Source organism: Schistocerca americana, chromosome 1 (genome assembly GCF_021461395.2).
Source record: "Schistocerca americana isolate TAMUIC-IGC-003095 chromosome 1, iqSchAmer2.1, whole genome shotgun sequence".
Classification (NCBI taxonomy): domain Eukaryota; kingdom Metazoa; phylum Arthropoda; class Insecta; order Orthoptera; family Acrididae; genus Schistocerca; species Schistocerca americana.
In genome coordinates, this window is record NC_060119.1 from 575,872,658 (window position 1) to 576,016,836 (window position 144,179).

Sequence of the window (144,179 nt, forward strand, 5' to 3'; positions counted from 1 at the left end):
TCGCTTCCCTGCACTGCTTAGTTAACTAATTCCTCACTGACTTCTATTTCTGCATTTCTTAAGTTCCCTGAACAATTTTGTACATCTCTCTTATGTTGATGAACTGAAGTATTTCTTCCATTACCCATGGTTTCTTTTGTTACCTATGGTTTCATCACAGTAATGTTCTTAGTGCCCACTGAGCTATTCCTTATCTCAGTATCTCTATTCAGTAGCGTATCTGTATTCTGCTTCTCTGCCTATTGATTCTTCCTGACTAGTCTCTTCAACTTCATCCTACTCTTCATCGCTACTAAATTGTGATCTGAAATTATACCCGCCTCTTTGTATGCCTTACAATCCAGTATCTGATTTTAGAATATGGGCCTGATCATAATGTAATAAAAAAGAAGTCTTCCTTTGTCTCCCGGCCTTTTCCAAATATATGTCTTTCTCCTGTAAGTCTTGAACAGAGTATTCGCTATTACTAGCTGATATTTATTCCAGAACTCAATCAGTCTTCCTCCTATCTCATTCCTAGTTAGAAGCCCATATTCACCCATAATGATTTATATTTTCCGTGCAACCGCACTACAAGAAGGGAGATATAAATATCGTTTATTAAAACTACACATCGCCTAAATTTAGGACTGATGTTTTGAGTCGACGTGTAAATTGGTGTGGTCAAGTACTGATTTTTCAAAATTAGAAAATGAGATATTTTTCTGTATCAGACGTCAGTTATTTACTAAAGAGTCAGTTCCTCACGTAGACAAGAAAACGATAGGTTTGGAATATAATGAAATCTGCATTGAGGCAATGCTTTCCTCAACAACGATTGTGTATATTCCTTGATGCATGCAGCTGTGTTTGCGTAGATGTAATGTAATATGACCACCGACAGTAGTGCTACATAAACATTTTTCTATCTTGTCTAAGTATTCTTTATTTAAAACAAATAATATCATGTAGCGCATTTTTTCTAACGCTCCTATTGAAAGAACGACCGTCTTGTTTTAGTCATTAGTCAACTATATTTTTAGTCTAAAGCTACCTTTTAGAGCTTGTGTAATCATTAACATGATTTAGAATCTCTATTATTTGGGCAGCTGTCGGTCGCCTCAGTACATTTCCAACAACCATTTCTCACAACTTCCTCAACCGTCTCTAGTATCTGGCAGACCGACATTTCTTTCATAGCTGCCTACTTAATTTTTCTTTTGTGACGAAAGATAGCACTCGATTACGCTTCCCCAAAGATGTAATTTATCAGTAGTTCACGTGCCTCATCTGAGTAAGAGTTCCGCATTATTTTTCCAAATAACATTATTTTAAAAACTACGCAATCCTCTACATCTACATGGATACTCTGCAAATCACATTTTAGTGCCTCGCAGAGGGTTCATCATACCACCACGGACAAGCATAGTTGCAATGTCGTATAGCTCGCGGAAGAACGAACACCTATATCTTCCCGTACGAGCTCTGATTTCCCTTATATTATCATGGTGATCGTTACTCCCTATGTACGTAGGTGTCAACAAAATAATTTCCCATTCGGAGGAAAATGTTGGCGACTGAAATTTAGTGAGAATATTCCGTCTTAACGAAAAATGCCTTTGTTTTACTTATGTCTACACCAAATACTATTTATTCATGTGACACTCTCTTCCATATTTCGCAATAATACAAAACATGTTGCTCTTCTTTGAACTTTTTCCATGTACTCCGTCAATCCCACTTGGTAAGGATCCCACACCGCGCAGCAGTATTCTAAAAGACGACGGACAAGCATAGTGTAGACAGTCACCTTATTAGATCATTTACATTTTCTAAGTGTCCTGCCAGAAAAATGCAATCTTTGGCTTGCCTTATCCACAACATTTCCTATGTGTCTCTTCCAGTTTAAGTTGTTCGTAAATGTAATTTCTAGGTATTTAGTTAAAATTACAGCCTTTAGATTTGGCTGATTTATCGTGTAACCAAAGTTTAACGGATTCCTTTTAGCACTCAGGTAGATGACATCACAATTTTCATTATTTAGGGTCAACTGCCAATTTTTGCACCATATAGATATCTTTTATAAATCGTTTTTCAATTCGTTTTGATCTTATGATGACTTTATTAGTCGTTAAACGACAGCGCCATCTGAAAACAACCTAAGACGGCTGCTGAGGATGTCTCCCAAATCGTTCATATCGATAAGGAACAGCAAAGGGAATATAGCAGTACCTTGGGGAACACCAGATATCACTTCTGTTGTATTCGATGACATTCCGTCAGTTACTTCGAACTTTGGCCTCTGTGATAGAAAATCACGAATACAGTCACATAACTGAGACGATATTCCATAAGCAAGCAATTTCACTACAAGCCACATGTGTCGTACAGCGTCAAAAGCCTTCCGAAAATCCATAAATACAGTATCAATCTGAAACCCTTGTCAATAGCACTCAAAACTTGGTGCGAATAAAGAGCTCGTTGTGTTTCACAAGAACAATATTTTCTAAACGCATGTCGACTGTGTGTCAATAGACAGTATTCTCCGAGATAATTCGTAATTTTCGAACACAATATATGTTCCAGGATCCTGTTGCATATCGATGTTAATGATATGGACCTGCAATTTAATGGATTACTCCTACTACCTTTCTTGAATATTAGTATCACCTGTGCAACTTTCCTGTCTTTGGGTAGGGATCTTTCGTCGAGCTAACGGTTGTACATGATAGTTAAGTATGGAGCTACCACATCAGCATAACCTAACTGGTGTACAGTCTGGACCAGAAGACTTGCTTTTATTAAGTGATTTATGTTGCTTCACTACTCCGACGATATCTACTTCTATGTTACTCATGTTGGCAGCTGTTCTTATTTACAATTATGGAATATTTACTTCGTCTTCTTTTGTGAAGGCATTTCGGATGGCTGTGTTTAGTAACTCAGCTTAGGCAGCACTGCCTTCGGTAGTGTCTCCATGGCTATGGCGGAGAGAAGGTATTGATTGTGTTCTGTCACGAGCATACTTCACATACGAACGGAAACTGTTTGGATTTTCTACCAGGTTTCGAGGCAATGTCTAGTAGTGAAAACTATTATAAGAATCTAGCACTGAAGTCCGCGCTAAATTTCGAACTTGTGTAAAATATTGTCAAATCTTAGGAATTTTTCATCTGTTTAAATCTGGCATGTTTGTTTCGTTGTATCCGCAACAGAGTTCTGAACAGTGTTGTGTAACACGGAGGATCAGCTGCGAGGTTTGTTAATTTTTTTGGTGTAAATCCCTCAATTGCTGCCGACACTATTTCTTTGAATTTAAGCCACATCTGGTTTACACTTATATTATTAATTTCGGAGGAGTGGAGACTGTCTCTCAGGAAGGCGTCGAGTGAATTTCCATCTACTGTTTGAATAGGTATATTTGTGGAGAATTTGGGGGTTATAGTATTCAGTAGCGCTACGACAACCTTGTGTTCACTAATCCCTGTATTTGTTTTGATGTTCCTTATTAACTCATGATTATTGGTTGGTAAGAGATCAAGCGCGTTTCCACAACCGTTTACTATTCGCGTGGGCTCATGAACTAACTGTCCGATATAATTTTCAGAGAATGCGTTTAGGAGGCAGTTTCGGATAACTTTTTATGCGTACCCCCGGAATTAAACATGTATTTTCACCAACATACTGAGGGTAAATTAAAGTCACCACCAAGTATAATCGTATGAGACGGGTAAGTGTTTGAAATACAACTCAAATTTTCTTTAAACTCTTAAGCAATTGTATCATCTGAACTGCGAGGTCTTTAAAAGGAACCAATTATTATTTTGTTCCGATTGCCAAAAATGACCTCTGCCCACACTAACTCACAGGAACTACCTGCTTCAATTTTGCGACAAGGTAAACTACTTCCAACAGCAACAGACAAGCCACCGCCAACCGTGTTTAGCCTATCCTTTCGGAGCACCGTTGCATTCTTCACAGAAATTTTGGCTGATCTTATCTCCGGCTTTAGCCAGCTTTCAGTGCCTATAATGATTTGAGCATCAGTGCTTTCTAGTAGCACTTGGAGCTCTGGTACTTTCCCAACACAGTCACTACAATTTACAACCGTTACACCGATGGTCCATGTATCTATGTTATTCTTGTGTTCGGCCTGCACCCTCTATGACTGAAGCCATTTTTATGTTTCCCAGAGACCCTCAAGCCTAAAAATCCGCCCAGTCCACGCCACACAGCTCCTGCTACACGTGTAGCTACCTCCTGCGTATAGTAGACTCCTGACCTATTCAGCAGAACGCGAAACCCAACAACCCTTTGGCGCAAGTCGAGGAATCTGCAGCCTACACGATCGCAGAACAGCCTGAGCGTCTGATGCAGACCTTCCACACGCCTCAGTACCAGAGGTCCGCAATTGTTCCTGGCTACTGTGCTGCACATGGTCAGCTGCGCTTTCATCTTGGAAGCAAGACAGTCCTTACTACTACCGTTAGCCACGCGAAACCAGAGAGAATCTCTTCTGATCCAAAATGACACACATCATTGGTACCTACGTGAGCCACCACCTGCTGTTGGCTGCATCCTGTGCTCTTCATGGCATCCAGGAGGACCCATTCCAAGTCTGGAATGACTCCACCCAGTATACACACGGAGTGCACTTTGGATTTCTTCCTCTCCATCGCAGTCATGGCTGTAAGTGGCCCCATAACGAGCCTAACGATGGAGCTCCCAACTATCAATAATCCTACCCTCTGTGACTGTCCCAATCTTGCAGGCTGACAGGTTTCCTCTGAAACACGACAGGCGGCGGCATATCACTCAGCGACGCTGTCAGCCACCGACAACACCTGGAACCTGTTTCTCAGACTAATCAGGGAGGCTTTACGTGCTGCCGCCTGGGAAGTATTTCGCCACCTGCTACCTCATGGGGCGACCTCCCATTCGACCGCAGGTGAGGAGTCGACCACAGTGCGAGCAATAACTGGGCTGTCCACTGATTAGGACCAATCTGATAACTCGGATGTGCTGGACTTCCGTTGGATCCTCACTGCCGGCCCACAACAGTGGTGCCCATCCACTGAAACCTCAGGCTGTGTGACCGAAGCCATCACACCCTTGAGCTGAGAGCGAAGTTTCACCAACTCGGCTCGTATCCGCACACAAAAATCACAGTCCCCATCCATACTAAAGACCGTGGAAAAGTAAGCTATCTAGATAAACGGACTATCGACACATGCTGCGGAACTCTTTTGTACTCACTGACTAAAACGCAGGAAATGTGTCTAATAAATTAGATAAATACGCAGAGATTCAAAAACCCAACTATCGAAGCACTCAGGTGAAACTAAATAATTTGCCCCTGATTAGGACCTTGTAATGTGTCACAGAATCGGTTTACTTTCCGACGCAAACGAAAACGCGAGACCTGTGGCTATTAGATATTTAATTAACATGCAAAAACTCAAGAAAATAAACTATTAAAAAACGCAGATGATATTATAAAATTCGCTCCTGGTTAGGAACTCGTAAAAGTCACAAAAATGGTTACTTTCCTATCGCTGCGTCTGTCTCAGCCGGCTGCTGCTGCCTGACTCATATCTGTATATTTAGAAAACAAACATCAGAAGGCTTTAGGAGAGATACTGGATAGAAAATTACACCATAAGTACCAGTCTCTGTAGCCGACGTTACTAATGCATATCTGTGTGCTAGATATAGAGTCGGAGTCAACTGAAACAAAGCCGTTTTGGAAGAAATGACTCCGTAGTGCCTCAAGAAGTGAGGACATGTGGCGCTGTAGGTGCTGATCCCTCCGACGGATGAGGAGTTTAAACTCGCTGGCCCGCTTGGTAATATTCGAGAAAAATCATAATACAGACATGGCATTGCAGCCATTACAGTCACGTACACTTGACCAATGCTCTTAAGGAATACCTCTCACACACTTAAGGATCAACTCTCATACACCATGCGAAAAAACCCCTTGTACGAACAGGAATAAAATTATTTCTGCTTAGTTGTCTTGTAAGCCCCTAGCCAACAATGTAATACGACTCTACTCTTTAGATAGTACGAAGATGTAAACGTAATAATGATGAAGAGGTTTGAAACACTGATACAATATCGGTTATGTACCACAGCATTGCTATCATACTTGTTAAACCAAATATAGGCAGAATACAAGAAAAAATCTCCTTATATAAGACAAAAGCTACGACCTTTCACAGTAAATATGCAACAGGTCCAAAAAAACTAATTAACAGAAAAGTAACTGAAAAGGTACCATATTTTAAATACTTGGTATACGAAATTACTCATTATGATCATGATTTAGCTGAAACGCTGCAAAGGTTTCAAGTAAAATATCAAACAATTAACAGTACATGCAACAACAAAACCCGAAAAGATAAAAAAAATTAATATCCTAAAAGTATGGTGATGACATTACTGTTGTACGGAAGTGAGAGTTTGAAAAATGAAAAGAATTATGACAGAAAAACAAGCAGCAGAGATAAGATACTGAAATAGAATAGAGCGTTGCACAAGACTAAATTTAACCAAAATTCAAGCTGTTCATAAAAAAGGAGAGATTTAGATCACCCAAGGAAACAAAGAACAAACACTTTCTGTAAACAGAATAGGTACATGAGCGCTGTATGTAAAACGTCGACGAAGACTGTGACATAATGTACCACAACCCGGAAAAGTTCTGTTAAATATGTGACCTATAAACAAAGTATCAGGCCGATAGAGAGAGGAAAACTACGTGTTAACATAAAAACACCGACTATCGGCAGTTGTAAATAAATTTGAAACTGCGGAAAGCATGGTGAAATTTAATCTTGTGTACTGAAAAATGAATGTAATTATGAGTCATCTGTACATTGCAGTAGGCCAGAGGGGCCATATTTTACAAAATCTGACAATCACGTCTCTCATGCTAAGGAATATTCCTCTTTTTTTTTTTTGTCTATAAGGGCAAAGCTACGGACGTATTTTATAGTAGAGGTCGACGTATGTGACTTTTCACAACGCATATATTAAAAGTAACTGTGTGTTCCCTCATTTCATCTCTCTCGACGTGAGATAATAAAAGGATTTAATATGGAGATTCTTTTGGCCTCTGCCTTTCGTTTGTTGTAATGCCACACAGACGGCCATTACTCTGAAACTCCAAATTTTACGCTACGATATAAGCAGAGGAATTAACTTTAAACCGTTTTGCTTAAGATTTCATAGTCACTAAATTTATTCTGGGCTGGTAACAATTTGAATTATAGGGAGTATAAATTTGAAGGCTCTAGCCAGTTTCTGCATGATCGACAGCTCTGCTCAACATCAATGAAATAACCGTCTTCATTTAAAAAGTGAATTTAATTTTTATTAAGTTACCGAAAATCATGTCACTGTTAAAACCAGGCTATGAAAGGATATTACTATTATCATAACAACAATAGAGCTACGGAGGTGTTTGTGTTTCCTCTCTGCAGCATCGTTTTATACCGGGCAATATTTATACATTTTTGTTCGACAAGCTCCTTAATGGTGAATGCTTGGAGCATATTTGTATTAAGAATCGAACTTCCACAAAGCAGTAACTCAGCCTATTTTTTCCCATGTATTCCTATGTACAGCATTTCATTGTTGCCAGCATATCAAACTAATCGTTCATAGGAACGTACGAGAACCCGAGAACCATTACGAAAAATTGTCGCTACATTTAAAGGAGAGAGGGAAGAAATAATACTACTGTATGCTATAACGAGACAGTTATATCAACAATTTATACGAATTTCTGTCTAGTTTAATTCCTCGAGGGCGAGCTGAAAAGTAATGCCTCCGAATCTTGTGTGTGCAAACAATGAACTCTTTATATAAAACAAACGTTATTAACATTCGACATCTTTATTTATTCATACCTACTTATTTGCAGCCCTCTGTCTCTAGAGAGCTACGAACTGTAGCAAGCAACACAGAAGTATGTAACGTAGTTATGTCAATGCTCAACAAACAGTACGATGTAATGGAGTTTCAAATTCGATGAGTGTTTTCGCACATAGGTCACCGTCTCCTTCTACATGAAAATGTCAGATAACACATGAGCACTGCAACATCTACAGCAGTCCGACGCCTTGTCATCCATCATCCTCTGTACTTGCATGACTTAGCCACATCCGATTTTCATCTTGAGGCTCCCTGCTAAGCCTGCTGGATAGGACAGGTAGTTTAAATTGTGGAAAGGGACCAAAAATAGCGGCTGTCAGTTACACTCGAACATACAACATTATATATTTGACCAAACATTACAAGAGCCCAGAAAATAAAAAAACAACTACTGCATTAATTTTTGAAACTTAATAACCGGCTGAATACGCCATACAATCTCATCCCTAAGGGCAAGAGCACTTTAGATTGAAATCGGCTGAGAGACAATAACTTAAAACTCAAAACAAAATCAAAAATCTAAAAGGTATACGGCCTTGTCTTAAATCAGTTCTTTCCTTTAGGCTGAATTCCCGAACAATCTGACACCTTAAGAGCAAAACAACTTTAATTCAAATTCGGCTGAGGGCCCTTCACTTAAGACTCAACAAACTTAAATTTTTAAAATGGACAAAGGCTTCACTTAAACAGTTCTTTAAATTAGGCTGAAGGCCAGAGTAGTCTTACGCCTTAAGTGCAACACAACCTTAATTTAAAAATCTGCTAGAAGCTATACTAGTACAAACAACAGGAACAGATAAGAAAAATCAGTACACCCAAAGGCGCTCAGAGGTTTCCGAGGGTGGCCTGGAATTCAAACACTAACACTCGCTTAGGTCAGACAGGCACCCTCGATCCGACGACAACCCAACCGACAGACAGTCAACGAAACCACCGACAAGATAACTTCCGCTTCACCCGACCAGCACACAACAGGGAGTTCAATGGAACAACGTAGAATGTATTGGCGCCCACAACCAACTATACATTGAGCTATGAAATTACACATCGTGCTGGACAGTGACAACACAATGAGGAAAATACACTGCGTGAATCTACGTCAACGGCCAGGACAAGTAACCAGAACGTTAACGGCCACAAGGTACAAGATTCCGCTGGTGACAATTCAAAATAACCAAGTATAGTTAAACTCCAACGGATGGTGGCTAAAATTTGCCAACTTGGAAACACACGTTGTTGCTCGCGGGCTTGTCCCAGCAGCCAACAACGAAATTCAAACGACACAATGTGAACAGTTGGGGTATGGCTGTTAGATTAAGTAAAGACTCAAGTTTCGTGTCCGGGATCGGTGAGACACGGACGTCGTAGCGATGGGAACGGCACCACACTCTCCGACCGCCCGTGGACGCCGCCAGTATCCCGGCCAAGCAACGCGCCGCGAAGATTTCCTCGCTGCTCCACGCCAACCGACCAACTGATAGCACACAGCACGGCCAGAAACTATAAGCGCCGGGTCAAATATAGCACAAGGTGCGAATATCGATACACGCCGCTTCTGCCATTCGTGGAGAAAGAGGATAACAGCCTAATCGGGATAACCGCGGGTGACTAAACACAGAATAGCAACCAAGATTTAATCCAATGCATAACATGAGCCAGCCACGGCTCACATCTGTTTCCAGAACTTAAAGATCGCCTACGACGACTTCATTTTGATAGCGGAGCAAGTGGAGATGAAGTTGTGACTGCATGGAGAAAGTCAAACATTCTACTGTGACGGATCAGCAAACTCTTCTCTCATTGGGATAAATGTGTTTGTCCCCAAAGAGATTATGTTGACAAGTAAATAAGTAGACATGAGGAATAAAGCTGTAGAATGTTAATAACTTTCTTTTATCTAAAAAGCTTTGAGAGTTTTAACAAAAACATTCGGAGGCATTACTTTTCAGCACGCATTCTTACTTGTGTCTCGTCGTTGTATAGATCTGTAATGCGGACGAACTGTAGAGTAAATTTATTGCGGTCAAGACAAAAATTCTATGTGGCAAAAGCTGAAAATCATTTCAGATCATATGTCCGATTTTATCAGCGAGTTACTCAATGGACATCTGAAGTACGTTATTGTATTACTCAGTGACCTATGAGTCATAATATGCTTTCGTCTCCTCACAAATCAGTGAAAACGCACTGTGCAGGGTTATTTAGTCACAGGTGCCTCCAAGGTGTCGGAAGACAAATGCTTGAAAACTACAAAAATTGGCCAGGTATGAGTAGGACTCACGCCCTTAGGGTTCTGTACAAACTTTATTGTGAGTTTATACCATTTATTCGTTCCATGAATCTGTTATATTGATTTTTGGTTGTTATCGACGTTGATACTGGTAGGATATTGGTCCCAGGGGTTCCAAGCCTTTTGACGATGTTTCAATTTCTAGTTTGAAGACAGATAACAATTGAAAACAGAAATATTTTTACGTGTGATATAATTACAGATTATGGTTTCAGATTTTTTTCCAGTACTTGTAGTGTGAAACGTTGCTCCTTGCCAAACATCACGATTCTAGGTGAACGAGAAATACTCTATAGGCTTTGATGTGTGCGATTTCGAGTATCAAAATATATAGTATAAATTTCCGTATCTTTCGACTGCATTGACATACAAGCTTAAATTTTTTACACTCCAAGTGTCCATTGACATTATTATGTGACATGAATTTGAGCTTCGTATGTCCAGTGGTTCCCGAGAACAGGAACTCTTAACAGTTGGGCCGAAAGGCAGACACACAGGCCGGCCTGTGTGGCCGTGCGGTTCTAGGCGCTTCAGTCCGGAACCGCGCGACCGCTACGGTCGCAGGTTAGAATCCTGCCTCGGGCTTGGATGTGTGTGACGTCCTTAGGTTAGTTAGGTTTAAGTAGTTCTAAGTTATAGGGGACTGATGACCTCATATGTTAAGTCCCATAGTACTCAGAGCCATTTGAACCATTTGAACCAAGCAGATAGACAGACGGACAACAAAGCGACCTTGGTAAGTTGCCGTTTTTACAGACTTAAACACAGAATCCAGATAATGACATATCAGTATATAACGCACCTTAGAAATTTAAAATCGTAGTACACACTTTGGTGTAACTGCTTTAGGATGCAGGTATGTGAGACGATTTACAAAAATCAAACACTCCGTACTGTTTCATCGAATCAGTATACCCCTGCAGATAGGCATGCCAGCGAAACAGATTCCCTGAGCTGGCTGCTGTCATCCAAACCGGGCAGTCCGCGTCAGTGGCTATAGAGAACTGCATGTAAGTATATTGATGCTTGCTACGTAACAAGCGGTGCCCATCCTGAGCGCCTGTAATCTGAGTTCAAAACATGGAGAATTGCTGTAGCTAATTATAAGTGTCTAATTCCTGTATGTAGTTGTTCCACAGTCATCTCTAACAACAGGGGTACTTATTAAGTAGGTGCACACGTTCATAGTGTTTTTGTTTTGCATGTTGGTATTCTGGCTGCTTACTTATCAGCTGACATTTTTTATTTGTAGTTCACTGTTGCTATTTGAGTTTACACACTATCATTTTGTCATTTGAAGATAATGAGTGAAGCAGTCGTAGGTAGAAACCGTAGTGCCAGGTGGAGAAGCAGGACATTTCCGACATATTCTTCTGTTTGAGTCCAATACAGAACTGACAACAGTGGAGGCACTCAGAAACATATGCGCCTTGCATGAGGATAATGTCATTGGACAATGCATGGCGAGAAAATGGTTTTCACGTTTTAAGAAGGATCGTTTTGAAATTAGTTAATCTCCACGTTCAGGAAACTTACGGGAGTTTCATGAAGGTGATTTAAACTCATTAGGCCTTTCACACCGGATTTTTTTTCGGCGGAAAAAATGTTTCTTTACGTGGTAATGCTCATAGGGGATTTTTGTAATGATTTTAGAAGCAAGATTTACACAAAAATATGAACCCATTTTCAGACCATTCTTTGTATACTTAGCTTCATTCTATGGCCTAAAGTAACTAATTACGAAACATCCTCTATTGTAATAAATGGTAAAATGGTCGTTCAATAATTACCAAGCAAAATAACAACACGTAATTCAATTATTCAGTAGACTACAGCAAACCAAGCAGATCCATCTGTTCTGGTGTTCACGACTTGCTGACGTTAGTGTACACAACTGTAACCAGAGGTTCTAAAGAGATTAATCCATAACATCAGTGTACTCGACAGTTGGCAGATTTGATGAACTGTGATCCTTCGACCATCATGCGAAATTTGCATGCATTAGGTAGGTTCAAAAACTGGGTATATGGGTACGCATGCTCTATGCCAAAATCATAAAAGTCAGTGCTTGGTCATATGTCCATCTCTGCATTGCTGTTTATCATTTGGCTCGTGAACAACACCACCATTCCTATTCTATATTATTTCTGGTGATGAGGAACGGTGTCTTTATCATAAGATAAGAAACCAATGGTTGGGTCCAAACAAAGCAGTAACTCTCTGTACAAAGACATGCGCGTATCGAGAAAAATATAATTACAGCCATCTGTTGGGACAGCGACGGTGTGGTGTACTAAGAATTGCTTCCCTGAGGTGTAACCTTCACAGCTGACATTTACTGACAATAATGGCAGGGCACATTCCAAGAATAACGACCAGGAAAACTGTGTGAAGTGATGCTACTAGACGATAACGCCCGCCCGCATTCTGCGAGACTGATGAAAGCCACAATATAGCAGTTGGGCTGGGATGTCATTCCGCACCCGCCTCCTTCACCTGATCGTGCACCCTCGCACTTCCACCTTTTGTGTCTGTCTATCCAGCAACCTTCATGGAACTTCCATTCCAGATGAAAATGCACTCCGAACATGGCTCGACGGGTCCTTCGCGTCAGAGCCACCTGATTACTTCTGTCGCGGAATTGGAAAGACACTCCAGAGTTGGTAGCCTATTGTAAATAGTGAAAGTCTATTATTGATGGCTAAGCCCTCTGTCGTGTTTATCTAAAAATGTTCAAAAGTGTGTGAAATCTTATGGGACTAAACAGCTAAGGTCCTCAGTCCCTAAGCTTACACACTACTTAAATTATCCTAAGGACAAACACGCACACCGATGCCCGAGAGAGGACTCGAACCTCCGCCGGGATCAGCCGCACAGTCCAAGACTGCAAGCCCCTGACCGCTCGGCTAAGCCCGCTCGACCGTGTTTATCTGTTATGCCTATTACATTTATGGAAAAACGCTACGAACTTATGCACCAACTCAATATGATGCGCTGGGTAGCCGCAAGGTCTGGGCGCCTTGTCACGGTCCGTGCGGTTCCCCCCGTTGGAGATTAGATTCCTCCCTCGGGCATGGGTGTGTGTGTGATGTCCTTAGCGTAAGTTAGTTTATGTTGGATTAAGTAGTGGGTAAACTTAGGGACCGATGACCTCAGCAGCTTGATCCCTTAAGACCTTACCACAAATTCCCAATTTTACCAACTCAATATGAATAACCCTATATTCATTACCTTATCTGAATTCCTTGGCCAGCATTATGCATCTTACTGGAACCTTGGGAGTGGTGACAGCGAGGCCGATGGATCAGCCACGGAGACGGGCGCTGCACACAGTGCCTGCGGTCGTCCCACGACACTCTCGCCCCCGCCCGCCCCTACCCTGCCCGCTACAAAGTGCAGACGGCCATTCATCACCGGCTGTCGGCGGCTTCCGGCCGCGGTTACCCAATTACCGGGGCGCGACTGATTGCGGTGCCCCACTGTTCCCGCTGTCGCTCGTCTCCAGCGAGACCGAACAGCCGCCCCACCAGCTCTGACGTGCCTCTCACACACAGCAGGGGCGCGCGCCCGTGCCCATCTCACACTGACTAACGGCTCGTCATCCAATTACGTTTCCTAATATCAATAGCTGGAAATCTCATTATGCGGACGCATTATAACACATTCATAATTTCCGAATCAGTTCCAAATAAAATGTATTTCAGAACGCTTTATCTGACAACAAAATCGCACCAGTTGGTATTTTCTGGGACCTGTCTAAGGCATATCACTGTGTCAATCCAGTATTCTCCTAATTAACTTGACGTTGTAAGCAGTTGGTATCTGATGTCTCATTTAACCATTTTGTAGTTCGACCAATGTAATAGTGTATACGGTTATTCAAGGCTCAATCTTGTGCTCGTTATTGTTCCTTATATATTAAGTTGGTGTATTTGTTCGTAGCGTATTTGTTTTACACATTGGTATCCCATTACCATTGCTTTATTTATCTACTGTCATTTTTTATTTGTAGATCACTGTTAGTATTAGTTATTACATATTGTCATTTGGAGATAACGAATGGATCAATGGAAACCAGGAAATGGAGTGCAAATTCGAGAAAACGGATCATTTCCGACATATTCCAATGGCTGACTTCAGCACAGGGTTAACAACAGAGGAGGCAGCCAGAATCATTTGCGCTGTGCGTAAGGATAATGCCACTGGACAGACTACGGCAAGAAAATGGTTTTGCCATTCCACGTTCAACAAGACCTTCGGCGTTTGATGGAGTCAGTTCAAATGCTTTATTAGTTCACAATGATTCTTGTCAGTGTACGCGAGAACTGGCAAACGTATCGAACTTTGATCATTAGACCATCATGCGTGCAGTGGGGAAGAATTAGAAAACGTGTACATAGGTACTGCATGCCCTGACCCAAAAATCACTAAAATCAGCAGCAGGCCAGATTTGCTTGCTCGTCATCGGTTGACTCGTGATCAACGCTCATCATTCATGTCCCGTTTGGTGATGAGAAATATTGTCTCTATGCCAAAATTCGGAGAAGAAATGTGTGGTTGAGCCTCAACAAAGCAGCAAATCTCCGCACAAAAATTTGCGCTGAACAACAAAAGATAATATTGTCTATCTGGTGAAACAGCGACGGCGTCGTGTGCGATGAATTGTTTCCCAGAGGTGTAACAGTCACTGCCGGCCTTTATTATCACCAGCTGAGAAGTCTTGCAGACACAATCCTACAACCACGACCAGGAAGACTGACAAAAAGCGCTGTATAACATTTGGGTTAAGAAGTCATTCTGCACGCACCTTACTCACCCGATCTTGCACCTTCAGATTAACATGTCTTTCGCTCTCTAGCGAACAATTTTTAAGGAATTCCCTTTCCAAATGAAATAGGGCACCGAGCATGGCTGGACGAGTTCTTCGACTAAAAACCAAATGTTTTCTACAGTGGTGGACTCGAAAAGTTACTTCTTTCTTGGCAGACTTGTAAATATCGCAGGAAAATATGTTACTGGTGACTAAAGTCTCTGTTATGTATACTTGTTATGTTCCTTAAACTTGTGTAAAAACAGTATGAACTTATGCAGCAACCTAATATGTAAACGATGTTCCAACTAATACACAACAATCAAAGTAATTTTTTTTTCTCAATAGTACTCTCATCAGTCCAAGCACACATACATCAACTGAGGAAATTGGAAACAATGTACTTAAAAGTATCATTGACTACTTTTTTGCGAATGATCTCAACTAAAATTTCAAAAAGAAATTACAGATTCAGTTCATTAAGTCTATAGGTAGTACACCAATGATAAGTGTAACACATAGTGAGGAAACAATAAGTCAGGTGGGAACTTCAAAAACCTTAAGTGTCCACATTGATGAGAAATTTAACCGGAAAAAGCAGATTTCAGAATTAATAAAACAAATTAGTTCTGCCCCACTTGAACTTATAACTACTGCAAATTTTAAGGAGATCCTGAACACTAAATTAACATTTTTGCATTTTTTCACGGAACAGTATTATGTGGACTTATGTTTTGGGGTATCCCATCCTTAACAAAGGAAGTCTTCATTCCTCAAAAGCGTACTGTAGCAACACTATGTCGTGTTCACCCACAGTCATCTTTTAGATGTGTGTTTCAGGATTAGACAATTTTGACTACTGAATGAGATTTTCATTCTGCAGCGGAGTGTGCGCTGATATGAAACTTCCTGGCAGATTAAAACTGTCTGCCGGTAGGACACGAGGTACTGGAAGGATCAACCACCGAACTTGAACAGGATGTCTTGCGACGTCCACAACGGAAAAAAAAGTTGGTAGAGCACTTGCCCGCGAAAGGCAAGGTCCCGAGTTCGAGTCTCGGTCCGGCACACAGTTTTAATCTGCCAGGAAGTTACATTTTGACTGCTGTTTCACAGTGTATTTATTCCGTCCTGAGGTTTGTTGTAAATAATCTATTTCAGTTCAAAAGGAACAACGTTGAACATAATTACAATATGGGAAGAAAAATAACAGTCATCACTCCACATTTACTTTGTATTTAGTACTGAAACTGGTGTACACTCCTGCAATGAAAATTTCTGATCACTTGCCCAATGATATCAAATGTCTCACACACAGCAAAGTAAAATTAGACAGCCAGCCAAAAACGTTTTCCCTTGACAACACCTTCTATTCCGTAGAAAAATTTGTATAATTGTATTGGGTAAAAGGTGGTGGGTAACAATTTAATAACTCACGTCTGTAAGAAACACTTATCAGCATGTAGCCATATTCCCAAATTAATTTGTTATTTGAATGTAAAATGGCTCATTTCACATTATTGTAATTTAACATGCAAATGGTCCATGGAATATGAGTCCCTAACTAAATTGATGACACAAAACACTGTTACCACCTACTAAATAGCGCGTTGGTTCATCTTTGGAACGCAATGCAGCAGCTGTTGTACGTGGCACTGATTCGATAAGTCCTTGTGGGCGCGGAGCTGACGCCTGCTAGTGTCACAAATTTGTTCCAACGGACTCAAATGGTGTTGGCCAAGAAACCAAAGTGAGTTCACTATGACGCTGCTCCAACCACAGTAGCACGATTCTGCCTTTGTGACACAGGTAGTTTCCTGGAAACAGCATTGTGGCTCTTAATTTTGGAGGCCACAAAAACTAATGTTTTAATCGACAGGTGTTCGCTAACATTAAGTTACCTAATAAGTGTGCTCTTCTAGCAGCTGCAACATTATTTTAGGTAAGATGTGCTTTGTGCAATTACACGGAAATAATAAAAACAATATAGATATTTAAATATTTAATTTTGGGCTCCATTGTACCTTACACCATGTGTGGTACAATGATTGAACCTCTCTCATTGTCAAGGGCAGATTACCTACAAGTTATATCAGTTGTGTCACATGTATGTTGATAAATAACACAGACTTTTAGACCTGGAAGTACTGTAAGTTACATCATTTTGACGAAATCCCTACATATTTTTACTGCCAATTCAGATATGAAATTACATATATTATGGAGGTGTTGCTGTACAGCTGTAATGGATGTTAAGAACTACTTAATGCAACATACAGCCGCAAAGGAATATTTTGTTGGACACGATCGATTTCTTTCTAGGATTAGACCATCATCAGGTAAAAAACCGTCTCAGTTATGTATTTGCGTAATTTAAGTAAATAGCTATCAGATGTAGAATCTTCCATCAGTGATTTTACATGTACATACATAACATTGTGTCGATTTACGGTTAAATGTACGTAATATTCCATATACACTGAAGCACCAAAGAAACTGGTACAGGTATGCGTATTAAAATGCAGAGATATTTAAACAGGCAGAATACAGCGCTGCGATTGGCAACACCTATATAAGACAAGTGTCTGGCGCAGTTGTTAGATCGGTTATTGCTGCTATAAGGGCAGGTTATCAAGATTTAAGCGAGCCTGAACGTGGTGTTGTAGTCGGCACACGAACGATGGAACACAGCGTTTCCCAGGTAGCGATGAAGTCAGGATTTTCTCGTACGACCATTTCACAAGCGTATCTTGCATATCAGAAATCCGGTAAAACATCAAATCTCCCACATCGGTGCGGCTGGAAAATGATCCTGCAAGATCAATACCAACGACGACTGAAGAGCATCGTTCAACGTGACAGAAGTGCAACCCTTCCACAAATTTCAGTGCTGGGCTTTTAAAAAGTGTCAACGTGCGAACCATTCAACGATGACTGCACGACACAGAGCTTTACGCCTCGCTCAGGCCGGTCATCATCAACATTAGGCTGTTGATGACTGGAAACAAGTTGCCTGGTCGGACGAGTCTCGTTTCAAGTTGAATCGAGCGAAGGGACGTTTACGGGTATGGAGACAACCTCATGAATTTATGGACGTGCATGTCACCAGCGGACTGTTCAAGCTGGTGGAGACTCTGTAATGGTGTGGGGCGTGTGCAGTTGGAATGACATCGAACCCCTGATACGTCTGGATACGACTCTGACAGGTGACACACACGTAAGCATCTGGTCTGATCACCATCATCCATTCATGTCTATTGTGCATTCCTAAGGGCCGTGGGCAATTGCAGCAGGACAATGCGAAACCCTACACATCCAGAATTGCTACAGAGTGGCTCCAGGAACACACTTCTGAGTTTACACGTTTCCGCTGGCCACTAAACTCCCCAGACCTGAGCATTATTGAGGATATCTGAGATGTCTTGCAACGTGCTCCTCAGACGAGACCTCCACCCTCTCGTACCGGTACGAATTTATGGACAGCCCAGCAGAGTTCATGGTGTCTGTTCCCTCCAGCACTACTTCAGACATTGGTTGAATCCATGCCGAGTCTTGTTGCGGCACTACTGCCTGGTCGCGGGGACCCTACACAGTCTTAGGCAGACGTACCGGTTTCTATGGCTCTTCCATGTATTTACTGTTAAACGGGCATAATCGTTGGTGTATACAGCTAAAATCAATGATGGAATAATGTACATCTGATAGTTATTCTTGCGGTTACTTAAATGCATAGCTGACACGGTTTTTGGACCCATTGATGGTCCGATCCTAGACCTACAATAATTTATACTATACCTTAAAATTGCATGATGCTGCTGTTAACAGTGTCACACCTGACATGACATTGTGTGTGTGTGTGTTTTGCTGATGAAGCTCACATATTTTTGATGAGTAATATGGATATTTTATTTGCACAATCACTGCAAGTTACATCGACATTGCCAATATCTTTATATATCTTCGACATGGGAATTCCACTGTGACACTCGATATAAACATTGTGTGCTACTGACGTATTTTTGATACAGAATTCCGATCATTTGGATACTTTTGAACATGGATCCAGTTTAAGCAATTTAGGTGCTTCAGATACTTTTGTACATGGTGCCAGTTGTACAATTCAGATCATTCCGATACTATCTGGCCTTACTTCCACCATCATGATTTGTATGTCAGAGGTGTTACAAACTAGAACTCGACTAGTTTTGTCATCTTCGATATTTTAAATTTTCCCCTAGCACGAATGGACTAGTTCCGTCATTTAGCAGTTTTTAATTTCCACGAATGCCTAGCCGCACTTTCTGACATCACTATCTTGGATTGTGCTGACTGCAGCGCTGACTGACGGGGAAATCTTCAACTACTGCATTTGCGTTGTTTAGTAGCATTGCATTCTGTCGTCATATCTGTCAAAGATATCGCTACCTATCCTCACTTCCATAACGGGTAAAGTCTCTGATATCGGCATTCTGTGGTGAGTGGTCGACGGGCTACATCCTGTCACCTAGTCGGTGTTTCACTGTCCATCAAACACAGGCCGCCATCGTTACACTGGAATGATGCGTACCTTTTCCGTCTGTTGGAACATCTCTCTGTTTCAAGAACCTGGGGTATGTTAGGAATCATTTCTTTCACGTATCTAATATAGAATCATTACCATAATCAGAATCTGTCAAACCATCATATATTTCAGTTTTGTATTACATGTGTCGTTTTCACATCAGGGCGGTAATTGACTTGTGGCGTGGTCTTCGGTAATGCATTTTCGGAAAACAGAACTGTTTCGTCCGTTATTGCACCATATCCTACTTCAATGCCGTTAACCTGAACGAGCACTTTAATTGACGATTTTACGTTCGACTGAAACAACTGAGCAGGAATACTTTCATAAGAGATCTTACTGAAGCTCTGGTGGTGTGACTATGAGTATCGTCGTTTCGGCTTCGTTAAGAAGATGTTACATGACAATCTTCAACTTTCTTCTGAACCTGCAATGCAACATTCTCTGCATTCCTAGGCCCTTTCCTATATTGTTAATAATTTAAGATACGTCCTTCCCATTCCTACCTGTATAGCTTCTCCACCAGGACCTGCAGTGTGTCCAGATCTGTGGCAGACATCCCCCACACTCTCCTCCCCTAAACCGAATACTCACTGCTGAAATCTGTTAAAAGTTTCTAATCATTTCTCCACTACACGCATTGGGCAAACTCATATTCACTCTCTTAATGCCTTTCCGGTCGACAACGGTTCGCATTGTGTTACAAAAACGTTAAAGCCACGATCCATAATTTTAAAGTCCGGACCCATTCGTTCCTAGATGATCAAGAATGTTTCAGTCGTCTGTGTTTAACCTCATCTCATGGTGTAACTAATATCAGAACATACGCTTAGTACTGAGTCACTAGATTATTTGACTATGCCTATCGCTTTAAATCATTCGTATCTCAGTACACAGAGGACAGATTCAAATCTCCCTCTATATCTACAGTGTTATCTTGGAATTCGTCTTATATAATAGAAGAAAAATACTGCCTGAAATGTAAGTGAATTACCATAGCAAGTCTTCGATAAAGTTTTCTGACATCAATCAATTACTTACGAAATTAATCTGAATTTCTTCAGTCTCCAGAAGTAGAGACATATTCGTACCCAGTATCATTGTTAAAGCTATGGAACTTTGCCTTTTTATCATAATAAGTCTCTTAAATCGTAGAATACGATTAACGTCATCTACGTAGTGACAGGCTTAGTTCTGGCTATAGTGCCTATCTCTGACTTTTCCAAATATGGTGCTATGTGTGACTGCGATATCACTGTAAAACATCATTTTGTTAAAATTTTACAAGCGTTAACTATTTTATATTTCGCCTTATTTGTTGCTATTCTTATAATTACTTAACCATTTCTTGATTTTATTTCATTTTCTTGTAAGAGACAGCTCTTTATATCGGAGGTTAGTAGCCAGAAAACTCTTGTATGGTTTGGCAGTAGGACGTGATACGTACGTTATGACAGAATCCGTTAGTATTAAAATCATTTCAAGAAAACACTAATGATACAGTGAGAATGCGATTGACAACAGAAAAACCAAGGGAAGGAATTACCTGTAGGATATTCTTACTGATAGACGAAATTATGCCTCCGAAGTATAGGAGACTATCGTACTCTAGGATGAGATGCCTGAGAAGAAGCACAATTGAAGTGTTATTTACCTCGTAGGGAAGCGACGATATCTGCTTCGATGTGAAATATAGCTAATACATGAAAATTGCTTGTATGACAGAACTTGCAAGAAATAGTAAGTAATTTTAACGCAAGTAGAATGATGCGAAAGAAACAAAGGTATCATACTCTGCCCTCAGTAAGATCGAGCCGTTGATGTATCACTGTATTCACTGGTTCCTCCCCAGACCGTGTTAAGACCGGCGAAGGATAGAAAGACGCGGAAACTTACGACCTGCGCTACCATGAAGTAACGTGCAAATACTGGGCGTGCAGCCCACTGAGGAACCCATAATATCGGTGTTTGGCGCAGCAGAAACACGATATACAATAAATTCCTACGCTCTATTTACCTTTCAGATTCTAGATACACGTAATAACAAGCGCTGTTCTGAGATCGAACAGCTTAACGATGAGACACATGCCGAGGCTCGTGACGCTACTTAAAAATGTTGAACGAACGAACAAACAGGGTAATCCTCATAAATCCAGGAAAATGATGTGTATGTATAAAGTACATCCGTTCACGGTTGCTGTAGTAAGAATGAGGGGACAACCGCGCACCGAGAAAGAGCCCAGTAACGTGAAAGTTGCCGAAAGTTGAACAGAAAATTAAATAAATAAAACAACTTGATACCTTGTGACAATGTTTCACTGAAGCTTATAAACTCTATTTACACATTCATTCGTAGCCTTAGAGCAAGACTGAGTGTAGGTTTTTTTCCTGATACAACTTAAATCATGTACATAATTCGTATCGTATAAGGTATAGGCACTCAACAATTGAAGGATATGTCTGACAGAAATGTCACCGTACAAAGAGAAGAGAAGTTTTTTCCGGGTCTGGTTACTGTGAAATAAAATGTGATATATTTTCATTTCTCTAAGTAGAGTGGGTAGCACATGATTCATAACCTCAGACACACACTTTCACGAAGTTACGTAGTGTAATATCCATGCATATATCTATTCAGAAAATTATTTACAACATCTCTGTTTGTGGAATCTGAGTGGTCATTCTCGTGATTTTAACAAAAAAGGACTTCATCGTTCCTAAAATAATAAATGATTATTGTCTGTGATATAACTTAATATTCTGTAAAAAACTGTACCTCAGACAATACCTATGGAAAAAGATAATGAAAATCTCCATCTTTCGTTATCTATGATTTTTCTACGAATAGAATAATCCTTCTCTTTCTTGTTAGAACTATTGGACTGATCGGATACGATTGATGTCTTGTAGAACTGTGGTCTGTAAAAACTGTATTATGTTGTTAAGTAATATTTGAAAAATAGAGTTTCTGTGCCATTGAAATCAATACGTGTGTTTGAATTTTTATTTTAATATGTTTCTCGTCCTATATAAATGTTAAGTTTTCTGTTCAGCTGCAATGGACCGCAGCCATTAGCGCTATTGATCTATAGCGCGGTTTATTGGTAAAATGCTGAATAATAAGTGATTAACATTGAGAAATACTTTTAATTGTTAATGCCTATAGTAAAGGAACAGAAGATTTAATATGTATATTAATAGTTAACAGTAAAACAAAATCTGAACCGGATTCCATAAGTGATTGTCTTATGCTAGCCGCCGTCTTTAGTGAAAAATTCCAGCGGCATTTTTAAATTGAATTTTTAAATAGACATAAATCTTGATGATCAGGTATTGCGATAATAATTCAGTATTGGTGGCCTAGAAGCCACTCAGAGGTAGTAAATTTCACTTAGATAGTGAATAATCTTTAAATATAGTGCAAACATCATTTTACGTGTTAAAAATGGTTCTCTGCCAATGTATGAAGCCTGGGTATTTCGTAAGAACCCTTATGAAATATTTTTTGCAGGAAATAATACATTAGTGTTGTGCGCGTGTGTTAGTGTGTGTAAAAACTGTTCATTTTGCTTAAAGAAAAGTGTTGCCACCTCGAATAACAGAAGCGGTAAATTGTGTAAGGTCACTTTCCTGCATGAACTTAGTGCCATTTACATTGTTTGACAGACAACATTGCTACACGTTCTCAGGTGGAGATTTCTTTAACAACATAAGGACCCTTAGCCGGGACAAGCAGTGATTAAATAAAACCTCATATTACACTAATAATAAGTAATTGGTTTTGTTGAAGTCCTGCCTAAAATTGTAAAACACCGATACCATGGCACGTCACAGTAGGTAAACAAAACGTAAAATAACCATGACACCTTTACAGTACTAAATTGGCATATGCTGCTTTAAACATAGATCCATCTCCCACCGTGGGATACAAACGATTTAAATTTCTCTCTAATAACAGTTATGTCAGAATGTTTTCACAGCACTCTGCAAATATGTTGCTCAGCATGAGTGCAATCTTACTTGCTGGTTCTCTTCGGTCTTTCTTATTTAAAAAATATATATTTATTTATATCTTCTATGAATAGTATTGAGTCGGACCCATTTAGAAAGTATGAAAGTAAAATTAGTGAAGATGAAGAAGTAGCAAAACGAGAAGTAATCTCCTCAAGGTATTTACCAGCACATTGTCTATAGGCATTAGGCTGGGTATGATAGTGAATAGCAACAGCCACTGTTGAGAGACTTCCTGTGTAGCCCAAAGGTAATCAGACTGTCGTCTTTATGTTATTATCTCGGACATTTGAATCCATGGTTTGTTTGTATGTGAATCTGTGTGGTTTATGCCATTTTACCGGCTATGAGTTTCCATATAGTGTAGAACTCCAAATGCTTTTGTAGCGATGTGATCCAGTATAAAAGACCTGCCACCCACTCCACAAGCGACAGACTGTCTCGACGTATGGCTTGGCAGTGTTCAAAAGCGATACCATTAGGCTAGGTTGTCCATGAGCGACGACAGATCATAGTAAATACCGATCAGATTTGGCACTAAGATGCTTAGCCTCCAGTAACAATATTTCAAGTTCAACTTAATAAGAAACCGATGAGACAATGCTGAAGACAATACTGAGACTGATGTCTGTAGAACTACAACTTTAGTTATCAAAAACTGATCTGAGGAAGCTAGGGAAAGAGTTAATTTAATGTTACCAATGTTGTCATACATTGCCACCTCAAGAGACGGTTTCCATTCCTTACTCTCATTTCAAGTGGTTAATGAGTTATAATGTTCGCTAAATTTGGTGATACAGAACTGTGTCCTGCTCTTCCCTTCTCTCAGATCATGGGTTGGCCAATACAGGTGTTTCTTACTTCTACTTCTGAGTTATTCAATTAAACCAATAGTAGCTGCTTTTACAGTTCGATGAACTTTCACGTTCTTGTGGGGACCTGAATGCAGAGACAATGTCTCACAATCTTCGAAAGCACGCTAGACATCTCTGTGCCCATTCCACTCTCTCAGATGTTATTTAAATAGCCTGTGTATTTGGCAGAATTCTGACTGCCTTGAATACCAGCCACCATGGGAGTTCTTCCAGGACCCTACCAAAATGGCATCTATCCTCCACACCATAAACAGCCCGCTGTAAACTGTCTCTATTGTCCCAACACAAACTGGAGATACAATCTGTATTGTGAATTTTAGTGTATTCGGCTCTTTGTCGGCTTTCCTCAAAGCACTGTGTTGTGTGACCACCCAGGGATATCCGTCGTACGAATGCAGGCGGACGTTCCGTGAATCATGTGAATCATGCGGGGGCTGCTTCCTTCCCCTGTCGGCTTACGGCCCACGATGCGCGCCCTCACCCACAGCCAAGAGCAAGATGCTTTCTTAGAGGCTTTTTATTTATACGTGCATGCTACTCAACACAGAAAATTGTAAAGTACTTAGTTAAGTACTGGGGGTCACTTTATCGATGGGGATTAATTTATTCGGATTTGACTAGTCTTTTTATTTCGGGTTTACATCACTTACGGGATGCGCTATTTGCGACTTTCGCTACGAAATAAGAGCTTCGTTGGTTCACGGGCATCGCATCGGAGTATGTTGTGAAAGCTGCGAAGTACTTCAAGGGGCCAGCTGTTTGTCATGTTCAGGTGCTTTATGACTGGTTACCCATGATGACGTTAAAGCCCACCCTTTGGCGCCCTCGCTTTTCTAGAGAGTCAATGAAAAAATAGGCGAGCCACTGCAGCAACACGTCAGTTAGCACCGGAAGATGACGAGCAGTTGCCTCGTTGAGATATTGTGGAGGTTTCATGACAACATCTGATTCAACGGCCACGAACCAATGAAGCAGCTACAGGATGATTTGCGAAAAACGTACACGTAGTAAGTCTTTCATTGGCCCAACACCGGGTTACCCTACATAGCACTGATGCAGGCAAACTTTAAAACACGGCTGTATAGCTGCAGGTTTCACCTATCCGAAAATCGTCCTAAATGTATAGAGAAATGGTTCAAATGGCTCTGAGCACTATGGGACTTAACATCGATGGTCATCAGTCCCCTAGAACTTAGAACTACTTAAACCTAACTAACCTAAGGACATCACACAACACCCAGTCATCACGAGGCAGAGAAAATCCCTGACCCCGCCGGGAATCTAACCCGAGAACCCGGGCGCGGGAAGCAAGAACGCTACCGCACGACCACGAGCTGCGGACAAATGTATAGAGAAAGTCTTTGTCAAGTTTTGTTCTCCATAGTACTGACAATATTCAGCGAATAGTAAATTCTGACTAGGAGCGATGGATAGGTCAATGACCTTTTAATGTTGATGCAGCTGATGATGCGGCTTCAGTTCAACAAAACCGGTTGTGTTTCAATAAACAACAACTTTACCTATCGTTAGCGGAATTAATCCTAACATCATGCCTTTCAACAGCTACGAGTGCCGAGAATATAAAATAGTTAATGACGGTATAGTTGAAGTCCTTTTTTTTTTGGTTTGGTCTAGTGGCAGATAATACAGGTCCAAGGACATCAACACAAATGCAACCAAGAGTTTGTGCCCAATGGCCATCAACACAAACTATAGTAACAGCACTATTATATAAAACAGAATTCGTGGAGTCACATTCAAGAATATTTCGTATATTGGCTACTTGACTCTTATGTCGTATTAAGACAACGAGTATTCTTCGTGGCAGGTAATTTGCTGGTTGAGTAATAGATATAGGGTTGTTACATTACAATCAAGAGAAGATTTGTTTTCGAGGTATCTGAGATTCTGCCTTAAATGTTGTGTCCGTATGCCGGTAGATACAAAAGCATTTATTGCAGACAGGAACTACCTTTTTCCTATGACGTACTCTTTGCGATAAATTACGTTCCATGAGTTACGGTGCTAGCTTAGAGTATTCATTCAAATAAACGTTAATCTTCACTAATATTTTCTGCTCCTAACACTCTAGGATAACTGAGCGAAAGTTTTTCATCAGAAAAAGTACACGGAGTATCGCCGACCATATTTCGCCTTCGGACACTATGATTCTGAGAGAATTAACTCTAAAGGAATTATATACTACGTTTCTTATTTCGCGAGACAGGCATGTTGTCAGTATTGAGGAAATTCCCGATGACAGTGTGTATAAGGCTTGGTCTTGATCCAGAAACTCGCATCTAGAACTCCTTTCGATGATAAACAGCTGATTTCGTGATTTGATCGAGAGCCAGAGATCGTAAATAATTGTCATGTCAGACGTCACATGAGGGTTTTTATATATTGATATAAAAATAATTACTATTTACCGCTTCCAGGCACATAAGAAAACAATGAAATGTAGTTTCCTCCACCGTTTCACAGTTCTGTCTACGGAAACACCCTCGGACATCCTCTGTTATCAGAGATCTTTCTTTCTTTGTAAATTTCCCTAACAATTCAATGAAGAGATCGAGCCCATCAGTTAAGTGATTTTTATTTAACAGTGGGATAAATCACAGCCCATCAAATGATGGGATTAGAATGTGGGAATTCTCGCGTCCCATCAACTGATGGGTCTTAGAGTGACGGAAACCAAATGATGTTTTTGGAATGGTGTTAGAATTCAGGGTGAAAGGATCATGATAATAAGATATCACGATGACGTTGCGGTCCTCAGTATAAGTGGGGAAGAATTACAGGACCTGCTGAATGGAATGTACTCTAATGAGCAAGGAGTATCGATTGAGAATGGAACGGAGTAAGACGAAAGCAATGAAAATAGCTGAAATGAGATTAACGATGAAATGAACATCAAACTTGGGGAATCTGTAGTGCTCAAAATGGAAGATTTCTGCGGACGAAGCACGAACAATGTAAGTGGAAGAGTAACACAGGAGAACGAGAATTCCTGACAAAAACATGTCTACTAGTATCAAATAAAGTCCTCAATTTCAGAAAGAATTTCTAAGAATACACGTGTGGAGCACAGAATTGTTTGGAAGTTAATAATGGGCTGCGGGAAACCAGCAGGGTGACGACCCAGATACAGTGGGCGGACACCAAAATTACAACTCAGTTCCATGCCTGATACGGCGTACGGAACCCGTTGCCATTCGAAACAGTTTACGATCGTTCCGTAGTAGAAAACACAGAGCCTGTACGATTACCAAGGCAATCACATAGCAGCCTTCGTGCGAAATAGTGGCTTGCTCAGGTAACGATGATGGCTGTCGACAGCAGTCAAGCAAACTTCTCCGCAAAGCAGACCGCGAAGGCTAAGGAATATTGAGATCAGGTGGACGTGGTGATCAGGTAAGATGTGAGAATTCATCCTCATTCTCAAAAACTCAGTTCTGGACGATGCGAACTGTGCTGACGGTCTTCTTGGAAGGTAGTTTCACCAATGGAGAACAAACACTGGAAAGTGGGATGGACCTGATCAGCCAAAATGGTCACGTAATCATTCGCAGTAATGCGACCTTGCAGAGGAACCATGGGGCACCTGGCAAGCCACGACATGGCTGCCCAAACCATTCCCGAGCCCCCGCCGTGTTTCACTCTTGAGGTGGAAACTAGGCCATACTTTGGAAAGAGAGTGAAACAGTCAACTGTCATCCTACCAAATGATTTTCTTCCATTTCTCTACAGCCCAAGTCTTGTGCCTTGGCTGCAACGTTTTCCTGTCACGGGCATTTGCATAACCCGGTGATGTGTTTAGGAATTCCAGCTCACCTTATGCAGCTTCCTGCGTGTTGCTGTGGTGATGACACGGTTTGTGAGTAGTTGTTGATGTTTCTCCACTTTCTCTGTACGCGGTAAAATTTTTGGATACTGTGTCTTTTAAAACACGAAATACATTAAACGACCACCAATAATCTGCTCACGTTTGGATTCACTCATCTTCGACATAATGCAGTCAAAACTATACAGAACATTGTTCCAACCACGACTGACGTAACGTATTGAGGTCAGCATCTGCATTTATGTTCAAGCATGATTTTCTCGCGGTTTTTTTCGATATTTACTTCCAAACCCTGTATCGTGTAACAAGTGTGTTCTCAAAATTAAGTGTGCCGATAAGATCATAAATGAAGAAATAGTCCGAAGGATAGTCTAGGGAGAGGAATATGTGGAAGAGAGTGACTAAGAAACCGGACGGGAGTCCAGACATCGGGGAAGTAGTTTAACTTTCTATCGTAATGTAGAGGATATTATATATGGCAAGGATGTTGGTGTCTGACCTTGTATCAAAGCTAAAGTTAATTTACAAAAAGACTGTCACAATTCTCGTATTATTGGCTTTATTGCTAGTTGTGTTCTACAAACAAGAGCGTCTTCAAATACAAGTTGGTACTAATTCAGCTTTCGCTGCTTGTGCCAGAGCAGTCGGAAAGGCCTTATGGGAATGGTGTTGGAACAATGAGGATTTCGCTGTTTCTAGTTTAGTGAACTGCCGTTAGCCGTTAATGGAACGTTAGTGTAACGTCGACGTAGGGTTGAAACACAATGATCAGTGAGCACTACAGCTTTAGTCAGTCAACCATGGGTCTGGCCAAAGTGAGCAGGGCTTTACTCGTAAGGCTGTTTTATCAAACAGCAGCAACAGTGCTCCTGCTCTTCGCATCGACGCCTTAGAGGAATGCGTTCCTCTTTCAACACTGTAGATGAGGAACATGAAGTTCGAATTAACAGTCAATTTGTGAACTGGTCCCAGGAGAGGCCTACAGCCAATTGCGCCACAAAGTATTGAACAAGTTTGTGTTGTCACAACTCCGGATGCTGGACGCAATGTACAATCTCCAAGACGTGCGCGAGCAGTGTGTCGACCGCTGGACATATCATGGTTCATCGTTCGAAAAATGCTACGATTAACTGTGAAATGGTATTCGCACAAATTTCACGTTACCCAAAATCTTCTCCCACGTGACGGATATCTTGGAGCAGGCTTTGCTCTTACGTTTCTTGCAAGGTTTGAAGGTGACGACATGTGGCCTTGTACAGTTTTGTGGAATGATGAGGAACAGTGTACACTTTCACTGGGGCAGTGAACACTCACAATTGTCGCTCCTGGGGATTGTTACTGACAACGAACATTTCCACAGACCGATTGTTCCAAACTGCTTTCACCAGAGTTAAACCCGTGTGATATCTGGCTTAGGAGTTATTTGAAGGACGGTGCTTATCAACGGGACAATAACGTACGTAGGAGGCTGCAGATGAGCATTTTGAGGGAGGATGGCAACATCCCATCTCAGATATAATAGGCAGTAGCCCGCATCTCGTGGTCGTGCGGTAGCGTTCTCGCTTCCCACGCCCGGGTTCCCGGGTTCGATTCCCGGCGGGGTCAGAGATTTTCTCTGCCTCGTGATGGCTGGGTGTTGTGTGCTGTCCTTAGGTTAGTTAGGTTTAAGTAGTTCTAAGTTCTAGGGGACTGATGACCATAGATGTTAAGTCCCATAGTGCTCAGAGCCAATAGGCAGTAGTACAGTAATTTGTAATGCGGTTCCAGGGTATCGCGGAAGCAGATTATCGTTACATTGAGCAATGAATGTAAAGGAATATGTAAACATAGAACCCTGGTAACAAACGTCACCTTCTCATGTTGAAATTAAATTGTGTTCTTTTCAGTGGTTTATTCGTTCTTTCTCTTCCGCATGTCCTTAAGAATGTTTCCACAAAGTTTCATTGTCCTACGGTCACTCGTTCATGCGGGCCCTCTCAAGTGGCGAAAGGTTAGCTATTATCACCCTCTACACAGGGATGTATTGTTTTTTATCACCGTCGAACAAGCTTCCCTCAAGGATGTCACAAACTTTACGACCTGATGTTTTATGCATGGTCGTAACTGTACCGCTATGTGGATTATATCTGTCAGTATAGACTAAACTTTTTGTGTCCAAGCGTCCACATTGCAAAACCTGTCCTGAACTTTGACATTTGCAGTTATGACTAGGACTCTGTGGAGACGCTCTCATTTGAAGAGTAAAACAACGAGAATGTCAAACAAAACACGATGTGTGACAGTTTATACATTAATTCCTAACGGTTGCACTTACTCTCGGAGGTGAATCTGGTATCTTTTAGTAGATCTGAAGATGCTCCTTAATGGCCGAAATCGGTAATTATCCATATTAAACAGTAACTTTCCCGAAATAAGTGATCCGTTTACCAGAAAATGGCAATATGGGTTATTGGTACTGCATACGGTAGACGCAAAAGGGTGCCTCCAGAGTGTCGTATTTCCAGAATACGAGAGAAGTGTTGACGTCACATCCGCCAGCGTCGGCGCACGGGGCTGCTTGAGTGGTACCGCCGGCTGGGTTAAAAGGCCCCTAGCGTCAGCTTTTCTCGACGCGGCGGCGTTAATCGAACAAGTTGGCAGCGTGAGCGCATGCCGCAGCACCGAACTTGCCGCACCAAGCTCCGCTGTGAATTAATTACGAGCGGCAACAACGGTGCCCGAGTGGCAGTGCGCGCGTCGCGGAACCCGGCAACAAGCGGATCCCTGGGCCGCCGCCACCTTGCGGCAGGCTGGGAAACTTAACTTCCTGGGCAGCCGTCGTCCAACACACTCCCGCCGCTACGAATGCTATTATGAAGCGTGTATATTTCCTCCGTGAATGGCAACATCTTGGAGAATCGTAAACGAAACACGACTAAACACGTAACTATTCGCGTTTGCAAAGGGACATTTCACCCTACTCTTACTCCTTCAAACTCGAGCTAAAATTGTGTTACCGCATTAGAAGTGAACATGAAAGCAAACACTTTTGGCGAGTGCAATCCCCACTTGAAACACTGGCAAGATATACTGATGAGCTTGACATGGTGGGTCTCTGCTTTAGAATTACAGGTTACTGAAGGCCAAATTGTTAAGAGCATATTGGATAGCATGAAAACCTGAAGATCATTTGCGTGTAACATTCTCAAGTAAGCCCACTTCGCTTGTGTAGTTTGATGATTTGGTCTCTGATATCGAAGGCCTTAGGTTTTTGGATGAGCAGCGAGGGTTGGGTAGTCGACCTTCCCTTAATATCAAGGTCAACCTAAGCTGAAGGTGAGGTTTTGATGAGGGGGTAAGTGGAATTTTGTGCACGACTGTCCGGTGAGGGTGGCCCGCGTCTGGACAGCGGACACTATCAGAAACGAGGAAAGTGGCGTGCTTCTGTTCTACTGAGGCATTGCGTCCATATTAGAGCAGTTACTAGAAAGGTGCTCCCTAATGTTTGTGCTCAGATTAATCGGCAGTCCGTCTGCGCATTGTTCGATTGTGGTAGCACTATCTCCTTGCTGGACTACAAGTCACGCCTTGAGCATCGAGCGATTTCTAAGCTGCCTTCCATGCGTGCTTCTTTTCAGACAAAAAAAAATGGCTCTGAGCACTATGCGACTTAACTTCTGAGGTCATCAGTCGCCTAGAACTCAGAACTAATTAAACCTAACTAACCTAAGACATCACACACATCCATACCCGAGGCAGGATTCGAACCTGCGACCGTAGCGGTCACTCGGCTTCAGACTGTAGCGCCTAGAACCGCACGGCCACTCCGGCCGGCTCTTTTCAGACATATCGAGCTGTCCGTGGGCTGGAGTTACCTCTGATGGGGCAGTTGTTGGACAATCTTATTATGCTCGCTTTTCTCTGGCCTGTTAATTTAGGTGTGGTTAAGAATGTGTCAATTAATCTTAATTTGGTATGTGATTTTATGCAGCGAAATGGCTCGGTTTTGGATTGTCATGGTGAAGTTTTCTTTCCGCCCTTGTATAATGATAGCCGTATGTTATTGTCACGTTTTTGTGTGAATGAATAATGTTCAGCCTAATAACTCTGATTTTGAGGTTGGGCGTCTGGCACGAGTTGAGGTCACCCAACATTTGCAAGTTCTTAGCCGTTTCCCTGACATCCTGACTAACAAACTGGGAGGTACTAATACTGTAATTAAGTCCAAAATCCGCCTGGCGGGTGAGGTTCCAGTCCGACAAGCACTGTACAGGCACTTTCCTCCCAAGGCGAAAATTTTATGTGATTTAGTGTATGAAATCCTCCGTGGTGGGATGATTCTCCATTCCATATCACACTTTGTTATCCCTATATTTGTAGTTCCTGAGGGGCAGACGAGGGACTATAGAGTCATCATCGACCATAGGACGTTAATTCAGAGAGTACTTTCCTCCCAAGGCGAAAATTTTATGTGATTTAGTGTATGAAATCCTCCGTGGTGGGATGATTCTCCATTCCATATCACACTTTGTTATCCCTATATTTGTAGTTCCTGAGGGGCAGACGAGGGACTATAGAGTCATCATCGACCATAGGACGTTAATTCAGAGAGTTGTTTTGGAATATGTTCTACTCCCCAATCTCCATAATTGTTTTACATGGTCTGTGTGTGAGCATTTCTTTACAGTGATCGACCTTAAACTAACCTATTTTCAAATCAACTGAGGACTCCAGATGACTGCCTTCTGGACGTACTGGAATCTATCCGAGTTTGATTGGATTTCTTTCGGGCTCTCAGCTGGGGCCATTATAATGTCGCGTCTTTAGACAACGTGGTGCGTGACCTCAAATTCAAATCAATTTATTACTATTTAGATGGAATCGTTGTCCACAGCGCTAAATTTCCTGAGCATCTTCAGCATTTCGAGGAGTTGTTGGTCCGCTCACTGTTAAACCATCCAAAGTTTTCTTCGCCCAGCGACAAATTTCTTTTCGAGCAGTTAGTTTCGGGTAATGGGATTAGTAACAACCAAGAATGGACTTGCGATTTGTAAAAGTTTCCTCCTCGGAAGGACATCGGGGTCATGGCCACATTCATACGCATTTCCAAGTACATCGTGCCAAATTTTACACAGTTAGCAGCTTCTCTTAACAACGTCAACAAGAAGACTCAAGTTTTTGAGTAGGGTGAAAGGCAGCAAGCATCCTTTGATGCCATTAAATTGGCCCTTAGGAACCGTCCGATTTTGGCTATTCCCGATGTTGAAGCTATTTGTGATTCAAACAGATGCCTCTAATTCGGGAGTTGGTCTTTCTATTGCAGGAACCTCAGGGTGACCGATGTCTGCTCGCTTAATCATCGAGGGGAGTAGCGCCATCTGAATTAGAGTATTCCATGAATCAGTGGGAGGCTCCGGCGGTCGTTATCGCTTTGGAGAAGTTTAGGCTTTTCCTGGAACTCAGGAAGTACCCTTTAGAAACGGAAAACAAATCGCTTACCTATTGTAGCCCGCCCCAGGGTAACTGGCAGGATTGTGCGGTGAGCTATTTCCGCCTTCCGGTTTATGGTCAAGCATATAAGGGGTCATGAGAACAGGACAACAGATGCATATAACTGTGGGCACGATGATAGTAAAGCCCAACAGGTTGCGTGGGTGTCTAACGTCTTACTTCATAGAGGTGATCTTTAGAGCAAGGAGGAAGGGTACCTATTAGGAAAAGGTTAATTGGGGGAGGGTGAGGAGCATGTTTCCCGGTGTGTCTTAAGTAGACGTGATGCCTTTTGTAAGAAGCCAGGTGACAAGAATTTTCAAATTTGTTTATTTAAGGAGATGGTACCTACGATTCTCCATTATTTCCATAATTTCTTGCTGGGTGGACAATTAGGTGATCACAAATCTTTAACTAATACCTGAGAACATTTAACTTGGTCTTCCTTAAATAAAGATGCTAGATGTTTCCTGGGGCGCGTATAAATTACGTAAAGTTGCCAGACACAACAACTCACCTAATGGCACCTTGCAGTCAACGCAGGAGGGCTGTCCTACGGATAAGCTCTTTGTTAGTGACGTGGTGCTTTCTGTGGTACTGTGGGTGGGAATAGTTACACTCTTATTGTGGTCGATGCCATCTCTAAGAAGTTCTCGGAATGCTATCTGGCAAATTACTACTACCCCTTATTATCCGCAGCCATCCTTCGCAGAGAGAGTGAACCAAAATCGTAAATCTGTGTTAATTACATTTCACGCTAGGTCACAGAAGAAATGAGATGTGTCGATTCCTTGGCTTAAGTTCGCATTTAATTCTGCTCAGTCTGAGGCGATCAAGGCAGCGCTTATCCAAGCAATTCTGTGTCGGACAAACTACGGCCAATTAATGAGAACTTTCCTGATAAGGTAACTCTGTAGGTTACCGAATGTAACTTAAGAAGGGTCAGACTCAACATCGAGCTGTGCATCGCAGGCAAGCATGTATTCTCCTTCTACGAAAACCAGTCTACCTAATTGATCTTCACTGGAATGTTTCATTTGTTATAATTTACGCACACATCTGTGCGAGAAATGCTTCTATTTAGATACAACAGGTGGGGTGTCGAGAATGCGATTTGGAGAGCAAAGGAAACACACGATAAATATTAACTTGGATATTATTTTTCCACACAAAACCACTACTCGAGCTAATACTTCCCATAGGGATATGGGAGTCTAAACTGTGTTTCAGCGCTTTGATGAAACTGTTTCAGATGCATGCGTGTCATCATCTACGCATTCGGCGATGAAGATTGCACTCTTTGATGCAAGAAAAACAGTTAACGCTCGTTGGCTCTGTTGCCAGAAATATCAGGCTGGCTTACACTACTACCAGATTGAATGGGTTTAGATACACTCACGGATGCGGCGTGCTTCAGATGCCTCATGTAACAGTAATGATTTTTCCAGGCAATAATCTCTGTTTTTTTTATTGTGCAATTTGTGCAATATATCTGCTTCAATCAAGCTCAGATTATTAAATGAAATTGCATTCATCCTAAGGCGTACAATCGTGAAAGGGACCAAGTTCGACTACTTCATGAATAACTGCAGTACGTCATTCGGCTGTCACTTGATTCAATACAGAAGTCCCATGTCTAAAATAAGTGAATGTCTCATTGGTACTCCTACCTTTAGGATGTTGCCACACACAATCTCCTGCAGACGATATTCAAAAATATTGGTTGTTTATTCTTTAATCTCAGTAAGTAGTAGGGAAAAACAGGACTCTGACGAATGATGCTAGTCAAAACTGAGCTGTGCTATAGAGAGAACGAAACTGACTCGTGAGAATTGCTGGTACCTACATACATAATACTCCAACGAGCGCAAATAAAATGGCCCATAGCAACTAGGGCAGGAAAACACTACACTTGCGTAGTCAAATTGAATTTACAGTAAGGAAAATAGTGTAATTCTGAATGTACGGTTTAAATTGAGGGCACCAAAGCAGTAAATCGAGAATAAATAACAAAATTAATTTTAAGAAAACCACTCAGAACGAGCAGTTTTTATTTCGATTATGTTGTTGCAGCACACTGCCCATTATGATACTATGTGATATTTTGATTACACTCAGAAGTAGCATGGATATATATGCAAGGATTTGCGGAGGAAAGTTTTGGACAGCAGAAAATAAGAACAAGAGCGATTTTTTCTAAATACTATATAATACCAAGCACCAAAATAATAACATATGTATACTTTATTCAGATATTATTTCAGTGTACATATATGCTTACATTGGTTTTGGTGGCAACACCATCTAGCAGTCGAAAAACGGCCTTCACCAGCATTTTGGCAGGGTATATTTGATAGACGTGCAAGGTGAATAGGAAGTTGGAAGAGAATACTTCTGTGCGTAAGTAAGATGTGTTCCTGCCGACATGTACCAGCGACATATTATAATGTAAAATGGAACTGGAAGCTTAAGATACGGCTTGAAAATGACCAAAGGTAGAAACTGGCCAATCGGATAGACAGTGGAAAAACGCTGCAGCCTACCCGGACCATGTTTTCGTACACGAAATACACTAACGAAACACATCATTAATTGGGAAACGATCTAGATCAGGTATCCTCAACCTTTTCGGGCTATAATCTATTTAGAGATCTTGTAGTATAAAACTTCATAAAGGTTTAGATACAAGAGGACAAAGTACAAAAAATTAACCATTTTAATTGCACTAAATACATAAAAATTAATCAATTTTTGATATATTACACATGCGGAAAAGATAAGTGTATCGTCATCAATGTTGAAGAAAGTTTGGTGAGTCGCTCGGGTTTGCAGTAGCTGTGGTGTATATCGTTGTACTATTTTGATAGCGATTGATTCGAAAATGAGCAATGAGGCGGTTACAGTTAAAGCAATTACTGCCCTCAGTCACAAAATCTAAGTCTTTTGACCAGGTTTCTATAATTCTATGAGTGCCTGCATCAGAAATTAAATATTCAAATTGCCCTATAACATAAGTACAAGTATATGGGAAAAAATTTTATGTATAAAACTGTAATTACTGACTAACAGTACAAGAAAAAAACAGTACTTACATGTGACGTATACGATAAATATCAAGCAAGAAAGGCTTTATATATACTAAGGTGGTAAGAACAGATACCATCTTAGTATATATTTAAGGCTCACCGGCCACTTGACCAACTTCTTCTTCTGTGCGGATGCACAAACAGTACCCGAACTCTTACGGGAATCGCCAACGCGCCGCGAGTTATCAGTATAATGGGCGGGGGCACTACGAATGTAGTGCGGGACAATACGTTGAGAATGTGGGTTTCGCGGGAGGCGTGCCAGAGATAACTCCCTGCAGTCGCACTGTCCCCTGTGTACGCTGGCACGGTAGCTCAGTGTGTTCGGTCGGAGAGCTGGTTGGCCTCTGTAATAAAGAACTGAGTGGAAGGATCAACAAACGAACTTACGGATGTTGTGTGACGTCCGCGACGAACAAACTCGGAATAAAGATGGATAGAGCATCTGCCATGTAAGTAGGATATGTGGGTTCGAGTCCCGATCGGGGCACACATTTTCATCCGTTCCTGTTGACGTTTGTCAACGCCTTTAAGCAGCTAAGGGTTTACATTTCATTGTAAATTCAGAAAGGCTTTAGTAACAAAAATTATTTTTAAATTTTTGTGACTAAAGCCTTGCTCGCTTGATATTGATCTCATACGTGACATGTCAGTACTGTTTCTTTCTCAAACTGTTAGTCAGTACTATTATATAAAACATTTTCCCATAAATTTGTACTTATGTTATGGGCCGATTAGAATATTTAGTTTCTGATGAAGGCACTCATAGAAGTGTTGAAACCGGGTCAAAAGACTTAAATTTTGTGACCGAAGAGTGTAATTGTCTTAACTTCAATTTGTAAACGGTCACTCAACTATGCAGCCGTGTTTGAAACTTTAATGAGGCTGTTGTTTCAAATGTCAATACACACAGCAATCTCAGGTACGATACCACAAAGTATTTAACTGACCACTACGTCATCATGCACATTTTGTTTTGGAGAAGTTCGAGAATAGTGGTTAGTGTTGCCTATTGGACGTGGGACTTGTTTCCCTCCCCCCGCACACCTTTCCGGACCTCATCCCCGATCACCTTACCCCCTTCACAAAGCGCCATGCTCGCGAGCAGTAACCTCAGCGTGCGTGAGAGAAGACCGTTGCATGACACGAACGATGAAGGCGGTGAAATACAGATGGAGAACAAGAGGTGGAGCCACTGTTGTCAGATTTACCGTATAAAAATACCGTGGTATTTTACCAGTTCATTTGAACAAATTTCGGACACAGGGTTTGAAAAATTACAGCCATAAAGCCACGACGAATGACCGGCCGATCACAATCGGCATATTTAGCTGATCTAGATGGACATAAGCAATGCAGGGGAAAGGAAACAGCTGAGAAAGAGAAGAAAAGAAAGGAAGAAGCAGCCAAGCTGGAGACGAGAAGGGAACTAGAAGCACCTGAACGAGAAAAGCAGGTACAGGACTAAACGAAAGCGAAGAAACTGGAACAACAAACACAGCATTTGTTGCCACAGCTGGCCGTAAACATATATATTTGACATCTGTCAAGTTTGTCTATCAAGTCTGTCTGTCTAGCGTAACCTGAAGTACTGAATAAAAAATTTCAACAGCCGAGATCACTAAATTTTATTCTTGATGACTGGTTTTTGGAAACCTAAGTTGCCATCATTGGATCTTATGCAAATGCATGTGACGAAGATGTGTTGAGATATTGGCATAATATATGATGGAAACATAGCTTTGCCGAAACCAGTCACTAAAAGTGAAATTACAACTAGCGAGCTTGCCTATTGAATTTCTTCCTTCTACTTTTCTTGCAAGTAATCAGTCAAAAAGTAAATGCAGTCGAGGCGAATCTGAAGGAGCAGGAGAGAAAGATGGACGAAGTGGAAAGCCGAATAGATACGACAGTAGGCGGAGTACGTGAAGTAGAACATATAGGGCAGTAGTTGCGTAAGGCTACGGATGATTTACGTACTAAAATGAAGCATATCATTCAAGAAGGAATACAGAATGACAAGCAGGGACGGCCTCAGCTAAAATTGCTGACATGCAAGAAGTACAGTTGTTAGTAGCATTTAAAGAGAATCCGGAAGGTATTAAGGAAAGGTAATGGAAAAAAGTAGAACAGTTGGCAGAGTGGTACAACACTGTGTAAGCACGAGAGATGGGTGCCACAATTACAAGGAATAATCCGGAAGGAGTCCACAACTGTCGGACACTTAGATGAGTTGACAATAATGACGACAGCTGCGATAGAGGACTTGAAAGTGTGGAAAGATTACTCGGAATGGGATCACCAGCATGTGGCAGAGTCACTCAGGGGTTGAACAATTCAGTTACAAGCAGAATCTGCCGATACGCAAGTACTATGTCTTCAAGGAGAACAGAAATATGCTCCAGCCCTGAGCTTCGATTGAGAAGTTCCATACTCTGAGTCTACCATTATGGTCATTAATGCACAAATCGGAGTATGCGTGTACTTTCTTCATAGGCGAACCCATGATGAAGATGCCCCCAACAACAGTGCACATCATACTGAGAGTTAAAAGAACATTTTTAGCCAACTCAAATGGTTGAAATGGCTCTGAGCACTATGGGACTTAACATCTGAGGTCATCAGTCCCCTAGAACTTAGAACTACTTAAACCTAACCAACCTAAGGACATCACACACATTCGTGACCGAGGCAGGACTCGAACCTGTGACCGTAGCGGCCGCGCGGTTCCAGACTGAAACGCCTAGAACTGCTCGGCCACCTCGGCAGGCTTAGCCAACTACTAGTCGAAATGAAAGCATGTGACAGTTAAGAATTAGATAATTGTGGGACATGATTCTGAGTGGTTAGGACTCGGAAGTCTTGCGAAATATCTCTAATAGATGTTGAGGAAAAACTAAATCTTGGATATACAATGCACAAGAGATGGATTTTGCTGTCGAAAGTTTCCCCTGTCGGTATTAATATATATTGACTGGACGGTGGTGTCAGGATAGTGACAAATTCAAAGACCTGATGCAGGAAATAGAATTTGTGTACCGTTGCGATCACAAAATGAATCAGGCAATGACGTAGTTATCTAACTGTACTGGCCTTCAGGAACCATGTCTTGACCACACAAATAGAAGGGCAAATTCCAGTGATAGACCATATTAGCCAAAGCGTTGAGGACTGATACAAATAAAACAGGAATGACCACAATAGCCATCAAAATAACAAGAATGTGGTCTACAGGCAGGAGGGGATGAGCGTGCACAACCATGACAACAAGCCAAGACTACTGAACTGTGTAGACGTGTTCCCTATCAAACCCAACTGTAGTGCCAACATCAGCACAATGATTCATGGGATACGTGGGTAAAGGAAAGGGCACATCGTAGGATGGACTCAATTTAGAAACGATAAACAATAAACTACAAAAAGCTTGAAGACTCACAAGAAGTGTTGATGGAGGAAAGACAGGTTACGTGGACACAGAACGTACGCCCGGTGGCCAACGTCTTAGTTGATGGAATGGGTTTTCAGATCATCTTTGGCCGTGGTAGCTAAATTTCGATTGTCTCAGACGATACATTTCAGCTATGTTTTCGAAGGACTGAAAGACTTGTGTTAAAATTACGAGTAAGAGGTGCACCAACTGACAAGAGAATATATATGCATCGAAAAGTAAAGACTAGAATTCACGTATCGATGTAATACGTTGAAAGTAACTTCCTGGTAATACTTAACCAGTCCATACTAATGATTTTAGACATGAACATATCAGGCAGTAATTGATTGTCCAACAGGACAAGGGTGTACATATGCTACTCAAGAAAAGAGTAACACGAGAACAACTACTGCCAGACTGCTTAAAACTGTATGCGAAGTCAAAGGCAACAGAAGAAACTACAGAAGGGGATCACAGGAAGGCTTCTCTCAATTAGGTCACCAGAGGACAGAAGAGAAAAATAAGTCAGAGAGGTGGGAGAGGCACAGGTGGAACTGTGGGTCAAAGATGACATGGATAATATTCTGAACGAGAATACGGAAGTCTTTTCGAGTAAAGTAGGTACGTTACAGAATTTGCCATACAAATGTATGGTGAAACCCCATACTATATATTTTGTAGAACCCATTGTGATTCCATTGTAATAAAAAAATGAAGTATGAGTTGAAGTGTGTGAGATGATGGAACAAAGTTTGATGGACCACTGGTATTTTCGTACAACAAGCCATTGAGCGTAACAGAAAAGGAAGATCGGACATTTCGTCCTGGATTGGATACCTGTAAAATCAATTCAGTAATCAAAATGGAAGTGCCTAGAAGATTTACTACAAAATTTCGTTTTGTGAAGGAGTTCTCTTCCCTGGATTTGCTAACCAGTTATTGGCTAATTGAGTTAGAAACATTGTTCTGACAATACTTATCGATCTTAGTTTATGGTCGTTGCTACCAATTTTTATGCACCCCCCCCCCCCCCCCACCTCCTCCGACCCGCCCACTTTATGGTTTCAATATGTCTGCGGCTGCCTTTTTCGGACTCACAGCTGGCTTCCTGGATGATTCGCTACAAATTCAAAATGTGCGATAAGTTGGCGACTTGTTGATGGCAGCGTCCGTTATAGGAGGAATATGATAGCATGTTGAAGGATCTATTCGTAACTTTCTGATACTATGACATAACGGATAAGATCACACTCTGGGGTTCACAAAGTGAGGTTCCTGGGGCTTATAATAGATGGTAATGGGACTACACCACAGCTGCAGAGAGTGGAAGCGATATTATGCTACACAATACCGTGAACCGAGTAACAATTACAGAGACACAGCAGCATAATAAATTTCTAGAAGCGTTTCGTGCACTTAGAGGATTTGCTCACGTCGCAACTATGTGAAGTGATAGAAAAGAAGACAAAATGGGTCTGGGATGCTACTGTCGAGAAGAAATTTCAATCATTTTAGCAAGCAACGGTAACAGCACTGGTACCAATCCACCAAGATCTGACACAGGGCTTTTGTATGATAAGAGTCCGCCTCCGTAGCGCAGCGGTAGCGTCTCCGCCTACCAAGCAGGGGGCCCGGGTTGTGTGCCATTCGTCATCATTTTCATCATCATTGACTCGCAAGTCGCTGAAGTGGCGTCAGCTTTAAAGGACTTGTAATACGGCAGCCGAACTCCCCCGAATGGGGCCTCCCGGCCAACAATGCCATACCATAATTTCCATTTGTGTGATAAGAGACAGCGCCAAAACAGGTTTGAATGCGTGATCCTTCACTGCAGCTCTGAAGAATAAGACATCAGTAGGAAAAATTATAGAAATAATGAACATAGAAGTAACAGATTTCCCACGGTAGCGACAACTACGACGTAGTGAAGTGCTAGAAGCGACCATAAAGAAGACACGAATGATGGCTAACAAGCAAAAGGAAAAGGTGAATAAGTGCATGAAGGTGAGGAACTGTGAAGAAGGGTAGAAGATATTAATAAAAGTCTCACAGGCTATCAAGTGGCAGGAGAGACTTTCGTGCAGGCGGGTGGCCAGGCACCGAACCCGGCCCCTCTCAACCAAGGAGAATGCTGTCTGATGGAGCTACCGTGGTAAAAACATGCGCCCCCAATATTTTCACCAGTTCAGCCTGTATAGAGCGTAGACTGTTTGCCGGTGGACGATAAAAACTCTCCGGTGGTGCGATAACATATGTAGAAAACTGACCAAATAATTGCCACCATCTGTGCCACTGTAGTGATGCAGGTGACTCAGCCATCCGATATCAAACGAACGGAATTTTTCCTTTTTGCTTTCTCAGGGTGTCGAGAATGCGCTGGTGGGAAGAACACACCTCTTCATAGGTGGACACGCTGTGATGTTCCTCTAATGTCCCAATTTTGGGGCAGAGAGAGGTACTGAAGAAATGGTGAGGATGTTTGACGGAACGATTGGAGGGAGTAACACGGACTTTATATAAGGATTTGCTCAATATTGGTGGGGAAGTAGAAGGACGGACAGGAAATGTGAGGTGTCGTGAAAAGGGTGAACTTTTCAGAGCGTTTGACATTCGAACTCAGCTCTCGGGGTTGGACGTGGAGTAGAAGTAGAACGTTAACATTGGGAAGGGACGTGATAAAGGGCCTGGGTACATGGAAGAGAGCAGGCGTTCAACAACCCAGCGGTAGCGGAGCGGAGGGCAACAGAGGGGCAGATACGGCCCTATGCTAGAGGGTCGTCTCGAGTACTGCAGTTCGATGTCAACCGGCACTCTTCGCAGCAACAATAAAAAGCAGTGCCAGGGACAGATAGGAACTAAGATTAATTCTCTCAGATAGAGCGGCGGCCTCCAGAATGGTCCTTCTGCCTAAATAGAAGAGTTATCTACATTTTCTGTCAATTCCTTGTCGTGCAATCACTGCTTACTGCTCTACAAGTATGACAGAATCGCGTCATATAATGACGGATACCCATAATCGTCTCTGAAAATTACCATCCAATAACGGCGATTGCATTAACTGAGAAGAGATTGAGAATAATAAATGCTCAGTCCTTGCAAACTTCACGTTGTTTATGTAATAAATTCTGGATATGTCATTTATGCCTTCACTTTCACTCATAGAAAAACTCATGTCAAAGTAAAGAGTTAGAGAAACTTTGAAGAGAATCACTTGAGATACAGTACTTATGGTCCCTTACAGCAGATCGCGTTTTCCAAACCCGTTGCTTAACTTCACCAATTAGCGCCGCACTCCGGTCATACCTCACCCCTCCCCACTCTCCGACATCACCCCTTCCCGTGTTCTTTCTTTCTCTGTCGTCTTTTACTTTCGGATCCAAAATTTTCACTTTGTTACTCAAAGGTTTTCTTATGCTGCCATTAGCTTTAATCTTAGAGCATTTTATTTAGCTTGCTTTATATTCTTATTAGATATTTATGCACCACACTTCTGTAGATTCCTTCATCTTTTTACGTACTACACAATTTTAATTTTGCCTTTATCATTATCACCGGCGATATAATATTCAGTATATGTAATTCACACGATCTTATTTGGATTTATTTTAACAGTTTGCGCTTCTGTTTTATTTATTCCTATGTCTATGCCTTTCTGCTCTATTCCCAACGCTTTTTTAGACTGCACTGGTCCCTCTCAGCTTATCAACAGATCCACTCACTCTCGTATTTACCTAGTTTCGCAGCATTGCCTGTTCTCATGACGTATTACATATTTACGATCGGCCTACAGCACCGATTTCCAAAAATGGTTCAAATGGCTCTGAGCACTATGGGACTTAACATCTGAGGTTATCAGTCCCTTAGAACTTAGAACTACTTAAACCTAAGTAACCTAAGGACATCACACACATCCAAGCCCGAGGCAGGATTCGAACCTGCGACCGTAGCAGCAGCGCGGTTCCCGACTCAAGTGCCTAGAACCGCTCGGCCACAACGGCCGACGCTGAATTTGTATACCAATTTTGAATATTACTTTTAATTCTGTTAGTTCTTATGCGAAGTTAGAGTGAACAGTGAGTACAGTGACTTCATCACTGACTTACAACTTTTCTGATTTTACCACATCATTCTGTGTCTTCAATTCTTATTGCTCCCTTTTGGGTTCTTGTCCGCATTTTACGTGTTTGTCTTTCCCTATAAATATCCGTATATTCTACAATCGAGAACATTTTGCGCCAAATTACATTAGCGAACGCTCTTTCTAGTTTCCTGCGAACTGCAGCACTTTCGCCTGTACCGGCATTGGCTGTGTGTATCCTACTTTATTTCGCGGCACAACGCGCGAAGCGTCGCGGGAACAGTGAGACTGGCGCTCGTGGTGTCCCCACCGGCAAACTGGAGACTGCTGACAGCTTGGAGGGTCAGGACCGTCTCCTGGAGAGACACAGAAAGCAGAAAACATACGGCGCAGCAGCAAAGCAGCCTGATGGACGGACGGCCAGTACTGTGAAACCAAAGGACCCGTGAGAAATTTTTTTAAGTAATGACATTACTTAGAATAGAAGTAGTCATTGAGACGAGGGTGGTTGTTCGAATGAAGAGGAAACATATGTAAAAATGAACCGAACAACGTGAAATAATAATTATGAATTTGTGATACCCTCTTCTACACGTTGCCTCACATTGTTTTGATGATTTCTAAATAGAGTAGCGCGCCCTATAAAGTAAGATCCAGCGCGGTTGCGCCGTCTGTTTAGTACCGAGTACCAAATTTTATCGCATATAGAGATCAGTAATCATGTCGTACTGGTCTAGGCAGCATCGTGCGTTCTCTGTGAAGTGCCATTTTCGTTACGACGAATCAGTCGTGCGCGTACGACGTGCTTTTAGTGAGCAGTGTTCAGTCGCAATATCCAATTCCTACTCTTGGAACACTACTGATTTTCAGTTACAATCACGAAATAAAAGGATAAAAGTTAAATTTACTGCTTATTTCAATATGTTACTCTGATCAACTGCTAGTAATTTCTAATATTCAACCTTAATAGTGTCATTTACTTGCTGCTGAAGAGAAGTGTAGTGAGAACTATAAATATAAAATACAAACAAGAAAATAAATATAAAATTTATTGGTTAGAAATTTGTGCCTGCTTCCCACCTTGTGTAACGCTAAAGCCACAATAACCTCGGTGTTCTGAGACTTTAATTGCACTCGTACTTTGTGTAACCAAGGCAATGGTAGTAATAGGTAAATCAGTATTCAAGGTGAGGACGACAAATATGTTTATAGTTTCGAAAAGTATATTTGTTTCGGAAAACCAGCTTAAACGATTGACAGAGACAATGAACTGCAGCGGTGGTCACGGTTAACATCTATGACAATGCCGCATTCAAATTATCCAGTTAATAAGTACCTTAAAATAAGTAAAATGGTATTTGAAATAATATATTATGAACTCTTATTTGTGATTCATAATCTAGCTTCGTAAAACATAGGCATGGAATGTTTTGAGAAATAGGGATGTTGATTTGAGGAATAATATGTATGATTGTCTGCTTTTTTTAAATTTTTCTGTATGTTATTGTTGTCAGCAGTCTAGATGCAAGAGCGGTTAAGCTGATCGTGTGATAGTTCTGGCAATTATTTGCACTTGCTATCTTTACGGATGTATAGCTGATCTTTTTCCGGAATTCTGTTGTTATTCCCCAAGTCCCGTACGCTCTATACACCAATTTAAACAGTCGCTCCCATTTCCCGTAATGATTTAAGAAGTTACGAAGGAATGTTGTCTATATCTTCTGAAATGTTTGATCGCAAGTCATCGTAAGTCCGCTTGGTCTCTGATTAACGCTGCACTGCTTGTATATCGACTTCCATTTCTTATTCTTTAACGCCATCAATTACTTTCCGTGGTAGAAGCATTCGGTGTGCTCTTTCCGCCTATCAGCTTTCTCATCTGCGTTTAAATTAGGAATTCTGATGTTGTTTTATTCTAGATTCCCCTAACTTTTGACTTCACCGAAGACTGTTTTGGCCTTTCAGTATGCTGAATCAGTCCTCGCTAAGACCATTACTCTTCGATTTATTCACATTTTCCTGCTGCCATTTCACTTTGGCTTCTTTGTACTTCCCAAGCGACTTAAATTGCTGTATTCCTAGTTGGGGTGCTTTCTTTCATCGCTCTATTGAAGTACTCCTTCTGTTAACCAAAGTTTATTCGCACTTGCCCTTCTTATACCAATATTTTCCTGCCCTACTTCTGGGATGGCCTTTTTTTAGAGACGTATATTCTTCTTCAGCTAAACTGTCTGCTGTGACATTCATTACCGCACTGTCTACAGTCGTTGAGAACTTCAAACGCCTCTCATCTTACCACAAGTATTTCGGTATTCCACTTCCTTCCCCAGAGATTGTTCCGGCCAATCCTCTTAACATCTACCTCTATTCTTCATCGTTTCTATATTGTAATCCTAGTCTATACCTTCGCCTGGATGCGCTTTACAATCTAACACCGGATTTCCGAATGTCTGTCAAGCCATGATGTAATCCATCTTGGCTCTTTCAGTTTTCTGGGCCTTTTGTAAGTATACTTCCTCCTCTTGCTTTTTGAACAGTGAAACCGCTGTTACTAACTGAAATTTAATTCAGGGTTCAATTAATTTTTCTGCTCTGTCATACCTACTACCAGGTGTATATTCTCTTACAACTCTGTCTTCTATTTCTCCTCCTTTTTCGGTGTACAAATCCTTTCTTGACTGTTAAATTATGATCTCCCATTAGTTGTGCTCAAATATTTTATCTTTTCATCTTCTGTTTTGTCGTCGACATGTCTAAGTTAATTTCTTTTGTTGGTGTTGGTTTGGCGTCGATTCCTTGTGAATAAGCTGGCTGGGGTGGCCGTGCGGTTCATGGTGCTACAGTCTGGAACCGCGCGATCGCTACGGTCGCAGGTTCGAATCCTGCCTCGAGCATGGATGTGTGTGATACCCTTAGGTTAGTTAGGTTTAAGTAGTTCTAAGTTCTTGGGTACTGATGACTTCTGGAGTTAAGTCACGTTGTGCTCAAAGCCATTTGAACCATTTTTTTGAAGCCGATCACACAATTCTTCATAACCCACTCTCTGCCCTATTTTCCTATTCATAAAGAACCCTACTCCTATTAGACCATTTTCAGTTCCTTTGGATATTATTCTATATTTGTCAGACCAAAAATCCTTATCTTCTTTCCATTTCGCTCCATTGATAACCACTACATTTCGACTGAACATTCGCATTTCCTTTTTGCGGTTTTTCTAGCTTTCTTATCATGTTCAAGTTTCGGACTTTCCATGTTGCGACTCGTATTCCACTACCCTTTCGTAGGCTATTGAATCTCTTTCTCATATTTATTCCTCCATTGGTAGTTTCATCCCGGATATCCGATTTGGAGACTAATCAAAACACTTTTGCCAATAAAGAGGTCATGATGACACTCTTTCGGTAGGAGGCCGCTTGTCCTACAGATACACATTACACATATTTAGTGCCGTTGTTTACATTGACTCCTATATCCTCAGGTCGATCAGCATTTTACTATCAGTTTCCCACCCCAAGCGCAAGCGGATGCCATGAAACTCTGTCCAGTCCTCCACCCTCATTGACAAAGTCGATGGCTGACTGAGCGGTGACATACTGGAAGTCGTCTGTTGCTTTTGCTGACGATTATTTACAGAATTTAAACAGAGGCAGGGATCGAATTTGGGATCTGTTACTCTTTAAATACTAGTCGACGACGCTACTAGTGGTCCACCGATTTAAAATGTCACGCAAATAACTTAAGAGAACCGTTGATTCACGTACAAACATAATTGACTTATTTATCATGTAGCTCCAGGAGCTGTATAAGAATTTTCGCTGATGATGCTGCCGTCTAAAGCAAAGTACGATCATGAACGGTGTACAATACAGGCTCAGCAGAACCCACAAATATTTCTCGATGTTACTGTGATACTAAAGTACGTACATTGGTGATTGTAAAGAAATGATAAATGATTTAGAATGTGAAACATCCTGACGGATTAAAACTGCGTGCTTTACCGGGACTTAAAACCAGGACCTTACCTTTTCGTAGGCAAGTGTTATTTCAACAGAATTACCTGAGCACGACTCATGACCGGAACTCGCAGCTCTACTTCCGCCAGAACGTCATCAACTATCTAGGCGCTTCAGTCTGGAACCGCGCGACCGCTACGGTCGCAGGTTCGAATCCTGCCTCGGGCATTTATGTCTGTGATGTCTTTAGGTTAGTTAGGTTTAAGTAGTTCTAAGTTCTATGGGACTGATGTTAAGTCCCATAGTGCTCAGAGCCATTTGAACCATATTTGAACCAAACTTCGCTGACTTTCTTCTAATTAACTTGCGGGACTAACACTCCAGGAAATAGGATTTTGCGGGATATGGTTTAGCCAAAACCTCAGAATGGGTTTCCACTTGGAATGTCAAATAGCACCTCTTTAAATCTACGTGAACCCAACATAATTCCCACAACGAAGGTAAAATATTTTATAATATCCTTGCAGGGGAAAGTCTTTAGTATATTACATCTAGGAAGAACTCTGTGGAACGATATATAAAAGTCAGACCTAAAGTGAAATCATCGGTACTGCAGGGAATTAGGCTACTTTGTTCCCGCGAAATTCTGTTGGGTAAGGAAGGTTGGTTCAAATGGCTCTGAGCACTATGGGACTCAACTGCTGAGGTCATTAGTCCCCTAGAACTTAGAACTAGTTAAACCTAACTAACCTAAGGACATCACAAACATCCATGCCCGAGGCAGGATTCGAACCTGCGACCGTAGCGGTCTTGCGGTTCCAGACTGCAGCGCCTTTAACCACACGGCCACTTCGGCCGGCGGGTAAGGAAGCAAATTAGATTCTACACCAGGAGGTTTTGTTCATCAATTTCATGTCTCACGCCGAAACGACGTAGTTAAGATGATAAGGACGTGTCAGCAGGCTCATACAGTGTGTTCACTCGCTCCACAAGCGATTGATACTGGACAGGATGTCACTCATTGTGGCAGGATGTACGTTCCGCTATGAACGGCGTTGTTTTGCGAAGTAAATATGAAAATGTGCATTGTGGCGCTGTATGAAATATGTATTAATATCCATTAGTAATGGGTGATGAACTTCGACGCTTTTTTTATCCACCACATCGTGCTGTTATGACTATTAGCCTGTCACACATATATACGTCATTAAGCACGTCAAATGAACGCCATTTCATATCACGTATTTGTTGAACGGTAAATGGTACACCGCCAGGAATACGACTTGATGGTCCCAAATTTCTTATTCGGAAACAGATACCCTTCCTTCTTATGTTCGATGATTCAATATACGGTCAATAGCGTTCCATTCACTACGTTCAGGAAGTAAATTCATCTTAGGAAAAAAAATTGTGTAGAACATTTGTTAATCGCAGTTAGTACTTGGGTGCTGGGAGCAAAGAATGCTCGGCTCCTGTGTACGTCCTATGTTCGTGGCTGACACGTTTCTAGTTCTCAGCTCAAACTGTACTTGGTATTCTCGAGTCTTGCCGGCAGAAAGTGCCAACATTTGTCAGCGGCACCGGGAAGATGGCAGTGATGCACGCAGCTGTCTCCTTAATAAAGCGCTCTTCCAGTTAAAATTCTACTGGTGGAGCTACTTACGTCTGCCGCAGTCTGTCATGTGGCTTTCTCTGTTCGGTGTTCTAGGACACTGGCTACCGGCGCATGTGTCTCTGTCGTATTATTACGACAGAGGGGAACCCTTATGACTATTTAAACTGTCGCGACTGGCGATGTAACTTCCACTGCAACAAACATCAAGACTTTGGAACATGGCGGTCTTTCAGCAATGATACATAAGTGGGGAGAGTTAACACAGCCAAATAACTGTTTAACACATTTTTCTAGGTTTCGACTCCTCTAAGGATGTCTCCATCAGAACGAAAATTTAAAAGCTGTAAAATTATATTGAGAGAAGGCAACAGCCAAAGTGTAGAGCAGACATGCTCAAGTCAAAAATTAAAAAGTAGACAAATACCAAAGGCTGGTACGTTCTTTTAATTTTTGACTTGAGCATGTTTGCCCTAAAGTTTGACTGTCGCCTTCTCACAGTGTAACTTTACGGCATTTAAATTTTCATTCTGATGAAGACATCCTTAGAGGTGTCGAAACCTGTGTAAATGTATTAAACAGTTATTTGCAACCGGTTGACTGTGTTATATTTACGCTGAAAAAAGAAAAGAGCGAGTGCTTTAGAACATCCATAATTAGGCCTCACCTTGCAATACTGAGTATTACTGAAGAACACTTTTTTATGTAAATCCTAGAATTAATAACAATTTCAATCTAAATGTGTTAATAAATGTTGCTTGCTTTGGTTTAGCCATTTTTATACAACGTTCAAATGTTATAATCTGTGAGGTTGAGCAACAAGTGAAGGTGCTAAATGTTTTTCTTTCTCAAATTTGTTGTTATTTGCAGTTCCAAATATCCTAGCATTTTATGGATTACTGATACTTCATGGATTCAGTTCCCCAACGTGCAGAATTTTTTCTTTACTTCTGGAATCTCATAAAAAATTCTTTCTTTCCTCTTGTCTTGCGCTTCTAATGCAAATACTGTCTATGACCTCTCTGTAAACTGAATTATGTAAAAATAATCCTTTGTGTTACGTAACTGTAGGGCGTTTGTTGCAAGAATGTAATAATCAATGAACGGTGTAATATACATTCATCATCTCTCTTTAACATTTTGATGTCACTATAAATCATTAGATATTTAACAGAGTCTTCAGCTCACTTCTTGATACTGTGTCTGTAATGCCAACTAAAGAGCCCAGAAACAGGTTTGCCGCGACATTGGAATCACGGATTTACTTCAAATATTTTACACCTTTCGTAGGCTATTTAAACAACATAATGTGTGAGTAGTAAGCTGCACTACTCTGTCAATTCCGAGAAATTCGCGAGAGAAATTTTACTCGTCTGTTAAGTGAGTTACTCATTGTGAGAAGGTGCTGGACGTTAGAGATCACGGTGATCAAATGGTTAGCGTTCGAGCTTCCAAAGATTTTTTTTATGGGGCGATGGTTCGACTCCCGCTCAAACTTGTTTTTTAATCTATACTGTCGGAAGAAAGAGATGTTTTTCAAAATGTCAGCGAGGTGAATTTTCTCCTAGATACTCGGCCCGTTCCATGTAAATGCGAGAATACTACATTCATTCGATGATGTAGTAGATGCCGTTCCAATTAATATTTTCCATGTCTGTATGACAAATACCATCCTGGAACGTGTGATGTCGGGAGCACAACCTATGAGTAATTCTACATTAGCCTTGTGTTAGGACAGCAACCAGCCACAAATTTACTTTCAGTTCCTTTATTCAAAGGATACCGTTACCGGTTTCGAATCGTTGTGATTCATCCTCAGACGGTTTACACGCTTTCTTTATGACATGTGGTGTGTTTTTACAGATTAATTGTCCTAAAATATAAAAAATACATAATTATAAACACGCCACACACAGATAGTTGCATTACAGCTTTTCGTTGCATGTGACTTACGTGAAACCGCTACGGTCGCAGGTTCGAATCCTGCCTCGGGCATGGATGTGTGTGATGTCATTAGGTTAGTTAGGTTTAAGTAGTTCTAAGTTCTAGGGGATTGATCACCTCAGAAGTTAAGTCCCATAGTGCTCAGAGCCATTTGAACCGTGTGATTAAGCACATAGTGACTTACTGCATTACTGAATAACGTCATTCGCATAATTATGTATTCAGGCTTGACTTGGGCTTTCGAAGCCTGTCCTTCGTCTTTAAAAATTTAATTAAAAATAATAAATAGACAAACAACACTACAATATCATGAAAATGCACATGGGTTTTTTCATTATATTACCTCTTCCTTGTTATATAAATTAAACAACGTGACCAGTTGTGAAAAAGTATAGATGCAAAAACTACTAGCAGCAGGATTCGAACCGTTGCCTGATGTACGAACTTCTTACTACGGGCAATGGCTACCCGCTTTTTTAATTTAATTTTTTTAATCTCATTTTGACCGTTTTCATTCGTTGTATCTCCTCGGGGCGGACATCGCTAGACACGCGTTTCAGTTCGTCGTTGATCCATTAACTCAGTTTTTAATTTTTATTTTTTTTAGTACAGAGGGCAGCTAACCCTCTGACCGAACACTCTGGGTTTCTTATACCCTGCACCTATGCACAAGTACATCAGTTACATAATAGGCGCGTAAAACATCTGTTGCGATTCTGTCGAAACTGCCAAAATAGTGCACCATACTACCGGCACATTATGTTGTTTTAATGGCCTACTGAAGGTGTGGGCATATTGAAGTATATCCGTGATCCCAGCTTCGTCCCATCCCCTTGTTAGATTCAAGACAAGCAGCAACGGATGCATAAGTCTCATTAAAAAGAAAATGTGCGTGGTGTTGTTCCAGTGTTCCACTACTCTCAATAAATTTACACTTGTATGTCCCCTTTTCTCGTATTTTTTTTGGATTTGGAATGCCTAATATATACTATGAAATATATTACTGTCTACTGCCTCAGGTCGTCAACTGCCAAATGTCGTAACGGACACAAAATAGCTGCCGGGGTCGAACGATACTCGTTGGGGGATGGGGGTGTTGCACTGCTATGGCAACTGCCTGGCGATCAGCGCGGTTCATTGTACTTCGAGCAGACGCGAGCTGCAGCCGTCCATAGTAGCAGTTAACGTAATCGCCAGTGACGTCACAGGAGGCTGCAGTCACCGTAGAAATTCCTTGACTATAAATAGTTCCAAACGTCGCCTTAGGTAGCACCATAGAAGGGAGAAGACTGCTCCCAGCTAGGGTACTCCATTCCGCCATCCACAATACTATCAATATGGATAATCCAACGGCAATCATGATAATTTTGTTTCAATAAAAAAATTCGTTTTAGGGTTGAAATTAGGAAGATATGTTTTCCCTTTAGTGTAATTATATTTTATATTTTTTCCATTCGTAAATGCAGCTTAGATTTAATGCTAACATTGTGATATTTGGGAAATTGGCTAGAAAGTAGCGATTAATGGTGATATTGCGACCATAACGTTTACGTTTAGCATATGTACAAATATAATCTCTAAGAACATATTGTATAGGTGTTGTGATGGTTCAAGATGACTATGCCTTTTCTGTACGTTAAGGAACGTGTGTTCATTGAATAAATTTTTGGATGATCTGAAACTTTGTCTTGAATTATCTTGTGTTTACATAGCACAGGAATTTAGATCACTGTCTGCTGCTGTTAGGCTAGCGGCGTTCATAGTAACCAACAGCCTAGGGAAGTTGCGGACTGAGTGGTACAAACTGTAAAGCTAACTCTCACACTTCCCATGAGGGCGGTCGAAACTGAAAGGTGAATTGTAAGAATAAAATAATTGAAACTTCCTGGCAGATTAAAACTGTGTGCCCGACCGAGACTCGAAATCGGGACCTTTGCCTTTCGCGGGCAAGTGCTCTACCACTTTTTTTTTTTTTTTTTTTTTTTTAAATAAAGAAAGTAAAATTTTCACTCGTGGGAAGACTTGAACCAAGGACCTCTCCTTCTGCAGCTGCTCACTCTACCATTTTTTTTTTTTTTTTTTTTTTTTTTTTTTGAGAGTGTTCAGATATGGGTAGGTGGAGACAAGGCGGGCAGGGGTCGAAACCCGAGGCCTGGCCGCGATGTCTCCCCCCTCCCGTCCCCGAATCACTCACTCAAAGTAGCTTTTTTATTTTTTTTTTATTTATATATTTTTTTTTTCACCAGGAAAGGTAAATGCGAAACATGCAGGACTAGCACTCCTGAAAGAAAGGATATTGCGGAGACATGGCTTAGCCACTGCTTGGGGGATGTTTCCAGAATGAGATTTTCACTCTGCAGCGGAGTGTGCGCTGATATGAAACTTCCTGGCAGAGTGGAGTGCTAGTCCTGCATGTTTCGCATGTGAGCTTCTGTAAAGTTTGGAAGGTAGGGGACGAGGTACTGGCAGAAGTTCAGTTGTGAGTACCGGACGTGAGTCGTGCTTCGGTAGCTCAGTGGTAGAGCACTTGCCTGCGAAAGGCAAAGGTCCCGAGTTCGAGTCTCGGTCGGGCACACAGTTTTAATCTGCCAGGAAGTTTCATATCAGCGCACACTCCGCTGCAGAGTGAAAATCTCATTCTGGAAACATCCCCCAGGCTGTGGCTAAGCCATGTCTCCGCAATATCCTTTCTTTCAGGAGTGCTAGTCCTGCATGTTTCGCAGGAGATCTTCTGTAAAGTTTGGAAGGTAGGAGACGAGGTACTGGCAGAAGCAAAGCTGTGAGTACCGGACGTGAGTCGTGCTTCGGTAGCTCAGTTGGTAGAGCACTTGCCCGCGAAAGGCAAAGGTCCCGAGTTCGAGTCTCGGTTGGGCACACAGTTTTAATCTGCCAGGAAGTTTCATATCAGCGCACACTCCGCTGCAGAGTGAAAATCTCATTCTGGAAACATCCCCCAGGCTGTGGCTAAGCCATGTCTCCGCAATATCCTTTCTTTCAGGAGTGCTAGTCCTGCATGTTTCGCAGGAGAGCTTCTGTAAAGTTTGGAAGGTAGGAGACGAGGTACTGGCAGAAGTAAAGCTGTGAGTACCGGACGTGAGTCGTGCTTCGGTAGCTCAGTTGGTAGAGCACTTGCCCGTGAAAGGCAAAGGTCCCGAGTTCGAGTCTCGGTCGGGCACACAGTTTTAATCTGCCAGGAAGTTTCATATCAGCGTACACTCCGCTGCAGAGTGAAAATCTCATTCTGGAAACATCCCCCAGGCTGTGGCTAAGCCATGTCTCCGCAATATCCTTTCTTTCAGGAGTGCTAGTCCTGCATGTTTCGCAGGAGAGCTTCTGTAAAGTTTGGAAGGTAGGGGACGAGGTACTGGCAGAAGTAAAGCTGTGAGTACCGGACGTGAGTCGTGCTTCGGTAGCTCAGTTGGTAGAGCACTTGCCCGCGGTAGGCAAAGGTTCCGAGTTCGAGTCTCGGTCGGGCACACAGTTTTAATCTGCCAGGATGTTTCATATCAGCGCACACTCCGCTGCAGAGTGAAAATCTCATTCTGGAAACATCCCCAGGCTGTGGCTAAGCCATGTCTCCGCAATATCCTTTCTTTCAGGAGTGCTAGTCCTGCATGTTTCGCAGGAGAGCTTCTGTAAAGTTTGGAAGGTAGGGGACGAGGTACTGGCAGAAGTAAAGCTGTGAGTACCGGACGTGAGTCGTGCTTCGGTAGCTCAGTGGTAGAGCACTTGCCCGCGAAAGGCAAATGTCCCGAGTTCGAGTCTTGGTCGGGCACACAGTTTTAATCTGCCAGGAAGTTTCATATCAGCGCACACTCCGCTGCAGAGTGAAAATCTCATTCTGGAATAAAATAATTCTTATCGAACTTTGTGAAGCAGAAAAGATTGTCGGCCTTGGCGATTCTTTCTATTGAAATAGATCTCGTGATGGAGATTGCAGTCTTCAATCAGAGGGTGACTGACAGGTTTGTATCAATAAATAACTGGAGGACAAATTTTCAGTACAAATGAGGTGTACTATAAATTAAAATTTCGTTTATCATTTCTAGTCTTTTAAATGACGAGTGTATTTCAATTCTGCTAGGAATGTGATGTTACGTTACGCTAATAGTTTAGTTAGATAGTTGATAAATCGTAGCATGTTCGTTACCATAGTATTTTCCTGTTGTAGATAAATCTCTGACTTTTTGTTGGATCGTGAATGGACTTTAAAAATTGATACACCTCTAGTTGTAGGGGTGTTTATATCATAACGAATATCGGGAAGGCAGGCAACAAGATGAATTTCCCCTTTCAAGTGCCTCATATAAATACGCAACACTGAATTTTCGAAGCAACACCCAACTCCAGATACTACCTTCCGCCACTGACATAAAGTAAATCAATAACTGTGCTGTAAAATAGAAACAAAACAGTCATCAAAACAAAGTCAGTGTACTTGAAAGTGGATGTCTTTGCACACCTGTGAAATTAAATTATGCCGATGGGTAACGTTCACTTCCACCTTGCTGCAGCTCATTGTAACATGCTTGATGACATTTGATATGCTGTCTAAAAGGTGGGCGAGATGTTATTGCACCTGCTGCCCACTCGTCGACAGCAGATCTGTTGAGGTCATGTGGCGACGCAATGTCCCTTTTAGTTGATCCCAAGCATGATTAATCATCAGGTAAAATAGGCTATACGTTTCCTTTAACTTCTGTCTTGACGAGATGCTTATGCATTATTGTCTTGAAAGACGAAAGCTTCACGGAAATGCTGAGCGTACGTCAGCATTAAAGGTTTTCAGGATGCTGCATAGCACTCAAATTGTACTCGGCTGCGAGTTGGTGGGCCCGACGTCTATACTTGGCACCCTCCTGCCTGCTAAATCTGTGGGACAGCTCGCTTGAGACGCACAGTGTTATCTCGGTGCCACTGTGCTTTCCTGCGGCGATCATGAGGCGTTTGACACGTTTTACTGACGAAAACTCAGCGCCACTAGTGTTCCTTTGCTCGTCTTCTTCGCTCATTACGGTGCTGGTGGTTTGTACTGCAGTTGTTATCGGGCACCTGGTAGTGTGCAAACCTCTGCTTACTCATTGAGCAGACGTTGCCTTCTCGCTTGCCTCGAAAAATGCATCACATAGTATTCTAACATTGTCCTAGGTGTAGGCAGGAGTCATGCATTACCTGCAGATATCGGGTATCGGCTGAAGTTGTTAATCACGATCGACCACCACGACACAGATCTTCCATGTTCTGAGTCTTACATTAATGACTGAGCGCTCGAGTGACATTACTGGGACAGACGCGTTTGGCGGAAAACTTACCGTTCCTAAAGTAACAATGTGTGTGATTACTAAGCTTGAAACGACCCAGAAAGCCATACTGAGGCATACCAACACACAAGCCACATTGCTCCGTTCGCGATTACAGACACAGAACGATTTTCAGAGCTGCACTGAGAATGCATATTCAGTTCTCCCGTAATTACACAGTTTGTTGTAAATATCGAATACCTGTGGTATTAAGATTCATGGGAATAACTACAAAAGTCAAGACTTTTGTTGAGGACCCATTATCTCGACGAAATGTAGAAATATGGGGGTCAGTTAAATGTAAAACGAGCACCAACCGTAACGGGACCATTAAATGTTTCCATTCAAAAGTAAGCCCCACATGCGCTAAGACATTTATCTCAATGGGAGACGAAAAGAGCAATTCCTGTTTCGCAGAACGCGGGCGGTAGCTGACGGCTCCGCAACCGCACCCACGCTTGATTTCCTCGTCCGACTGAAACTGACGTCGACGCAAGTCTTTCTTCAGGTCGCCAAAGATGTGAAAGTCACACGGTGAAAGATCCGGGCTGTAAGGATGATGATGATGCAGTTTTTCGAAACCGAATCGCTGAAGCGCAGCCTTCGTCCGATTGGCAGTACGGAGACAGGCGTTCACCAAGAAAGTCAGTACGAATGTAATGGGGAATGTTCGGGGAGAGCCGAAATAATGCTGTAACTCAATCCACGTTCCATTCACGTTGGCCGGCCGGGGTGGCCAAGCGGTTAAAGGCGCTACAGTCTGGAACCGCGTGACCGCTACGGTCGCAGGTTCGAATCCTGCCTCGGGCATGGATGTGTGTGATGTCCTTAGGTTAGTTAGGTTTAAGTAGTTCTAAGTTCTAGGGGACTGATGACCTTAGAAGTTAAGTCCCATAGTGCTCAGAGCCATTTGAACCATTTGAACCATTCACGTTGTAAATGAGCTTGGAGAAGCTAATAGAGGGGAAAGACTAATTTACTGCCAGTGTTTATTGCGCATTATTCGCTACAGTATTTGAGTTCTGTATTATGTTTTCTGCTCTGATGATGCATGGATTTATCTAAGTGACTATGTAAATAGCCACAAGAAATGATAACAACGTTACCCCCAGCTAAACCCCAGAGTCTTTCTTAGAGGACATGTGATCGTTAACGTATATAAGAACAACCGTCACACAATCGACCAACTGAAACACAACATCGAAGATGAAACATCCAGCATAAGTTTAGTGATGATTTAAAAGAGTAGGAGATAACATGTAGAAACGTATTGAGACGTGTATTGCAGCACATGGAAGACATTTACGGCATGTATTATGAGACAGCATGTATTGTGAGTATACAGTGTTACAAAAAGGTACGGCCAAACTTTCAGGAAACATTCCTCACACAAAAGTAAAGAAAAGATGTTAGGTGGACATGTGTCCGGAAACGCTTAATTTCCATGTTAGAGTTCATTTTAGTTTCGTCAGTATGTTCTTCCACCTACGCTCAATGGAGCACGTTATCATGATTTCATACGGGATACTCTACCTGTGCTGCTAGAACATGTGCCTTTACAAGTACGACACAACATGTGGATCATGCACGATGGAGCTCCTGCAAATTTCAGTCGAAGTGTTCGTACGCTTCTCAACAACAGATTCGGTGACCGATGGATTGGTAGAGGCGGACCAATTCCATGGCCTCCACGCTCTCCTGACCTCAACCCTCTTCACTTTCATTTATGGGGGCTCTTGTCTACGCAACCCCGGTACCAAATGTAGAGACTCTTCGTGCTCGTATTGTGGACGGCTGTGAGACAATACGCCATTCTCCAGGGCTGCATCAGCGCATCAGGGATTCCATGCGACGGAGGGTGGATGCATGTATCCTCGCTAACGGGGGACATTTTGAACATTTCCTGTATCAAAGTGTTTGAAGTCACGTTGGTACGTTCTGTTGCTGTGTGTTTCCATTCCATGATTAATGTGATTTGAAGAGAAGTAATAAAATGAGCTCTAACGTGGAAAGTAAGCGTTTCCGGACATATGTCCACATAAAATATTTTCTTTCTTTGTGTGTGAGGAATGTTTCCTGAAAGTTTGGCCTTACCTTTTTGTAACACCCTGCATACATTGTTCACAAAATCTTATCAGGTTTCTTCCGGAGTGAAACACGAGCATCGGGGGAGAACATTGTTAATAAGGTGTGTGTAAGTACCGTTTATTGTGCTGCAGCAAAGCGAATTTATTATTTGGGATTGTGCTAGAATTATTAATCGTTTACTGTAGCTCTGGACGGAAGTTATTATAGCGAAAGAGATGACACAAGCGCAAGCTCAGTGCAGTATCAGTTCGAGGAAAGTAAGAACCTGCAACAGATGTTGCAGCATATAGACTCATTTGTATTGAAATTTAATATCAATTTCGTTATTCACCGCTGTTCTCCTTGCCTCTAAAAATGTAATTTGGCTTTGGATTCTATAATTTTCCGGCAGCATTGTATCTTCAATTCGCCATGCTTCCTTCGAGTTTCGACTGAATGCCGAAAACTATTAAAGATATGAAAACAACAAATTAAAATTTCATTCAAACTATAATCTTCAAATTAGGTACATTATAGGTAGTAGATAATTATTACGAAGTCGAAGCATCAGTACGTTTAATAAATCCTATTTCTGAATAGTTTCGAGGTTTCTTTTATGTTGTAAGAAGTTGTGATATGGTTTCACCAGCATTAATCCTACCACGAAACTGATAGGAATAGCCCCTCCCCACCCAAACTCAGATCCTTGGTATGGTCTTTCTTGTATGCCTTACAATTTCATTGATAACTCTTTATAGTCCATGTTTAATTTGTTCTGACAGATTAAGAGAAGCAACAGACTACGTTATCAGTGTGAAAACATTCCAGAACTCGTAGTTCAGTGAATATTCAGCTAATTATCCGTCCTGCCATTGGGGGCTATTGCCGATGGATATAGTCTGTTAATCTGCAGAACATTGAACATTGGGATGAGAAGTTCCGCTTTATGCAAGACACCTTTTTGGTTTGCTTCACCCATAAATGTTTCAGCATTTTTGTGCTATCGTCAGTGGGTTCAATTTTTACTTTTAAGTGTAAAATTGTTGTTACATATTAACATCTGTGTTGTTTAGAAGATTATGTAAAAGTTCATCTTATAGCTTAATTGGCGAAAAGTGGATGTAAGCAGTAGTTAACATACCTTACATGATGTTAATGTCCATTTATTTTTGTAGCTATTCAGCTACACAATATACAACTTGTCATCTGCAAACAGCAAAACGTGACTGAATTTCTCTTTGTTATACATTTACGAACGGAAATGAGTCTCTGTCACCATTTTTTTGTGTAACTTGCAGTTTTGAAGTTGTGGAGCGTTCTTCTTTGTTGCTGGCTAAGTAAATAGGCTTACTTCTTAACCTATGGTCACTTGGCACTACACTTTTTTCGATTTCTCAAAACATAGGCGGAGTTTTCGCTGCCTTTACGTGTTGTTGTGGCTGTATGGTGTTCATTGGTTTCGTAGCGTGTTTTGCTGAGTGTCAGTGGTGTATGGTTTGTGTGGGTTTGAGTGTGTGTGCTGAGTACTGGGGTAGAGAGAGAGAGAGAGAGAGAGAGAGAGAGAGAGAGAGAGATACAGAGAGAGACCGATCTATCCCTCTATCTCTGTCTCTGTCACTCACTCTCTCTGGAGCAGAGAGAGAGCTACATAGAGAGAGAGAGAGAGAGAGAGAGAGATGGATAGAGAGAGAGACAGATCTATCCCTCTATCTCTGTCTCTGTCACTCTCTCTCTCTCCCTCTCTCTCTCTCTCTCTCTCTCTCTCTCTCTATGTAGCTCTCTCTCTGCTCCAGTAGTCAGAGCCAAATAATAGAGATTGATCGATGCATCTAGATGACATTCGGACACCTCACAAATTGTGACGTCAAAACTCAATGAAAATGCCGAAACAGCATTGAAACGTAACGTTTTCATGACGTATATTAAACGAATAACAGCATTAAAAAATCATTTTGCCAATGTATTATGAGTTTTTAATACGTCTTTAGAAATTTTTTATTCATTAATAGCCATTGGAAATTGTGTTTTAAGTGAAACTAGTTGTCAGAAGTGAGATATTTTGACCTCTTCCTTTGACTCAAATATATCAGTTGCGTTAGAGGACTTTTACTGTAGTTCTGTCATATCAAGCTTTACGGCAATAAGTGACTGAATTTATCCCCCACATAACTTATTATGGCTTTGTGAATAGGACGTTACTAAGTTCCAATGCATGTTAGCAAAACTGGAGACAATTACTAACAGAAAAATAAAATACGGACACTTAAAGCACGTGGAAGAAGCTGATAAAAGATAGCAGTAAAAAACTGATATGGAAAGAGACGGATAATTTCAAGGAATTTTTATAGTGAAGGAATACGTCTGATTCAACAAAATGTACATTCATTACGTAGAATTTAGGTTGTGTCGAACAAAGCAATGTTCTTCTGAAGCAGTCGATTTGTAATGGAACACTCTGATTTTGATTTATGAGAAACGTGCTGAGTTGAATAGAATCTGGTCTCAGCTTTACAAGAAAATAATTTCGCTGCAAGTGAAAAACAGATAATATAACGATGATGAATGCTATTGCAATAGTGACGACTTATGTATACGTACACACAGATATAACGCAGGAACATTATTCTAAAGGAGGTTAAATAAAGTTAAGGCAGCAACTACACTACATGTTGGACATGATAAGTACAGATAATAAGTATAGAATTAGGAAATGGAGTACAGCTCTGACTGTCAAGTGGAAGCAACGATTCATTCACAAATAATTTCTAATGTAAGGAAACAGTCACATATTATTTCTCATGCACAATGAATTCGCAATTGAATGTCTAAGTGTTTGTGAGGAAAACACGCTATCGTTAAAGTAAATTTTATACAGGTTCTATCATGGGCGTACCCTGCGAGGGGTAGGGGGGGAGGGGAAGGTGCCCCCCCCCCCCACCCCCTAGAAGATATTCGCAGTTTTTCACTAGTTTACTGTTTTATTTAATAAGAAATGCTGCATGTTTTCTCGGATTGTACAAGTGCGTTCTTGTATTTAAAATGTTTATTAAAAGCAGTTTTTCACTGGTTGTTTTATTTAATAAGAAGTGCTGTATGTTGTCTCAAGTCCTTGTTTCCTGAGATTAGTATGACCCGCCCCCCCCCCAAGTTCAGATCCTGGGTACGCCCTTGGCTTCTATGTAAGCACTTTTGTGAAAATAGAGTATACATTAAAATGTGCCAAATTTTAAACAATTACGATAAGATCTGAGTCTTGTTACCCAACAATCAGGAAAGTATATTTGCGTACAGATAAAAAAGTCAGCCGAAGGTAACTGAATCGGAAACAGGATGTGCAACAAACTTAGTGCACATTTGGAGCAGGTAGCGGTGGCTGCGCGAGTCAGAAGTGTTGTGTGGGCCATTAGCGTCAGCTGTGAGCTGACGTACATTACTGCAGCTGAATGAACGACCTACGAGAGGCAGATGGAAGAGCAACACACATTAACCGCACGGAGTAGCGCAGACGCAAACATTACCTCTACGTCCACAATTGGAACACACTGCTCACAGTTAAAAAAGTGATGTTTGTATCAATGATAGCAAAACAGCATACTGAATGACGAGGGATACGCCCGCATCTCGTGGTCGTGCGGTAGCGTTCTCGCTTCCCACGCCCGGATTCCCGGGTTCGATTCCCGGCGGGGTCAGGGATTTTCTCTGCCTCGTGATGGCTGGGTGTTGTGTGCTGTCCTTAGGTTAGTTAGGTTTAAGTAGTTCTAAGTTCTAGGGGACTGATGACCATAGATGTTAAGCCCCATAGTGCTCAGAGCCATTTGAACCATTTGACAAGGGATACGCAATGTGCAGCTGTAATGATTTTTTAAATTTATTTCAGGAGTGTGTTACTAATGCTATGCCGATATTTTATACTATTTTTCTGTATCATGCAAAAAATACATACCTATCCTGTGTGTTAATGTTGGAGATGAGAGGTGAGAGAGAAAAGGAATTCCAGTCCAGTTGTAAAGAGTGAAAATCTGATGTATCGTTAATCTAGTCACACTACACATGAGAGGATTATGTTTGGATATACGAGGTGCATTCAAGTTCTAAGGCCTCCGATTTTTTTTTCTAATTAACTACTCACCCGAAATCGATGAAACTGGCGTTACTTCTCGACGTAATCGCCCTGCAGACGTACACATTTTTCACAATGCTGACGCCATGATTCCATGGCAGCGGCGAAGGTTTCTTCAGGAGTCTGTTTTGACCACTGGAAAATTGCTGAGGCAATAGCAGCACGGCTGGTGAATGTGCGGCCATGGGGAGTGTCTTTCATTGTTGGAATAAGCCAAAAGTCACTAGGAGCCAGGTCAGGTGAGTAGGGAGCATGAGAAAACACTTCAAAGTTGTTATCACGAAGAAACTGTTGCGTAACGTTAGCTCGATGTACGGGTGCGTTGTCTTGGTGAAACAGCACACGCGCAGCCCCAGCCCTTCCCGGACGTTTTTGTTGCAGTGCAGGAAGGAGTTTGTTCTTCAAAACATATTCGTAGGATGCGCCTGTTACCGTAGTGCCCTTTGGAACGCAATGGGTAAGGATTACGCCCTCACTGTCGCAGAACATGGACACCATCAGTTTTTCAGCACTGGCGGTTACACGAAATTTTTATGGTGTCGGTGAATCTGTGTGCTTCCATTGAGCTGACTGGCGCTTTGTTTCTGGATTGAGAAATGGCATCCACATCTCATCCATTGTCACAACCGACGAAAAGAAAGTCCCATTCGTGCTGTCGTTGCACGTCAACATTGCTTGGCAACATGCCACACGGGCAGCCATGTGGTCGTCCGTCAGCATTCGTAGCACCCACCTGGATGACACTTTTCGCATTTTCAGGTCGTCGTGCAGGATTGTGTGCACAGAACCCACAGAAATGCCACTCTGGAGGCGATCTGTTCAACAGTCATTCGGCGATCCCCTAAACAATTATCTCCACTTTCTCGATCATGTCGTCAGACCGGCTTGTGCGAGCCCGAGGTTGTTTCGGTTTGTTGCCACACGATGTTCTGCCTTCATTAAACTGTCGCACTCACGAACGCACTTTCGACGCATCCATAACTCCATCACCACGTGTCTCCTTCAACTGTTGATGAATTTCAATTGGTTTCACACCACGCAAATTCAGAAAACGAATGATTGCACGTTGTTCAAGTAAGGAAAACGTCGCCATTTTAAGTATTTAAAACAGTTCTCATTCTCGCCCCTGGCAGTAAAATTCCATCTGCCGTACGGTGCTGCCATCTCTGGAACGTATTGACAATGAACGCGGCCTCATTTTAAAACAATACGCATGTTTCTATCTCTTTCCAGTCTGGAGAAAAAAAATCGGAGGCCCTAGAACTTGAATGCACCTCGTAGATGGCCGATCTACGCCGTGTCCCAGTCGATTTGCGCAAGTTGAGAGTATACTTCATCTCCATGTCTCTCAAAAGAGTTCAATTTAAGTTTTTAAACTTGTTGATGGATCTGACGATGCTAAACTGCCAGAAATAATACGACTGCACTGTGTCGAATAAAAGTTTACGCAATGACAAATTTGGGGGGTGTTTAATAAGTAATGCAACCTTTTTTTCTGAAAGCAGGTTGGTATTATTCAAGATTCCAGTACACCATCTTACTCCCCAATCTTTCAGCTATAAATTCTTATATATTAATACAATCTGTCTTCAATGCGACGGCCTTGCGCCAACGCACTGAAGGGGCCTGTATACCCGCCTCGTACCACCCTACTGGTCAACGTCGGAGCCAACGTCTTGCTGCAGCATCCACGTACTGCTTCCGCAGAGTGCGTCCTGCATTGGGCCAAACAGGCAGAAGTTGGAATGTGTGAGACACAGGTGTAGCGTGGATACGGTAGAGCAATCCAATGGAAATGGAAATCAGTGTTTGGCGTCATTGGCCGGGAGACCCCTTACGGGGCAGGTCTGGCCGCCTTGGTGCAGCTCTCATTACATTCGACGCCACATTAGGCGACCTGCGCACCGGATGGGGATGAAATGATGATGAAGACAACATAACACCCAGTCACTGAGCGGAGAAAATCCCCGAACCAGCCAGGAATCGAACCCGGGCCCGTAGGACGGCAATCCGTTACGCTGACCACTCAGTATCGGGGCCGACAACAATCCAATGAAGTTTTTTATGTCTCTCGGCGGTGCACAGACTTCTATGAGGCCTTCCTTTTGCATTTTTGTGGCGACGAACACGCTGAAGTCGTTTCTTCAGTTTGGTGAGGCCAGCGCACTACACTTAAGAGTTGGTTATTGCACCATGAGGGAAGACATCAAACAGAGTAACGCTTTCAGAGTTTCACAAGTCTGTGTCCTTGAATGAGGATGTGGCAATGAACTTTTTCTTTAAAGTGATGAGACACTACTCCATGGATTGAAGTTTTGTTTGCGTTTCGAATTGAAGAACCCATGTATCATCGCCTGTGACTATGTTCGACAGCAAAATTTCAACAATCAGCCTCGTAACGCGCAAGCAGTTCCGCCCAGATGGTCCTTCGTTGCCGTTTATGTTCTGCTGCTAGGCGGCGAGGAACCCGACAGACTTACATACACCTTTGGATACCCCAACTGGTGGACGAGTGTGTGAAGTAGTGTGAACAGAGAAGTTCAGCTGTGCAGAGAGGAGTTTGATTGTGATCCTCGTCAACCTTGAATGAAAGTGTCCGTACGTTTCAACATTGTAGGAGTCCCAGCTAAACGTGACACGAGCTTGTGTTAATTAATTGTTAATAACTTCAGCTCGTTTTGATAGTTTTTGATTAGCAGGATTAGACTATGAAATTAATGTTCTCTTTGTTTCATGAATTTAATTATTGTTAAAGGACAATTTCGGGAATCAGTTAGGGATAGGAGTTAAATATGATAGATCTGCTACTGAGAGGCCTTCGTTTTTTTAATTTGATTCACGATAAACTAGTGGTTACATGTTGCTACATCGTCTTTTGTCTGCTACAACATTACAATCCTGGAAATCTTACAAGTGAAGGAATGTGTAACATTTGTGGCTTTTGGAGTCACCATTTTTTTCTCGCATTTGTAGCCTCAGTTAAGGAAACGAACAGCAGCTAACGTAAGATAGAGTGAGGAATAGCGCCAACTGAATCGACTTGTATTCTGTTCCGTTGCTGTAATAAAAGATGCAGGAACTGCAGTCTAGTTGATAAGCTTCATAGAATGCAGATCGCTTCTAAGACTGAGAATATTCTGGCTAAGCAGATTATTATTGAGTTTAGGAAAGTATAATTTGGCTTCCGATTTGATAATAATATTTATTACATTTCTTAATCAGTTTGAAAGAAATAACGAATTGTATTTTGATCAATAGGAATGATTGGTAAACTTACCAGCGATTCAGTTTTCAATTTTATCTGAAGGAATGAGTATGATAAGAAAAAACCTGCCATCCCTACAAACTAAGGTATTCGTCATTTCAGTGAAAATGAACCTTAGCCTCTTTCATGGCAGTTCCATTAAAGCCTCACAGCCAAAAGAGAGGACTCGAGATTTACGTACTACCTCTTTGCAGGGACGACGGTATCAGTCAAAGGCGTAAAGCTGATGGACATACTGGAAATTTTCTGTTTTGCTTTAATGCATTAAGATACACCTAGGTTCGTCACATGTACTGCTACTACAATACAAACGAAAACATTTACGTGGCATCCGTAGTCATACAGAGAACGGCATCGCACTCATGACTCTTCATATTCAGTGTGATGTAAGGATCACCACATCACCTTCGGATGTATCTTCTTTAGCTGCCTGGTAGCTGACTTGATGTTTTCTGCATTCTTATCATTCAAAATTCTCTTCTGAACGCTTCTGGTCTTTGGACCATTTACTAGTTGTCTCTATTTACGTTTCGCAATTAATCTGTGGTTTGTTACTAGTGTTGTAAGGGATAGACGATATATTACGATATATTCTGTGACTTTGATGTCTTATTTCCGCCGGCCGCGGTGGTCAGCGGTTCTAGGCGCTCAGTCCGGAACCACGGGACTGCTACGGTCGCAGGTTCGAATCCTGCCTCGGGCATGGATGTGTGTGCTGTCCTTAGGTTAGTTAGGTTTAATTAGTTCTAAGTTCTAGGCGACGGATGACCTCCGAAGTTAAGTCGCATAGTGCTCATGGCCATTTCTGTCTTATTTCCTGGAACCAACAGATTTTGACCACCTTTTGTATTAATAATGTTGAGTAATCTTTTTACATGTTTCCAAACAAAGCTATTTTTCGGGGTTGCGTACCACAGTCGCTAAAAAAAGAAAAAAGATTTGAAGCCTAGTAGGTTCACTTTGTTGTCCGCCTGCCCGTCCGACTGATAGGTAAGGCGCGTACTGGTAGCGCAGGTTTCGTGACCCACGGATCTAAATCCCACAGCGCCAACTGAGGCACAGGCAGGGCGAACACAGCAGTGCAGGGCAGCACAATGGCTGCTTCGGCCTTCGTGCTGGGACACAGATTACTGCGCGAGCGCCACGCAGCTGACGGACTGCATGCAGAACACGTGCTTTCGCGGGGTAGGCGCGACAATGGAAACTCCCTCCCAGTACGTGCCACGTACGTACGTGCCCAGTACGTGTTGCCAAGTATTTCCTTCACTGCGCTGTCGTGCCCTGCCCTTCGTCGGCTGCTTCCCAGTATGCGCCTGGCCTTAAAACCCTTTCCCACAGGAACAGCTACAGGTGTAAAACTGAAGTGTATATCACATCCTAAGGCCTACGCTTCCTTGGTGGAGTGAAACATAAGCTTATGAGTAAATACAGTCGAAAATACGGCCTTTTAATAGTATGTTGTCATACAGTCTTCAAAACCTATAGTAGAGGTTTTTCATATGTGTCGAAGATCCAGCAGTGAGCCGTAGTGTTTCGATACTGAGAGATTATGGCATCGAATCTCGATTCTGTCAGGGGATTTTCATTCTTTGTTTTAACCTGACCTCCGTCCATCAGAGATATGAGGAGTCGCCAGAAATAACACCTGGTTCGGATTGAACATTAAACTGTAGATCTCCTATTCCCCGGATGGGTAACTGGACTAGGTTACGGACACGCGATTCGCCAAAGTGGCGTCCTGTAGAAAGTTTTGCACCAGGCCATTCAGCCAAACGAAGTTATTATTATTATATTACCTACACACTTAATAGGGTTTGTACAGAACCCTCCCTCAGACCGCGAGTCCTACTCGCGCTTGTCTTTCTATCTCTCTTTTTTTTCTCGTTTCCCTGTTTTATTAAATTCCTTTAGGATTCCAAAGCGATAAGTCTTCCTTTGCACGTGCCCTTAAATTTGTACTTTCTACGGTTTTCATTAACGTTTCGCTGGGCTGTAAACCAAAGGAACACTAAATCATGGTCAAAGGTTCCGTTTGAGGATGTTGCCGCAGCGTTTATGCAACGTAGCGAGACTCAGATGCCGGTATACGAACACCGATATGTAGGCCAGTGATCAGTGTGGCATTCTTGCCTGTCAGACGTGAACTGTTGAGACTTGAACTGGTGAGACATAATTCCAGAAGAATAAACATCAGTTGGCATCCATCAGAGAATAAAGAATGTGTTTGGGGCAGCATGTCTGTCAAAAACCTCCGTTGGACATGGTTCGCCACATTCGGAGCTGGTCATTGTTCGACCCAAGACGCCCGTCTATCTGGGAGGCCAGCATCATTCATTAAGGGCCAAATGAAATGGGTGGCACTCAAGCAACCGCAATTCAGTCTTGGTCTCTCCTCATGCGATTATCACGCCTTCAGTCCCTTAAAAACCCCTTGAAGGGTCGAAGACTGCTGTCGTTTATCGGGCTTCTTCACAGAGCAGCACGCGATATCTTCGATGTGATGCGTCGGTGAGATGGTGGTCTCGATGCTCACATCGATTTCGCGTGAGGGAAGCACCGATTCTTGACTGTACGGCATTCGAACGGAGACTTTATGATCGCCCCTCCTACTTGCTCTGGATCTGTTACGAGTCGCGGATGTAAAATAATTGATGATTTATGTAAGTCTGCAGGCTTTCGTGGCCATTGCCACTGAAGTTAAAATCTTCTAGGATATTAGGCCGCGTCATGTTTCTTCTAAAATGATCGACGTTTCGATCGCTCTGCTGGGATCTTCCTGAGGATCTTCTGGTGTTCACTACTGCTAGAACACTCTAGAAGATTTTAACTTCAATTGATGAATTATATGCTCAGAAAAATTCCAGTGCAGGCTCATTAAGTTAGAGTTGCGATCTAAAACGTAAAAACTCAAGTAGAAATTTTACAGGTCATCGATTAATGACAGACGTATGTCTGCTGTTTTCTCTCAGTTGTTTCTGTCGTTGAGACACGCGGTATGAACGCTACAGTGTCAGCGTCCATTGTGTTTCCTCACACATTCTAAGTTACAATTCGGAGGATTCGAGGAAAGTGCACCTTGTGCGAGTGAGGTAAGGGACCATTCCTTTAGGGAAATCCGTCGAGAAAGCCGACACAGAGGCCCCCTTCTGGGGGGCCTTTCAGCCGACGGGTGGCTTACGAGCACCCACCTCGGTAGGCAATCTGAGCGGAATTTGCGTCGCAGGGCCCTGGAGCAGCAGAGCGGCTCGATTTATCGCCGGGATAAGCCCGCAGGGCAATCCAATCTGGAGCCGGCCACGGCCGTGGCTGCGCCGGCCAGCGCACGGTCGGCGCCCAACGCCTGCGCCAGCCGATCAGCACGCTCTCGTGACGTGCGAAAGCGCGAATGCTGCGTGGAGACACGTGTGTGTGTGTGTGTGTCAGTGTGTGTGTGTATGTGTGTGTGTGTGTGTGAGCGAGTGTCCCACCCAAATGCTGATGAGGGCCCGACAGCGAGAGAGACCGCACGGTATGGGGGCCGATCAGCTGGCTGATGCTGTTGGTGTCATTGGCTCGTCTCTCAGAGTGAAGCTTCTCTCCTGTTGCGGCGTACCGCCTATCGATGGGCTTTAATTTATCCTGAGTGCTTACGTCATAATTCGCCGACAGTCTACGAGCATGGACGCAACAAGATTTTCTTAATCATGCGAGATGATACCACACGAGAGAGGCCTCAAATCAATTCCCATATATTCGCTGGCTATATTACTCATCCAGCACCAATATGTTTGCCTACGTTTCGCAGGATAGACAGAACTCAAAACTACTGCAATTGCGAAAAATTGCAGCTTCCGCGGAACCTATAGGTCTTTCAACATGTAGGTAGTCTGTCACTACGACGTAAGGAATTTCACACACAGTAATGCTCCTTCACAACACAAAACTTCAAATATGCAAGCACATTAATGACGCCACATGAACAAAGTCATTATAACACCATCAAGTAGAGAAATGGTGTAAATCAGTAGAGACACATATACACTCCTGGAAATTGAAATAAGAACACCGTGGATTCATTGTCCCAGGAAGGGGAAACTTTATTGACACATTCCTGGGGTCAGATACATCACATGATCACTCTGACAGAACCACAGGCACATAGACACAGGCAACAGAGCATGCACAATGTCGGCACTAGTACAGTGTATATCCACCTTTCGCAGCAATGCAGGCTGCTATTCTTCCATAGAGACGATCGTAGAGATGCTGGATGTAGTCCTGTGGAACGGCTTGCCATGCCATTTCCACCTGGCGCCTCAGTTGGACCAGCGTTCGTGCTGGACGTGCTGACCGCGTGAGACGACGCTTCATCCAGTCCCAAACATGCTCAATGGAGGACAGATCCGGAGATCTTGCTGGCCAGGGTAGTTGGCTTACACCTTCTAGGGCACGTTGGGTGGCACGGGATACATGCGGACGTGCATTGTCCTGTTGGAACAGCAAGTTCCCTTGCCGGTCTAGGAATGGTAGAACGATGGGTTCGATGACGGTTTGGATGTACCGTACACTATTCAGTGTCCCCTCGACGATCACCAGTGGTGTACGGCCAGTGTAGGAGATCGCTCCCCACACCATGTTGCCGGGTGTTGGCCCTGTGTGCCTCGGTCGTATGCAGTCCTGATTGTGGCGCTCAGCTGCACGGCGCCAAACACGCATACGACCATCATTGGCACCAAGGCAGAAGCGACTCTCATCGCTGAAGACGACACGTCTCCATTCGTCCCTCCATTCACGCCTGTCGCGACACCACTGGAGGCGGGCTGCACGATGTTGGGGCGTGAGCGGAAGACGGCCTAACGGTGTGCGGGACCGTAGCCCAGCTTCATGGAGACGGTTGCGAATGGTCCTCGCCGATACCCCAGGAACAACAGTGTCCCTAATTTGCTGGGAAGTGGCGGTGCGGTCCCCTACGGCACTGCGTAGGATCCTACGGTCTTGGCGTGCATCCGTGCGTCGCTGCGGTCCGGTCCCAGGTCGACGGGCACGTGCACCTTCCGCCGACCACTGGCGACAACATCGATGTACTGTGGAGACCTCACGCCTCACGTGTTGAGCAATTCGACGGTACGTCCACCCGGCCTCCCGCATGCCCACTATACGCCCTCGCTCAAATTCCGTCAACTGCACATACGGTTCACGTCCACGCTGTCGCGGCATGCTACCAGTGTTAAAGACTGCGATGGAGCTCCGTATGCCACGGCAAACTGGCTGACACTGACGGCGGCGGTGCACAAATGCTGCGCAGCTAGCGCCTTTCGACGGCCAACACCGCGGTTCCTGGTGTGTCCGCTGTGCCGTGCGTGTGATCATTGCTTGTACAGCCCTCTCGCAGTGTCCGGAGCAAGTATGGTGGGTCTGACACACCGGAGTCAATGTGTTCTTTTTTCCATTTCCAGGAGTGTATATTTTTCTTATTAGCTTAGAAATATTTCGTCTTTGATTCCGTGACTATCATTAATAAGAATTACGACGGGCGTCCAATAAAAAGGTTTCACTATTTTATAGAAAAACATTTCACACAATTTCTCACGTTGAAATAATTTTATTGACGTTGTACAATGCTTCTGTTACTTTTAAGCATAGGTATGTTTATCCAATAAGTTTTTGCAATTTAACATACTTTGAGGTGACGGAAGTCATCCAGTAGCAACATGCACATATACAGGCGGCGGCAGCATCACGTACACAAGGTATAAAACGACAGTGCATTGGTGCAGCTGTCATTTGTATTCTGGTGATTCACGTGGAAAGCTTTCCGATGTGGTGATGACCGCACGACAGAAATCAACCGAGTCTGATCATGTAATGTTAGTTCGAGCTAGACGCATGAAACAATTCGGATATCGTTAAGGAATTCAATATTCCGAGATCTTCAGTGACAAGAGTGTCTCGAGAATACCAAATTTCAGGAATTACCTCCGATGTGGTGATGACCGCACGACAGAAATCAACCGAGTGGTGATGACCGCACGACAGAAATCAACCGAGTCTGATCATGTAATGTTAGTTGGAGCTAGACGCATGAAACAATTCGGATATCGTTAAGGAATTCAATATTCCGAGATCCTCAGTGACAAGAGTGTCTCGAGAATACCAAATTTCAGGAATTACCTCTCACCACGGACAATGCAGTGGCCGACGGCCTTCTCTTAACGAACGAGAGCAGTGGTGTTTGCGTAGTTTCCAGAGCTGACACACAAACAACTCTGCGTGAAATAACCCCCGAAATCAATGTCGAACGTACAATGAACGTATCCATTAGTAAAGTGCGGCGAATCGTGCTTTAATGGACTGTGGCAGCACAGCATGAAAGAATGCTTTTCGTAACAGCACGACGTCGCCTCGAGCGCCTCTCCTGGGCTCGTCACCATACCGGTTGGACCCTAAACGACTGGAAAACCGTGTACTAGGCAGATGAGTAACGATTTCAGCTAATAATAGTTGCTGGGAGGATTCGAGTGTGGCGCAGACCCCACGAAGCCATTGTACCAGGTTGTCAACAAGGCACTGTGCAAGTCGGTGGTTGGGAAGTGTTTACATGAAATGGACTGGATCCTCTGGTCCAACTGAACCGATAGTTGACTGGAAATAGTAATGTTCGGCTACTTGGAGACCACATGTCGCCATTCACGGCCTTCATGTGCGAAAACAACGATAGAATATTTATGGAGGACAATGCGCCATGTTACCCGTCCACAATTATTCAGGATGGGATTGATGAACATACTGGACAACCAGTGATTTAGCCACCACCACCTAGGTCGACCGACAAGAATCTCCTCGAAAATTTATAGGACATAATCGAGAGATCATTCTTGCACAAAATTCTGCACCGGCAACATTTTTGCAATTATGAGCGGTTGTAGAGGCAGCATGGCTCATTAGTTTTGCGAGGGACTTCCAACTACTTTTTGAGTCCACACCACTTCGAGTTTCTGCGCTACGCTGGGCATAAAAAGGTCCGACACAATATTAGAAGGTGTCCTATGACTTTTGTGACATCAGTGTAAGTTTCTCCAATCCCAAATCTCAGTTTCATTGTAAGGATTGTAGGTGCTCATTTGTATCTATACTTCAACTTTAGTACAATTTCGGGTGCTATGCTTGTAACCAGTTGTTCTTATTGATGTGACCTCAGCATCGGTGTTGAATTGGGGGAACATACGAAAATCACGTGAGGCAGAATCTGTTGGTAATGGAGGATGCACGAACACTTTACAATTGAATCTTCCGCTATCCGCCGCCGCCTGGCTCATTCCAGTTACCCGAGACCGAACATTGTAATGAAGTAAGAGAAAAGTTCGAGACAAACAGTCGAGGACGTTTTCTTTTGACAGCAGCTCCAAATTCCGCAAGACATTGCAGTACCTCCCTGCATTCAAAATTTTAAGCATGGCTGCATTCATTTTGGTTTTGCAGGGTTGTCACAAAAGATGGTTGCCTTAACTTTCCTGCCGAGTGTGTGACATTTGCCTTTTCTGGGAAATTTTCGCCATGTTTCTTCAACACCATGCTTTGACTAATCATTGGAATCCTCGTACCGCCTTCCTCATAGACAGAGGTTACCTCCCGATGGAAATCGACGGAGGGTAGTTGATTTATAACGAAAAATCGAATAAGAGAACGCAGCTCACAAGTGGACACAGGTTGTGAACCCAATGCAGCTGACGGCGAGATAATGCGATATGCTTCGTCAGCTGGTGTAGGTGTTGTCAACATATACCAGTGCTACTCGCCAGTCTTCACGGTCACGGTGACAGTGTATTTGACAGAGAAATAAAATAGGACGACCTCTAGATCCATTTCAGTTTCTATCAGACAATTGTGGCCTGGCGTTTACAGGTAACACATTACAAGAAAATACTTCGTACTACATTATTAACATATAATCAAACACTTACAGTTATCCACGTAAGCAGTCTCGCGTTGCCTGACCGCTGCTGTAGTAATGCCGCGATGTCGGACAGCTCCACCTATTGCATCAGTCGCCACGTAGCTCGAGCACTTACAACTTTCTGAAACAATTTGATTTATAACACACAGAACGTTCCCCATGCTGCGTTATTCAAAAAATGAGGAACTTAGTGGCCCCTCAAATATTAGAAACTGGTCACGCGAGTCAAATAGGCGATCAGTCTCACAATGGAGGACATTAGACTGGGAAATGAGGGACAGTGGGAGCTACCTGTTGTCGGGGACGACACTACATTCAACTAACTTGTGAAGGCAAAGTGTCACAGACGGCGTATTATGTGCTATTCTTCACTAAATTCGTTCTGCCCAAGAGAGAACCTTCAGGTAGTCACATCTGAAGACATCATGCCAGGCGCTTAGAATCACGTCCGACACCATCGGCAACGCTAATAAAGAGGGAGAGTTTAACAAATGGCCACGTGGCAGTTTCGGTCGTACTTAGTTATCATGGCATCCCGTTATCGATATCAAACTCTACCTAGCGCTGAAAAGTAATCTTGTGTAAGTTAACCACTGCTGTAATATAAGACTTTAATTGTTCGGGTGAGTGAACATAGCTGTTTCATTTCTCCCTTTCTAAACCTGCAACGTGCATGCAGCAGTTGCAATGCTTCGTGCCAGATCACGACACTTTCATTGTCTTGCTTCAGATGTTTCAGAGCAAGCATCAGTCTATCATTTGTAGGTACAGAGAGTGCTGACAGCCAAGATGGAGAGCGCTGGAACGATTTCATATGCATCCCTAGCGAAGCGAGGAAAGAACCTCGATAACCATATCCCAAATAAGTGCAAAACCTGGGCTTCTGTAGAACAAAACCCATTGCATTTGCCGTTCCTTTCGCAGAGGCAAACGCGGTTAAATTTGAAAAACTGTTGATAGACCACTGCCACACGCAGCAGGCATTCCTGTCTCAGAGGCAAACATGGTTAACATTTATTATGGGCAAATGATACTCGTCTGCTGTTCTGTGAACGTGTGATTGAAAACAGCCAAGTCATTCAGAATGTGAATGCAGATGGGGATGATTAAATGTATGAACAAAGATCTGCAGAAGAGAAACGTATCATTGGTTTTATGTAAAAAAGAACCGTTACTTTATGGTGAAGGTTGTTGGACCTGAGACGTTAACGTCAGTTTGGCACTCGCTGGCTTAATTTAAAGTTTCATTTTCTTAAGCTTGTGCTAATCTCTGCACCTTTGGGCATTCTACATGTTTTTTTTTTTTTTTTCAACTTTAAGAGATGTTAATCATTTATCGGTTAAAAGTTACATGTTAGTCCCGAGCTCGAGTGGGTTTCCTTGTAAAGCGTGTTTTATATTGACTCAGTGGTTTACTGATACATTTCTGGTATGGGAACTGTTTTATTGTATGCGCGTTTTAGAAATTCGTATCCATACAGTTGTTAAATCTTGTGTAAAGCTGATCTCAGGTGGCCAGTGTCGACGTTCCGTGAGGCCGATATTTGTTAGGTTATGCAACTAGAATCATTTATTGAATGTGGTGTTGAAGTGATTTGATTTCATGAATTTCCGTTTTCTGTAAATTTCGTTTATGTACTGAACTTTTAAATTCACAGTTTGCTTCCTCACGTGGTATTTTTAAATACCTTACACTACTGAGACTGACCGTTTGTTTCTGTGCTCCTTTTGTGCTTCTTTCTGTGTTTCTACTGACATTCTTGCTCTTTGGATTAAATAATTTTGATGTCCTTGTGATTAATTGAAGTAAGTAATCAGAGTAGAGTAATACAATAAAAGTACAATGTAAGGTGAATATAAAGCTTAAAGAAAATAGACTCGACTCTCTCCCCTCAGTCTCAAACTTCAATACAGTTCGTTCCTATCTCGTGTCTTGATTGTGACAGAGACACTTGCAGGTAAGGACCAAGAGAATACGGTTAAATTGACGCCGATTCCCTGAGACATCCTGTCGCATGTTCTCTACGACAGAGCCACGTCGTGGTCAAAGTTATCGTGGATTTAAAGCACTTATCCAAAGTAACCGAGGCAAGAATTCTCCAACTCGTCACTGCAACACTACTGGCGACAGCCGTCGTCAATACGCCTGAAACCAGCACGCGGCGCTCTGTCATCAGTGGCTGGCCGTATAAAGTGCTGAGACAAAACATTATGACCACCTGCTTAATAGCTTATTTGTCCGTCTGTGGAACGAAATACATCACTGATTCTGTGTATGAAGGATCCAGCAGTTTGTTGATAAGTTCGTGGAGATATGGAGCATTAAATGTCTACGCACAGGCCATGTAATTCGCGTGAAGAACGGGCCGGTGACTACCGTAGGCGGTGACCGCGCCCTATAGAGACCCAGATTGATTCCATAGGATTTACACCAGATAAATTTGGTCACCGATTCATCAATGTGTGTTCACTATAATGCTCCCGAAACTACTGTTGCACAGTTCTGGCTCCGACACATGGACAGTTATATTGCTGAAAGATGACATCGCCTTCGGCGTAGACATCAAGCACAAAAGCATGCAGGTGGTTTGCAGCTGCCAGCGTGTCTTCGGTTACTTTCACAGGTCCCTTGTAAGCTCAGGAGAATGTCTACCATGGTACAATACTGCTCCCACCATCCGGTGTCCGTGGCGCGCTGCACGTTTCGAGACACCGTCCACCTAGATGACGGAATTCTTGGAGACACTCATAGACCAAATGTAGCAAAAATGTGATTTACACAAAGAGCCGACACGTGTCCATTGATCGACGGTTGAGTCGGATGATTCCATGCCCAATGCAATCGTAACTGACGATGTCGGTTCATCCACATGTGAACGCGTAGGGGTGGTCTGCTGCGGAGTTCCACGTTCAACAAAATACAATAAACGATGTGCTCCAAAACATTTCTTGCAGGCACCAGTATGGTGCTCTTTCGACAGAGATGCCAAAGAGCACTATCTATCCAACTTTACAGAAAGACAAGCCTCCTGATAAATCACAACAAATTTTGGGAAAATTTTAAGGAAAAACACATAAAAGGTAGGCCTAAATACTTTGTCATTTTATGGAACATATTGCTTAAAACAATTATTATGATTGTAAATTAAAAATCTTGTCAAAAAAATGAATAACAACGCTCAAAGTAATTTAAAGAACTCGAACAGGATCCAATTCTTTAATAAAAAGATTTAACAGTTTATACAATTAAGAACAGGGCTTATAGACAGGAACGTAAGTAAGTCCTCAAATGCAAGTAAGAAGTCACACCAACTAGGTGTGACTGGAAGGTGGTTCAACAAACTGAATTTTAATGAATTACAAATGACTACTCTAAATGTACTAACAGTTCCTAAGCACAGATAAAATTTGAAACAAATATACAACGCCTCCCAAAATACAGAAAAAATAACAAGTCACACAAGTGACTGTAGCTGTTGTTAAGCCCTTAACGATTTATAAAACACCTTAAGCAGTAAAACAAACAATCTCCCAAAATACAAGAAAAACTGTGAAGGCATATAATTTAAAAGTGACTCCCAGCTGGTACATGCCACCTGAAACATTAATAATTAACCTTGAATAAATATACAATATCTCAAAATAGAAGAAAGGTAACAAATTGTAACAACCAGTTATCACAGTAAACTGGCAACAACCACGCAATTTGACAATGAAAGGAGTTACGATATTGCAGTGCTTATGTTATTCCGATTACGATGCGAACCTTCCTTTGGGTATGCATGCGTGTCCAAAAGAACAGGCATTGCGGCGATCACAGCCGTTACGAAACACATACAATGAAATCGCAATTGCGAATGACTACCAGCAGCTGTAGAATGGAATGACGACACTCAAAATGTTTGCCACACCGGGGCTCGAACCCGGATTTCCTACTTATCGAGGCCGCCTTACCATTCTTTTTATGACTCGAACCCGGGATATCATGCATACATGGCAGATGCTCTATCGGACTGATCCTTTTTTTATTATGAGAATGACTTGGTACTATCATGACACTTGAGTAGAACATTGTCTATTCATTAGGTAATATAAGCTGTAAATGGGAGAAAAGGAGAACGGAAGAAACGAGAACGTATCCGACAAACCACCACCAAACTCACATGATATGTATCAACAATAATTTTTATATGGTTTTACAGAATTTTTTAATTTTTTAATATTGTGTTTTTAATTTATTTTTATAGTTTGTAATTGAATCTAAAAGCAGAAGGAAAACGAAAACAGATTACATTCGAAACAACAAACTAAGAAAAATCTCAGTTTGATTGCAAGGATTGTAGACGATCATTTGTGTCTATACCTCATCTTTACTCATTTGACAATAGAACTAAAGCGATGCTGAGTAAAAACAGAAAACAAAACGAACAGGGAAACCAGGAGAGGACAAGCCGAAGCAAATCAGATGGGAACATACATGGCAAAGAAATATACCTATCATCAGAAAAGTTAAATTCACCAACAACAAGACAAGATTCAACATGTTGGCAAAGAGGTCTCGAATCGGGGCATTCGAAAGCATGTCCAGTAGGCAGTGATCATTTACTGCATAAAGTTCATGTAACCTTCTACATCTCCTCCTACAACATAATGAACGAAGTGTCCCAGAAACCACATAGCGGTATGGCTTTTCGACATTGGAAATAAAGAAGAACCTGGGTGCAAAATGATGTCCGTAGTGTATGCAGCCTCAGACGATCGAGTAAGGAAGGTCAATTGTATCCTGATCCAAGACCAGTTTGCCATATGAACTCCGCAAGTAAAGCGATGTCGTATAGTATTTGGCAACATACATCAACCACATAAATCCGTGTCACTAAGCCCAATCCGGGAAAGACGCTCGTTCGTTGGAATCCTAGTTATTTACTACCTTATACCACGAGGACGCTACGCGGGCATTGGCCAAATCGGAAGACTGATACTGAACCAAACTGTCTTCCAGGTTGTTTGCGGCTATTCAATTTCAACGAGGTTCTGGCAGGGACAGCTTCCCAACGAGTCTTTAGGAATTTCATGGTGAGGACACGTCTCCATAAGAAGTCAGCCACTAAATGGCTCATCGCAAGATAGAAGTCAAGAATGTGCTTCAACTTATAATTTATGCGACCAACATCAATAGGGGTTTGAAGACTAGCAGGACGGACACAGAGAAATAAATGAGACGTGAATGTGGGAGTTTCTTGAGTTATCATCAAAACAGTACGTCGCATCTGCGTCTTCCGTCGTATGTCAGCCACGCCCAACCCCTCAAACGAACGAGACTTCGTGACCACCTCATACCGTCTGAGAAAGTTATGTCTTTTCCATAAGAAACGACCAGACAGCTGTAGTTTCTGCGCCATCATCGAGGGAAGCGGATAAACTTGGGCTACGTAATAAGCTTTGCATAAAACAAATATATCCAGTATTCGGACTTTCTGGAGCAGAGTAAGAGAACGCATTTCATGCTCTAGTATCGCTCCCTGAATTTTTTCCGTAATGGACTTCCAGTTGAGCGTCACCATTTTGAGTGGACAACGATTAAATGCCTTATCAAAGTCTAGAAAAGCAAGGGCACAAGGAACAGGCGTTACAGCAGCAACGGAAACCACGTCATGACACTCGACTATAAGGGACAAGAATGGTACGACCAGGTACGCAGCTTTGTTGTTTTGCAACAATCATCTCCATCAGAGCCGAAATCTTACTATTAACTGCCCTCGCCACAGTCTAACAATCAAAGTTTAACAAAGTAAGTGGGCGAAAACTATCAGGGGCAGCCGGTCCAATGCGTCTCGGGATTAAAACAATTTTTCCCACTTTGAACGAAGTCACACTATACCCTGTAACACTTCGTTCAAAATTGAGGTAAAGGTAGCACCCAACAACGGCCAAAAGCGCACCTAAAATTCCTTGAGACGTCCATCTAGACCCGGGGACTTTTGAGAAGGCGATCCCATAATAAGTTTGTAAACTGCCTCAGGCTGAAAGGCAGCTAAGAGCGTTGCATTATGTTCAAGTGTAATTGTCGTATATAAGACGCTGACAAGTGGGTCGTAAAAGGTTTCATTGTACCCATCGATTTCGTAGATGTCTACATAGCACTGGAGTAAGATACGCACTATATCAGCTTGCGCCATTGCGATACGACTATAATTTGTCTTGAGAGAATGAATACAAGCGCGACGGCGATGTGACTGATGCCGAAGCAGATGGTATAAAGAAGTCAGTTCCGTCACCAATGAACGCGGCTCCGATCGGATTTTCAAATCTTCCATTTGTCTTCTCTTCAAGGTCAACAATTTTGCCTTTACACGCCTAACATCCGCAATTCGCAGAGGGGCGTGATACGAAGCAGCATAAAGTCACGCAGGATCGAATAGTAATATTCCTAAGTCCTCCGAAAGTCTCGCGCTTTGGCAGCACAGAAAAGTATCAAAGTTTGCCTGAGCCTCGGTTTTGATAGCTGTGTTCGCCAGTCCAGTGTGGACGAGTATTTCCCAGTGGACCTAGAGTAAGCTCCCACACGACTCACATCACGTCATCGAGAGAGTGGTCAGCTAGGTGAGCGACGTTAACATCCACGGAGGGCGAAACAATTGGACTGGTTGCCGTCCAGTGATCCGTAAAGGAAGCTGCGATGACTTCAACATTAAGAATACTATCGCTCAGGCAGTCTGATAAGTAATACCTATCTATCCTGCTACTAGAACTTGCTGTAAAGTTGGTAAAATTAACTAACGTCGGTTATTTACAGATCCAGACGTCTTTTAGGCGTAAGGAGGGGACCAGTTCATGTGCCAGAAGGGGCATATAAAACAACCAAGGTAAGATTAAAAAGCTGACAAGCTATTCCATTGCTAGAATCCAACATTTCCACCTCAGCAATTCGCGAAAGAATAAGGCTGTCGCCGTAGAATATTCGGGTACTGCATTAAAGATCATGCGAAAAAGGAGAAATTAATAACACCTGCTTTAAATAGACTATGTCCGCACTTGAATCATAAATGAACTGACGCAGCGAATCCAATCGCAATTCTGATTCCACGCGATTAACATTTACGGAAAGGAAAGTGTAGGCTTGGTACATTGATCACAGCTGTAAAGGAATGTACGGAAGATATTGAGCAGAATTAGGTACACAGCTAAGCGTCAAGGTCCACTGCGGAGTCCACAGATGAATCACACATAGAGAGACCAGAACCCTTTTTCTTAGATTTCATATGTGCCAGGTCGTAAACACTGTTTCTGTCGGACGTGGCATGGCGATCTCTGCAGACGGATGTGTGGGAGGGGTTATATGCAGAGCCTCCTGCTCCTCAGAACAAGGGTAAAGTACATCTACATCAACATTTATACTCAGCAAGCCACCCAACGGTGTGTGGCGGAGGGCACTTTACGTGCAACTGTCATTACCTCCCTTTCCTGTTCCAGTCGCGTCTGGTTCGCGGGAAGAACGACTGTCTGAAAGCCTCCGTGCGCGCTCTAATCTCTCTAATTTTACATTCGTGATCTCCTCGGGAGGTATAGGTAGGGGGAAGCAATATATTCCATACCTCATCCAGAAACGCTCCCTCTCGAAACCTGGCGAGCAAGCTACACCGCGATGCAGAGCGCTTCTCTTGCAGAGTCTACCACTTGAGTTTGTTAAACATCTCCGTAACGCTATCACGGTTACCAAATAACCCTGTGGCGAAACGCGCCGCTCTTCTTTGGATCTTCTCTATCTCCTCCGTCAACCCTATCTGGTTCGGATCCCACACTGATGAGCAATACTCAAGTATAGGTCGAACGAGTGTTTTGTAAGCCACCTCCTTTGTTGATGGACTACATTTTCTAAGGACTCTCCCAATGAATCTGAACCAGGTACCCGCCTTACCAACAATTAATTTTATATGATCATTCCACTTCAAATCGTTCCGCACGCATACTCCCAGATATTTTACAGAAGTAACTGCTACCAGTGTTTGTTCCGCTATCATATAATCATACAATAAAGGATCCTTCTTTCTATGTATTGGCAATACATTACATTTGTCTATGTTAAGGGTCAGTTGCCACTCCCTGCACCAAGTGCCTATCCGCTGCAGATCTTCCTGCATTTCGCTACAATTTTCTAATGCTGCAACTTCCTTGTATACTACAGCATCATCCGCGAAAAGCCGCATGGAACTTCCGACACTATCTACTAGGTCATTTATATATATTGTGAAAAGCAATGGTCCCATAACACTCCCCTGTTGCATGCCAGAGGTTACTTTAACGTCTGTAGACGTCTCTCCATTGATAACAACATGCTGTGTTCTGTTTGCTAAATACTCTTCAATCCAGCCACACAGCTGGTCTGATATTCCGTAGGCTCTTACTTTGTTTATCAGGCGACAGTGCGGAACTGTATCGAACGCCTTCCGGAAGTCAAGAAAAATAGCATCTACCTGGGAGCCTGTATCTAATATTTTCTGGGTCTCATGAACAAATAAAGTGAGTTGGGTCTCACACGATCGCTGTTTCCGGAATCCATGTTGATTCCTACATAGTAGATTCGGGGTCTGGTGACTAAGACGGAAGCATTCGGTGGAACTACTAATACAACAGGTGATACTTGGTCGCTAATTTTATTCTCCTCAGGAGCTCTTGTAGGCGAAAAATTCTTAAAACCGTCGGCGTCCGAAGACGAAGGAGCAGGAGGACTTTGATTTGTCTCAGACTGTAACGGAGGACACGAAGACGAAGCGGGGGACTCAGCTCCTTCACACACAGGCAGCTCAGGAGGAGCCACTTCGCGAGCAGGGGGGATGCTGGAGATAACTTCTTCGCCACTCACCGTACCACGGATGGGAGGTACCGTAGCATCGACTGGAGCAGGGAACACAATCGTTGTGGAGGAGTTTGGGGCAGAAGGCACAGCCAGATCCGCACCCTCACCATCTTGATTGCGACGTCGCTTGTTTGTCGCCGTTACGGGTTCTATCCTGGGGGCGATAGGAATCTGAACCGGTCGCGGAGGTAAAGGCGGAAATTCAGTTACACGACTATCAGAACTGACATTTTATTCAATATGAATTGAAGCAGAAGTAGTAAAACATCTAGTTACTGGTTTAGAATTAAAGGATATATGGGAAATCAAATACCCCTCCATTGTTGAGTTCACTTATGTCACAGCAACATCTCGTAGCAGGATTGATACATTATATATTTCTAAAAATCTTGAAATTTCCATGACAAAAGTAGAAACCATTCCTAGGTACTTTTCGGGCGATTCTACTGTCTTAGCTTGCATAAATCTAAAAAGACAGCGAGTTCGCCATTTCCTTGATAGTAAATGGTAAATCATGATTTAGAAGACCTGATTAAAGAAGCCTGGGCAATATGCCTGTGTGCTCGTAGTAGATATGCCACTGTTATCGACTGGTGGGTTAAAATGGCGAATCCAAACTTGGGGAAGGTTCTTATCCAAGATTTAAACAAGTTGTTAAAGGGCAAACATAGACACAAGGAACTTCAGACTTGGAGAACACACCTTGAGGCTTGTGTGCTTGCTCAGTTCTCAAAATGTGAATTGATAAAGGGATCTGGAGTTAATTGGACGACACTCCGCTGTGGCACGTACAAAAACGGTTAGATTTACTTAACTTAAGCTAACACGAGGCAGCTGAGAGAGGTGCCTGGCTGCGCGCAAACCACGGCGTCGTGCAGTGATGGAAGTGTCGCCACAGCAATAAGAAAACTCGCCTTTGGTCAGGGCCCGAGAAATCTGAACGCGTCATCTGTTGCCAGAACTACCCTGAAAACATGCATGACAGGAAGCAGCAATCTGCGCAGGTAAGGCTACTGACACAATATCTAAGGTTTACGAAATATTAACATATTGCGGAAGTGGCTAAACATGCAAGTCACAAGCTAGATGTTCCTTAATATTGCATGAAAACTGACTGCCTGAACTACAACAACCAGCAAATCGTAATACTAGGGAGACCCTCTTTTACCAGTGATTTGACTTCGACACAGATTTTACTGCAGTCTCAATTACATCATATCAGTTTACAACAGAGAGTATTCATACACTTATAATGAATATGTTCTGGAATTATCACTCGTAGATGTAATGAACATGACGCGTCTGATTTAACTATAACACAGACGTGGGTGACGGCCGAAGTGGCCGTGCGGATCTAGGCGCCGCAGTCTGGAACCGCGAGACCGCTACGGTGGCAGGTTCGAATCCTGCCTAGGGCATGGATGTGTGTGATGTCCTTAGGTTAGTTAGATTTAACTATTTCTAAGTTCTAGGGGACTAATGACCTCAGACGTTGAGTCCCATAGTGCTCAAAGCCATTTGAACAACAGACGTGGGTTTACAAAAACAAGTACCAATAAAATTTCTACTCTTAACACCCTCAGGTGCAAAGGAGCAATGGCTTTCAGGATTCAAAGCAAGGGTCTTATTGCCTCCAATCTGTGCAATTGATCTACAGGTGCCGTAATGTTTCAGTCGCCCGACTTGGCTGGTGCTACCTGACCTAGTTGTGGCGTCAGCTGCTCTTTCCGCAGCTCGCCGCTATCAATACTTAGTCCAGCGGGAAATCTTTGGTTGCGACCAATTAAACAAGTCGCTGCTTCACGAGCCCACGTCCGGGCTGCAGGAGCGCCGCAAAAACCATCTCACTAGCCACGTGGCCTTCCGCCAACTGCCGGTACCACGGCCCGCCAAACCCAAACACACACTTGTCGACCAAAGACCCTAGCCATAGCAAAAGACAAGGATTGATATCAGGTGTAACAGTAGTTAGTGGCGCCAGTGGAGTGGTATGATCGTCAAAATTATAACCGCCACGGTTCACCTGCGAACCGCGTGTTCAGTGAAGAGTCGTGGACATCCAACCATTAAGCACCTAGTGCACTTCCACTGTCCTTCCACCTCCTTCCCTTAGTGCTCACGACACTAGCACGTGAACATTCCACCAGTTTCGCCGTCTCGAGATACTTGTTCATAGGCTCTGCACAATAATGATCTACCGTTTCTCAAAATCGCTGATGACAGTGAATTTGCATATTTGCAGCCCATATCTTTGCTAGGGTCATAACCCGTCCGTGTCTGCTTTGCTTACACATTTTTGGTACGTGTTCATAACACCATCATGAGACATCCAACGTCGCGTCTAGCAGTGGTGATAATGTTTTGGCTGATAATTGTAGTTATATGGTGCACCAGAGTATAGCATTTCCACTGTCAAGTATATGAAAGGAGCCAGCTTCTAGCGACATCACACACAGCTGGATAGAGTATAAATACTTCTGATCAGGCTGTAGAAATCATTCTGCATGCAGCATTGGACTGGCACAGTCTTGTCAGTCAGCAGTCGAACGCACTGCTGGATCACACCGTCCCTCATCGAACATGATCGTTTCGTCTGATCCACTGGCCTGCAAGCTGGCAGGCAGCATTGACGGTTCAGGAGCCTGAACAGGATCCATGGGGTGAAACCACTACCTAGCAGCTGGAGCCTGATACAACAGTCTGGTTGAACTCACGCTTCCTGCAGCTGCGGAAAGGCCGCAGGTTATTTACACCGGCTGCCTGGCTTTGCACCATCTAATACGCTATTTGGTCACCAAGGAAGATGACAGCCACCGTTGTTGCACTGCTGGTACAGAATGAGCCGAGAATGCCACACTGCTTGTGAGGTAAGTGCTGCATCCCAGGTCGCCAGCCGTAAATAAGGTAAACATTGCTCTTACATTCCTGAGTCCGCTTCCGGTGCAGTCCTGGAAACCAGTATTTCGCACCCATGCTGTTGACGTCACAAGAGGCTGTACATTTCAGAAAGGCAATCAATTTGTGACTCATTTGAAGAGATTATGACACGTTATGGAATGTTAGAACCCTTAATCGGGCAGGAAGATAACAAAATTAAAAAAGAGAAATGAATAGGTTGAGGTTATATATAGTGTGAATCAGCAAAGTTCGGTGACAGGAGGAACAGGACTTCTGGTCAGGTAAAACAGGTTTCTACATACAAAATCAATACAATGAATACGAAAATAGGAATGCGAGTAAGCTACTATGAACTGCATAGTGTGTAAGGTGGCTATAATTTCGCACCTTACAAGCAATCATAAACATGCTTTTCCATGATCTACATCCACAATTAGGTATCATGTGACAGGTTCTACACCGTATATATGAGTATATAAAGGAGACTGACGTTGTCACGCACGCCTTGTAAATAATTGTTAACGCTTATTGCATGAAAGGTGACGGAGTGTATTTGTTATCAGAACGGCGTAATGAATGATTGACTACACTAGTAGAGGTTGGAACGACAGTGTAATGAAACGGGAGCCGGAACTCATTTTTGTTCTGGGTGGAAGGGCCAAACAGGTTTATCGGTCCTGCTTAAACACAGGAAGTAGCAATACAGACGTTGGGACACCTGAGCGCTGGAGCAAAATAGAGTCGTGACTGGGCGGTATTGTAGCCGGACAGGAAGGATTATACTTCGGAAACTACGAAAATTTTGGACGCGGAAGCGTCACCTTGGAAATCACGCAGGCTGGGTTATTTTCGCGGATTTTTACTCAGAAGCGTACCATTTTACGAGTATAGGTTTTTTCTCGCAAACTTTCCGCGAAGGACGACAAAAGACTAAAATATGGTTGGTCGGCGTTCGGTAGAATCTGTAGAGAGGGAGAATATACCGTGGTTTTGGGAATATGATTCGTTCTCGGAATTACGATGGTGGCGAGCCGAGCCTTGCTGGGAAGCCAGCGGTAGAGAGACGAGGTTTTCCGTTGTGAGCGCCCGTGTGGGACGGTCGGTCAGTACCAGCTTTGTTGATACAGATGGACTTGCTGTCTTTGCTCTCAGGAGAATTTATAGTTAAAACAGTTAGGCAGTGTACGCTGAGACGTTATCTGAACTCCGTCCTTTTGACTGGGAGTTCGCGTTTCTCGTCTGTAGAACACAGAGAGGAGAAGACAGTAGTGTTTGGAAGAGCTTTATTTTGTGACTGGAGTTCTTCCATCGACGTAGACGTGTACGAGAACCAGCACGCCGACGCACCGTACATACGGTGATATCGCAAATTGCTTCGGCTTATTAGGGCTATGAAGCCAAACAGCTATGATCACGCTAATTTCGACTGAAGTTCCACACCACTGTAGATCATCTTTGAAAGTAGTTTCTTCTAGTGCTTGGTACGTAGATAATGTCAGTAATTTCGTGTTATTTGTGTTAGATCACGTGGCCATAAAAAGAGGTAGAGTTGGGCAATTGATTAATAATTTATTTAGGAAACATAGACATTTGTCATAAAGAGTGTTTTTTTTTTAATCTGCAATAAATGTATGATAAGAAACAACGCTTATCATTTAGTAGTATTAGTTGCCCACATCATTCATTTATGTTTATATTGTAATTTATAGATTTAAGAGATCCTATGATCTGCTTCTGGGGGTAGTCAGACAGGGCTAAATCATCATTTTAGCGTTTATTATTTTCGTTGCCCGCATTCATTTCTCACCCGCCTGGAGTAAGATCTTGGAAGTGAACTCATTATAGCAGGTAAGACAGACACAGAGCCAGTAACCACCATTTAACATAAGTTTATACACTAACAAGCCCCGCATATGTTTAAAAAAAATGTGTGATGAAATAGACGAAATTATTTAGATAGCTTGATGCCTTCCTAAGAGATCGTCTCCGCTTACCACTCTATGTAGCCGTAGACAACATGTACTTTAAATTCAAAGGAAAAGTATTGGCTGCAATTTAGCTATATAGGCATACAAATAAATTAATAAGTGATGGTACTGATCCTCCATTTTATGCAAAACGGATCTGAAGACTGTTGCAGAAAAAAGCTTACCACATTTAGAAGAACCCAAAATCCGATAATTATCGCGGTCTTCGGTGCGAGACGATTTTAACATTTTCCACAAGCAGTCTCTGTCTCGAACTCTGACAGAAATTCCAAGGAGAGTGTGATCGTATGTAAAGTACAGAAGTTGCAAGACACAATCAGTACCTTCACTGTGCGAAGACAATGTTGCTGATAGTGATGACACTGGCACTGAAGCAGAGCTACTGAACACGTTGTTGAGAAGCTGTTTCACGAAAGAAGATGAAGTGAATATAGTGAATATTCCAGAATTTGAATGAAGAACAACTGCTAACATATGAACTGTATACCTAGATGTCCTCGGTGTAGCTAAGTAGCTTCAATGACTCCCACGGCCTATGGTCCATATTGTGTACCAGTCAGTTCCCTTTCACAGTAAGCTGATAGAAAGTTCCCAAACTAACGAACGCATACAAACACTCTCTCGTCGAAATATCCGTACCCAAAAGTCTGGAGAGTTGCACAGGTCACACCAATATCCAAGAAAGGAAATGGGAGTAATACGCTGAATTACAGAGCCATGTCACTAACTTCAGTTTGCAGCAGCGTTTTGCAACACTTGATGTTTTCGGACATTGATAATTCCCTCGAAGAAAACCATTTATTGACAAACAGCAACACTGATTCACAAAGTAACGTTCTTGTGAAAGATAACTAGTTCTATATTCACACGAAGTCTTGAATGCTATCGACAGGGGATCTCAAATTGATTCCAAATATTTAGATATCCGGAGGGCTTTTTACGGCGTTCCTCACAAGACATCTCTTATCAAACTCCATGCCTACGCAGTATCGTTTCATTTGTGCAACTGGATTCATAATTTCCTGTCAGAAAGGTCACATTTCTTAGTAACTGACGGTAAGTCATTAAGTAAAACGGAAGTAATATCTTATGTTCTCCGAGGAAGTGTAATAGGCTTTCTGCTTATGCTCATTTATACATACGCTTCGCTCTTAGACAGTTTACAGATGATGCTGTCTTTTACCGTCTCGTAAAGTCGCCAAATGACGGAACCTACTTGCAAAATATCCGCATAATGTAAAAGTGACAGTTCACTCTAAGTAACGAAAACTGTGATGTTAGTCTTATGATTACTAAAACAATCCGCTATATTTCGGTTACACGTTAAGTCACACAAATATAAAACCTCAGAATTCAATTAAATACCTAGTGATTACAATTAAAAATTACTTAAATTGACCGATCATACAGATAATTTTTGTGGGGAAAGCAACCCAGAGACTAGGATTTATTGGTAGATCACTTGCAAAAAGCAAGTCGTAAACTTGTGACACACCACGTTCAAACTGAATTTGCTGCCACCGGTCGTCCCTAAGTATTTATTGCACGTTCACGTCGACCATAGGCGGTGGTCACATTAATCTGACTGGACCGTATGTGGAGGGTGACATTTCATGCGTCTAAAATAAGCGCTAAGTTTATTATGTACATGCCTTGTTGCGGACTACATAATACACAAGATTTTCCTACAGTAGTTTTATTTATTATAATTGATAATTAAACTATATATAAATCGAAGGAATGTAGATGTTAATGGTACCAGGCACATTGTTAAAGATTTTACCTTCTCGAGGTCTTCCCTCCAAATACAAATATCCTTGAAATGTAGGACGAAATGAAAGTGGTGGACAGATACGAGTTGTCACACTTCAACTTAGACAGCGAACAGATGGAAGGGCCCCTTTAATTGTGATATCATAAGAACGTATCAATGGGACAATACAACACTTCCGTTGCAAATATGACACACATTCTATAGCATATGCATTTTAGGAGACCTGCAAATACTCTCAAAAGTGAACAACCGTAACAGAACTTACAGCTCTGCACTGTACCGGTGGAGAAGCAAGGCTATTTATGTAAAAACGGGAAACAACCCCAATCACTCTGTGAGCACCTACCGTTCGATTTTGGACTCAAATAGTGGTAACCGGAAGATGAAGAGAGACCTGTTTATAGCTTGCCTCATCCTAGTATGGATTCATAACTTACATCATGTGGAGACCAAAGATGAGAAATACTTCGTAGCTTACAATTCAAGTCGCTGCATTGGCGATTGCTTGTGTGTCGGCCTGCATACAGCTCTGTTGTGACCGCGGTGACACCATTGTTCCATGTTTTATGTATAACCCGCCAGAGGCGTTCGCGAGCAAGCAAGTAAAAGCTTTTACCGGACATTTCCCGTGGCTCCGCTATATATCTCATAAAACGTGCGCAGCCGCCGCCCAGGGCCGTTCACTGCAGACGACAGGCGTTTTTCTCACCCGGCCGTGAAAGTTGTGTGCTTCCCGCTCACACATCCCGCCGTAAACAAAAACATTCGAGAACGCTACCTTAACTATCCTTTGTTCCCATTTTCTCAACTTTCACGAACTGATTATGTTTCGTTTATTATGGGAAATACCAGATCCTCTCTGTTCAGTTAACTATCAAAAAGGTGCTTATTATTCTAAGAATAAACATACACCATCTTTTACTAACCCTCTTGCTTTTCTTTCAAATAAGCTTTGTAGGCAGACAGACGGCATACTGTCAGCACTTTACTATATGAATATTGTTGCATTTAGGTATTAATGTTTTATTAAAACTTCATTGTAGATATTGTTTTGTCGTCAGACACGAAACGCCCTGTTACACCTATACATATCTACGTCTAGACTCCATCATACTTCGACGGTATATGACGAAGTGTACTTTGTGTATATATAATACATTTTTCCAGGACAATTAATGTTCCTAGTGGTAAGGCCGAAGCGGGCACTACATCCAGCACATACAGAGAAATAGCCTTTATTAAATCCAGATAGGTAAATTCAAACCGTAGATTCTGGTAACTGATGATATTACAAGTAGAATAGTCGCAATAACGGGTTGGTTAAACGTGTAGTAAGTCAGTTCAGAAATTTAATATGTAAATCTCTCCAAAAAATTCACTTATGCATTAAGTTCGGAAACTACATTTTGCGATCTTAGACGATTTTACAAGCGCCAAAGTAGACTTAAAACGAGAACCACTTTATTTTCACAAATGTAACAATATTTATTCAGATAAAATCGCCTGACGCAGTTAACCGTCGGGCATTTGAAGAAATTCTCGATCGAATCTGAATTCTGTATACCAAAATCACAAGTCTGGAAGTAACATGTCTGATGTGGACCATAATCACCACTGAGTGATATTTTAAGTCGAGATTTATCACAAGAGGACGGCTCTCTGTAACCACAATCACCAAAGTCAATAAACTGGCGATACCAAGTCGTGGCACTTACTGTTTTAACCGAAAATTTTTACCTATTGCCTAGTGTTATTTCGGTGACAAGCACTTCTGTCATTTAGCAACGGCTTTTTTGTAGACTCGAGCTTCCTGTTCAATGAAACAGTGCTTATAATTCTTTGATTTACGTCGAATACCATGTAGTCTGAAGTCACACAAATATGAACTGAATTCAGTCCCAGATTTTATCACAAAGAAACAGCACAACGGAAATCTACCTGACTTCAGATCTACATCTACATCTACATACATACTCCGCAATCCACTATACGGTGCGTGGCGGAGGGTACCTCGTGCCACAACTAGCGTCTTCTCTCCCTGTTCCACTCCTAAACAGAACGAGGGAAAAATTACTGCCTATACGCCTCTGTACGAGCCCTAATCTCTCTTATGTTATCTTTGTGGTCTTTCCGCGAAATGTAAGTTGGCGGCAGTAAAATTGTACTGCAGTCAGCCTCAAATGCTGGTTCTCTAAATTTCCTCAGTAGCGACAGTAGTTACAGTGATACGAGGCCGTTGGGATCCAGCACGGCGTTCCGTATTGCCCTCCTGAACCCACCGATTCCATATTCTGCTAATAGTCATTGGATCTCGACCAACGCGAGCAGAAATGTCACGATACGATAAACCGCAATCACGATACTCTACACTCCGACCTTTATCAAAGTCGGAAACGTGATGGTACGCATTTCTCCTCCCTACACGAGGCATCACAACAACGTTTCACCAGACAACGCCGATCAACTGCTGTTTGTGTAAGAGAAATCGGTTGGAAATTTCCATCATGTCAGCACGTTGTAGGTGTCGCCACCGGCGCCAACCTTGTGTGGATGCTCTGAAAAGCTAATCATTTGCATGTCACAGCATCCTCTTTATGTCGTTTAAATTTCGCGTCTGTAGCACGTCATCTTCGTGGTGTAGCAATTTTAATGGCCTGTAGTGTATATTTATAGTTAGCTGCCCTTCTTTACACCAATCACAAATCCTGTCCAACTCATCTTGTATCCCCCTACAGTCACTCAACGACGACACCTTCCCGTACACCACAGCATCATCAGCAAACAGCCGCATATTGCTATCCACCCTATCCAAAAGATCATTTATGTAGATAGAAAACAACAGCGGACCTACCACACTTCCCTGGGGCACTCCAGATGATAACCTCACCTTCGATGAACACTCGCCATCGAGGACAACGTACTGGGCTCTATTACTTAAGAAGTCTTCGAGCCACTCATATTTGGGAACCAATCCCATATTCTCGTGCCTTAGTTAGGAGTTTGCAGTGGGGCATCGTGAAAAACGCTTTCCGGTAGTCAAGGAATACGGCATCAGTCTGATACCCTTCATCCATGGTACGCAAGATATCATGTGAAAAAACGGCGAGTTGCGTTTCGCAGGAGCGATGCTTTTTAAAGCCGTGCTGATGCAGGGACAGCAAATTCTCTGTCCCAAGGAAATTCAATATATTCGAACTGACAATATGTTCGAGAATCCTGCAACAAACCAATCGAAAGGGACTAGACTGAACATTACTAAACGATCGCTAGTACATTTAAGTTACATAGTACTTCAAGCTGATGACAACAGGAGTTAGTATGGCATGTTGGTATGCACACTGCAAGAAGTTTAATGAATTAAGTTGATTCTGTATGCGTATTTCTTCACAGGCAAAGTGTACTCCTAAACGTAACTGAACATTTATCACATACAAAATCCTGTCACCTTGGTCCCATAAGAGTAAACTGCTTGTCATTGTGATATTCTACACGGGTTCGCAGCCGGATCATGTCGTCGTCCAGACACAATATTTCGGCGGACCAGCTGGCCGCCATCTTCAGGTGAATTAATGCTCGTGCACTGCCTCGCCGGAACTGAATTCCAGCCACTTTTTGTTTTCTTTATTGTTATTTTGAACACCTTGTACAAAGGTGGGCTGTCAGCAGCTTAATACACTGCTCTTAAGCCGTGAGTGATACAATATAAAACATAATGGAGGTACAGATGATATAGTACAAATGGCGGGTAAAAAACTGTAGACACGGAAAACAATATACACGAAGCTGTTCACGCTAGACAAGAAAAAACACTAAAACCTGTTGACACGGCGCACAAAACACGGACGACTGCGACGGCACAGGTGAACAGAGGTGGCGTGACGGCGAAAGAACACTAGACACAGACACGAAGGCACACACACGAGACACTGAAGGCCATGATCTCCGGCGCGCAAATGTCCACTGAGTGTGTACAAGTCCGGGGACCTGCCAAGAGAGGAGGAGGGGGGGGGGGGTGGGAGAGGGAGAGGGGAGAGCAGAGATGTCAAGGGCAAGGGAGATAGGGGAGAGGAAGGAAGGGAGGGAGGAAGGGGGAGAGGAAGCCCAGGGGGAAGAAGGGTGGAGGAAGGGGGGATATGGAGAAAGGAGAGAGATGGGAGGGAGGGTGCCCAAAGGAAAAAACACAGGAAGTGGGAGGGGAGGATCAAAGTTGATATGAGGGGTAGATGGAGGGAAGGGGGCCATCATAAGGGAGGGGGAGCTGGCGGAAGCCACCTTGGGAGAGGGTAAGGAGGGTGGAGAAAACGAGACCGGGTGGGACGTGGGAATACAGGCGTGGCAGCGGGCGGGGGTGGGAGAGGATGGGTGAGACAAGCGGGTGAGGAGGATCGAGTTTATGGTAGGTGTAGAGGATCCGTATCCGTTTGAGGAAAAGGAGGAGGTTGGGTAACGGGATTAGGTAGTATAGGATCCGCGTGTGGGAGGGGAGATGGATGCAATATGACAGGCGGAGAGCATGGCGTTCATGGATCTGAAGGGATTTATAAAAGGTAGGGGGCCAGAGATCAAGGCTGGATGGGCGTAACAGAGGATAGGGCGGATGAGGGATTTATAAGTGTGGAGTATGGTGGAGGGGTCGTGACCCCACGTACGGCCAGAATTGGAGCTTGAGGAGATGGAGTCGGGAGCGTGCCTTAGCTTGGATTGTCCGGAGATGGGGGGTCCAGGATAAGCGACGGTCGAGGGTGAAGCCAAGGTACTTAAGGGTGGGGTGAGGGCGATAGGACGGCCATAGATGGTTAGATAGAAATCGAGGAGGCTTCCAGCCACAACAACGGAAACCTTCATACGCCATGAAGAGAGCACCGCGCATGCGTGAGATGATGGGCAGCGCCTCCTGGCGGCAAGTAGACACGCAGCGCGCCGGTCGGAGAAGACGGCAGAAACGATAAATCGCAACAGCACTAGTTGGAAGAATCCAATGATCGAAAAGAAGACCGTTGTTGTTTAATGTCAGACAAAATCGGATTCCATATCTTCCTTAGAGGAAAACCTTTAACCCCGTTAATAATATTACTGGGCAATCTAATTTCAAAGGATTCTTTAAGAACACATTCCCAGTAGTGAGAAGCACGAGAGATCAATTGTATCTTGTCATACATCATCCTGTGTCCTCGCCTCTGCCGACATCTCAGGCTGGAACAACTGAGTGTGCCGATGATGTTCCACGCACCAGTCCTCAATAGTTCGAATAGTTCGACCAATATATTTATTTCCATAATGACACAGAATTTCATAAACCCCAGGCCTCCTCAAGCCCAAATTATCTTTAACTGAAGCAAGAAGTGCTCTAGTCTTGGCCACCGGTCTAAAAACACTTTTAATATTATATTTTCTTAAAATTCTTGAAATTTTGGATGATATACTTCCCGCAAAGGGTAAATAAGCAACAGCTTCAAGAGTATCCGCTACTGACTCGCGTGACGGACCAAACTGAAGAGCACGGCATATTTGTTGTTCCGTATATCTTCAACTGATCAAGTTCTTCTTTCAAATGTTCCTCGTCAGAAACGGCGTAAGCTCTTTTCACTAGAGTCAACTATGTTGGTGTGGTGGATGACAGCTGGTCGCATGAAGATAGCGGTCAGTATGAGTAGGTTTCCGACACACACTATGGCCAAAACCACATCATCCTTTCTTTGAACTAAAACATCAAGAAATTGAAGTTATCATCACTTTCAATTTCCATAGTAAATTTAATACTTCGATGTAGACAATTAAAATGATCTAAGAAGCGGTTCAAAGCATCAATTCCATGTGGCCAAACCATACAAATGTTATGAACGTATCTCAAAAAACGCTTTCGTTTAAGAAACGAAGTTTTGAGTGTCATGTCCTCAATGTCTTCCATTAAATGGTTGGCGAATATGGGGGAGAGTGGATTCCCTCAGCCACCCCGTCAGTATGCTCAAAATATACATCATTAAAAAGAAAATACGTTGTAGTCAACACATGACGACATAACTTGGTAGTTTCTTCATCTAAATGCTCACCGATTAGTAAAAGGGACTCTTCAAGAGGAACCGGAGTAAAGAGAGAAATAACATCAAAGCTAACGAGCAAGTCAGAAGGACCACAATACAAACATTTTAATCGTCGAATAAAGTTGGACGAATTTGATATGCGTTGTTCACATTTTCCCACATATGGCCTGACGACTAAATATTTGGCCAAATGATAGGAAGGGGCGCCAAAGTTGCTGACAATGGGACACAGAGAAATACCACTCTTATGAATTATGCGGTCCGTTTGGAGCATATAGTTTTGTACATCTGTTCGACGACTGTTTCAAGAAGGGAATGACCAGCAATTTTTATCCTATTAATGTGGACCATTAATTTCTCCAGCGACTTATGGTAGTCTACTGCAGAATAGGAGCAATTTCTTTAGCGTACTTGCATTGAAGCGTACTGATATCTATCACGTCCAGTCACCTTTCCTCTGCTCAGCTTTTTTAATCGTTTCTCTTTCCAGTATTTGTAATTTTGACATTCACGTTAGGTACGAAAGGAGGAACTGCATTACGATACTTCTCAGTGAAAGAATTTCGGTGAATTTGTCGGCTGTCGGTCTGTCATTCTCCGTTTCGATGTCACTGTCCCTGATAAGCTAGACACATGCTTTTTTTCCAGTCAGTGATTTAGCTTAAGACCAATTTACAATTTTCTGGGAGAACAATGAATAGAAGTTCGTTCAACGCTTCACGCATGGCTTTCCATGCCCTAATTTTGGCTTCGTTTAGATCTTGATCCTATCGATATTTTTGTTTTTAAACCTGCGGTAATACTCTCATTACTTTCAGAGGAGATTAATATCAACGTTATTGAACCACTTTGAATGTTACCAAATTCTCAAGATTTTGTTCGGAACTTACCTGTCTCAGGCATATCATTCAATACTCTTGAAACTGTCCGTTTCTCCTAAACATTTTCTGCCCCAGAGATGATTGTTTCATGTACGTTTCACGTTGACTACTTGGTAATCTGAAATATATTTCTTCTTTAATTTGCATGCAATTAGGACCAACAGCCATCTGATGCGAGTTTTTTTCCCAAACTCCGATCGCACAGCACAAACGGTACCCGAGAGACAGTTGGGCGGTGAACGCAAACGGTGGCTGCGCATCTGCCACACTAAACGAAGAGTCCCTGGCGATTTCAAGACGTTAGACCGTGCTGTAGTCACGCATACGTAACTAACCCACTTGATTCTCACATAAGGTGCGAACTGAGAAATGTTATTTGTTTAAGAGAAGGGAATAGCGCAGCAGAATTTCATCGAAGAATGAGCCGAGTGGATGGAGAACATTTGATGAGTGATAGCGTTGTGCGTGACTTCTGGAATTGTTCTTATCCATGACTAATCTTGTCCTCACAGTGCCGCGGCCAACCAACAGATCCAAGAGCCATTTCTATAACGATTTGTATGGATGATTTTTGAAAGCTTATACGGAATTGCGAGGAATGCCTCAGTCATTCCGGCGATTATGTCGATAAGTTAACTCTTGCATCTTTTTTTTCAGTGATCGCTCTTTTAGACTCGTTTGATGCGGCCCACCACTGTTTCCTCTCTTGTGCCAACCTCTGCTCTCAGAGTAGCATTTGCTGTCTACGTCCTCACTTTTTTTGCTGGATGCATTCCGATCTGTCTTTCTCTACAGCTCCGTCTAGTACATCGCGCTGTCTTAACAAATGTCCCAGCATCCTGACCCTTCGTCCAATCAACGTTTTAAATATATTACTTTCCTCGAAGATACTACGGAGAAATTCCTCATTCCTTACCTTCTCAGTCCACTTAATTCTCAACATTCTTTAGCAGCACCACATCTCGACTGCTTTGATTTTATTCTCTCCCGGTTTTCCCATGGTCCATGTTTCAGTACCATACAATGCTCTGTTCCAGACATACATTCTCAGAAAGTTTTTCCTCAAGTTAACGTCTATGTTTTATATATCGATAGATTCTCTTGGTCAGGAAGGCACTTTTGCTAGTGCTAGCGTTTCGTAGTGTTCTCATTTCGGCTTCTTCTCATTCCTTTCGCTTCTCTTCGATTTGCTCTCAGACCATATTCTCTACTCATTAGATTTCATACCATTCAGAAGATCCTGTAATTCTTCATTTCCCTAAGGATAGCGGCATTAGCAGTTTGTCTTGAAACTGATACCATTACATCCTTGAACCTTTTTTTATTTCCGTGATTGGTATTTAGATGCATAGACAGAACTGTACAGGCGAAAGACTACGATACTGTCTTACACCCTCTTTAATTTGAGCACTTCATTCGTCGTCTTCCACTCTTATTGTGCCCTCTAGGCTCTTGTACTTATTGTATATTACTTACTGTATATTATTGTATATTGTATATTCCCTACACCTTACCTATTCTTGTCAGAATGTCGAATATCTTGCACCATTTAACATCGATGAACACCTTTCCCAGGTCGAAATATCTTTTGTCTTGCTTCCATTATCAACTGCACCTTCAGAATTGCTTCTCTGGTGGATTTACCTTTCCTAAGGCCAAACTGATCGTCATCTAACACATCCTCAATTTTCTTTTCCTTACTTCTTTATATTATTCTTGTTAGCAACGTGGCTGCATGAGCTGTTAAGCTGACTGTGGAATTACTATCCCACTTGTCAGCTCTCGCAATCCCCGGAAATGTGTGGAGTATGTTTTCCCTAAAGTCAGATAGTACACCACCAGAGACATACATCCTACACACCGGCGGGAATATTCGTTCTGTTGCCGCTTCCCCAAATGCCTGGATTTTGAATGTGGTACTAGATCCCGTAGTTCTTCCCTATGGACTCGTGTTTCTTCATCTATCACGTTATCAGATGAATCCACCCCCCTACTAAAGAGGATCTCAATGTACTCTTTCCACCTATCCTCTTTCCCCTCTGCGTGAATCCACCCCCCTACTAAAGAGGATCTCAATGTACTCTTTCCACATATCCTCTTCCCCCTCTGCGTTTAACAGAGCAATTCCCATTGCACTCTTATGTTTTCGCCCATGCTTTTAATTCACCGTAAGCTCTTTTGACTTTTCTACTTGCTGAGTCAGTCCTTCTGTCAATCATTTCATTTTCGATCTCTTCACGTATTTCATGCAGCCACTTTTCTTTAGGTTCCCTGCAGTCCGCAACTCATGGTCCAGTGGAGCCGGCACGGTAGCTCAGCATTTTCGTGAACGGATCTACGAAGAACCTAAAAGGGTGTCATCGGACGTCCGCCTCGAACAAATTCAACGAACAGTAGCGAGCAAAATGAGATTTTTGAAAAATTAGAATAAAAAAAAGTGGCTAGCGTTGCTGCCTTTAGATCACAGGGTCCCAGGTTCGATCCACGGCCGGGTTGGGGATTTTTCTCTGCCATGGGACTAGGTGTTCGTGTGTTCGTGTTTTCTCATCATTTCATCATCTTCATCTTTCGTGACAGTTTCTAAATTGGACTGTAAAAACTGGACTGTGTTGCAAATTGGGAGTTTTTACGGGCGCTGATACCGCGCAGTTGAGCCCCCCATAAACCAAACATCATCATCAGCTTCCATGCACATCCTGTTTATTTAATCCCTAAGTGTCATGTATATCCGTATTCCTCAATTTCCCTGAACATTATTATACTTCCTTCTTTAATCAACTAACTGAAATATTTCTTCTGTTACTGATAGCATCCTCGAAGCTACCTTATTTGTACTTATATCTTTCTTCCCATTTTCTGTGATTACCTTCTTTACAGACGTTCATTTCTCTTCAACTGAACTGCCTGCGGAGCTATTCCTTCTCGCAGTATCTATAGCCTCAGAGCGCGTTAGGCGTACCTCTTCATTCCTTTGTACTTCAGTATCTTAGTTCATTGTGTACTGATTCTTACTGACAAGCCTACTCTTCATCACTACTAAATTGTGATCTGAGTCTATATCTGCTGCTGGGTACGTCTTAAATCCAATATCTGTCTTCGGAATCTCTGCGATCATGATCTTCAGCACCTCCCGGCGTTTTCCAAGTGTACCTCGTCGTCTTATGAAGCTTGAACGGAGTATTTTCTGTTATTAGTTAAGTTTATTACAGAACTCAATTAGCCTTTCTCGTTTCTCATTCCACTGTATCTACATTGAGCCTTAAAATTTCCCTTTTCAGATTTTCTAGGTTCCGTATCACGCTGAAACTTGTGTGAGTCCACGCCCCGACTCGAAGAACGTTATCCGTTCGTTGGCTATACATATTTTCTCTCGTGATATACCCTTCGTAGGCAGTTCACTCCCGAAGATCCGAATGGCAGAAAAGTTCGAAATCTTTAGCCATTGGTGAGATCATCATGACACTTTTTCAATAACGAGCCACATGTCCCGTAAATACACATAATGTATATCTAATACAGTGTTTTCCATTGCCTTCTGCTTCCTAATACCATTTATAATTGCTGAGCCATCCACCTTTAAAGGCAGTTTCCAATCCCAAGAGCAAGAGAGTGCCCTGACCATCTGACCCCTCCTCCGCTCTGCTTGCCAAGGCCGTTGGCAGAGAGAGGGCAACCTCTTATGCCAGAAGTCTTCAGTCGCCGTTTCTATTGACTCTTTTTATTCAGAATGTAAGCGGCGGCGGGGCTCGTTCCCTGTACCTGGGTAGTTTGGATTACTATTCGAAGACGCTAACTCTAGTCCACGGGTACTAATGTTACCACAAGTTGAAGTAAGTTTTAATAATGGAGTTATTTGACATACTCTTGTCTTTTGATTAAGGCTTGTCAGAGGATGAAAATATGCTCCTTGACATTCCAAAGGAAAAAACTATCTACGCGCCACAGAGTACTTATGCAAGTTGGTCCGACATTGATATTCACGGAGGTTTCGAAGGAAGATGTAGAAATGTAAACTTTCGCTTCCGATGGATGAATGTATGAGTCTGCAGCACCGTTTCACGGTGCACTAGACAATGATAGTAAACAGGGGACATGTCAAAACCAGGGCAAAAAAACTTGACAATTTCATCCCACGTATTCAGTACAGACAGGCGCGTGAACAGTATACGCAGATATCCACATCTGGGAGACGACGTTGAGCTGGGCTCAAAAAAGCCGGTTGGGGTAATCGGTGATTCTCTCGACATTTGAACAGGAGCAGTACCACTACTTGACGGCAAGCCGCTGTTGCCGAACGGTTGTACGCGCTTCGGTCCGGAACCGCGCTGCTGCTACGGTCGCAGGTTCCAATCCTGCCCCGGACATGGATGTCTGTGATTTTCTTAGGTTAGTTAGGCTTAAGTGGTTCTAAGTCTAGGGGACTGATGACCTCAGACGTTCAGTCCCATAGTGATCAAAGCCATTTCAACCATTTGAACCACTATTCGACGATATTGGCAGGAATGGCGAATCATTTCCGAGCACAGCGACAAGGACGAAGCGGTCGACCTAGTGAGACGACAGAACGTGAGGACCGGGCAATCGTCGGAGAGGCAGTCAGAGCCCTGTATTCATTATCATCTATCTGACGTGCTACTGGTGCATCAGTGACCACAGGGACCATTAATAGGTGGCCCTCGGAAGGGTTGCGGAGCGCACAGCGGCCCCTACGCTGTCACCGACCTCTGTACATCAACAAGCCCGTTTCCAGTGGTGTTGGTAACAGTCGGCCTCCTCGAATCTCACTGGAGCGGAATTATGTAAGTCTGCATGCTTTCGTGGCCTTTTTCACTGAAGTTAAAAACTTCTGTGTTATTAGGCCGCGTCATAATTCCTCTAAAATAATTGATGCTTCGAGCCATCTGCTGGGATCTCACTAAGTGTTCTAGCAGTACACCGGAAGATCCTGAGGAAGATCCCAGCAGAGGGATCGAAACGCCATTTACTTTAGAGGAAATATGACGCGGCCTAATAATCATGAATTTAACTTCAGTGGAGTAGAATTGTCTTCATGGATGAGTCCCACTTCGAGTTAAGCGGGAATGACGAGGTAGTTCATTGAACCCTCTAAAAAAATGGTTCAAATGGTCTGAGCACTATAGGACTCAACTGCTTTGGTCATAAGTCCCCTAGAACTTAGAACTACTTAAACCTAACTAACCTAAGGACATCACAGACATCCATGCCCGAGGCAGGATTCGAACCTGCGACCGTAGCGGTCGTGCGGTTCCAGACTGTAGCGCCTTTAACCGCTCGTCCACTCCGGCCGGCCCATTTGAACCATTTGCCAGGCACTTTATTGTGAATAGCAGAGTAATCACGTAGATGTAGAAGATGTGTCTGTAGACGCCCTGTACAGTGGTGGAATATCATACGGACTGCCATCCGCCATACGGCGCAACAGTCATTTATGGTGTGCCATTTCTTTTCATAGCAGGATGGCTTTGGAGGTCCTCGGCATAGCGGTACTTTGGCGGTTTTCTAAGCCCCTCCATGTTTGTCCTTTATGGGAAGATATCCTGGGTTTACATTTTAGCGAGATAATGTCCGTGCGCAAACGGAGAGAGTTAATACTGCTCTTCTTCGTGCTTGCGAAATTCTACCTCGGCCAGCAACTTCGCCGGATCTCTGCCCTGTTGCACGCTCGATACAGTTTTTGTTATATAATTTAAAATGTTCACCACAAATAAAAATAAGAAGGCAAGCTGTAACTTTTAAGGTTTGGGATGAGATTTGAATTTATAGACCGCGTGGTGGCGCCTAACGGAAATCACATTATTCTGCAACCGATTAACTGAATCAAAAATTATAACCAGTACCTAATGGTCATAGCAAAAATAGCTACGAGAAGAAATTGTTGAGTTTAACAAATTAATAACATATTCAAATACCTTTTGTCCCTTGCTCGACAAAGCCGTTCTGAGGGAACGTCTAGTCGCTTACCTGTCTTCAGAACAATTCACTTTGTAACCGCCGCGCAGAGCTCTCTCCGAACCTCCGGAGGTGGTGGGGGGAGGTCCACGACCAAGCTCTGCTAGGAAAACGTTTCGCTGCCTGCCGCAGTGGCCGAGCGGCTCTATTCGCTATAGTCTGGAACTGCACGACCGCTACGGTCGCAGGTTTGAATCCTGCCTCGTGCATGGATGTATGTGATGTCCTTAGGTTCGTTAGGTTTAAGTAGTTCTAAGTTCTAGGTGACTGATGACCTCAGAAATTAAGTCCCATAGTGCTCAGAGCCAGGGAAACGATTTGCTTTACACATCTTTGGCCACACCCTCCTGTTGCTGCTCTCTGCCTTCCACCGACACCGTTTAGGTTGGTAGAAGTTTAAGAATCCCAACACTTCTGTTTTTTTTTTTTTGTTTTTTTTTTCTGTCTGTTACTCGTGATGACTGGGTGTTGTGTACTGTCCGTAGGTTAGTTAGGTTTAATTAGTTCTTAGTTCTAGGGGACTGATGACCATCGATGTTAAGTCCCATAGTGCTCAGAGCCATTTGAACCATTTTTTGTCTGCTACTACGTTCAAATCACTCACACTTGACCACACACTTTCAGGAAGGGTGACAAACGAAAATAAGGACAAAGGATGTGCGCATAATAATGAAAAAAAGAAATATGTCGACCCATATTGGTTCTACAAAGATTTGTAGCTGGGGCTGAGATAATTAGTTGCACGAAGGATCGACTTAATTTTGATTTTTGTATCTCAGATAGTATGAAGATTTGTTTTGGCAGTAATTTTTGATCATGTAACGACACTTATTGTGATGTTACAGCCAGAATAATAAATAATTTTCTCTGCGTCGACATGTATAAAGAAGAGCTCAGTAGACGCTAGTGTTTGGACTTGTGCAGAGGAGGGACCACAGGACACTACTGTTTGAACTCCGCATTCCGACATAAATGATGTACTTTCGTTTAACCTTTATGCACAATGACTCTAATGAAGGTGCTCATGTTAGTGAGTCAATGGTAATCACGTAGTCAGACAAGATTAACTGTCCCTTAGCGCATACTGTATCATATTCCATTATTTCTATCACAACAAAATAACGACGACGATATTTGTCTGGGACTACCATCGCAACATCCTTGAACCTGTGTTACTACACCGTGAGTGCCAAGTCACAAGTGTTGGCAGTTACATTCTTGTTTGCTGAATATTATTTGGTGAAAGAGTTCCGGAGAACTTTGTTTAGTAGCCCAGTTGTTCGTAGTGTCCCTGTTGTCGGTATCAACTGCATCGCTAATATGCAATGAAGGTGCTGAGTCATTCTTGTGACTGGTGTATTTTACCTACGGCCCGATAACTACATAAGTGCTACAAAAAGTGCAGGGTTTTCTATGTAAGTAATACAAAACTGAGCTATTATCTTAGACAGTGGTTTGCGTTGCTTTTATTGATTCTTAGGTCCAATTTTAACGAACTAGAATCTTCTCTTACAAAGTTTTTTCTTGTAGAGCACCACTACTCCATAGAACTTTCACATGGAAAATCACCCAACATCACATGCAAGAGTACTGCATACACTCTACGTAATTTCAAACGTGAGCAGCAGTCCGATGATCAATCTGTCGGTTCGAAAACGCTAACGGCGCAACGTGTTCTCAATAAATAGGGTGTAACCTCCCCACAAAATAATTCAAGTGTAACCCCCCCACAAAATTCATTCTCATTTAGTGTAACCTCAAAACAGAAAAATTCCTACACTTCTCAACAGTAAAATATTATAATTATGCCGTTCACATTCAGTGTAAAGTCCCAACAAAAAATAAATTCAGTAACCTGATGATAATACAATGTAACTAACCTCTCAATTAAATTGTCGCTCACTTATGACTTTTCAATAATTGACTGTGAATTGAACCTGGTAAATTGTGGACGTCAGCTGTGCTGCGTCATGGCCCTGAAAGATCATTCTAAATAAAAAAAGAAAAATTCTCACCTCAATGAAGTCGCCGGATAACGCATATTTATCTGCTCTTACAATAAATTTTCCTGGCACAGCCCTGTGCAATGCTGGCCGATAGATTTGTCATTTATGAAAGGGAAACAACGGATTTTTCTTTTGCAGTTATCGGGATGATCATGGATTGGAGAAATTAGTAAATCCTTTAAATTGAAATGAATGGTTGTTAAAAATTACTTTATATGAGAAAGATTATTATTAGGACATTTTTTAAAACATTTACATGGGACTTGAGATAAGATTACTATATATGCGCGAGGCTGCTTTTTACCTTATACAATAATGCTCAGGCTCCGACATCGCTGCATCGCGACCGGCCACGCCACCACGATACACCACACCAGACCAGACCAGACTGCAGACTAGCAACAACTTACTGCTACAGCTACACAGTTCCTACTGCAGTCAACACTACTCTCTGGTCAGAGATTCTCTTATACCTTGCAAATCGCAGGCAGCGCATCAGCAATGCATCGAAATTACATCTGCTCGGACCTCTTACAAGGATTATTAGCAGTACCTACTTGCTGTTTCTCTTCTTTTGTAAGAATACACCCATCTTATGGCACATTAACGGTCGCACCACGTTGTTTTTGGACAAATTAGCGGTACGTATTTTCTATCCTTTCTGTTTCCGCTGATAATTAATCTAATGAACAAAATCGCTTGTGTAATCTGAGGTTTTCCCGGCGTACTGAAATCTAGAAAATTTCTCCTGTATTCAACCGGGTAGCGTCGTCCAAAGGGGCCATATTTCGGCAAGCCGACTTCTTGCCATCTTGAGGCGTTCTTTGATTGATCACTGATGGATGCCGCCCTTCCCCCACCACCGGACGCGGACCGCTCGGAAGCGCCCAGACGGAGGCTGCGGGAGGGGGGTGGAGATTGTACAAAGTCGGCATCCATCACAGATCAATCAGATGCCAACAACGCCTGAAGATGGCAAGAAGTCGGTTTGCTGAAATATCGCGCCTTTTGGACGACGCTACCCAGCTGAATATCCGAGGAATTTTCAAAATCGTTTGTTTTTTATCAACTGAACATAAGAGCATACCACTTATAACGATTTTGATAGTTTTGCAGATTATCAACCAAATAACGTCATTAACAAGGGGAGAATTTCCAATCACAATAAGGACCTCGCAGATTAATGTAATAGTGAGACACTTGTGAGATATGTGGTGCACTGTCTTATCCATTAAATATTTCGGGCTACAGAAAACATATCGTTGTTATCCGCCATCACGTAAACGATGACTCCAGGTCACTTGCGGAAAGTAGTGCTCTATACCATTTCACGCCGAGGTCCGTGTAGGTAGCCAGCCCAGACTAATTCAGTACGATACGCGTCAAACAAACAGAAACTGTTAAATTCAGAGCGCGGATTCCTGGCGAATCTGTGGGGAATGTGTGATAACGCAGGGCTGGTGGAGGGTGCCTCAAAACAATAACGGCCCGAGTCAGTTACTCAGGATCTAGACTCAGAAGTAAAGAAAGCAATTATTTCTCTGGCTGATCATGCTGAACACTGGGTGACGTAGACATATAGGAAATCAACATAAGAATGTGGGAAAACATCCAAGTGAATTGGAAGTGTCAACAGGTGAAGAGAAGATAGCATCAACAACAAAAGAGATGAAACTGTAACCGTGGAAGTGGAAACCTTATCTGCAATCGCTACTCTAAACACACCGCATAGTTCTGTTGCTCAGAAGGATGATATGAACGCCGCCGAATCACTCCCGTCTAATGGCACAGAGCTACTTTCGGGAACGCGCCAGTTGTGTGCTGCAGGGTCTCCTCCGCTGCGAGAGAGTGATGTTCTGGCGTCTTCAGGAACATTAACACCGAGGAATCCGTCTTCATCAACAGAATCTACCAATACGCTTAGCATAATTGATCCGGGACCTTATGACTTGTGTAAACTAAAAGTTGGACTAATGATACTGCAATATAACATTCTATGAGACTGGGAAATTTACACTGGTGTCCAAAATTAAAGCAACAAACCGCAATTTCTCCGTCCATTGTCTAATTCACGATGTAATCATATGCAATGTCAACACATATCGGTACGATGGTATTCTGCATGGAAGGTGGCATTCTGATCAACAGACACCCACGTCAACGATGACGTCATATCATTTGGTGGTATTTGCCGGGCAGTCCCTCATCCACATCTGCTGTGTACACAGTCACAGACGAAGCAGTGTGACACAGAGGAGACGCCTATCAGGTTCTCTGCGGCGGAGGACCATGGGAAGAATAGAAGCAGGAAACTCGCAAAGTGATACACCCCTATGGCTTATCGTGAATCGTTCTGTTGTCTCTCGGATGTGGCGACAGTATATAGAGACCGAAACTGTACCCCAAAGACCACTTCCACAGTTACAGTTTAATCTCTGTTGTTGTTGTTCTCTTAATCTGGTGACACTTTCAATTCACTTGGATGTTTCCATACATTCTTATCTTCATTTCCTCTATGTCTACGTCACCCTGTGTTCAGCATGATCATCCACAGAAATAACTGCATTCTTTGCTACTGAGTCTAGATCCTGAGCAACTGATTCGGCGTTATTGTTTTGAGGCACGGCGTCCTCTCCAGCTTTATCACGCATTCCTCATAGATTCGCCAGTAATCCGATCACTTACGACATCAGAAAGAGAGGACCGTTATTTGATTTACAGCCACGTCGTTACCGCCTTAGTACTGCACGTCAACTAGCATCTGACCTCGCAGTATCCACTCGACATATTTTATTGAGGCAAACGGTGTACAGAAGGCTTCGGCACCGTGGTCTTTCTTTTCGGAGACCTCCTGCATTTGTTCCTCTGACGCATCTTCACAGAGGGGAACGTCAGCATGCCACTCGGACGGTCGAACAGTGAGCCAATGTTCTTTTCGCAAATGAGACCCGATTTGATCTGAAGAGTCATTCTCGATGGATTCAAGTCTGGAGAGAATGTGGAATTCGATTTCGGGACCCTAACGTTGTGGAAAGAGACCGATATCGAGGAGGATCCCTAATGGTGTATGCACCGATTGTGTTAACCACACCAACACCTATTCACGAAATAGTACTGGTCAATCGGCAAGGTTTAACTGCTGTTAGGTATCGTGACGCGGTTTCAGGACCGCAAGTGCTGTGGGCCCAGAGTTCGAATTAATGGACAATAATACTCGACCTCCTAGAGCACAGATGATTGGTGTTTCCTTGGAAACGGAAGATACTGCACCGGCGTGGACTGCTCGCTATCCCGATTTGAACCCCGTTGGGCATGTCTTGGATGCATTGGGAGACCTGTTGCATCACATCAACTTCACCAAACACTCATCAAGGCCTGCGAGCACTTCTGCGGGAGGAACTGGCGATGTTGCCTCAACGTGAGATTCGTGACATCATTCACAGCACACCCCGCCGTTGACATGCATATATTGCTGCCAGAGGTGGTCACACCCCATACTGAGCACATTAACCAGTTGTCAGAATGTGTCTACAAATCCGTTCAGTTGGAATAAACGACGGACAATTTTGCCTACCGTTGTGAATATTGCAGTTGTTTACCTTCTGCACTCTTTACAGTGTTTCTACTTTACTATCACCTGTGCATACTATTTTGTGGCTAAATAAACGCAACCTTACAAAATTTCCTTTTGTTGCATTCAATTTGGACACCAGCGTGATATACGTACGTATCCAGGAACTGAACCAAAACTGAAATTAATTTAGAAGCTTGTATATCATACAAATGGTACGAAAACAGGATGTAAATGAGGAGTCTGTAACCGCTAAATAGCTACCAACATCAAATCTGCTATTGAAATAGAAGACGTTAAATGCTTGCCACAACGCCTAATTCAGAACTAAGACAGATTTCTTGTGAAATAGTTGTTGCACACATGATAAACGTCAGTCGCTCTTTCTCTCCTTCTCTCTGTACGTTTACTACCAATTAAGATGTGACGCTAGTTCTTATGTTCCAGCTCCTAGACTTACAACTGTCTATGCTCTCATTTTACTGAGCTGCGACAGAGACAAGAGATATGGAAGGTGTGATCCCGCACTACATTGTCAATTAAATCGTTTGTAAAAACTGACAACGTGGTCTTTTGTCTACAGACAGTCAGTGAGAAACTTGTCACATAGAATAACATTTCCTTTAGCAAAATAGGAGGATGTATTAGGAGTCCGAAATATTCTTTGACTGTGATAACACCATAAGAAGGCAACTCTGCTAAAGCTTCTACCTGTCCAGATGTCTGAATTTACATCTGTCCACGGTGGTAATTTTCCTCCCCCACTTACTATGATTAATAGCTCACAATATCGAGAGCCTGAAGTTTTTCTTCCTGACAAGAGGGCACAAAGATTGACCTACACTACTATTCTTCACTATTCTTCCCCACAGGAACGCATTAAATCGCTTAACACCCCGAAATATACCACCCACTCAGTCGTTAACATTCATGGTGAAAGCTTCAGATGTCCTTTATTTTGCACAATTCGGTGCTAGTTTCGGTCAAATGACAATTATCAATCTAAGATAGCATAAGCCGCAGGAAAGGTATACATAATTTGAAGCAAAGGACAGCTGAAGGTTTCACCATGAATTTTAACAATTATTGGGTGACTGAATATTCCCATTTGCAAATATACGTGCACCATCTACTCAATTTCCACCTATCGTGAAACAAAGGTTTACAACAGCAGTATGACGCTTGACGCAGTACCTTTAATGATCCAAAAAGGTGTTGCCATTTATACCCGGATCAGAATAACAAAGTGTTGACATCTATCTGTTAACAGAGCTGCTATCATAGTGACAACCAATCGGAGGAACCGGCTGGCCGTAGCTCCTCTTCCGGTAACCGTTGTCAAACTCTCTCGTACTGTGGCCAAACGTAAACAGTTTTGGTCCGTTACGCAGTGTGCTTTGTTTCTCTGTGCGGCAGATTTATTTTGCGCTGCACAATGTCTGAAAATTTTATCGGAAGTGTGCAACAAACTATTGTTGCTAAATGGAAAATTTGGTGATCTGCTCATGTTTTGATTAATTAGACACGTGAGATTGTGTGCAGGAATATTTCGAGAAGGAGACAGACAACGATGCGACTCTATTGCCCCTAACGAAGGTAGTCGAAAGAACTGTAGACCGCTTTGAAGATACACAAAAATTATGTCGCCGAGTTTTATGAGAAGAAATTCTGTGCAGAAGAGGAAGAGCCTGGTTCATCCAAACTACGAACACCCGGTAAAAGGAGGAGGACCGAATCATCAGTAACGAACTGGGACTCTTTTCAGCAAGATTCTGTTCGTCGCCACATATATGGATATTACGAGAGATAAGAACAACCAACAATAAAATAAACTCAGGATTGTGAGTTCGCCGGCCGGTGTGGCCGACCGGTTCTAGGCACTTCAGTCTGGAACCGCGCGACCGCCACGGTCGCAGGTTCGAATCCTGCCTCGGGCATGGATGTGTATGATGTCTTTAGGTTAGTTAGGTTTGAGTAGTTCTAAGTTATAGGGGACTGATGACTTCAGATGTTAAGTCCCATAGTGCTCTGAGCCATTTGAACCATTTTTGATTGTGAGTTCTTCGCGAGGCAGAGTTATTCAGTGGCAGCAAGACTTCTTTGTTAACGGTTGCTGGAGCACATAAAAAATTAATAGACCGAAAATTATGATGAGATAACTGCCCTGGTGGCGTGGCGTGGTCGATTCTTCCCTTTGAAGACGTAGAGTGGCTCAACGAAACCCGGATAAATGCCAATCATTCCGTCAAAAATACTGAACAAAAAAAGTGGTTCAAATGGCTCTGAGCACTATGGGACTTAACATCTGAAGTCATCAGTCCCCTAGAACATAGACCCACTTAAACCTAACTGACGTAAGGACATCACAAACATCCATGCCCGAGGCAGGATTCGAACCTGCGACCGTTGCAGTCACGCGGTTCCGGACTGAACCGCCTAGAACCGCTCGGCCACCACGGCCGGCAATACTGAACATATTATAAGATGTGTGGAAGTTCTGCTGTTCCCGTGGGAAAATGTGCAATCATTATTGTCTTGCATGTTAGAACTGAATCTCATTTCGTACCTACCTCCTCGCTTACAAAACGAGGAAAAGTAGCGAGTAATACGAGGAGATGAACCATGATAGTAATCTGAAGGGGTACAAGGACAACCACTGGAATCGTTAAATCAGCCGCCTGTCATTGTAATAGATAATGCCCCATACCATTCAATTATTAACTCCGACAGCAAGGAGATTAGCCGACATTTTGCAATGGTTGAAACGACGCAATGTGAATATTCAGCACGATTTATCAGGCGGAGGTAATGGAAATTGCAGATAAATAGTGGTCGAGGTAGCTTAAGAGCATGTGCATGGATTTTTTAGGCTTCTACTATACCATTGCAACTTCATCGAGTCAAAATAATTTAAGCAGAGTAAACATTACTTGACTACACATAACAAAATCTTCACCGTAGCAGAAATTCAAAGATTGTTAGACGAAGCAGTGGCACAAATATCGCCAGAGAAGTGGAGTAATGTTATAAGCCACACAGAGACTATTGTTAAGGAAGCATGGAAAAATGGAGTGAGAGTAGAAAGTAATACTAAAAATATAATTATATCCTTGGGCAGTTCCAGTGACTCTACCGCGGAACGGAACTTGGATAACGAAAGTGTTGAAGATGATAGTTGTTCTGCACTAAATAACATTTACCCTTTTCCATAAATCGTCTTTACCTTTTTGTTTGTATTTCATATTTTTGACTGAATGGTGTGTACTGAATTTGCACAATAAACCTCATCTCATAATTAAGGAATACTCCTTTTTACATGTTTGACACTCTATATGTCACATTACGGTGATTGGAAGTACTCAAGCTTTTTATATTATTTTAATGTTGTTATTTATGGTATTAACATGAGCGATTCAGATCCATTTTAGCACCCCTTTCGTATCGAATACGCTAACTGAACGTGACTCTTTTTGATTACTGTAAAAGGCGGTACACTTCCTGTTGCTTTTGTGGATATAAGCAAATCATGGGAAGGCGGTATCATTTAACACACAGGAGTGCGTTTGTTGAGCAACCTAGATATGGGAGAAGGCTTGTGTAAAGACCCGACAGCTGCTGCCGCCACTTTCTCCTTTTACACGACTGTCAGTCGTGAACTTGCCACTCTTTTCTCCAGTATTCTCTAGAATTTCTTAGTGGGCAGTCAGAAGATGTTTGGTGGGGTTAGACCATATGCCTGTTAAAATAGTTTGGCCAAGAGGTGAGTAAGGAAACACATTACTCAAATAGCCCAAGGAAAATGAAGGACACCTGCTAAAAACTGAAAAATCAAACAACCATCTACATTTACATCCACATAGATACTCCGCAAGCCACTCTACGGCACGTGGCGGAGGATACTCTGTACGACTGCTAGTCATTCCCTGTTCTATTTCACTCGCAAACTGAGCGACTGAAAAACAACTGTCTGTATGATTTCGCATGAACCCTAATTTCAAGCATTTTATCTTCATTGTCCTTACGAGAAATATATGTTGGCGGCACTAAAATCTTTCGGCAGCCAGCTTCAAATGCCAGTTCTCTAAATTTTCTCAATAGCGTTTCTCAGAAAGAACGTCAGACTGGCAACAAATCTAGCAGCCCGCCTCTGTATTGCTTCGATGTCTTTCTTTAAACTGACCCAGTACAGATCCCAAACACTCCAGCAGTACTCAAGAATTGGTGCGGTCTGTTTTCCAGGTGAAAAACACCTTCCTAAAATTCTCCCAATAAACCAGAGTCGATCATTCGCTTTTCCTACACATGCGCTTTCCCTACCCCAGTCCTCACATGCTCGTTCCATTTCATGTCGCTTTGCAACATTACACTCATATACGTAAACGACATGATTGTGTCAAGCAGTCGCGCGGGATTAGCCGAGCGGTCTCGGGCGCTTCAGTCATGGACTGTGCGGCTCGTTCCGACGGAGGTTCGAGTCCTCCCTCGGGCCTGTGTGTGTGTGTGTGTTTGTCCTTACGATAATTTAGGTTAAGTAGTGTGTAAGACTAGGGACTGATGACCTTAGCAGTTAAGTCCCATAAGACTTCCCACATATTTGAACATATTTTTGTGTCAAACATGACACTACTAATGCTGTATCCGAAGATTGCTGGTTTTTTTCCTAATCACCCTCACTGCATGCAGGAAGTCCTCGGGAAACAAACTGAAGCGTGGACACCTATGGAACTTGCTATGCTCCCTGCCGCCTTTGGATAAGCAGCTGCAGCAGCAAGTCGTATACTCCTAGCTCACTCATTTGTTACATAGATTAATTCTTAATTTCTTTGCGTGTTTTTGGTACTTGCATTGTTTAATTCATAAATTTCGGGCGTATTATAGTGTTTGAGAGTTACAGCATCGCATTTTAGTACCTGAATAGTGTAAAATCGCGTAGTCTCCTTCCGCCGCCGAGCAGTGTGCCAGCAGTGCGCAAGTAGCAGCATTACTGCATTTACTAGGCAATCTTGTATTTTAATAACCGTCGATTTGTTTGCGCTCTCTGTAGATTAGTTCAGACGTTCATTGCACAACAGTTTGTAGCATAGATAGGGACTGCAACTGCTGTGTTCGGATGCAGGCTGAGTTGGCATCCCTTCGCTCCCAGCTTCAGGCAGTGTTGGCTTCGGTCACACAGCTTGAGGCTGTTGCCGATGGGCATCACTGTGGGGGTCCGGATGGGGGTTTGTCGGGGACGGCCAGCTCGTCCCACGCATCCCCCGATCGGACTACGACTGTGGTTGCCCGGGAAACTGCCAGCATTGAGGCTGATCCCTCGCCTGTGGTAGAGTGGGAGGTCGTCTCAAGGTGTGGCAGGGGGCGAAAGACATTCCGGAGGGCTGAACGGAAGGCCTCTCCAGTTTGTCTGACGAACAGGTTTCAGGCTCTGTCTCAGGCTGATACTGATCTTCGGCCTGACAAGGCTGCTTGTCCTGTTCCAGAGGTTGCCCCTCAGTCTGCAAGATCCGGGCGGTCGCAGAGGGTGGGCTTACTGGTAGTTGGGGGCTCCAACGTCAGGCGCGTAATGGCGCCCCTTAGGGATATGGCAGCAAGAGCGGGGAAGAAAACCAATGTGCACTCCGTGTGCGTACCGGGGGGAGTCATTCCAGATGTGGCAAGGGTCCTTCCGGATGCCATGAAGGGTACAGGGTGCACACATCTGCAGGTGGTCGCTCATGTCGGCACCAATGATGTGTGTCGCTATGGATCGGAGGAAATCCTCTCTGGCTTCCTGCGGCTACCTGATTTGGTGAAGGCTGCCATGCTCGCTAGCGGGATGAAAGCAGAGCTCACCATCTGCGGCTGCGTCGACCGGACTGACTGCGGACCTTTGGTACAGAGCCGAGTGGAGGGTCTGAATCGGAGGCTGAGACGGTTCTGCGACCGTGTGGGCTGCAGATTCCTCGACTTGCGCCATAGGGTGGTGGGGTTTCGGGTTCCGGTGGATAGGTCAGGAGTCCACTACACGCAACAAGCGACTACACGGGTAGCAGGGGTTGTGTGGCGTGGGCTGGGCGGTTTTTTAGGTTAGATGGCCTTGGGCAAGTACAGAAAGGGCAACAGCGTCAACGGATGTGGGGCAAAGTGAGGACATGCGGGGACCAAGCAGCAATCGGTATTGTAATTGTAAACTGTCGAAGCTGCGTTGGTAAAGAACCGGAACTTCAAGCGCTGATAAAAAGCACCGAAGCTGAAATCGTTATAGGTACAGAAAGCTGGCTGAAGCCAGAGATAATTTCTGCCGAAATTTTTACAAAGGTACAGACGGTGTTTAGAAAGGATAGATTGCATGCAACCGGTGGTGGAGTGTTCGTCGCTGTTAGCAGTAGTTCATCCTGTAGTGAAGTAGAAGTGGATAGTTCCTGTGAATTATTATTGGTGGAGGTTACACTCAACCACCGAGCCAGGTTAATAATTGGCTCCTTTTACCGACCTCCCGACTCAGCAGCATTAGTGGCAGAACAACTGAGAGAAAATTTGGAATACATTTCACATAAATTTTCTCCGCATGTTATAGTCTTAGGTGGAGATTTCAATTTACCAGATATAGACTGGGACACTTAGTTGTTTAGGACGGGTGGTAGGGACAGAGCATCGAGTGACATTATACTGAGTGCACTATCCGAAAATTACCTCGAGCAATTAAACAGAGAACCGACTCGTGGACATAACATCTTGGACCTACTGATAACAAACAGACCCGAACTTTTCGACTCTGTATGTGCAGAACAGGGAATCAGTGATCATAAGGCCGTTGCGGCATCCCTGAATATGGAAGTTAATAGGAATATAAAAGAAGGGAGGAAGGTTTATCTGATTAGCAGGAGTAATAGAAGTCAGATTTCAGACTACCTAACAGATCAAAACGAAAATTTCTGTTCCGACACTGACAATGTTGAGTGTTTATGGAAGATGTTCAAGGCAATCGTAAAATGCGTTTTAGACAGGTACGTGCCGAGTAAAACTGTGAGGGACGGGAAAAACCCACCTTGGTACAACAACAAAGTTAGGAAACTACTGCGAAAGAAAGAGAGCTTCACTCCAAGTTTAAACGCAGCCAAAACCTCTCAGACAAACAGAAGCTAAACGATGTCAAAGTTAGCGTAAGGAGGGCTATGCGTGAAGCGTTCAGTGAATCTGAAAGTAAAATTCTATGTGCCGACTAGACAGAAAATCCTAGGAAGTTCTGGTCTTACGTTAAATCAGTAAGTGGCTCGAAACAGCATATCCAGACACTCCGGGATGATGACATTGAAACAGAGGATGACACGCGTAAAGCTGAAATACTAAACACCTTTTTCCAAAGCTGTTTCACAGAGGAAGACCGCACTGCAGTTCCTTTTCTAAATCCTCGCACAAACGAAAAAATAGCTGACTTCAAAATTAGTGTCCAAGGAATAGAAAAGCAACTGGAATCACTCAACAGAGGAAAGTCCACTGGACCTGACGGGATACCAATTCGATGCTACACAGAGTACGCGAAAGTGCTTGCCCCCCTTCTAACAGCCGTGTACCGCAAGTCTCTAGAGGAACTGAAGGTTCCAAATGATTGGAACAGAGCACAGGTAGTGCCAATCTTCAAGAGGGGGCGTCGAGAAGATGCGCAAAACTATAGACCTATATCTCTGACGTCTATCTGTTGTAGAATTTTAGAACATGTTTTTTGCTCGAGTATCATGTCGTGTTTGGAAACCCAGAATCTACTATGTTGGAATCAACATGGATTCCGGAAACAGCGATCGTGTGAGACCCAACTCGCTTTATTTGTTCATGAGACCCAGAAAATATTAGATACAGGCTCCCAGGTAGATGCAATTTTTCTTGACTTCCGGAAGGCGTTCGATACAGTTCCGCACTGTCGCCTGATAAACAAAGTAAAAGCCTTTTTTGTTTTTTTTTTTTTTTTTGGTCATCAGTCTTCTGACTGGTTTGATGCGGCCCGCAACGAATTCCTTTCCTGTGCTAACCTCTTCATCTCACATCTCAGAGTAGCACTTGCTACCTACGTCCTCAATTATTTGCTTGACGTATTCCAATCTCTGTCTTCCTCTACAGTTTTTGCCCTCTACAGTTCCCTCTAGTACCATGGAAGTCATTCCCTCATGTCTTAGCAGATGTCATATCATCCTGTCCCTTCTCCCTATCAGTGTTTTCCACGTATTCCTTTCCTCTCCGATTCTGCGTAGAACCTCCTCATTCCTTACCTTATCAGTCCACCTAATTTTCAACATTCGTCTATAGCACCACATCTCAAATGCTTCGATTCTCTTCTGTTCCGGATTTCCCATAGTCCATGTTTCACTACCATACAATGCTGTACTCCAGACGTACATCCTCAGAAATTTCTTCCTCAAATTAAGGCCGGTATTTGATATTAGTAGACTTCTCTTGGCCAGAAATGCCTTTTTTGCCATAACGAGTCTGCTTCTGATGTCCTCCTTGCTCCGTCCGTCATTGGTTATTTTACTGTCTAGGTAGCAGAATTCCTTAACTTCATTGACTTCGTGACCATCAATCCTGATGTTAAGTTTCCCGCTGTTCTCATTTCTACTACTTCTCATTACCTTCGTCTTTCTCCGATTTACTCTCAAACCATACTGTGTACTCATTAGACTCTTCATTCCGTTCAGCAGATCATTTAATTCTTCTTCACTTTCACTCAGGATAGCAATGTTATCAGCGAATCGTATCATTGATATCATTTCACCTTGTATTTTAATTCCACTCCTGAACCTTTCTTTTATTTCCATCATTGCTTCCTCGTTGTACAGATAGAAGAGTAGGGGCGAAAGGCTACAGCCTTGTCTTACACCCTTCTTAATACGAGCACTTCGTTCTTGATCGTCCACTCTTATTATTCCCTCTTGGTTGTTGTACATAATGTATATGACCCGTCTCTCCCTATAGCTTACCCCTACTTATTTCAGAATCTCGAACAGCTTGCACCATTTTATATTGTCGAACGCATTTTTTAGGTCGACAAATCCTATGAAAGTGTCTTGATTTTTCTTTAGCCTTGCTTCCATTATTAGTCGTAACGTCAGAATTGCCTCTCTCGTCCCTTTACTTTTCCTAAAGCCAAACTGATCGTCACCTAGCGCATTCTCAATTTTCTTTTCCATTCTTCTGTATATTATTCTTGTAAGCAGCTTCGATGCATGAGCTGTTAAGCTGATTGTGCGATAATTCTCGCACTTGTCAGCTCTTGCCGTCTTCGGAATTGTGTGGATGATGCTTTTCCGAAAGTCAGATGGTAAATCTCCAGACTCATATATTCTACACACCAACGTGAATAGTCTTTTTTTTGCCACTTCCCCCAATGATTTTAGAAATTCTGATGGAATGTTATCTATCCCTTCTCCCTTATTTGACAGTAATTCCTCCAAAGCTCTTTTAAATTCCTATTCTAATACTGGATCCCCTCTCTCTTCTAAATCGACTCCTGTTTCTTCTTTTATCACATCAGACAAATCTTCACCCTCATAGAGGCTTTCAATGTATTCTTTCCACCTATCTGCTCTCACCTCTGCATTTAACAGTGGAATTCCCGTTGCACTCTTAATGTTACCACCGTTGCTTTTAATGTCACCAAAGGTTGTTTTGACTTTCCTGTATGCTGAGTCTGTCCTTCCGGCAATCATATCATTTTCGATGACTTCACATTTTTTGCAGCCAGTTCGTCTTAGCTTCCCCGCACTTCCTATTTATTTCATTCTTCAGCGACTTGTATTTCTGTATTCCTGATTTTCCCGGAACATGTTTGTACTTCCTCCTTTCATCAATCAACTGAAGTATTTCTTCTGTTACCCATGGTTTCTTCGCAGCTACCTTATTTGTACCTATGCTTTCCTTCCCAACTTCTGTGATGGAGCTTATTAGAGATGTCCATTCCTCTTCAACTGTACTGCCTACTGCGCTATGTCTTATTGCTGTATCTATAGCGTTAGAGAACTTCAAACGTATCTCGTCATTCCTTAGTACTGCCGTATCCCACTTCTTTGCGTATTGATTCTTCCTGACTAATGTCTTGAACTTCAGCCTACTCTTCATCACCAATATATTGCGATCTGAGTCTAAATCTGCTCCTGCGTACGCCTTACAATCCAGTTTCTGATTTCGGAATCTCTGACCATGATGTAATCTAATTGAAATCTTCCCGTATCTCCCGGCCTTTACCAAGTATACCTCCTTCTCCTGTGATTCTTGAACAGGGTATTCGCTATTACTAGCTGAAACTTGTTCCAGGACTCAATTAGTCTTTCTCCTCTTTCATTCCTTGTCCCAAGCCCATATTCTCCTGTAACCTTTTCTTCTACTCCTTCCCCTACAACAGCATTCCTGTAGCCCATGACTATTAGATTTTCGTCTCCCTTTACATACTGCTTTATCCTTTCAATATCCTCATACACTTTCTCTATCTGTTCATCTTCAGCTTGCGACGTCGGCATGTATACCTGAACTATCGTTGTCGGTGTTGGTCTGCTGTCGATTCTGATTAGAACAACCCGGTCACTGAACTGATCACAGTAACACACAATCTGCCCTACCTTCCTATTCATAACGAATCCTACACCTGTTATACCATTTTCTGCTGCTGTTGATATTACCCGATACTCATCTGACCAGAAATCCTCGTCTTCCTTCCATTTCACTTCACTGACCCCTACTATTTCTGGATAGAGCCTTTGCATTTCCCTTTCCAGATTTTCTAGTTTCCCTACCACGTTCAAGCTTCTGACATTCCACCCCCAGACTCGTAGACCGTTATCCTTTCGTTGATTATTGAATCTTTTTCTCATGGTAACCTCCCCCTTGGCAGTCCCCTCCCGGAGATCCGAATGGGGGACTATTCCGGAATCTTTTGCCAATCGAGAGATCATCATGACACTTCTTCAATTACAGGCCACATGTCCTGTGGATACACGTTACGTGTCTTTAACGCAGTGGTTTCTATTGCCTTCTGCATCCTCATGTCGTTGATCATTGCTGATTCTTCCGCCTTTAGGGGCAATTTCCCACCCCTATGACAAGAGAGTGCCCTGAACCTCTATCCGCTCCTCCGCCCTCTTTGACAAGGCCGTTGGCAGAATGAGGCTGACTTCTTACGCCGGAAGTCTTCGGCCGCCAATGATGACTATTTATCAAAGTTTAGGTAGTGGCGGGGATCGAACCCGGGACCGAAGACGTTTTGAAATGCAGGAAGATCTGCAGCGGATTGGCACTTGGTGCAGCGAGTGGCAACGGACCCTTAACATAGACAAATGCAATGTATTGCGAATACTTAGAAAGAAGGATCCTTTATTGTATGATTATATGATAGCGGAACAAACACTGGTAGCAGTTACTTCTGTAAAATATGTGGGAGTATGCGTGCGGAACGATTTGAAGTGGAATGATCATATAAAATTAATTGTTGGTAAGGCGGGTACCAGGTTGAGATTCATTGGGAGAGTCCTTAGAAAATGTAGTCCATCAACAAAGGAGGTGGCTTACAAAACACTCGTTCGACCTATACTTGAGTATTGCTCATCAGTGTGGGATCCGTACCAGATCGGGTTGACGGAGGAGATAGAGAAGATCCAAAGAAGAGCGGCGCGTTTCATGACAGGGTTATTTGGTAACCGTGATAGCGTTACGGAGATGTTTAACAAACTCAAGTGGCAGACTCTGCATCGCGGTGTAGCTTGCTCGCCAGGTTTCGAGAGGGTGCGTTTCTGGATGAGGTATCGAATATATTGCCTCCCCCTACTTATACCTCCCGAGGAGATCACGAATGTAAAATTAGAGAGATTAGAGCGCGCACGGAGGCTTTCAGACAGTCGTTCTTCCCGCGAACCATACGCGGCTGGAACAGGAAAGGGAGGTAATGACAGTGGCACGCAAAGTGCCCTCCGACACACACCGTTGGGTGGCTTGCGGAGTATAAATGTAGATGTAAATGTAGAACTTACGCTACTCTTATTTCTGCCATGGATATTCCAAGAAGAAACTCGGTACCCCAGCGTAAAACTGTGTTCTACGCTGCGAAGCAGCGTATTTTTTAGTTGGACTCTGATTGCCCACAATGCTTTGGACAAAGGATGGTAGCGATAGATAAAGCAACTGAAGTACGACCATTATCCCCTATAACGTTTGTTTTTCACGCTAATGAAAATCGGCAGTTGGTGTCCCATTCACCAAAGAAGGGAAAATGGTATTAGTAGCTACAATCGTGCTTTATATGCCAACTGTTGGCCAAAATACAAAAAAAAATAGTAGCTATTGAATTTTACAATGAAACGAAAAGAGTGGGTGACCCAGTCGACCAGATGTCCAAGAAATATCCTTGCAAGAGTCGCACACGACATCTACATCTACATCTTCATTTATACTCCGCAAGCCACCAAACGGTGTGTGGTGGAGGGCACTTTACATGCCACTGTCATTACCCCCCTTTCCTGTTCCAGCCGCGTATGGTTCGCGGGAAGAACGACTGCCGGAAGGCTTCCGTGCGCTCTCGAATCTCTCTAATTTTACATTCGCGATCTCCTCGGGAGGTATATGTAGTGGGAAGCAATATATTCGATACCTCATCCAGAAACGCACCCTCTCGAAACTTGGAACGCAAGCTACACCGCGATGCAGAGCACCTCTCTTGCAGAGTCTGCCACTTCAGTTTGCTAAACATCTCCGTAAGCTATCACGCTTACCACATAACGACACTGTCCTATGGTCTATTTTATGGAACACTGAATGAGAGTGGAATTAATGCGTATGTAATACGGCAACATACAGTGTGAATCACCTAAATCTTGCACCACAGATATTTTGGATATGGAAAGTACTGCTGACTTGTGATTTTCACAGAATGGATTGGTAGTCAGGGCTTCTTATCGTTAATCAATAAACAGATTATAATGATACCTAGAAAGTATACTTTCCGCAAACATACACTATTTAAATGGAAAAATGCCATTTGGCATTAACAAAATAAAACTAGGGTAAACTAGGGTAAATTAGAATGTAATTGGTGTATATTGTAGGACTCTATTGTCGTTTGCAAGATATGGTATTTTGAAAAATTTCCTTACCGACGCATTTTTGTACCATTCGACCTACGTAGTTGCTTGGTACGATGTTGTTAAGTTTCCTTACGGCATCCTTGTGTGTTCTTAAGTGCTTTTCGACTTGCTGGTCAGTTACTATATGGCAGCAGTAGGTCTTGAGCGCATGATGGGATTTACCACTGCAGAAAAAGCCGACATTCTCATGGTATATGGAGAGTGTAGGTTGAGTGGAGTTCGTTCTTGTACTGTGTATGTGGCTAGATACCCCAACAGGAATAAACCATTTCGGCAATTATTTATCATCCTCATCAACCAATTACGAGAATGTGGAAGCGTAACACCTAGCCAACGTAACTGAAGGAAACAGGTGACGACGGAATAGGGGGAAATTAATGTTCTTGCTGCTGTTGCAGTTGATACGCACTTTAGCTGCCGCGCAATCGCACGGGGAATAGGCATGAGTCACGCAAGTGTCCTAAACATTCTCCATCAGAACAGGTTCCATCCCTAACACATCTCTCTCCATTAAGAGCTATATGGAAACGATCACAAGAAACGTGTTAACTTTCGTGCATGGACATGAAGACAGAATACACCATATGTCCCATGTATCATGTTTAGTGGTAAGACATTTACCAATCTTGACCAGGTAAACCGTCGAAACATGAACTGTTGGTGTGTTGACAATCCTCGTTGTCTTCGTCAGGTGGAACGTCAGCGTCCACGGAGAGTAAACACCTGATGTGGGATAGTGAACCATAAGTCCATAGGCCCTATTTTCATAGATGGAATACTGAAAGCGAACAAGTATCACAGCACGGATACTAGAAGACGTTCCCGTGCAGGCTAAAAGGTACCTGTGGTACCAACAAGATGGTTGTCCAGCCTATAGTGCACGAAGTTCTGCAGCATGCTTCACGCATTGCTTCCAAACTGTTGGATTGGACGCAGAGCACCTGTACCTTGGCCAGCCTATGCATCGGATTTGACACCAGTAGACTTTTTCCTGTAGCGAAAGCTGAAAGACGCTTTCACCATGACATACCAACTACATCCGATAATATGCGACGGGATATTACTGCAGCATGTTCGGACATCTCAAATAAAATGCTGGCATATGTGCAACAGTCGTTCCGTACCAGACAGGAAGCGTTGAATTGCTGCTGCTGGAGATCAATTTGAACATTACCAGTGATGGTCAATAGTTTCGTTACTGGACAGTGGGTACTACCATAGGTATTGTACAAGTGTCGGTATGGGAACTTTCCAAAATACGTTTTCTCATAAAAAAAGCTCGCACTAGATTCCTCCAACAAACACCACAGGCATTCTAATTTACACTGAACATAATTTGTGAATGTCAATAGAGTTCTCCTATTAAAAAAATGTATTTTTGTACAAACCCTCACTTTCTAAGTATTATTACAATCTGTTGATGGTTAACAATACGAGTCCCTGACTACCGTTCCAACCTGTGAAAACCGCGTGCTGACAGCAAATTCCATTTCCGCAATATCTGCCGTGCAAATTTAAGGTGATTCACCCTATGTATCAGCCGCTGCAGGAGTGAAGTTACTTAAAACAATGCAGTTTCTTCAGAAACTTTAGCTTCCTTTAGCAAGAAAATTTGCAACGGAGACTGTCCATCAGGAATTTTCCAAGTGATCTGCGGATGAAGACAGAACTGCACTGAAAGCAACTGACTCTCTGCTATTTAAATCATCGAAGAAGGACAGCGAAACATCTGCATCGTGTCCTAGATAAAGACGATGCGAACTCTTCAAAAAGAGCGTCATGTTGTGTACAGTGAAGTGCAGGGTCTGTAAAAATTTTCCATCTGTGGTGCCCATAGGGAAGGAAAATAATTGTAGGTATAATTTACTGTGATTGGCATTTAAATTTCAACAAAAGAACAACTGCTTTGCCAAATCATTGTTGTTTATATACTACAACGAACTTCGTTATTACATATAGGTGTTTAACTGCCCAATGCCATGTAGCATTGGTTTTATATGTTACAACAACCATGATGTGTGTTTTGAATTAATGAAAGGATTAAAAATTTAACAGTGTCATTATTAACATTGTGGCAATTGTAATGTTGAGCCGGGTGAACATTCACGCATGCTACCATTTGTGTATTTGAAAAAGATGTTACCGCTTAAGTGTTAAAAACCTCTTCTGAGAAATATTCTGTTACTACAGTTTCAAGAAGTGTGTCATAATGAAATTCATGTAGGAAATTATTTTATTCCATTTTAAAACAACCAAATTCTTGAGAATATGGTTCGATTTCAGGTTCAGTTTGTTTCCTCACGTTAAGTCTACCGTTAATGTCTGCCCGATTATGTTTGCCATAGGATCATTAACTAGAGTTTAGTCGGGTTGGGCAATCCCCCTTATTTTGTTGACCATACATGAAGCTTTAATTAGGACCTGAATCGAGTATGTTTGTACTTGTACGCAATGCTACCGTGAAATATAGGTCGTAATAACGTTTTGGCTGATCAGTATACATTTTAAGCGATAAATGTTAAATTCGTACTGCTATGATAATTCGCTCTTTTGCTTCGCTTGATACGTCCAGTGCTTTCGTATTATTATGTTGAAGAGTGATATTACCTCTACTTGCCTGACTCCTGTTTTTACGTCGAAAGCCGTGGAAGATTCTCCTTCCTTTCCTACTGTACCTTCCGGCCCTCACATATGTTCATGTGTACGAGAAGTAAACGTTGTGCGGCGGAAAACTGTCTGCTAATACACGGCATTGCATCTAATCATACGGGGATTTGCTCTGAGCGATGAAGAAGATTATAAAGGCATACCTGTGGGGAACTATCCTGTCGTAAACATTTTAGTTGTTGATTTCTTTCTATCTGAACAAGTGCCTTGTAAACCTGTTAAAGCTATTTAAAGAATTAATAAAGGAAGTTAGACGATAGTATCTTATCGCGGTATCATGTGTGAAATTGCTAACGACATTCATCCTCGTAAAATTTAACCACTGTAATGCATTTCATAGGCTAAAGGTAAGGTCTTTAACATATCATACGTAAATAACGGTAATCTTGGCTTTACATCATGATTCCTAAAACAAATTGACCAACCATTCTGTACTCAGAGGAAAAGTTTTTACAATTTCTATTTCCGAAGTGTCGATATCTAATGTTCCCAACCTCTTTCCCGAATGGTTCAAATGGCTCTGAGCACTATGGGACTTAACATCGGAGGTCATCAGTCCCCTAGAACTTAGAACTAGTTAAACCTAACTAACGTAAGGACAGCCCACACATCCACGCTCGAGGCAGGATTCGAACCTGCGACCGTAGTGGTCGCGCGGTTCCAGACTGAAGCGCCTAGAACCTCTCGGCCACACCGGCCAGTGCCCTCCTTCTCGGTTAATGTTTCACGTCTTCCTGTACGATCGACAATACCTCACTTATGGCCAAGTGCATCAACCCCGGTCAAAAAGCATGATAACCAAGGTGACGCGATCATGGTTAAAAGTAAATCGCGTTTAAAATGTTTCTGCAGTGCCCCAACGTTAATCGCTGGTCAGCAAGCCGTCGTCAACCAACCGTGCGTTGGACCGCGGTGAACTCTCTACATTGCAATGGAACGTGCCCTTGCGACGCAAAGATGTTAGTAAACATGAAATTGCATAGATAATCGCTGGTGCCACATTCTCTCTTACTGTTTTTTACGTCGACAATCAGACGTGTGTATACGTACCTCGGTACCTATTTCTGACCTGTTCGTTTTTTTTTTTTTTTTTTTTTGAGAATAATGGAGAATAAAGGAAGAACACCGAATTTCTCGAAGTACGAGATAGATGTACGTCTTGAACTGGTGGGTGCAAATGCATCCGTTCTTGAAAATAAAGAAAAACAGGCAATGTGGTTCCATGTGGAGGCGCAGTTTAATTCTACTCCTGGTAAGTTCACTCATAAATTAATAACTTTTCTAGTTTCATCGTAAGCGTAGGATACGGCATACTATGGCTTTCATTTTGAAATTTGGAAGTGTTAGTGGCGTACCACTGAAATACGTGATAGGCCTATGTACTTTTACGGTTGGAATTGTTTTATTAGTTTTGAATTTAAAATCCAATGCCCTGCTACTGTTAACTAAATATTATGTGACTAACGGAAGCTTTTTTGTTGAAAATTATGAACATACGTTTCTCACTTAGCCCTGTGCCGTATTCTTCGTATATGCCTATTCTACTTTCTTTTTAATGAACTGATATGTAAACAACAGCCATATATATCTTAGATTTTTATTTCAGTTATAAGTTAAAAGCCTCAGAATGCAAAATGGACTTATGAATGTAAATAATATAAGAATTAATTTATGGTACTACAAACTACAACGTTTATTTAATTTCAGGTGTGACAAAAAGATCCTGTGACAGGCTGAAAATCTGTTATGAAAACATGAAAAGAAGACTTCGAAAAGCCCTTGCAGAAGAAAAGGTGGAAGTGTATAAAACAGGTGGGGGAAGCCTACCCAAAAAACCAAGATCCATGATCGGGCTAAACGGTTAGAAATTGTTGGATCCTCAATGAAACCGGTAACAAGTGCATACGATTCCGATGCACAGTTTAGTACGATTGTGGATGTTGTCAACATGGAGTGCAGTGCAGTGCAGTGAGAACACGCCACCTGCTTCAGTTGTCGATTTAGCAGAGTGCACAGAACCTAGCACTTCCCACACACCTGACGTAATACAAAGTAAGGAGACATCGAAGAATGTTCTGGTCTCTGGCGGAAGTCACCCAGCTGCAGTCTGTTTGGCAGTCTCCTGATCCAGCCAATGAAAACATTTGCACGCCGAAAAGTACATGGCATCGTCGCAGGATGCCTGCAAAACCAAGGCCATCAGGTTCGGGGACAGTAACCGAAAATGTGTGCAAGAAGAGAGTGGAACTTCTGGAGGCTCAATTACACATGATGAAGGCAGAACAGAAGCAGGAGCTGAGGATTAAAAATTTAAAGATTCGGGCCCTGAAAGAAAAACTAAAATACTGGAAGAAGAAAAATGCCAGTAACGTGTGATTTTTTTTTCCTGTGACAGTGAATATTTGTAATTTTTTGTGCTGTGTTGTATTCTATCTAATGTATCAAAGTTGTCTCACAGTTAAAATTGTTTCTCTGTATTTGTCCTGATAGTGATGACTGCTACTATTCTAATTGTTGTCTGTCTTATATCAGCTTACAGCTTATTTGGTCTGGACTAAGTTTCATCCAATCATTTAAAATTAGAATTACTTCATGTAAAAACAGGTTAGCAACACTGCAGTTTACACAAGCAAGCTACATGTCAGTTACAGGCCTGCAGCCGTAATGTTAGGTGCCAATTTCTACTTAAATGACTTAACAATGAGATAGACTGTTAATGAAACAAAATAATAGTAACAAAGCATCCTTGTTACTCTAACTTTGAAATGAACATACGTGCTGTAACAGTTATATACATGAGGACCAATGTAATCATGTTTTGCATTATTTATAGCATAAATATCCTAACATATTAAATTATTAGGGAAAGTGCTCCAAATCATAATCTGTGCCTGCCATTTTCCTAGCAATACTCTGCGTCTGGTAATGTTTATAATGGGAACCTACAACTTTTATGACATTACAATTTGAAGCGAGGCATTTTGAGAAATACATTGCTGTGATGGGCTCTCTTTTCTGCAAAAGTAAGCATAGCATATGTGGCTTTCCTAGCCACACCACTTGGTAACGTGTGTGGTGGAAACCTGTAACATTTATCACAACAGTATTTGTAGAGAGGCAGTATTGAGTAATACATTACTAACATGGGCACTCTTTTCTACAGTAGTGAGATTAGCATTGTGTGGCTTTTCTAGCAATATTCTGCAACTGTTAATGTTTATAATGTCAGCCCATCACTTTTATCACAACAGAATTTGTAGCAAGATGTTTTCCGTATTGCATTCCTATGATGGGGCACTGTTTTCTGCTATAGTATGACACTTCTTACCGACAACCCACTACATTACGGTTCCGCTTTCATTTCTTCCGAAGTAACACACTCCTTAACTAATTATTGCTGTTGCACTGATCCCCAAAGTATTAGACATTGCTGACAACATTCCATTGCCTTTTCTAGCAATGAGAACTAGCTTTTGGTGGCAATTTCTAAACACAAATTTGTCTTCAATTTCATGTATTTTTTTGATACCATACGGTTGTACATAATATTGTGTAAAGTGCTGCTAAAGGCATGACTGGCTAGGATTAACAATGTAATTCAATTCTTTGCACAACCTTATAGCCGACACATGTTTGAAGCAAATCATATTGTAAACAAAGGGTAGTGATTAATATGGAAACAATTTAACAGATAAACTATCCCAAACTGACATTTTATGTTATTACACAAATGATGATTTATTTTGTGCCTATGCGTTTACTATGTATTCACAAGTTTAAGCTAATCTAGGCGATCAAAAAATGGTTCAAATGGCACTGAGCACTATGGGACTTAATTTTTGAGGTCATCAATCGCCTAGAACTTAGAACTACTTAAACCTAACTAACCTAAGGACATCACACACATCCATGCCCGAGGCAGGATTCGAACCTGCGACCGTAGTGGTCGCGCGGTTCCAGACTGTAGCGCCTAGAACCACTCGGCCACCCCGGCCGGCTATCTAGGTGATAAGACTGCATTAATAGTTGAGCAGAAGTGCAGTAAAATAATCTCTAATCTGAAAGGTTCTGATAATAAACAGTGGGCTCTTTAAATATTGCAAAACTGTTGGAGAGTCACATATTTGTGGTTACAGTAGAAAATTTAAGAGATGTTTAGGATCTATAGTGAACATAATCCAGAACTATCCATTATATTTTATTCCACTCGCCTTTACTGTCACACACTCTAAATGTAATGCGGTCATTTGTTCGCAAATTTAAGTACATACCCAGAAACTGAACATGTGTATAAATAAGAGTACTGCATTGCTTTCACAACCAATGTGATACGGGAAATATATCTTTAATAATGAATTATCAACAGTTCCACACTAAAAAAATATCTCAGAAAAGCAGCAGCTGCGTAATTGTCTGTAAGCGGCACACCCGGTCCCTGGCACGCCACAACTTAAAATTTCTAATCACACAACCAGTTCAGTGAATACTTTTATGTTCCTTAGATAGCAGAAAAAAATAGATTATATGCTGAAATAATCGGAAAAATTAAATATACGGCGAAATCCCGTAACTATAATCGTAATTTTTCATTCTGAACAATGTCTGAATTTATGTTACCTTATCGGAAATCTTCATTAATTATAGCACGGCGAATCGCTCTTCTAGGTAATGTATCATCACGATACATCTGCTGTCCAGGTAGCACAGGTTCGTTATCTTCAATGTTGGGGCCTCTCTTATCACGTAACTGATTTAAAAGTTGAGAAATTTCTGGATCTTCTCGGTGGTTCTTCACTTTCTTCACTGCTTGTACTCCTCGCAATATTAAGCAAGACAGCCGTACCCACAATTATTGACATTGCTTTCTGTGGATTGCATCTTATTCCTACCGATAATATGGGAAATCTTCCCTCCCCAATACCATATTTTCTCTCAATAGTGTTTCTAGTTTTAATATGAGGCCTGTTATATCGATGCTCTGCTTCATTTTGCAGATTTAAAATTGGAGTTAACAAGTGGATCTACATGCATAACCACTATCTCCCAATAAGTAACCTTGTATTTCACCGTCTTCAAATTGAGCTCTGCGAGCGCAGTTGAGAAATATGGTATTGTCGTGCACAGAGCCCGGCCATCGAGCGACAATATCTCTTATTGACAAATTGTGATCACTAATGGTTTGACAATTAAAGGGAAAATATGGCCGGCCGCGGTGGCCGTAGGGTTCTAGGTGCTTAAGTTCGGAACCGCGAGACTGCTACGGTCGCAGGTTCGAATCCTGCCTCGGGCATGGATGTGTGTGATGTCCTTAGGTTAGTTAGGTTTAAGTAGCTCTAAGTTCTAGGGGATTGATGACCTCAGATGTTAAGTCCCATAGTGCTCAGGGCCATTTGAACCATTTTTGAAAAATATGGTTTCCTATTGCGGAAAAGTTCTGCACAATGTCCTACAGGAGACTGAATTCTCGTATGGGTACAATTCAAGGTAACAAGAACGCCAGGAAATCGGTCCAATCGACTAAAACCATACATAACAGAACGCACTTCTTCTCCCGTAGGAAATTTTATAAAGCGAGGCGACATTCACGCTGTGATGTCTGATACATCACTGATGATTCGTTGTGCTGTTGTACGATGTACATTACTGTTGCCCCCAAAAAGTATGTTGAATGCACCTGTTGCATATGCCCTTAAAGTAATCAGAAGTCTGTTTATCGTCGAAATAGGGTTACTCCGATCAGCAGGAAATTGTAACCTATCATTAATTTGGTTTAATAACCACCACACTGTTTCTTTTGACAGACGAAGTCTCTCTTCAGACTTCCTGTCACCATAATCTTCAAAAGGGTCTCCCCTTTCCACAATCACTCCAACACGATTTCGATCACGATTTAAATGGTCAAGGTATAACAATTCTTCCTCAATGCCATCCATAACATCAAAACGAGCCGCCATCTTAGTAGCCCATGCTTGTAAAACCGCGGTTATGTCGAGAAAACCAGGAAAAAGCCCCGGTTAAATATAACCGCGGTCGATCCCCTCGTTTAACTTAGATAGATGTTGGTGCACCAGAATTTTGCGTTGAACAGGATTGTATATCGTCTTAACCGTGGTTAAGTGTTAATCGAGATTGGTGCACTCGGCCATCAGACTGCATTACACAGAAAATCTACGAAATGTAAATACAGATATTTACACTTTTCATCCAAGCAGTGGTACAGCTCATATGAACAACTACCTTAGAGTTTTGTAACACAGCTTAAGATATTTGTGAAAAGGCATAAATTTTCCGAATATGTCCTTTGTATTACATTTATTTTTAGATTATACTCGATAATAACTCCAAAGAACGTAAAAATTTATAACATACTATTTAAGTGAATTACATGTCACGTCTGATACTTGAAACTGTGGATTCTCGCTTAGGTGCTTGCATGTGAAACAATTATTAATTACAGATAGTGTAGCAAGAAATGAGTAGGTGGAGTTTGTCAGTGAATTTGGTGCCTGCTAGGAGGTTGCGGACTTTGAGTGTGCCTTTTACCAGCACCGCTTCCAAAGATACGACTCGCACAGGCGTTCCCTCCGCCGTTCTGTTTCAGGTTTCCCTGATTTCATTCGCCAGGGCCCGGGCCATGTTTTATTCACAGTGCAGGAAACGGAGGCCGGACGCGGATTCGCAGGACAGCCGCACGCCCCAGTGAGCAGCCACCGGTCCTCCGCCACTCACGCTGCCCGCTGAAGAGATGGAGGGCGCCTGTCGGTGGCCATCCTCGCCGTCTTCTTACTATTTAGTGGAAGTAGCCTACAGTAACGGACCAACATCCAAAATCTAATCAGAGGGACTACGGATTATTTATTTATTCTTCGTAAATACAGCCTATTATCTGAAAAGCTTAAACGGACCATACCAAGCACATTTCCTTGAATAGCAATAAATTTAAAAATTAACAGTTTATTCCTAATACCCTTCTTTATAGAGGGTTTATACAAGGGCGATGTACTTGAGGACAATATTATGGAGATGAAAGAGGATGTAGATGAAGACGAAATGGGAGATATTATACTGCGTGAAGAGTTTGGCAGAGCACAGAAAGACCTGAGTCGCAACAAGGCCCCGGGAGTAGACAACATTCCATTAGAACTACTGATGGCCTTGGGAGAGCCAGTCATGACAAAACTCTACCATCTGGTGAACAAGATGTATGAGACAGGCGAAATACCCTCAGACTTAAAGAAGAACATAATAATTCCAATCCCAAAGAAAACAGGTGTTGACAGATGTGAATGTTACCGAACTATCTGTTTAATAAGTCACAGCTGCAAAATACTAACGCGAGTTCTTTACAGACGAATGGAAAAACTGGTAGAAGCGGACCTCGGGGAAGATCAGTTTGGATTCCGTAGAAATGTTGGAACACGTGAGGCAATACTAACCTTACGACTTATCTTAGAAGAAAGATTAAGAAAAGGCAAACCTACGTTTCTAGCATTTGTAGACTTAGAGAAAGCTTTTGACAATGTTAACTGGAATACTCTCTTTCAGATTCTGAAGGTGGCAGGAGTAAAATACAGGGAGCGAAAGGCTATTTACAATTTGTACAGAAACCAGATGGCAGTTAAAAGAGTCGAGCGGCATGAAAGGGAAGCAGTGGTTGGGGAAGGAGTGAGACAGGGTTGTAGCCTCTCCCCGATGTTATTCAATCTGTATATTGAGCAATCAGTGAAGGAAACAAAAGAAAAATTCGGAGTAGGTATTAAAATTCATGGAGAACAAGTAAAAACTTTGAGGTTCGCCGATGACATTGTAATTCTGTCAGAGACAGCAAAGGACTTGGAAGAGCAGTTGAACGGAATGGATAGTGTCTTGAAAGGAGGATAAAAGATGAACATCAAAAAAAGCAAAACGAGGATAATGGAATGTTGTCAAATTAAGTCGGGTGATGCTGAGGGAACTAGATTAGGAAATGAGACACTTAAAGTAGTAAAGGAGTTTTGGTATTTAGGGAGTAAAATAACTGATGATGGTCGAAGTAGAGAGGATATAAAATGTAGACTGGCAATGGCAAGGAAAGCGTTTGTGAAGAAGAGAAATTTGTTATCATCAAGTATAGATTTAAGTGTCAGGAAGTCATTTCTGAAAGTGTTTGTATGGAGTGTAGCCATGTATGGAAGTGAAACATGGACGATAACTAGTTTTGACAAGAAGAGAATAGAAGCTCTCGAAATGTGGTGCTACAGAAGAATGTTGAAGATAAGGTGGGTAGATCACGTAACTAATGAGGAGGTATTGAATAGAATTGTGGAGAAGAGAAGTTTGTGGCACAACTTGACTGGAAGAAGGGATCGGTTGGTAGGACATGTTTTGAGGCATCAAGGGATCGCAAATTTAGTATTGGAGGGCACCGTGGAGGGTAAAAATCGTAGACGGAGACCAAGAGATGAATACACTAAGCAGATTCAGAAGGATGTAGGTTGCAGTAGGTACTGGGAGATGAAGAAGCTTGCACAGGATAGAGTAGCATGGAGAGGCATGGAGAGCCGCATCAAACCAGTCTCAGGACTGAAGACCACAACAAACCGTTCTTTTTTTTTTTTTTTTTTGGTCATCTGTCTTCTGACTGTCTGACTGATTTGATGCGGCCCGCCAAGAATCCCTCTCCTGTCATCTGTGCTAACCTCTTCCACTCAGAGTAGTACTTGCAACCTTCGTCCTCAATTATTTGCTGGATATATTCCAATCTCTGTCTTCCTCTACAGTTTTTGCCCTCTACAGCTTCCTCTACTACCATGGAAGTCATTCCCTCATGTCTTAACAGATGTCCTATCATCCTATCCCTTCTCTTTATCAGTGTTTTCCTCTTAATCCTTTCCGATTATGCGTAGAACCTCCTATTCCTTACCTTATCAGTCCACCTAATTTTCAACATTCGTCTGTAGCGCCATATCTCAAATGCTTCGATGCTCTTCTTTTCCGGTTTTCCCACAGTCAATGTTTCGCTACTATACAGTGCTGTACTCCAGACGTACATTCTCAGAAATTTCTTCCTCAAATGAAGGTCTTTATGTGATATTAGTAGACTTCTCTAGGCCAGAAATGCCTTTTTTTGCCAAAGATATTCTGCTTTTAATCTCTTCTACGCTCCGTCCCCTATTGGTTATTTTACTGCCTAGGTAACAGAATTCCTTAACTTCATCTACTTTGTGACCATTAATCCTGTTCTTAAGTTTCTCGCTGTTCTCATTTCTGCTACTTCTTATTACCTTCGGATTTTTTCGATTTACTCTCAATCCATATTCTATAGTCATTAGACTGGTCATTCCGTTCAGCAGATCAAGTAATTCTTCTTCACATTCGCTCAGGATAGCAATGTCATCAGGGAGTCGTTGTTGTTGTTGTGGTCTTCAGTCCTGAGCCTGGTTTGATGCAGCTCTCCATGCTACTCCATCCTGTGCAAGCTTCTACATCTCCCAGTACCTGCTGCAACCTACATCCTTCTGAATCTGTTTAGTGTATTCATCTCTTGGTCTCCCTTAACTATTTTTACCCTCCACGCTGCCCTCCAATACTAAATTGGTGATCCCTCGATGTCTCAGAACATATCCTACCAACCGATCCCTACTTCTAGTCAAGTTGTCTCACAATCTCCTCTTCTCCCCAAATCTATTCAATATCTCCTCATTAGTTACGTGATCAACCCATCTAATCTTTAGCGTTCTTCTGTAGCACCACAATCCGAAAGCTTATATTCTCTTCTTGTATGAGCTATTCATCGTCCACGTTTCACTTCCATACATGGCTACACTCCATACAAATACTTTCAGAAACGACTTCCTGACACTTAAATCAATACTCGATGTTAACAAATTTCTCTTCTTCAGAAACGCTTTCCTAGCCATTGCCAGTCTATTTACTACTTTAAGTGTCTCATTTCCTAATCTAGTTCCCTCAGCATCATTCCATTATCCTCGTTTTGCTTTTTTTGATGTTCATCTTATAGCCTCCTTTCAAGACACTGTCCATTCCGTTCAACTGCTCTTCCAAGTCCTTTGCTGTCTCTGATATAATTACAATGTCATCGGCGAACCTCAAAGTTTTTATTTCTTCTGCATGGATTTTAATATCTACTCCGAATTTTTCTTTTGTTTCCTTTATTGCTTGCTCAGTATACAGATTGAATAACATCGGGGATAGGCTACAACCCTGTCTCACTCCCTTCCCAACCACTGCTTCCCTTTCATACCCCTCATGTCACTGATATCCTTTCGCCTTGAATTTTAACTCCACTCCTGAAACTTTCTTTTATATCCATCATTGCTTCCTCGATGTACAGATTGAACAGTAGAGGGGAAAAGCTACATTCTTGTCTTACACCCTTTTTAATACGAGCACATCGTTCTTGGTCGCCACTCTCACTATTCCCTCTTGCCTGTTATACAAATTATATATGACCCGTCTCTCCTATAGCATACCCCTACTTTTTTGCAGAATTTCGAACATCTTCCACCACTTTACATTGTCGAACGCTTTTTCCAGGTCGACAAATCCTATGAACGTGGCTCGATTTTTCGTTGGTCTTGCTTTCATTATTAACCGCAACGTCTCTCATGCCTTTACTTTTCCTAAAGCCAAACTGATCGTTATCTAGCGCATCCTTTCCGTCATCACTTGCACCAGCGGAAAATAGATACTTTGGGAATAGTTTCATTCGGTGGTCGCCGAATTCAGTTATCTTCTTTCCAATTGCAGGTTACGTTGTCAAGTTTGGATGGCAACATGCTGCCTTGTGGTTGAATGCCTCATGAAGTCTTCCTAGGCCTTCCTGGGCACTTCGGCTGCAATATTGTGCAAGATGCTCCAGGTCGACTCGTTCCTTAGAGCTGCTTTGGGATCCATCATCCTTAATAACTGAATTCTATTATCCGTGCCTGTGTTTGTGCGCACATTACTGCAGGTTCATCTATCGTTGTTCATATGCCTTTTGGTTTTGTATGGATGCGTAGCGTAGGGCTACGGCTAATCACGTAATGTATCAGTCCACTCTACGGGCTAACATATCTTATTTTTAACCTCTCCCTCGTAGGGAGAGAATCGTATGTTCTCCTGCCTGTGCCTGAAGTGTCCCGTGCTTTTTTTCCAAATTAGCGTTCCGTGGTCTTTTATTACCTTTTTCGAAGTGCCCTTCATAATTCCATTTGACTGCTCCACTGTTCCTAATTTCCAAGTCCAGTGGGCATAGTCCTAAATTACTAACAAAGAATCATTCGCGTTAATGCAGTAGGTGCCCTTTAACTTTAGTAGCACTCATCGTCTACCAATTCTTACTAATGAGGCTGACTTCATTAGCAGCAATCTACGTGGCCAAACTCTTCGCACCGTATCCTCCAGCTGGTGCAAATATAGGTTGTTAGTATCCTCTTATTGTTTGCAAGGAAAGCCGAGATTGCCTCTCTGCATCGGTAGCAATTTTGTTCATCACGTTCATAGCTTTTCTGCCTGCTTCTCCTATATGATATGCAACATTACGGCGTTAGTCCAGAAATAACCCTAGATATCTCGCTATTGCCGCTTCTTCTAATCGTTACATTATTTTATTTTATTATGGGCTTTCTTGCTAGGACCCTTTTCTGCAGGAGGTATGTTGTTTTGCGAGGTTCTAGTGACAATTTAACGCTTCGAAATCAGTCCTCAAGTTCGCGAAGCACCGCATTACATTTGTCTTCTATCATTCTTCGGAGTATTCACTTACAACGAACAGCATCATCTTCATATGCTACCAATCCGCTTATGTTACTGCTGTCATGTAACTCATGTAATATCGGCTCCAGTGGTACTTCGCAAAACTCTGACCACACACTGATCCCTGGGATAAACCGTTTGTTACTAACTTCGTTACTTTCTTTCCTGAGCGTGAAAGAAGCATATCTCTCAGGCAGTCACGCAGCCCTTCTGGACACTCTAAATCCCAAAGGAGACCAAAGAAAGAAGGTCATTTTAGATTACCGAAAGCGCCGGTATCATCGATCTGACTACGCATTCAATGATTAACATTCAACAATACAGTAGCTCCTCTGCGTGGTTGAGAACGTGACCTTGGTCTCATACAACAGGAAATGTTACAGCGCCATCTCTTACGAGGCTTCGTGAACTTTTTATTTCTGGGATATCTAAGACCTTAATCACAATTGACTGTTAGCTGTCTTCAAGGGTTCCTCGCGATACCTCGACGTCCATCTCCCGAGTAGTCCAAGCAGGAGTTCCTGTACTTGAGGCAGTATTTCATTTAATTTACGCTTAAGAACACAGCACGTGTCTCAGTACCCAATGCAGACTTCAGAAAGCCTATCGAGACGTAGATAAGTGATTAGCCAAAGGAGGAATTGGCTCCAGTGCTGCCAAAAACCAGGCTGACACTGACTGAACAACGTGCATCAATTGTACCAAACATACATCTCTTCAGAGCATCTATCCAACAGGAAGATACAATAAATATCAAGGCATTATTCTAGGAACAGTCTCCCCTGAAGGCCGCTGATTCAGGATACGAAACTTGGTGCTCCCTATACACTGATAAACAACTAATCTGAGTTATCGACAATCTATGACTTAGAACTTATAGAACATTTATACTGCTGGTAGCAGTGTACGAAACTTCAGTTGTGAGACATATGCGATAGACAGCATATCAAAACACGTTGTTTAACGTTCAGTCACTCCCAATTACCCAGCAGAATACTCCGACCGAAAGAAAAATCGCAACACCGAAAAGGAGTTTGCGATATAATCAAAAACTGGTTGCCTTATTTCTGCATCTGAAAGACGATTTCTATGCCACTTTCGTGAGAGTCGCATAAGACTGGCACTAGAAGTGCCACTGTGAGGATGCTAAAAAGGTTCGCTTTATAAACACTATGTAACGGTCGTGAACGTTAGTTACCTTTGAGATTGGACATGATGAGTTAGTGTTAGGCAAGAATGTCTTTAAGGGGACTGGACATGATGAGTTAGTGTTAGGCAAGAATGTCTTTAAGGGGACAAAGACGCCATCATCAACACCTCACTGAGTTTGAACGAGGTCATGTAATTAGGCTACGAGAAGCTAGATGTTCCTTTTGAGACATTGAAGGAAGACTTGGCAGCGGTGGTCACGAGAATGTACGTCGCAAGAAGACAGGGATCCAGACGGACACTTGGCACTAACGAAAGGATATACCATCGTATTAGAAGGGCTTTGGCGCGTCACACTGAATCTGCTGCAGCGATATGAACAGCAGTTGGCATCACAGTGATACAACGAACTATCACAAATCGGTTAATTACGAGCCAGACGCCCTGTACCGTTTGCGACTTCAGCGGTGTCAAGCGATATTTGTTTCCTGATGAAATTTGGTTCTGGGTCGGTGCCAGTGACGGCCGTGTGTTGGTTAGAAGGAGACCAGTTGGGGGCCAGCAACTAACCTGTCTGGATCTACACCTGGAGTTTTCTTCTGGGATGCGATTTCGCGTGACAGTAGGTACACTCTCGTGATTGCAAATTTGTACGTCAGTCTCTGAGTCGTATTGATGTGTTGCCGTTCATGAATTGCATTCCTAGGGGTCTTATCCAACAGAATAACGCTCGCCCACGTATCGCTGTTTAACTCAACATGCTCTACAGAGCAAGAAAATGAAACGCCTAAACCCGTCCTTGTGATATTAATTATGGTCTAGCTACCAGTTTCGGCGCTTCAGTGCACCGTCTTCAGGTCTTCATTGATGTTTTGAGCGTTATCTCGATTCATATATACTCTGCATCAATGGTCAACACAAGTGGTTTACGCAGACTACCTGTAATTGTGATGTCAGCACTCCAACCACCAACTGCCAAATGTTATGTTGGCCACTGATGCAACGTGTATAAGGATCGTGATAATCCCTTCAGCATCAACAAAAGCCTAAATATGGCACGCTGAAGCGCCGAAACTGGTAGCTACACAATAAATTAGACGGCTATAGGAGTTTCTTTTTCTTAGAAGAGTGAACTACCGTGGTCCTCAAGACCTACAGGGAAAAGGATGGGCATACAAAAAATGCTCTACAGAATGTCGACATGTTGCCTTGGCCTGCTCGAGCACCGAATTGGTCTCCTATCGAGCACATATGGGGTGTTGTCGGACGACATCTTCAGCGTCATCCACAACCAGCAGTAACCGTCCCTTAATTGACTGACCAAATGCAAAAGGAAAGGAACTCCATCCCACAAAATGACATCCGGCACCTGTACAACTAAATGCTTGCGCGTCTGCATGCTTGCATTCACCATTCTGATGGTTATACACGTTATTAATGCAGCAGCATTTCACATTTTATCTTCTGATCTTGCAGTGTTAATGACTTAAATATGTTACCTAGACGAATGTATTCTTGAAATGTCATTACTCTACATAAATTACTTTTTGCTGTTTCGATTTATTTACTATCAGCGTACGTAAATGAAGATGCAGTATGAACACGATTTCTGTAACGTTTCAATAAGCAATAGAGGGCCCTATAGGGAAAAAAGATCGGATAATCATTTAATAAGACAATAAAGGAGGTAACCGACATTAAGGAATGATATGGGCGGCCAGTAGCCCTACGGGACAAATAGTAAGGTAACGCGGCGTAGGTGTAGTAACTAAATAACCGCCACAACATCCCCCCCCAGGTGTCGCAGTAAAGACGGAAAGCTAAAGCCTTCTTCATTTTAATACTGATTTTAGCAGGCCGTATCTTCCCATAAACTCTGCCAAAATAACCTTAAACTTGTAACCTCAACACAAAAATTATTAAAAATTAAAATGAACCAGGTATAACCTTCCCACAAAAATAACAATTAAATGAATTTTTATATATTGTAACCTCTGAACAAAATTGGCTCCCATTTATTATCTCCGTGCAGAAATGCATTCACATTTAATGTACCCACAAAACTCTTTTCTTATTTAATGTTAAGTTCGAAACAGAAAAATTCCTAAACACCAAAATAATAATAATATTCAGTAACCTGGTAAATTTTATGACGACAGCAGTGCTGCGCCACGGCCCTGTACTCTGAATAAAAAAGCGAAAATTCTTACCTCAATAAAAACTGCAAATGTATCTGCTCTTACCTAAAAAAATTTTCGGCACAGCTCCGTGCAGTGCTGGCCTATGCTTTGTGACTCATGAAAGGAAATATCATGCATTGGAAAAAATCTTTTAATTGAAATGAAAGCTTTTCTTTTTAAAAAAAATTACTTTATAATATAAAAATTATTATTGGGACATTGTTTAAAAGAAATTGGATGACAGTTAACATACATTACTAGATATGCGCAAAGCTGCTTCTTTACCTTCTACAACAATACTCATCCTCCAGAGTCCCGACCAGAGCAGACTGCAGACATGCGCAGACACGCGCCGACTACTGCCGACTACTGCCGACTCACGCAGACTACTGCTGAAGACTACTTGAAGACTAACGCAGACTGATGCCGACTAGCGACAAGCAACAACTAACTACATACTGCTCTCTGGTCAGAGACTCTCCTTAGTCTTGCCTGTTGCAGGCAGCGCATATAGCGCATACCTTTTACAAACTTTTAACGAAGGGATTGCTCTAGGCATATGCAAACGATTGCAAAATACGTCCGAAGGTTTGGTTATGTGACAGAAACTCTAGCAACAGAGGGTAGGACTGAAGATTAGTACTTAATGGGAACGTCAACGTTGTGGTCATTACAGGCCGATAATTATCTCATTTGAAGAACATGATAATGGAAATGTCGTGTGGCTAGGGCCTCCCGTCGGGTAGACCGTTCGCCTGGTGCAGGTCTTTCGATTTGACGCCACTTCGGCGACCTGTGTGTCGATGGGGATGAAATGATGATGATTCGGATAACACAACACCCAGTCCCTGAGCGGAGAAAATTTCCGACCCAGCCGGGAATCGAACCCGGGCCCTTAGGATTGACAGTCTGTCACGCTGACCACTCAGCTACTGGGGCGGACAAGAACATGATGAAAACAGCGTTTTCCTGTTTCAAAGTGTCTTCCCGTCTTTCGACCGAAAGCACAGCGGGAAACATGGATCTTAGTCTCACTCTTTCCCATAGTCTCAATACTTACTACATGAGATCTTTTCTGTGACTAATGGAGAAGAATTAGATGGTATATAATCATAGAGACGGGGGATAAAACTGAAGTTCGTAAGAAATTATCAGTCAGAATGTACAAGAAAAAACGATGTCAGTACATATACTAAACCTATTTGATAAAATCGACAGGAAACAAAATAATTCTATGTGGCGAACGGACGGACCAAGCAATAAGAGAAATCCAAAAATCATTGTTAAACTTTCATTTGATCCGTTACCAATCGTGGGAGAATGGTAGTAGTGCAGAAACAAAGACACCTATTCTCTTGTTCTTTGCAATATCTTATATATCTTGAGAGCAGGTTTTTTGCATTCGATGCATCCTTTGAAGGCAAGATGTTATCTTTCGTCAATGGCTGTGCAAACAGATATACGTTATGTCTGCTTAAACAGTTGAGCTATGTACTTTTGTTTGAACATGCCCGAAATATTACGTCTTACTAATATTCCTCAACCAGAGGGCTGAAGGTGAGAGATGAATGCCACTGCGGTGCAGGATAATGCAATTATACTTTATGTTTGAAGGGAAGAAGTTAGCCTTATGACAGACGGTTTGTCTTGGTGTTAACTCAGTGTAAGTCTCGGCATCGGAGCTCTCAGAGTTCGCAAATGTAAATCAGCGACAATACGAACTTTGAGGCAGGTCTCCAGACTCCTAATTGTTAAGAAATGCTAATCGCAAAACCAAACATATAACACAGTTACGCAGATATATTCACCGTAATTGTCAGAAAATTTCGGGAAATGCCTGTTGTTCCCGTAACTATAAGAACAGAACGATCCTGGAATGATTAATTGTTACTGGTTGATTATAATTATGAAATTCTTTGATGAACGGTACCATACATACAATAATAAGTCGAATGCCTCCAACGCAGCCCACAAAGTGTATGTGAATGCAGGCACGATCATTTTGGGTCATCGGTCTTCTAACTGATTTGATGAGGCCCTCTAAAACTCTGCCTTAATGAGTCAACGTAGATAATCCAATAAGCTCTAAAAGGGAACGTGAGTGTGCAAAATTCAGCTGAGATTTATACCACGAGTTACAGAAACCCAAACGCACTGTTAACAACGCTATACTGAAATGTCTACACAAGAACTAGACTCTCAATCAGTTGTGCTTGCATGAAACGGATGACAGTCCGAGTCAAATAACGCTTATAACCCGTCCTATGAGAATATAACTGGACTTCAACGGAAAGCTGCAACAGACTTTCGAACAATTAAGAGTTATAATGAAACTTAGGCCCTTAGTTGCTTACAGGCGTTCATAAATATCAACGGGGACAGTTGAAAATCTGCGTCCCGACCGGAAATCGAACCCGGGACCTTCTGCTTACATTGCAGACACTCTGTCCTATTGAGTCATCGAGGAAACATAGGATAGGGTGACGGCAGGAATTTGTCTCTGGCACGCTTCCTGTGAGACCCACATTTCCAACTTACTGTCCACACACTACTTTTGTAGTGGCCCTGCCACCTATACTCATAGCTCGCTGCAGTGAATCTACCGAAGCAGGTGTATAAGAATGAAATTACAATGAAATTTGGACCATTAGCTGCTTATAGGCCAAGTAATCACGAGGTCCCTGATTTGAGTCCCGGTCAGGGCACATATTTTCAATTGTCCTCGTCCATATTTATCAACGCCTGTAAGCAGCTAGTGGTGTGGATTTCATTGTAATTTCACCCTTCGAGAGCTGCAACGCCCACGGTATCTATTCCTTTGGACATGTCCCAAGCAGCAGATATCATCTTCATATACAGGGTGTTACAAAAAGGTACGACCAAACTTTCAGGAAACATTCCTCACACACAAATAAAGAAAAGATGTTATGTGAACATGCGTCCGGAAACGCTTAAATTCCATGTTAGGGCCGGCCGCGGTGGCTGAGCGGTTCTAGGCGCTTCAGTCCGGAACCGCGCGACTGCTACGGTCGCAGGCTCGAATCCAACCTTGGGCATGGATGTGTGTGATGTCCTTAGGGTAGTTAGGTTGAAGTAGTTCTAAGTTCTAGGGGATTTATGACCTCAGATGTTGAGTCCCATAGTGCTGAGAGCCATTAGGACCATTTTTCCATGTTAGAGCTCATTTTAGTTTCGTTCTTCCACCTACGGTCAATGGAGCACGTTATCATGATTTCATACGGGATACTCTATCTGTGCTGCTAGAACATGTGCCATTACAAGTACGACACAACATGTGGTTCATGCACGATGGAGCTCCTGCACATTTCAGTCGAAGTGTTCGTACGCTTCTCAACAACAGATTCGGTGACCGATGGATTGGTAGAGGCGGACCAATTCCATGTCCTCCACGCTCTCCTGACCTCAACCCTCTTGACTTTTATTTATGGGGGCATTTGAAAGCTCTTGTCTACGTAACCCCGCTACCAAATGTAGAGACTCTTCGTGCTCGTTTTGTGGACGGCTGTGATACAATACGCCACTCTCCAGGGCTGCATCAACGCATCAGGGATTCCATGCGACGGAGGGTGGATGCATGTATCCTCGCTAACGGAGGACATTTTGAACATTTCCTGTAACAAAGTGTTTGAAGTCACGCTGGTACGTTCTGTTGCTGTGTGTTTCCATACCATGATTAATGTGATATGAAGAGAAGTAATAAAATGAGCTCTAACATGGAAAGTAAGCGTTTCCGGACACATGTCCGCATAACATATTTTCTTTCTTTGTGTGTGAGGAATGTTTCCTGAAAGTTTGGCCGTACCTTTTTGTAACACCCTATAGATAAGGCTTACCGGTCAATGATCTTCTTGAGTGCGGATGCACTCACTTTGCTCAAATCTTACGGCAATCGGTAGATTGACTGCGCGAGTAATGAGTATAGTGGGCAGTGGCACTACAAGAAAAGTGTGTGGGCAGTAAAATGGTAGTGTATGTCTCACGGGAGGCGTGCCAGAGATAAGTCTCTGCAGCCACATTATGCTCTGTGTGTTCGGTGGGTCAGTGGGATAGTGTGTCTGCTGTGTAAGCAGGAGATCCCGGGTTAGAGTCCCGGTCGGGACACACATTTTCAACTGTCCCTATTGGCATTTATCAACGCCTGTAAGCAGCTAAGGTCTAGATCTCAGTGTAATTTCATTCTTCGAGAGTTGCAAGATCACCAATGATATCTGTACAGACACCAGCTTCAATTAACTTAAGAGTTGTCTGACTATCTCCACCACCTAACTACTATTTCGGTACTCGTCTTGTTATTCGTGGATTAGTAAGCATCATAGATATGTCACCACTCACCTCTTGACACCGCACGCATATAGCGAAGGAGCGGGGAAAGTGAGGCAGCCCTTCGTTCCACATATACATGCTTGATTTGATTTCTTGGGTTTGTTTAAAACGGATGTCGTGAACACAGATTCTTTTCGAAATTTATAGTTCCCTTTAACTTATCTAACTTCACTATTAAGTGGAACGCACAAAATTTCTCTATATTTTTAAAATTTTAATTTTGATTTTTCCAAATCTGCTTGTAGTTTAGGAATAGGGGCAGCGTACGGCGGAAACCAAGCACGATGTTACTGTGATTCTATCTATCCATCTATCTATTTTTAAGGTTTTTGTAGGTTCTGTGTCAGGCGTATAGGAGAGCGAGCAACAGATTGTTTTTAGTAAAAAAATTAATATCCCAACTAGTCACTCAGTACGAACTCGCTTGAACCCGAGCATAATCGTGTTAC

At 42.6% G+C, this 144,179-nt stretch overlaps 1 non-coding gene across 1 annotated transcript; it reads left to right on the forward strand.

The window, feature by feature from the left end:
- The first annotated feature begins 54,984 nt into the window (after positions 1-54,984).
- Trnas-uga lies at positions 54,985-55,059 on the forward strand. The gene has a single exon. It is a non-coding gene; the product is annotated as a tRNA-Ser (tRNA).
- Positions 55,060-144,179: the final 89,120 nt, after the last annotated feature.